Source organism: Toxotes jaculatrix, chromosome 10 (genome assembly GCF_017976425.1).
Source record: "Toxotes jaculatrix isolate fToxJac2 chromosome 10, fToxJac2.pri, whole genome shotgun sequence".
NCBI lineage: Eukaryota > Metazoa > Chordata > Actinopteri > Toxotidae > Toxotes > Toxotes jaculatrix.
Window position 1 is genome coordinate 9,005,304 of NC_054403.1, and position 128,024 is coordinate 9,133,327.

Genomic DNA, 128,024 nt, shown 5'->3' on the forward strand with positions numbered 1-128,024 from the left:
AATTTTTTTGGGCCTCAAAATGTCATAAAAAACGTCATAGTATAGTATGGCGTCAAAATCGGCAAAAAAAAGTCACAATTTTTTGGGCCTCAAAATGTCATAAAAAACGTCATAGTATAGTATGGCGTTTTTTTCGGGCAAAAAAAGTCAAAATTTTTTTGGGCCTCAAAATGTCATAAAAAACATCATAGTATACTATGGCGTTTTTTTCGGGCAAAAAAAGTCAAAATTTTTTTGGGCCTCAAAATGTCATAAAAAACGTCATAGAATAGTATGGCGTTTTTTTCGGCCAAAAAAAGTCACAATTTTTTTTGGCCTCAAAATGTCATAAAAAACGTCATAGTATAGTATGGCGTTTTTTTCAGGCAAAAAAAGTCAAAATTTTTTTGGCCTCAAAATGTCATAAAAAACGTCATAGTATAGTATGGCGTTTTTTTCGGGCAAAAAAAGTCAAAAAATTTTTTGGCCTCAAAATGTCATAAAAAAGGTCATAGTATAGTATGACGTCAAAATATGCCAAAAAATGTCATACTTTAGTAAGGCCTCAAAATGTCATAAAAAACGTCATAGTATAGTATGGCGTTTTTTTCGGCCAAGAAAAGTCAAAATTTTTTTTGGACTCAAAATGTCATAAAAAACGTCATAGTATAGTATGGCGTCAAAATCGGGCAAAAAAAGTCAAAATTTTTTTGGGCCTCAAAATGTCATAAAAAACGTCATAGTATAGTATGGCGTTTTTTTCGGCCAAGAAAAGTCAAACATTTTTTTGGCCTCAAAATGTCATAAAAAACGTCATAGTATAGTATGGCGTCAAAATCGGGGAAAAAAAGTCAAAATTTTTTTGGGCCTCAAAATGTCATAAAAAACATCATAGTATAGTATGGCGTCAAAATCGGGCAAAAAAAGTCAAAATTTTTTTGGGCCTCAAAATGTCATAAAAAACGTCATAGTATAGTATGGCGTCAATATCGGCCAAAAAAAGTCAAAATTTTTTTGGCCTCAAAATGTCATAAAAAACGTCATAGTATAGTATGCCGTTTTTTTTGGCCAAAAAAAGTCAAAAAATTTTTTGGCCTCAAAATGTCTAAAAAAACGTCATAGTATAGTATGGCGTTTTTTTCGGCCAAAAAAAGTCAAAATTTTTTTGGGCCTCAAAATGTCATAAAAAACGTCATAGTATAGTATGGCGTTTTTTTCGGGCAAAAAAAGTCAAAAAATTTTTTGGCCTCAAAATGTCATAATAAACGTCATAGTATAGTATGGCGTTTTTTTCGGCCAAAAAAAGTCAAAATTTTTTTGGGCCTCAAAATGTCATAAAAAACGTCATAGTATAGTATGGCGTCAAAATCGGGCAAAGAAAGTCAAAATTTTTTTTGGCCTCAAAATGTCATAAAAAACGTCATAGTATAGTATGGCGTCAAAATCGGGCAAAAAAAGTCAAAATTTTTTTTGGCCTCAAAATGTCATAAAAAACGTCATAGTATAGTATGGCGTCAAAATCGGGCAAAAAAAGTCAAAAATTTTTTTGGCCTCAAAATGTCATAAAAAACGTCATAGTATAGTATGGCGTTTTTTTTCGGCCAAAAAAAGTCAAAATTTTTTTTGGCCTCAAAATGTCATAAAAAACGTCATAGTATAGTATGGCGTTTTTTTCGGCCAAAAAAAGTCAAAATTTTTTTGGGCCTCAAAATGTCATAAAAAACGTCATAGTATAGTATGGCGTTTTTTTCGGGCAAAAAAAGTCAAAATTTTTTTGGGCCTCAAAATGTCATAAAAAACGTCATAGTATAGTATGGCGTTTTTTTCGGGCAAAAAAAGTCAAAAAATTTTTTTGGCCTCAAAATGTCATAATAAACGTCATAGTATAGTATGGCGTTTTTTTCGGCCAAAAAAAGTCAAAATTTTTTTGGGCCTCAAAATGTCATAAAAAACGTCATAGTATAGTATGGCGTTTTTTTCGGCCAAAAAAAGTCAAAAATTTTTTGGGCCTCAAAATGTCATAAAAAACGTCATAGTATAGTATGGCGTTTTTTTCGGCCAAAAAAAGTCACAATTTTTTTGGGCCTCAAAATGTCATAAAAAACGTCATAGTATAGTATGGCGATTTTTCAGGCAAAAAAAGTCAAAATATTTTTGGCCTCAAAATGTCATAAAAAACGTCATAGTATAGTATGGCGTTTTTTTCGGGCAAAAAAAGTCAAAAAAGTTTTTGGCCTCAAAATGTCATAAAAAACGTCATAGTATAGTATGGCGTGTTTTTCGGGCAAAGAAAGTCAAAATTTTTTTTGGCCTCAAAATGTCATAAAAAACGTCATAGTATAGTATGGCGTTTTTTTCGGCCAAGAAAAGTCAACATTTTTTTTGGCCTCAAAATGTCATAAAAAACGTCATAGTATAGTATGGCGTTTTTTTCGGGCAAAAAAAGTCACAATTTTTTTTGGTCTCAAAATGTCATAAAAAACGTCATAGTATAGTATGGCGTTTTTTTCAGGCAAAAAAAGTCAAAATTTTTTTGGGCCTCAAAATGTCATAAAAAACGTCATAGTATAGTATGGCGTCAAAATCTGCCAAAAAAAGTCAAAATTTTATTTGGGCCTCAAAATGTCATAAAAAACGTCATAGTATAGTATGGCGTCAAAATCGGGCAAAAAAAGTCAAAATTTTTTTGGGCCTCAAAAAAAACGTCATAGTATAGTATGGCGTTTTTTTCGGCCAAAAAAAGTCAAAAATTTTTTTGGCCTCAAAATGTCATAAAAAACTTCATAGTATAGTATGGCGTTTTTTTCGGGCAAAAAAAGTCAAAATTTTTTTGGGCCTCAAAATGTCATAAAAAACGTCATAGTATAGTATGGCGTCAAAATCGGCAAAAAAAAGTCACAATTTTTTTGGGCCTCAAAATGTCATAAAAAACGTCATAGTATAGTATGGCGTTTTTTTCGGGCAAAAAAAGTCAAAATTTTTTTGGGCCTCAAAATGTCATAAAAAACATCATAGTATACTATGGCGTTTTTTTCGGGAAAAAAAAGTCAAAATTTTTTTGGGCCTCAAAATGTCATAAAAAACGTCATAGAATAGTATGGCGTTTTTTTCGGCCAAAAAAAGTCACAATTTTTTTTGGCCTCAAAATGTCATAAAAAACGTCATAGTATAGTATGGCGTTTTTTTCAGGCAAAAAAAGTCAAAATTTTTTTGGCCTCAAAATGTCATAAAAAACGTCATAGTATAGTATGGCGTTTTTTTCGGGCAAAAAAAGTCAAAAAATTTTTTGGCCTCAAAATGTCACAAAAAAGGTCATAGTATAGTATGACGTCAAAATATGCCAAAAAAAGTCATACTTTAGTAAGGCCTCAAAATGTCATAAAAAACGTCATAGTATAGTATGGCGTTTTTTTCGGCCAAGAAAAGTCAAAATTTTTTTTGGCCTCAAAATGTCATAAAAAACGTCATAGTATAGTATGGCGTCAAAATCGGGCAAAAAAAGTCAAAATTTTTTTGGGCCTCAAAATGTCATAAAAAACGTCATAGTATAGTATGGCGTTTTTTTCGGCCAAGAAAAGTCAAAAATTTTTTTGGCCTCAAAATGTCATAAAAAACGTCATAGTATAGTATGGCGTCAAAATCGGGGAAAAAAAGTCAAAATTTTTTTGGGCCTCAAAATGTCATAAAAAACGTCATAGTATAGTATGGCGTCAAAATCGGGCAAAAAAAGTCAAAATTTTTTTGGGGCTCAAAATGTCATAAAAAACGTCATAGTATAGTATGGCGTCAATATCGGCCAAAAAAAGTCAAAATTTTTTTGGCCTCAAAATGTCATAAAAAACGTCATAGTATAGTATGCCGTTTTTTTTGGCCAAAAAAAGTCAAAAATTTTTTTGGCCTCAAAATGTCTAAAAAAACGTCATAGTATAGTATGGCGTTTTTTTCGGGCAAAAAAAGTCAAAATTTTTTTGGGCCTCAAAATGTCATAAAAAACGTCATAGTATAGTATGGCGTCAAAATCGGCAAAAAAAGGTCACAATTTTTTGGGCCTCAAAATGTCATAAAAAACGTCATAGTATAGTATGGCGTTTTTTTCGGGCAAAAAAAGTCAAAATTTTTTTGGGCCTCAAAATGTCATAAAAAACATCATAGTATACTATGGCGTTTTTTTCGGGCAAAAAAAGTCAAAATTTTTTTGGGCCTCAAAATGTCATAAAAAACGTCATAGAATAGTATGGCGTTTTTTTCGGCCAAAAAAAGTCACAATTTTTTTTGGCCTCAAAATGTCATAAAAAACGTCATAGTATAGTATGGCGTTTTTTTCAGGCAAAAAAAGTCAAAATTTTTTTGGCCTCAAAATGTCATAAAAAACGTCATAGTATAGTATGGCGTTTTTTTCGGGCAAAAAAAGTCAAAAAATTTTTTGGCCTCAAAATGTCATAAAAAAGGTCATAGTATAGTATGACGTCAAAATATGCCAAAAAAAGTCATACTTTAGTAAGGCCTCAAAATGTCATAAAAAACGTCATAGTATAGTATGGCGTTTTTTTCGGCCAAGAAAAGTCAAAATTTTTTTTGGACTCAAAATGTCATAAAAAACGTCATAGTATAGTATGGCGTCAAAATCGGGCAAAATAAGTCAAAATTTTTTTGGGCCTCAAAATGTCATAAAAAACGTCATAGTATAGTATGGCGTTTTTTTCGGCCAAGAAAAGTCAAAAATTTTTTTGGCCTCAAAATGTCATAAAAAACGTCATAGTATAGTATGGCGTCAAAATCGGGGAAAAAAAGTCAAAATTTTTTTGGGCCTCAAAATGTCATAAAAAACATCATAGTATAGTATGGCGTCAAAATCGGGCAAAAAAAGTCAAAATTTTTTTGGGCCTCAAAATGTCATAAAAAACGTCATAGTATAGTATGGCGTCAATATCGGCCAAAAAAAGTCAAAATTTTTTTGGCCTCAAAATGTCATAAAAAACGTCATAGTATAGTATGCCGTTTTTTTTTGGCCAAAAAAAGTCAAAAATTTTTTTGGCCTCAAAATGTCTAAAAAAACGTCATAGTATAGTATGGCGTTTTTTTCGGCCAAAAAAAGTCAAAATTTTTTTGGGCCTCAAAATGTCAAAAAAAACGTCATAGTATAGTATGGCGTTTTTTTCGGGCAAAAAAAGTCAAAAAATTTTTTGGCCTCAAAATGTCATAATAAACGTCATAGTATAGTATGGCGTTTTTTTCGGCCAAAAAAAGTCCAAATTTTTTTGGGCCTCAAAATGTCATAAAAAACGTCATAGTATAGTATGGCGTCAAAATCGGGCAAAGAAAGTCAAAATTTTTTTTGGGCCTCAAAATGTCATAAAAAACGTCATAGTATAGTATGGCGTCAAAATCGGGCAAAAAAAGTCAAAAATTTTTTTGGCCTCAAAATGTCATAAAAAACGTCATAGTATAGTATGGCGTTTTTTTCGGCCAAAAAAAGTCAAAATTTTTTTTGGCCTCAAAATGTCATAAAAAACGTCATAGTATAGTATGGCGTTTTTTTCGGCCAAAAAAAGTCAAAAATTTTTTTGGCCTCAAAATGTCATAAAAAACGTCATAGTATAGTATGGCGTTTTTTTTCGGCCAAAAAAAGTCAAAATTTTTTTTGGCCTCAAAATGTCATAAAAAACGTCATAGTATAGTATGGCGTTTTTTTCGGGCAAAAAAAGTCAAAAAAATTTTTGGCCTCAAAATGTCATAAAAAACGTCATAGTATAGTATGGCGTCAAAATCGGGCAAAAAAAGTCAAAAATTTTTTTGGCCTCAAAATGTCATAAAAAACGTCATAGTATAGTATGGCGTTTTTTTCGGCCAAAAAAAGTCACAATTTTTTTTTGCTCAAAATGTCATAAAAAACGTCATAGTATAGTATGGCGTTTTTTTCGGCCAAAAAAAGTCAAAATTTTTTTGGGCCTCAAAATGTCATAAAAAACGTCATAGTATAGTATGGCGTTTTTTTCGTGCAAAAAAAGTCAAAATTTTTTTGGGCCTCAAAATGTCATAAAAAACGTCATAGTATAGTATTGCGTCAAAATCGGGCAAAAAAAGTCAAAAATTTTTTTGACCTCAAAATGTCATAAAAAACGTCATAGTATAGTATGGCGTTTTTTTCGGCCAAAAAAAGTCAAAATTTTTTTGGGCCTCAAAATGTCATAAAAAACGTCATAGTATAGTATGGCGTTTTTTTTGGCCAAAAAAAGTCAAAATTTTTTTGGGCCTCAAAATGTCATAAAAAACGTCATAGTATAGTATGGCGTCAAAATCGGCCAAAAAAAGTCAAAAATTTTTTTGGCCTCAAAATGTCATAAAAAACGTCATAGTATAGTATGGCGTTTTTTTCGGCCAAAAAAAGTCAAAATTTTTTTGGGCCTCAAAATGTCATAAAAAACGTCATAGTATAGTATGGCGTTTTTTTCGGCCAAAAAAAGTCAAAAAATTTTTTGGCCTCAAAATGTCATAATAAACGTCATAGTATAGTATGGCGTTTTTTTCGGGCAAAAAAAGTCAAAATTTTTTTGGGCCTCAAAATGTCATAAAAAACGTCATAGTATAGTATGGCGTCAAAATCGGGCAAAAAAAGTCAAAATTTTTTTTGGCCTCAAAATGTCATAAAAAACGTCATAGTATAGTATGGCGTCAAAATCGGGCAAAAAAAGTCAAAAATTTTTTTGGCCTCAAAATGTCATAAAAAACGTCATAGTATAGTATGGCGTTTTTTTCGGCCAAAAAAAGTCAAAATTTTTTTTGGCCTCAAAATGTCATAAAAAACGTCATAGTATAGTATGGCGTTTTTTTCGGCCAAAAAAAGTCAAAATTTTTTTGGGCCTCAAAATGTCATAAAAAACGTCATAGTATAGTATGGCGTTTTTTTCGGGCAAAAAAAGTCAAAATTTTTTTGGGCCTCAAAATGTCATAAAAAACGTCATAGTATAGTATGGCGTTTTTTTCGGGCAAAAAAAGTCAAAAAATTTTTTTGGCCTCAAAATGTCATAATAAACGTCATAGTATAGTATGGCGTTTTTTTCGGCCAAAAAAAGTCAAAATTTTTTTGGGCCTCAAAATGTCATAAAAAACGTCATAGTATAGTATGGCGTTTTTTTCGGCCAAAAAAAGTCAAAAATTTTTTGGGCCTCAAAATGTCATAAAAAACGTCATAGTATAGTATGGCGTTTTTTTCGGGCAAAAAAAGTCAAAAAATTTTTTTGGCCTCAAAATGTCATAATAAACGTCATAGTATAGTATGGCGTTTTTTTCGGCCAAAAAAAGTCAAAATTTTTTTGGGCCTCAAAATGTCATAAAAAACGTCATAGTATAGTATGGCGTTTTTTTCGGGCAAAAAAAGTCAAAATTTTTTTGGGCCTCAAAATGTCATAAAAAACGTCATAGTATAGTATGGCGTTTTTTTCGGCCAAAAAAAGTCACAATTTTTTTGGGCCTCAAAATGTCATAAAAAACGTCATAGTATAGTATGGCGATTTTTCAGGCAAAAAAAGTCAAAATATTTTTGGCCTCAAAATGTCATAAAAAACGTCATAGTATAGTATGGCGTTTTTTTCGGGCAAAAAAAGTCAAAAAAGTTTTTGGCCTCAAAATGTCATAAAAAACGTCATAGTATAGTATGGCGTGTTTTTCGGGCAAAAAAAGTCAAAATTTTTTTGGGCCTCAAAATGTCATAAAAAACGTCATAGTATAGTATGGCGTCAAAATCTGCCAAAAAAAGTCAAAATTTTATTTGGGCCTCAAAATGTCATAAAAAACGTCATAGTATAGTATGGCGTTTTTTTCAGGCAAAAAAAGTCAAAATTTTTTTGGGCCTCAAAATGTCATAAAAAACGTCATAGTATAGTATGGCGTCAAAATCGGGCAAAAAAAGTCAAAATTTTTTTGGGCCTCAAAATGTCATAAAAAACGTCATAGTATAGTATGGCGTTTTTTTCGGCCAAAAAAAGTCAAAAATTTTTTTGGCCTCAAAATGTCATAAAAAACGTCATAGTATAGTATGGCGTTTTTTTCGGGCAAAAAAAGTCAAAATTTTTTTGGGCCTCAAAATGTCATAAAAAACGTCATAGTATAGTATGGCGTTTTTTTCGGGCAAAAAAAGTCAAAATTTTTTTGGCCTCAAAATGTCATAAAAAACGTCATAGTATAGTATGGCGTTTTTTTCGGCCAAAAAAAGTCAAAAATTTTTTTGGCCTCAAAATGTCATAAAAAACATCATAGTATACTATGGCGTTTTTTTTCGGGCAAAAAAAGTCAAAATTTTTTTGGGCCTCAAAATGTCATAAAAAACGTCATAGAATAGTATGGCGTTTTTTTCGGCCGAAAAAAGTCACAATTTTTTTTGGCCTCAAAATGTCATAAAAAACGTCATAGTATAGTATGGCGTTTTTTTCAGGAAAAAAAAGTCAAAATTTTTTTTGGCCTCAAAATGTCATAAAAAACGTCATAGTATAGTATGGCGTTTTTTTCGGGCAAAAAAAGTCAAAATTTTTTTTGGCCTCAAAATGTCATAAAAAACGTCATAGTATAGTATGGCGTTTTTTTCGGCCAAGAAAAGTCAAAATTTTTTTGGGCCTCAAAATGTCATAAAAAACGTCATAGTATAGTATGGCGTCAAAATCGGCCAAAAAAAGTCAAAATTTTTTTGGGCCTCAAAATGTCATAAAAAACGTTATAGTATAGTATGGCGTTTTTTTCGGGCAAAAAAAGTCAAAATTTTTTTGGGCCTCAAAATGTCATAAAAAACGTCATAGTATAGTATGGCGTTTTTTTTCGGCCAAAAAAAGTCAAAAATTTTTTTGGCCTCAAAATGTCATAAAAAACGTCATAGTATAGTATGGCGTTTTTTTCGGCCAAGAAAAGTCAACATTTTTTTTGGCCTCAAAATGTCATAAAAAACGTCATAGTATAGTATGGCGTTTTTTTCGGGCAAAAAAAGTCACAATTTTTTTTGGTCTCAAAATGTCATAAAAAACGTCATAGTATAGTATGGCGTTTTTTTCGGGCAAAAAAAGTCAAAATTTTTTTGGGCCTCAAAATGTCATAAAAAACGTCATAGTATAGTATGGCGTTTTTTTCGTGCAAAAAAAGTCAAAATTTTTTTGGTCTCAAAATGTCATAAAAAACGTCATAGTATAGTATGGCGTTTTTTTCGGCCAAAAAAAGTCAAAAATTTTTTTGGCCTCAAAATGTCATAAAAAACTTCATAGTATAGTATGGCGTTTTTTTCGGGCAAAAAAAGTCAAAATTTTTTTGGGCCTCAAAATGTCATAAAAAACGTCATAGTATAGTATGGCGTCAAAATCGGCAAAAAAAAGTCACAATTTTTTTGGGCCTCAAAATGTCATAAAAAACGTCATAGTATAGTATGGCGTTTTTTTCGGGCAAAAAAAGTCAAAATTTTTTTGGGCCTCAAAATGTCATAAAAAACATCATAGTATACTATGGCGTTTTTTTCGGGAAAAAAAAGTCAAAATTTTTTTGGGCCTCAAAATGTCATAAAAAACGTCATAGAATAGTATGGCGTTTTTTTTCGGCCAAAAAAAGTCACAATTTTTTTTGGCCTCAAAATGTCATAAAAAACGTCATAGTATAGTATGGCGTTTTTTTCAGGCAAAAAAAGTCAAAATTTTTTTGGCCTCAAAATGTCATAAAAAACGTCATAGTATAGTATGGCGTTTTTTTCGGCCAAAAAAAGTCAAAAAATTTTTTGGCCTCAAAATGTCACAAAAAAGGTCATAGTATAGTATGACGTCAAAATATGCCAAAAAAAGTCATACTTTAGTAAGGCCTCAAAATGTCATAAAAAACGTCATAGTATAGTATGGCGTTTTTTTCGGCCAAGAAAAGTCAAAATTTTTTTGGGCCTCAAAATGTCATAAAAAACGTCATAGTATAGTATGGCGTCAAAATCGGGCAAAAAAAGTCAAAATTTTTTTGGGCCTCAAAATGTCATAAAAAACGTCATAGTATAGTATGGCGTTTTTTTCGGCCAAGAAAAGTCAAAAATTTTTTTGGCCTCAAAATGTCATAAAAAACGTCATAGTATAGTATGGCGTCAAAATCGGGGAAAAAAAGTCAAAATTTTTTTGGGCCTCAAAATGTCATAAACGTCATAGTATAGTATGGCGTCAAAATCGGGCAAAAAAAGTCAAAATTTTTTTGGGGCTCAAAATGTCATAAAAAACGTCATAGTATAGTATGGCGTCAATATCGGCCAAAAAAAGTCAAAATTTTTTTGGCCTCAAAATGTCATAAAAAACGTCATAGTATAGTATGCCGTTTTTTTTGGCCAAAAAAAGTCAAAAATTTTTTTGGCCTCAAAATGTCTAAAAAAACGTCATAGTATAGTATGGCGTTTTTTTCGGGCAAAAAAAGTCAAAATTTTTTTGGGCCTCAAAATGTCATAAAAAACGTCATAGTATAGTATGGCGTCAAAATCGGCAAAAAAAAGTCACAATTTTTTTGGGCCTCAAAATGTCATAAAAAACGTCATAGTATAGTATGGCGTTTTTTTCGGGCAAAAAAAGTCAAAATTTTTTTGGGCCTCAAAATGTCATAAAAAACATCATAGTATACTATGGCGTTTTTTTCGGGCAAAAAAAGTCAAAATTTTTTTGGGCCTCAAAATGTCATAAAAAACGTCATAGAATAGTATGGCGTTTTTTTCGGCCAAAAAAAGTCACAATTTTTTTTGGCCTCAAAATGTCATAAAAAACGTCATAGTATAGTATGGCGTTTTTTTCAGGCAAAAAAAGTCAAAATTTTTTTGGCCTCAAAATGTCATAAAAAACGTCATAGTATAGTATGGCGTTTTTTTCGGCCAAAAAAAGTCAAAAAATTTTTTGGCCTCAAAATGTCATAAAAAAGGTCATAGTATAGTATGACGTCAAAATATGCCAAAAAAAGTCATACTTTAGTAAGGCCTCAAAATGTCATAAAAAATGTCATAGTATAGTATGGCGTTTTTTTCGGCCAAGAAAAGTCAAAATTTTTTTTGGACTCAAAATGTCATAAAAAACGTCATAGTATAGTATGGCGTCAAAATCGGGCAAAAAAAGTCAAAATTTTTTTGGGCCTCAAAATGTCATAAAAAACGTCATAGTATAGTATGGCGTTTTTTTCGGCCAAGAAAAGTCAAAAATTTTTTTGGCCTCAAAATGTCATAAAAAACGTCATAGTATAGTATGGCGTCAAAATCGGGGAAAAAAAGTCAAAATTTTTTTGGGCCTCAAAATGTCATAAAAAACATCATAGTATAGTATGGCGTCAAAATCGGGCAAAGAAAGTCAAAATTTTTTTTGGCCTCAAAATGTCATAAAAAACGTCATAGTATAGTATGGCGTCAAAATCGGGCAAAAAAAGTCAAAAATTTTTTTGGCCTCAAAATGTCATAAAAAACGTCATAGTATAGTATGGCGTCAAAATCGGGCAAAGAAAGTCAAAAATTTTTTTGGCCTCAAAATGTCATAAAAAACGTCATAGTATAGTATGGCGTCAAAATCGGGCAAAAAAAGTCAAAAATTTTTTTGGCCTCAAAATGTCATAAAAAACGTCATAGTATAGTATGGCGTTTTTTTTCGGCCAAAAAAAGTCAAAATTTTTTTTGGCCTCAAAATGTCATAAAAAACGTCATAGTATAGTATGGCGTTTTTTTCGGTCAAAAAAAGTCAAAATTTTTTTTGGCCTCAAAATGTCATAAAAAACGTCATAGTATAGTATGGCGTTTTTTTTCGGCCAAAAAAAGTCAAAATTTTTTTTGGCCTCAAAATGTCATAAAAAACGTCATAGTATAGTATGGCGTTTTTTTCGGGCAAAAAAAGTCAAAAAAATTTTTGGCCTCAAAATGTCATAAAAAACGTCATAGTATAGTATGGCGTCAAAATCGGGCAAAAAAAGTCAAAAATTTTTTTGGCCTCAAAATGTCATAAAAAACGTCATAGTATAGTATGGCGTTTTTTTCGGCCAAAAAAAAGTCACAATTTTTTTTTGCTCAAAATGTCATAAAAAACGTCATAGTATAGTATGGCGTTTTTTTCGGGCAAAAAAAGTCAAAATTTTTTTGGGCCTCAAAATGTCATAAAAAACGTCATAGTATAGTATGGCGTTTTTTTCGTGCAAAAAAAGTCAAAATTTTTTTGGGCCTCAAAATGTCATAAAAAACGTCATAGTATAGTATTGCGTCAAAATCGGGCAAAAAAAGTCAAAATTTTTTTTGACCTCAAAATGTCATAAAAAACGTCATAGTATAGTATGGCGTTTTTTTCGGCCAAAAAAAGTCAAAATTTTTTTGGGCCTCAAAATGTCATAAAAAACGTCATAGTATAGTATGGCGTTTTTTTTGGCCAAAAAAAGTCAAAATTTTTTTGGGCCTCAAAATGTCATAAAAAACGTCATAGTATAGTATGGCGTCAAAATCGGCCAAAAAAAGTCAAAAATTTTTTTGGCCTCAAAATGTCATAAAAAACGTCATAGTATAGTATGGCGTTTTTTTCGGCCAAAAAAAGTCAAAATTTTTTTGGGCCTCAAAATGTCATAAAAAACGTCATAGTATAGTATGACGTTTTTTTCGGCCAAAAAAAGTCAAAAAATTTTTTGGCCTCAAAATGTCATAATAAACGTCATAGTATAGTATGGCGTTTTTTTCGGGCAAAAAAAGTCAAAATTTTTTTGGGCCTCAAAATGTCATAAAAAACGTCATAGTATAGTATGGCGTCAAAATCGGGCAAAAAAAGTCAAAAATTTTATTGACCTCAAAATGTCATAAAAAACGTCATAGTATAGTATGGCGTTTTTTTCGGGCAAAAGAAGTCAAAATTTTTTTTGGCCTCAAAATGTCATAAAAAACGTCATAGTATAGTATGGCGTTTTTTTCGGCCAAAAAAAGTCAAAATTTTTTTTGGCCTCAAAATGTCATAAAAAACGTCATAGTATAGTATGGCGTTTTTTTCGGGCAAAAAAAGTCAAAAAAATTTTTGGCCTCAAAATGTCATAAAAAACGTCATAGTATAGTATGGCGTCAAAATCGGGCAAAAAAAGTCAAAAATTTTTTTGGCCTCAAAATGTCATAAAAAACGTCATAGTATAGTATGGCGTTTTTTTCGGCCAAAAAAAGTCACAATTTTTTTTTGCTCAAAATGTCATAAAAAACGTCATAGTATAGTATGGCGTTTTTTTCGGGCAAAAAAAGTCAAAATTTTTTTGGGCCTCAAAATGTCATAAAAAACGTCATAGTATAGTATGGCGTTTTTTTCGTGCAAAAAAAGTCAAAATTTTTTTGGGCCTCAAAATGTCATAAAAAACGTCATAGTATAGTATTGCGTCAAAATCGGGCAAAAAAAGTCAAAATTTTTTTTGACCTCAAAATGTCATAAAAAACGTCATAGTATAGTATGGCGTTTTTTTCGGCCAAAAAAAGTCAAAATTTTTTTGGGCCTCAAAATGTCATAAAAAACGTCATAGTATAGTATGGCGTTTTTTTTGGCCAAAAAAAGTCAAAATTTTTTTGGGCCTCAAAATGTCATAAAAAACGTCATAGTATAGTATGGCGTCAAAATCGGCCAAAAAAAGTCAAAAATTTTTTTGGCCTCAAAATGTCATAAAAAACGTCATAGTATAGTATGGCGTTTTTTTCGGCCAAAAAAAGTCAAAATTTTTTTGGGCCTCAAAATGTCATAAAAAACGTCATAGTATAGTATGACGTTTTTTTCGGCCAAAAAAAGTCAAAAAATTTTTTGGCCTCAAAATGTCATAATAAACGTCATAGTATAGTATGGCGTTTTTTTCGGGCAAAAAAAGTCAAAATTTTTTTGGGCCTCAAAATGTCATAAAAAACGTCATAGTATAGTATGGCGTCAAAATCGGGCAAAAAAAGTCAAAAATTTTATTGACCTCAAAATGTCATAAAAAACGTCATAGTATAGTATGGCGTTTTTTTTCGGGCAAAAGAAGTCAAAATTTTTTTTGGCCTCAAAATGTCATAAAAAACGTCATAGTATAGTATGGCGTTTTTTTCGGGCAAAAAAAGTCAAAATTTTTTTGGGCCTCAAAATGTCATAAAAAACGTCATAGTATAGTATGGCGTCAAAATCGGGCAAAAAAAGTCAAAATTTTTTTTGGCCTCAAAATGTCATAAAAAACGTCATAGTATAGTATGGCGTCAAAATCGGGCAAAAAAAGTCAAAAATTTTTTTGGCCTCAAAATGTCATAAAAAACGTCATAGTATAGTATGGCGTTTTTTTCGGCCAAAAAAAGTCAAAATTTTTTTTGGCCTCAAAATGTCATAAAAAACGTCATAGTATAGTATGGCGTTTTTTTCGGCCAAAAAAAGTCAAAATTTTTTTTGGCCTCAAAATGTCATAAAAAACGTCATAGTATAGTATGGCGTTTTTTTCGGGCAAAAAAAGTCAAAATTTTTTTGGGCCTCAAAATGTCATAAAAAACGTCATAGTATAGTATGGCGTTTTTTTCGGGCAAAAAAAGTCAAAAAATTTTTTTGGCCTCAAAATGTCATAATAAACGTCATAGTATAGTATGGCGTTTTTTTTCGGCCAAAAAAAGTCAAAATTTTTTTGGGCCTCAAAATGTCATAAAAAACGTCATAGTATAGTATGGCGTCAAAATCGGGCAAAAAAAGTCAAAAATTTTTTGGGCCTCAAAATGTCATAAAAAATGTCATAGTATAGTATGGTGTCAAAATCGGGCAAAAAAAGTCAAAAATTTTTTTGGCCTCAAAATGTCATAAAAAACGTCATAGTATAGTATGGCGTTTTTTTCGGCCAAAAAAAGTCAAAAAATTTTTTGGCCTCAAAATGTCATAAAAAACGTCATAGTATAGTATGGCGTTTTTTTCAGGCAAAAAAAGTCAAAATTTTTTTGGGCCTCAAAATGTCATAAAAAACGTCATAGTATAGTATGGCGTTTTTTTTCGGGCAAAAAAAGTCAAAATTTTTTTTGGCCTCAAAATGTCATAAAAAACGTCATAGTATAGTATGGCGTTTTTTTCGGCCAAAAAAAGTCAAAATTTTTTTGGGCCTCAAAATGTCATAAAAAACGTCATAGTATAGTATGGCGTTTTTTTCGGCCAAAAAAAGTCAAAATTTTTTTGGGCCTCAAAATGTCATAAAAAACGTCATAGTATAGTATGGCGTTTTTTTCGGCCAAAAAAAGTCACAATTTTTTTGGGCCTCAAAATGTCATAAAAAACGTCATAGTATAGTATGGCGATTTTTCAGGCAAAAAAAGTCAAAATATTTTTGGCCTCAAAATGTCATAAAAAACGTCATAGTATAGTATGGCGTTTTTTTCGGGCAAAAAAAGTCAAAAAAGTTTTTGGCCTCAAAATGTCATAAAAAACGTCATAGTATAGTATGGCGTGTTTTTCGGGCAAAGAAAGTCAAAATTTTTTTTGGCCTCAAAATGTCATAAAAAACGTCATAGTATAGTATGGCGTTTTTTTCGGCCAAGAAAAGTCAACATTTTTTTTGGCCTCAAAATGTCATAAAAAACGTCATAGTATAGTATGGCGTTTTTTTCGGGCAAAAAAAGTCACAATTTTTTTTGGTCTCAAAATGTCATAAAAAACGTCATAGTATAGTATGGCGTTTTTTTCAGGCAAAAAAAGTCAAAATTTTTTTGGGCCTCAAAATGTCATAAAAAACGTCATAGTATAGTATGGCGTCAAAATCTGCCAAAAAAAGTCAAAATTTTATTTGGGCCTCAAAATGTCATAAAAAACGTCATAGTATAGTATGGCGTTTTTTTCAGGCAAAAAAAGTCAAAATTTTTTTGGGCCTCAAAATGTCATAAAAAACGTCATAGTATAGTATGGCGTCAAAATCGGGCAAAAAAAGTCAAAATTTTTTTGGGCCTCAAAATGTCATAAAAAACGTCATAGTATAGTATGGCGTTTTTTTCGGCCAAAAAAAGTCAAAAATTTTTTTGGCCTCAAAATGTCATAAAAAACGTCATAGTATAGTATGGCGTTTTTTTCAGGCAAAAAAAGTCAAAATTTTTTTGGGCCTCAAAATGTCATAAAAAACGTCATAGTATAGTATGGCGTCAAAATCGGCAAAAAAAAGTCAAAATTTTTTTGGGCCTCAAAATGTCATAAAAAACGTCATAGTATAGTATGGCGTTTTTTTCGGGCAAAAAAAGTCAAAAATTTTTTGGCCTCAAAATGTCATAAAAAACGTCATAGTATAGTATGGCGTTTTTTTCGGCCAAAAAAAGTCAAAAATTTTTTTGGCCTCAAAATGTCATAAAAAACATCATAGTATACTATGGCGTTTTTTTCGGGCAAAAAAAGTCAAAATTTTTTTGGGCCTCAAAATGTCATAAAAAACGTCATAGAATAGTATGGCGTTTTTTTCGGCCAAAAAAAGTCACAATTTTTTTTGGCCTCAAAATGTCATAAAAAACGTCATAGTATAGTATGGCGTTTTTTTCAGGAAAAAAAAGTCAAAATTTTTTTGGCCTCAAAATGTCATAAAAAACGTCATAGTATAGTATGGCGTTTTTTTCGGGCAAAAAAAGTCAAAATTTTTTTTGGCCTCAAAATGTCATAAAAAACGTCATAGTATAGTATGGCGTTTTTTTTCGGCCAAGAAAAGTCAAAATTTTTTTGGGCCTCAAAATGTCATAAAAAACGTCATAGTATAGTATGGCGTCAAAATCGGCCAAAAAAAGTCAAAATTTTTTTGGGCCTCAAAATGTCATAAAAAACGTTATAGTATAGTATGGCGTTTTTTTCGGGCAAAAAAAGTCAAAATTTTTTTGGGCCTCAAAATGTCATAAAAAACGTCATAGTATAGTATGGCGTTTTTTTCGGCCAAAAAAAGTCAAAAATTTTTTTGGCCTCAAAATGTCATAAAAAACGTCATAGTATAGTATGGCGTTTTTTTCAGGCAAAAAAAGTCAAAATTTTTTTGGGCCTCAAAATGTCATAAAAAACGTCATAGTATAGTATGGCGTCAAAATCGGGCAAAAAAAGTCAAAATTTTTTTGGGCCTCAAAATGTCATAAAAAACGTCATAGTATAGTATGGCGTCAAAATCGGCAAAAAAAAGTCAAAATTTTTTTGGACCTCAAATGTCATAAAAAACGTCATAGTATAGTATTGCATTTTTTTCGGGCAAAAAAAGTCAAAATTTTTTTGGGCCTCAAAATGTCATAAAAAACGTCATAGTATAGTATGGCGTTTTTTTCGGGCAAAAAAAGTCAAAATTTTTTTGGGCCTCAAAATGTCATAAAAAACGTCATAGTATAGTATGGCGTTTTTTTCGGCCAAGAAAAGTCAAAAATTTTTTTGGCCTCAAAATGTCATAAAAAACATCATAGTATAGTATGGCGTTTTTTTCAGGCAAAAAAAGTCAAAATTTTTTTGGGCCTCAAAATGTCATAAAAAACGTCATAGTATAGTATGGCGTCAAAATCGGCCAAAAAAAGTCAAAATTTTTTTGGGCCTCAAAATGTCATAAAAAACGTCATAGTATAGTATGGCGTCAAAATTGGGCAAAAAAAGTCAAAATTTTTTTTGGCCTCAAAATGTCATAAAAAACATCATAGTATAGTATGGCGTCAAAATCGGGCAAAAAAAGTCAAAAATTTTTTTGGCCTCAAAATGTCATAAAAAACGTCATAGTATAGTATGGCGTTTTTTTCGGGCAAAAAAAGTCAAAAATTTTTTTGGCCTCAAAATGTCATAAAAAACGTCATAGTATAGTATGGCGTTTTTTTCGGCCAAAAAAAGTCAAAAATTTTTTTGGCCTCAAAATGTCATAAAAATCGTCATAGTATAGTATGGCGTCTTTTTCGGGCAAAAAAAGTCAAAATTTTTTTTGGCCTCAAAATGTCATAAAAAACGTCATAGTATAGTATGGCGTCAAAATCGGGCAAAAAAAGTCAAAATTTTTTTGGACCTCAAATGTCATAAAAAACGTCATAGTATAGTATGGCATTTTTTTCAGGCAAAAAAAGTCGAAAATTTTTTTGGCCTCAAAATGTCATAAAAAACGTCATAGTATAGTATGGCGTTTTTTTCGGCCAAAAAAAGTCAAAATTTTTTTTGGCCTCAAAATGTCATAAAAAACGTCATAGTATAGTATGGCGTTTTTTTCAGGCAAAAAAAGTCAAAATTTTTTTGGCCTCAAAATGTCATAAAAAACGTCATAGTATAGTATGGCGTTTTTTTCGGCCAAAAAAAGTCAAAAAATTTTTTGGCCTCAAAATGTCATAAAAATCGTCATAGTATAGTATGGCGTTTTTTTCGGGCAAAAAAAGTCAAAAATTTTTTTTGGCCTCAAAATGTCATAAAAAACGTCATAGTATAGTATGGCGTCAAAATCGGCCAAAAAAAGTCAAAATTTTTTTGGACCTCAAATGTCATAAAAAACGTCATAGTATAGTATGGCGTTTTTTTCGGCCAAAAAAAGTCAAAATTTTTTTTGGCCTCAAAATGTCATAAAAAACGTCATACTATAGTATGGCGTTTTTTTCGGGCAAAAAAAGTCAAAATTTTTTTGGCCTCAAAATGTCATAAAAAACGTCATAGTATAGTATGGCGTTTTTTTCGGCCAAAAAAAGTCAAAATTTTTTTGGACCTCAAATGTCATAAAAAACGTCATAGTATAGTATGGCGTTTTTTTCGGCCAAAAAAAGTCAAAATTTTTTTTGGCCTCAAAATGTCATAAAAAACGTCATACTATAGTATGGCGTTTTTTTCGGGCAAAAAAAGTCAAAATTTTTTTGGCCTCAAAATGTCATAAAAAACGTCATAGTATAGTATGGCGTTTTTTTTCGGCCAAAAAAAGTCAAAAAATTTTTTGGCCTCAAAATGTCATAAAAATCGTCATAGTATAGTATGGCGTTTTTTTCGGGCAAAAAAAGTCAAAATTTTTTTTGGCCTCAAAATGTCATAAAAAACGTCATAGTATAGTATGGCGTTTTTTTCGGGCAAAAAAAGTCTAAATTTTTTTGGGCCTCAAAATGTCATAAAAAACGTCATAGTATAGTATGGCGTTTTTTTCGGGCAAAAAAAGTCAAAATTTTTTTGGGCCTCAAAATGTCATAAAAAACGTCATAGTATACTATGGCGTTTTTTTCGGGCAAAAAAAGTCAAAATTTTTTTGGGCCTCAAAATGTCATAAAAAACGTCATAGTATAGTATGGCGTTTTTTCAGGCAAAAAAAGTCAAAATTTTTTTGGCCTCAAAATGTCATAAAAAACGTCATAGTATAGTATGGCGTTTTTTTCGGGCAAAAAAAGTCAAAAAATTTTTTGGCCTCAAAATGTCATAAAAAACGTCATAGTATAGTATGGCGTTTTTTTCGGGCAAAAAAAGTCACAATTTTTTTTGGTCTCAAAATGTCATAAAAAACGTCATAGTATAGTATGGCGTTTTTTTCAGGCAAAAAAAGTCAAAATTTTTTGGGGCCTCAAAATGTCATAAAAAACGTCACAGTATAGTATGGCGTCAAAATCGGCCAAAAAAAGTCAAAATTTTTTTGGGCCTCAAAATGTCATAAAAAACGTCATAGTATAGTATGGCGTTTTTTTCAGGCAAAAAAAGTCAAAATTTTTTTGGGCCTCAAAATGTCATAAAAAACGTCATAGTATAGTATGGCGTCAAAATCGGCCAAAAAAAGTCAAAAATTTTTTTGGCCTCAAAATGTCATAAAAAACGTCATAGTATAGTATGGCGTTTTTTTCGGGCAAAAAAAGTCAAAATTTTTTTGGGCCTCAAAATGTAATAAAAAACGTCATAGTATAGTATGGCGTCAAAATCGGGCAAAAAAAGTCAAAATTTTTTTGGGCCTCAAAATGTCATAAAAAACGTCATAGTATAGTATGGCGTCAAAATCGGCAAAAAAAAGTCAAAATTTTTGACTTTTTTTGCCCGATTTTGACGCCATACTATACTATGACGTTTTTTATGACATTTTGAGGCCCAAAAAAATTTTGACTTTTTTTGGCCGAAAAAAACGCCATACTATACTATGACGTTTATTATGACATTTTGAGGCCAAAAAAATTTTTTGACTTTTTTTGGCCGAAAAAAACGCCATACTATACTATGACGTTTTTTATGACATTTTGAGGCCCAAAAAAATTTTGACTTTTTTTGCCCGAAAAAAACGCCATACTATACTATGACGTTTTTTATGACATTTTGAGGCCAAAAAAAATTTTGACTTTTTTTGGCCGAAAAAAACGCCATACTATACTATGACGTTTTTTATGACATTTTGAGGCCAAAAAAATTTTTGACTTTTTTTGCCCGATTTTGACGCCATACTATACTATGACGTTTTTTATGACATTTTGAGGCCAAAAAAAATTTTGACTTTTTTTGCCCGATTTTGACGCCATACTATACTATGACGTTTTTTATGACATTTTGAGGCCCAAAAAAATTTTGACTTTTTTTGCCCGAAAAAAACGCCATACTATACTATGACGTTTTTTATGACATTTTGAGGCCCAAAAAAATTTGGACTTTTTTTGGCCGAAAAAAACGCCATACTATACTATGACGTTTATTATGACATTTTGAGGCCAAAAAATTTTTTGACTTTTTTTGCCCGATTTTGACGCCATACTATACTATGACGTTTTTTATGACATTTTGAGGCCAAAAAAAATTTTGACTTTTTTTGCCCGAAAAAAACGCCATACTATACTATGACGTTTTTTATGACATTTTGAGGCCCAAAAAAATTTTGACTTTTTTTGGCCGAAAAAAACGCCATACTATACTATGACGTTTATTATGACATTTTGAGGCCAAAAAATTTTTTGACTTTTTTTGGCCGAAAAAAAACGGCATACTATACTATGACGTTTTTTATGACATTTTGAGGCCAAAAAAATTTTTGACTTTTTTTGCCCGATTTTGACACCATACTATACTATGACGTTTTTTATGACATTTTGAGGCCCAAAAAAATTTTGACTTTTTTTGCCCGAAAAAAACGCCATACTATACTATGACGTTTTTTATGACATTTTGAGGCCCAAAAAAATTTTGACTTTTTTTGCCCGAAAAAAAACGCCATACTATACTATGACGTTTATTATGACATTTTGAGGCCAAAAAATTTTTTGACTTTTTTTGCCCGATTTTGACGCCATACTATACTATGACGTTTTTTATGACATTTTGAGGCCAAAAAAAATTTTGACTTTTTTTGCCCGAAAAAAACGCCATACTATACTATGACGTTTTTTATGACATTTTGAGGCCCAAAAAAATTTGGACTTTTTTTGGCCGAAAAAAACGCCATACTATACTATGACGTTTATTATGACATTTTGAGGCCAAAAAATTTTTTGACTTTTTTTGGCCGAAAAAAACGGCATACTATACTATGACGTTTTTTATGACATTTTGAGGCCAAAAAAAATTTTGACTTTTTTTGCCCGATTTTGACACCATACTATACTATGACGTTTTTTATGACATTTTGAGGCCCAAAAAAATTTTGACTTTTTTTGCCCGAAAAAAACGCCATACTATACTATGACGTTTTTTATGACATTTTGAGGCCCAAAAAAATTTTGACTTTTTTTGCCCGAAAAAAACGCCATAATATACTATGACGTTTATTATGACATTTTGAGGCCAAAAAATGTTTTGACTTTTTTTGCCCGAAAAAAACGCCATACTATACTATGACGTTTTTTATGACATTTTGAGCAAAAAAAAAATTTTGACTTTTTTTGGCCGAAAAAAACGCCATACTATACTATGACGTTTTTTATGACATTTTGAGGCCAAAAAAATTTTTGACTTTTTTTGCCCGATTTTGACGCCATACTATACTATGACGTTTTTTATGACATTTTGAGGCCAAAAAAATTTTTGACTTTTTTTGGCCGAAAAATACGCCATACTATACTATGACGTTTTTTATGACATTTTGAGGCCAAAAAAATTTTTGACTTTTTTTGCCCGATTTTGACACCATACTATACTATGACGTTTTTTATGACATTTTGAGGCCCAAAAAAATTTTGACTTTTTTTGCCCGAAAAAAACGCCATACTATACTATGACGTTTTTTATGACATTTTGAGGCCCAAAAAAATTTTGACTTTTTTTGGCCGAAAAAAAACGCCATACTATACTATGACGTTTATTATGACATTTTGAGGCCAAAAAATTTTGACTTTTTTTGCCCGAAAAAAACGCCATACTATACTATGACGTTTTTTATGACATTTTGAGGCCAAAAAAAATTTTGACTTTTTTTGGCCGAAAAAAAAACGCCATACTATACTATGACGTTTTTTATGACATTTTGAGGCCCAAAAAAATTTTGACTTTTTTTGCCCGAAAAAAACGCCATACTATACTATGACGTTTTTTATGACATTTTGAGGCCAAAAAATTTTTTGACTTTTTTTGGCCGATTTTGACGCCATACTATACTATGACGTTTTTTATGACATTTTGAGGCCCAAAAAAATTTTGACTTTTTTTGCCCGATTTTGACGCCATACTATACTATGACGTTTTTTATGACATTTTGAGCAAAAAAAAAATTGTGACTTTTTTTGGCCGAAAAAAACGCCATACTATACTATGACGTTTTTTATGACATTTTGAGGCCAAAAAAATTTTTGACTTTTTTTGCCCGATTTTGACGCCATACTATACTATGACGTTTTTTATGACATTTTGAGGCCAAAAATTTTTTTGACTTTTTTTGCCCGAAAAAAACGCCATACTATACTATGACGTTTTTTATGACATTTTGAGGCCAAAAAAAATTTTGACTTTTTTTGGCCGAAAAAAAACGCCATACTATACTATGACGTTTTTTATGACATTTTGAGGCCAAAAAAATTTTTGACTTTTTTTGCCCGATTTTGACGCCATACTATACTATGACGTTTTTTATGACATTTTGAGGCCAAAAAAAATTTTGACTTTTTTTGCCCGAAAAAGACGCCATACTATACTATGACGATTTTTATGACATTTTGAGGCCAAAAAAAATTGTGACTTTTTTTGCCCGAAAAAAAACGCCATAATATACTATGACGTTTATTATGACATTTTGAGGCCAAAAAATTTTTTGACTTTATTTGCCCGAAAAAAACGCCATACTATACTATGACGTTTTTTATGACATTTTGAGGCCCAAAAAAATTTTGACTTTTTTTGGCCGAAAAAAACGCCATACTATACTATGACGTTTTTTATGACATTTTGAGGCCAAAAAAATTTTTGACTTTTTTTGCCCGATTTTGACGCCATACTATACTATGACGTTTTTTATGACATTTTGAGGCCCAAAAAAATTTTGACTTTTTTTGCCCGAAAAAAACGCCATACTATACTATGACGTTTTTTATGACATTTTGAGGCCCAAAAAAATTTTGACTTTTTTTGGCCAAAAAAAACGCCATACTATACTATGACGTTTTTTATGACATTTTGAGGCCCAAAAAAATTTTGACTTTTTTTGCCCGAAAAAAACGCCATACTATACTATGACGTTTATTATGACATTTTGAGGCCAAAAAATTTTTTGACTTTTTTTGGCCGAAAAAAACGTCATACTATACTATGACGTTTTTTATGACATTTTGAGGCCAAAAAAAATTTTGACTTTTTTTGGCCGATTTTGACGCCATACTATACTATGACGTTTTTTATGACATTTTGAGGCCAAAAAAATTTTTGACTTTTTTTGGCCGATTTTGACGCCATACTATACTATGACGTTTTTTATGACATTTTGAGGCCCAAAAAAATTTTGACTTTTTTTGGCCAAAAAAAACGCCATACTATACTATGACGTTTTTTATGACATTTTGAGGCCCAAAAAAATTTTGACTTTTTTTGGCCGAAAAAAACGCCATACTATACTATGACGTTTTTTATGACATTTTGAGGTCAAAAAAATTTTTCACTTTTTTTGCCCGATTTTGACGCAATACTATACTATGACGTTTTTTATGACATTTTGAGGCCCAAAAAAATTTTGACTTTTTTTGGCCGAAAAAAACGCCATACTATACTATGACGTTTTTTATGACATTTTGAGCAAAAAAAAAATTGTGACTTTTTTTGGCCGAAAAAAAACGCCATATTATACTATGACGTTTTTTATGACATTTTGAGGCCCAAAAAATTTTGACTTTTTTTGCCCGAAAAAAACGCCATACTATACTATGACGTTTATTATGACATTTTGAGGCCAAAAAATTTTTTGACTTTTTTTGGCCGAAAAAAACGTCATACTATACTATGACGTTTTTTATGACATTTTGAGGCCAAAAAAAATTTTGACTTTTTTTGGCCGATTTTGACGCCATACTATACTATGACGTTTTTTATGACATTTTGAGGCCAAAAAAATTTTTGACTTTTTTTGGCCGATTTTGACGCCATACTATACTATGACGTTTTTTATGACATTTTGAGGCCCAAAAAAAATTTGACTTTTTTTGGCAAAAAAAACGCCATACTATACTATGACGTTTTTTATGACATTTTGAGGCCCAAAAAAATTTTGACTTTTTTTGCCCGATTTTGACGCCATACTATACTATGACGTTTTTTATTACATTTTGAGGCCCAAAAAAATTTTGACTTTTTTTGCCCGAAAAAAACGCCATACTATACTATGACGTTTTTTATGACATTTTGAGGCCAAAAAAATTTTTGACTTTTTTTGCCCGATTTTGACGCCATACTATACTATGACGTTTTTTATGACATTTTGAGGCCCAAAAAAATTTTGACTTTTTTTGCCTGAAAAAAACGCCATACTATACTATGACGTTTTTTATGACATTTTGAGGCCCAAAAAAATTTTGACTTTTTTTGGCCGATTTTGACGCCATACTATACTGTGACGTTTTTTATGACATTTTGAGGCCCCAAAAAATTTTGACTTTTTTTGCCTGAAAAAAACGCCATACTATACTATGACGTTTTTTATGACATTTTGAGACCAAAAAAAATTGTGACTTTTTTTGCCCGAAAAAAACGCCATACTATACTATGACGTTTTTTATGACATTTTGAGGCCAAAAAATTTTTTGACTTTTTTTGCCCGAAAAAAACGCCATACTATACTATGACGTTTTTTATGACATTTTGAGGCCAAAAAAATTTTGACTTTTTTTGCCCGAAAAAACGCCATACTATACTATGACGTTTTTTATGACATTTTGAGGCCCAAAAAAATTTTGACTTTTTTTGCCCGAAAAAAACGCCATAGTATACTATGACGTTTTTTATGACATTTTGAGGCCCAAAAAAATTTTGACTTTTTTTGCCCGAAAAAAACGCCATACTATACTATGACGTTTTTTATGACATTTTGAGGCCCAAAAAAATTTAGACTTTTTTTGCCCGAAAAAAACGCCATACTATACTATGACGTTTTTTATGACATTTTGAGGCCAAAAAAATTTTGACTTTTTTTGCCCGAAAAAAACGCCATACTATAGTATGACGTTTTTTATGACATTTTGAGGCCAAAAAAAATTTTGACTTTTTTTGGCCGAAAAAAAACGCCATACTATACTATGACGTTTTTTATGACATTTGAGGTCCAAAAAAATTTTGACTTTTTTTGGCCGATTTTGACGCCATACTATACTATGACGTTTTTTATGACATTTTGAGGCCAAAAAAAATTTTTGACTTTTTTTGCCCGAAAAAAACGCCATACTATACTATGACGATTTTTATGACATTTTGAGGCCAAAAAATTTTTTGACTTTTTTTGGCCGAAAAAAACGCCATACTATACTATGACGTTTTTTATGACATTTTGAGGCCCAAAAAAATTTTGACTTTTTTTGCCCGAAAAAAACGCCATACTATACTATGACGTTTTTTATGACATTTTGAGGCCCAAAAAAATTTAGACTTTTTTTGCCCGAAAAAAACGCCATACTATACTATGACGTTTTTTATGACATTTTGAGGCCAAAAAAATTTTGACTTTTTTTGCCCGAAAAAAACGCCATACTATAGTATGACGTTTTTTATGACATTTTGAGGCCAAAAAAAATTTTGACTTTTTTTGGCCGAAAAAAACGCCATACTATACTATGACGTTTTTTATGACATTTGAGGTCCAAAAAAATTTTGACTTTTTTTGGCCGATTTTGACGCCATACTATACTATGACGTTTTTTATGACATTTTGAGGCCAAAAAAAATTTTTGACTTTTTTTGCCCGAAAAAAACGCCATACTATACTATGACGATTTTTATGACATTTTGAGGCCAAAAAATTTTTTGACTTTTTTTGGCCGAAAAAAACGCCATACTATACTATGACGTTTTTTATGACATTTTGAGGCCAAAAAAATTTTGACTTTTTTTGCCTGAAAAAAACGCCATACTATACTATGACGTTTTTTATGACATTTTGAGGCCCAAAAAAATTTTGACTTTTTTTGGCCGAAAAAAACGCCATACTATACTATGACGTTTTTTATGACATTTTGAGGCCCAAAAAAATTTAGACTTTTTTTGCCCGAAAAAAACGCCATACTATACTATGACGTTTTTTATGACATTTTGAGGCCAAAAAAAATTTTGACTTTTTTTGCCCGAAAAAAACGCCATACTATACTATGACGATTTTTATGACATTTTGAGGCCAAAAAATTTTTTGACTTTTTTTGGCCGAAAAAAACGCCATACTATACTATGACGTTTTTTATGACATTTTGAGGCCAAAAAAATTTTGACTTTTTTTGCCCGAAAAAAACGCCATACTATAGTATGACGTTTTTTATGACATTTTGAGGCCCAAAAAAATTTTGACTTTTTTTGGCCGATTTTGACGCCATACTATACTATGACGTTTTTTATGACATTTTGAGGCCCAAAAAAATTTTGACTTTTCTTGGCCGAAAAAAACGCCATACTATACTATGACGTTTTTTATGACATTTTGAGGCCAAAAAAAATTTTGACTTTTTTTGCCCGAAAAAAACGCCATACTATACTATGACGTTTTTTATGACATTTTGAGGCCAAAAAAATTTTGACTTTTTTTTCCTGAAAAAAACGCCATACTATACTATGACGTTTTTTATGACATTTTGAGGCCAAAAAAAATTGTGACTTTTTTTGGCCGAAAAAAACGCCATACTATTCTATGACGTTTTTTATGACATTTTGAGGCCCAAAAAAATTTTGACTTTTTTTGGCCGATTTTGACGCCATACTATACTGTGACGTTTTTTATGACATTTTGAGGCCCCAAAAAATTTTGACTTTTTTTGCCTGAAAAAAACGCCATACTATACTATGACGTTTTTTATGACATTTTGAGACCAAAAAAAATTGTGACTTTTTTTGCCCGAAAAAAACGCCATACTATACTATGACGTTTTTTATGACATTTTGAGGCCAAAAAATTTTTTGACTTTTTTTGCCCGAAAAAAACGCCATACTATACTATGACGTTTTTTATGACATTTTGAGGCCAAAAAAATTTTGACTTTTTTTGCCCGAAAAAACGCCATACTATACTATGACGTTTTTTATGACATTTTGAGGCCCAAAAAAATTTTGACTTTTTTTGCCCGAAAAAAACGCCATAGTATACTATGACGTTTTTTATGACATTTTGAGGCCCAAAAAAATTTTGACTTTTTTTGCCCGAAAAAAACGCCATACTATACTATGACGTTTTTTATGACATTTTGAGGCCCAAAAAAATTTAGACTTTTTTTGCCCGAAAAAAACGCCATACTATACTATGACGTTTTTTATGACATTTTGAGGCCAAAAAAATTTTGACTTTTTTTGCCCGAAAAAAACGCCATACTATAGTATGACGTTTTTTATGACATTTTGAGGCCAAAAAAAATTTTGACTTTTTTTGGCCGAAAAAAACGCCATAGTATACTATGATGTTTTTTATGACATTTTGAGGCCAAAAAAATTTTTGACTTTTTTTGGCCGAAAAAACGCCATACTATACTATGACGTTTTTTATGACATTTTGAGGCCAAAAAAATTTTGACTTTTTTTGGCCGAAAAAAACGCCATACTATACTATGACGTTTTTTATGACATTTTGAGGCCCAAAAAAATTTTGACTTTTTTTTGCCGATTTTGACGCCATACTATACTATGACGTTTTTTATGACATTTTGAGGCCCAAAAAAATTTTGACTTTTTTTGCCCGAAAAAAACGCCATACTATACTATGACGTTTTTTATGACATTTTGAGGCCAAAAAAATTTTTGACTTTTTTTGGCCGAAAAAAACGCCATACTATACTATGACGTTTTTTATGACATTTTGAGGCCCAAAAAAATTTTGACTTTTTTTGCCCGATTTTGACGCCATACTATACTATGACGTTTTTTATGACATTTTGAGGCCCAAAAAAATTTTGACTTTTTTTGCCTGAAAAAAACGCCATACTATACTATGACGTTTTTTATGACATTTTGAGGCCCAAATAAAATTTTGACTTTTTTTGGCAGATTTTGACACCATACTATACTATGACGTCTTTTATGACATTTTGAGGCCCAAAAAAATTTTGACTTTTTTTGCCTGAAAAAAACGCCATACTATACTATGACGTTTTTTATGACATTTTGAGACCAAAAAAAATTGTGACTTTTTTTGCCCGAAAAAAACGCCATACTATACTATGACGTTTTTTATGACATTTTGAGGCCAAAAAAAATGTTGACTTTTCTTGGCCGAAAAAAACGCCATACTATACTATGATGTTTTTTATGACATTTTGAGGCCAAAAAAAATTTTGACTTTCTTTGCCCGAAAAACACGCCATACTATACTATGACGTTTTTTATGACATTTTGAGGCCAAAAACTTTTTTGACTTTTTTTGCCCGATTTTGACGCCATACTATACTATGATGTTTTTTATGACATTTTGAGGCCAAAAATATTTTGACTTTTTTTGCCTGAAAAATCGCCATACTATACTATGACGTTTTTTATGACATTTTGAGGCCCAAAAAAATTGTGACTTTTTTTGGCCGAAAAAAACGCCATACTATACTATGACGTTTTTTATGACATTTTGAGGCCCAAAAAAATTTTGACTTTTTTTGGCCGAAAAAAACGCCATACTATACTATGACGTTTTTTATGACATTTTGAGGCCCAATAAAATTTTGACTTTTTTTGCCCGAAAAAAACGCCATACTATACTATGACGTTTTTTATGACATTTTGAGGCCAAAAAAAATTTTGACTTTTTTTGCCCGAAAAAAACGCCATACTATACTATGACGTTTTTTATGACATTTTGAGGCCCAAAAAAATTTTGACTTCTTTTGCCCGAAAAAAACGCCATACTATACTATGACGTTTTTTATGACATTTTGAGGTCAATAAAATTTTTGACTTTTTTTGCCCGATTTTGACGCCATACTATACTATGACGTTTTTTATGACATTTTGAGGCCCAAAAAAATTTTGACTTTTTTTGCCCGAAAAAAACGCCATACTATACTATGACGTTTATTATGACATTTTGAGGCCAAAAATTTTTTTGACTTTTTTGGCCGAAAAAAACGTCATACTATACTATGACGTTTTTTATGACATTTTGAGGCCAAAAAAAATTTTGACTTTTTTTGGCCGAAAAAAACGCCATACTATACTATGACGTTTTTTATGACATTTTGAGGCCAAAAAAATTTTTGACTTTTTTTGGCCGATTTTGACGCCATACTATACTATGACGTTTTTTATGACATTTTGAGGCCCAAAAAAATTTTGACTTTTTTTGGCCAAAAAAAACGCCATACTATACTATGACGTTTTTTATGACATTTTGAGGCCCAAAAAAATTTTGACTTTTTTTGGCCGAAAAAAACGCCATACTATACTATGACGTTTTTTATGACATTTTGAGGTCAAAAAAATTTTTGACTTTTTTTGCCCGATTTTGACGCAATACTATACTATGACGTTTTTTATGACATTTTGAGGCCCAAAAAAATTTTGACTTTTTTTGCACGAAAAAAACGCCATACTATACTATGACGTTTTTTATGACATTTTGAGGCCCAAAAAAATTTTGACTTTTTTTGGCCGAAAAAAACGCCATACTATACTATGACGTTTTTTATGACATTTTGAGCAAAAAAAAAATTGTGACTTTTTTTGGCCGAAAAAAACGCCATACTATACTATGACGTTTTTTATGACATTTTGAGGCCAAAAAAATTTTTGACTTTTTTTGCCCGATTTTGACGCCATACTATACTATGACGTTTTTTATGACATTTTGAGGCCAAAAAAAATGTTGACTTTTCTTGGCCGAAAAAAACGCCATACTATACTATGATGTTTTTTATGACATTTTGAGGCCAAAAAAAATTTTGACTTTCTTTGCCCGAAAAACACGCCATACTATACTATGACGTTTTTTATGACATTTTGAGGCCAAAAACTTTTTTGACTTTTTTTGCCCGATTTTGACGCCATACTATACTATGACGTTTTTTATGACATTTTGAGGCCAAAAATATTTTGACTTTTTTTGCCTGAAAAATCGCCATACTATACTATGACGTTTTTTATGACATTTTGAGGCCCAAAAAAATTGTGACTTTTTTTGGCCGAAAAAAACGCCATACTATACTATGACGTTTTTTATGACATTTTGAGGCCCAAAAAAATTTTGACTTTTTTTGGCCGAAAAAAACGCCATACTATACTATGACGTTTTTTATGACATTTTGAGGCCCAATAAAATTTTGACTTTTTTTGCCCGAAAAAAACGCCATACTATACTATGACGTTTTTTATGACATTTTGAGGCCAAAAAAAATTTTGACTTTTTTTGCCCGAAAAAAACGCCATACTATACTATGACGTTTTTTATGACATTTTGAGGCCCAAAAAAATTTTGACTTCTTTTGCCCGAAAAAAACGCCATACTATACTATGACGTTTTTTATGACATTTTGAGGTCAATAAAATTTTTGACTTTTTTTGCCCGATTTTGACGCCATACTATACTATGACGTTTTTTATGACATTTTGAGGCCCAAAAAAATTTTGACTTTTTTTGCCCGAAAAAAACGCCATACTATACTATGACGTTTATTATGACATTTTGAGGCCAAAAAATTTTTTGACTTTTTTGGCCGAAAAAAACGTCATACTATACTATGACGTTTTTTATGACATTTTGAGGCCAAAAAAAATTTTGACTTTTTTTGGCCGAAAAAAACGCCATACTATACTATGACGTTTTTTATGACATTTTGAGGCCAAAAAAATTTTTGACTTTTTTTGGCCGATTTTGACGCCATACTATACTATGACGTTTTTTATGACATTTTGAGGCCCAAAAAAATTTTGACTTTTTTTGGCCAAAAAAAACGCCATACTATACTATGACGTTTTTTATGACATTTTGAGGCCCAAAAAAATTTTGACTTTTTTTGGCCGAAAAAAACGCCATACTATACTATGACGTTTTTTATGACATTTTGAGGTCAAAAAAATTTTTGACTTTTTTTGCCCGATTTTGACGCAATACTATACTATGACGTTTTTTATGACATTTTGAGGCCCAAAAAAATTTTGACTTTTTTTGCACGAAAAAAACGCCATACTATACTATGACGTTTTTTATGACATTTTGAGGCCCAAAAAAATTTTGACTTTTTTTGGCCGAAAAAAACGCCATACTATACTATGACGTTTTTTATGACATTTTGAGCAAAAAAAAAATTGTGACTTTTTTTGGCCGAAAAAAACGCCATACTATACTATGACGTTTTTTATGACATTTTGAGGCCAAAAAAAATTTTTGACTTTTTTTGCCCGATTTTGACGCCATACTATACTATGACGTTTTTTATGACATTTTGAGGACAAAAATTTTTTTGACTTTTTTTGCCCGAAAAAAACGCCATACTATACTATGACGTTTTTTATGACATTTTGAGGCCAAAAAAAATTTTGACTTTTTTTGGCCGAAAAAAACGCCATACTATACTATGACGTTTTTTATGACATTTTGAGGCCAAAAAAAATTTTGACTTTTTTTGGCCGAAAAAAACGCCATACTATACTATGACGTTTTTTATGACATTTTGAGGCCAAAAAAAATTTTGACTTTTTTTGCCCGAAAAAAACGCCATACTATACTATGACGTTTTTTATGACATTTTGAGGCCAAAAAAATTTTTGACTTTTTTTGCCCGATTTTGACGCCATACTATACTATGACGTTTTTTATGACATTTTGAGGCCAAAAAAAATTTTGACTTTCTTTGCCCGATTTTGACGCCATACTATACTATGACGTTTTTTATGACATTTTGAGGCCCAAAAAAATTTTGACTTTTTTTGCCCGAAAAAAACGCCATACTATACTATGACGTTTTTTATGACATTTTGAGGCCCAAAAAAATTTGGACTTTTTTTGGCCGAAAAAAACGCCATACTATACTATGACGTTTTTTATGACATTTTGAGGCCCAAAAAAATTGTGACTTTTTTTTGCCGATTTTGACGCCATACTATACTATGACGTTTTTTATGACATTTTGAGGCCCAAAAAAATTTTGACTTTTTTTGCCCGAAAAAAACGCCATACTATACTATGACGTTTTTTTAGACATTTTGAGGCCAAAAAAATTTTTGACTTTTTTTGGCCGAAAAAAACGGCATACTATACTATGACGTTTTTTATGACATTTTGAGGCCAAAAAAATTTTGACTTTTTTTGGCCGATATTGACGCCATACTATACTATGACGTTTTTTATGACATTTTGAGCCCCAAAAAAATTTTGACTTTCTTTGCCCGAAAAAAACGCCATACTATACTATGACGTTTTTTATGACATTTTGAGGCCAAAAAAATTTTTGACTTTTTTTGCCCGAAAAAAACGCCATACTATACTATGACGTTTTTTATGACATTTTGAGGCCAAAAAAATTTTGACTTTTTTTGCCTGAAAAAAACGCCATACTATACTATGACGTTTTTTATGACATTTTGAGGCCAAAAAAAATTGTGACTTTTTTTGGCCGAAAAAAACGCCATACTATACTATGACGTTTTTTATGACATTTTGAGGCCCAAAAAAATTTTGACTTTTTTTGCCCGAAAAAAACGCCATACTATACTATGACGTTTTTTATGACATTTTGAGGCCAAAAAAATTTTTGACTTTTCTTGGCCGAAAAAAACGCCATACTATACTATGACGTTTTTTATGACATTTTGAGGCCCAAAAAAATTTTGACTTTTTTTGCCCGAAAAAAACGCCATACTATACTATGACGTTTTTTATGACATTTTGAGGCCCAAAAAAATTTTGACTTTTTTTGCCCGAAAAAAATGCAATACTATACTATGACGTTTTTTATGACATTTGAGGTCCAAAAAAATTTTGACTTTTTTTTGCCGATTTTGACGCCATACTATACTATGACGTTTTTTATGACATTTTGAGGCCCAAAAAAATTTTGACTTTTTTTGCCCGATTTTGACGCCATACTATACTATGACGTTTTTTATGACATTTTGAGGCCCAAAAAAATTTTGACTTTTTTTGCCTGAAAAAAACGCCATACTATACTATGACGTTTTTTATGAAATTTTGAGGCCAAAAAAATTTTTGACTTTTTTTGGCCGAAAAAAACGCCATACTATACTACGACGTTTTTTATGACATTTTGAGGCCCAAAAAAATTTTGACTTTTTTTGCCCGAAAAAAACGCCATACTATACTATAACGTTTTTTATGACATTTTGAGGCCCAAAAAAATTTTGACTTTTTTTGGCCGATTTTGACGCCATACTATACTATGACGTTTTTTATGACATTTTGAGGCCCAAAAAAATTTTGACTTTTCTTGGCCGAAAAAAACGCCATACTATACTATGACGTTTTTTATGACATTTTGAGGCCAAAAAAAATTTTGACTTTTTTTGCCTGAAAAAAACGCCATACTATACTATGACGTTTTTTATGACATTTTGAGGCCAAAAAAAATTTTGATTTTTTTTCCTGAAAAAAACGCCATACTATACTATGACGTTTTTTATGACATTTTGAGGCCAAAAAAAATTGTGACTTTTTTTGGCCGAAAAAAACGCCATACTATTCTATGACGTTTTTTATGACATTTTGAGGCCCAAAAAAATTTTGACTTTTTTTGCCCGAAAAAAACGCCATAGTATACTATGATGTTTTTTATGACATTTTGAGGCCAAAAAAATTTTTGACTTTTTTTGGCCGAAAAAAACGCCATACTATACTATGACGTTTTTTATGACATTTTGAGGCCAAAAAAATTTTGACTTTTTTTGCCCGAAAAAAACGCCATACTATACTATGACGTTTTTTATGACATTTTGAGGCCCAAAAAAATTTTGACTTTTTTTTGCCGATTTTGACGCCATACTATACTATGACGTTTTTTATGACATTTTGAGGCCCAAAAAAATTTTGACTTTTTTTGCCCGAAAAAAACGCCATACTATACTATGACGTTTTTTATGACATTTTGAGGCCAAAAAAATTTTTGACTTTTTTTGGCCGAAAAAAACGCCATACTATACTATGACGTTTTTTATGACATTTTGAGGTCAAAAAAATTTTTGACTTTTTTTGCCCGATTTTGACGCAATACTATACTATGACGTTTTTTATGACATTTTGAGGCCCAAAAAAATTTTGACTTTTTTTGCACGAAAAAAACGCCATACTATACTATGACGTTTTTTATGACATTTTGAGGCCCAAAAAAATTTTGACTTTTTTTGGCCGAAAAAAACGCCATACTATACTATGACGTTTTTTATGACATTTTGAGCAAAAAAAAAATTGTGACTTTTTTTGGCCGAAAAAAACGCCATACTATACTATGACGTTTTTTATGACATTTTGAGGCCAAAAAAATTTTTGACTTTTTTTGCCCGATTTTGACGCCATACTATACTATGACGTTTTTTATGACATTTTGAGGACAAAAATTTTTTTGACTTTTTTTGCCCGAAAAAAACGCCATACTATACTATGACGTTTTTTATGACATTTTGAGGCCAAAAAAAATTTTGACTTTTTTTGGCCGAAAAAAACGCCATACTATACTATGACGTTTTTTATGACATTTTGAGGCCAAAAAAAATTTTGACTTTTTTTGGCCGAAAAAAACGCCATACTATACTATGACGTTTTTTATGACATTTTGAGGCCAAAAAAAATTTTGACTTTTTTTGGCCGAAAAAAACGCCATACTATACTATGACGTTTTTTATGACATTTTGAGGCCAAAAAAATTTTTGACTTTTTTTGCCCGATTTTGACGCCATACTATACTATGACGTTTTTTATGACATTTTGAGGCCAAAAAAAATTTTGACTTTCTTTGCCCGATTTTGACGCCATACTATACTATGACGTTTTTTATGACATTTTGAGGCCCAAAAAAATTTTGACTTTTTTTGCCCGAAAAAAACGCCATACTATACTATGACGTTTTTTATGACATTTTGAGGCCCAAAAAAATTTGGACTTTTTTTGGCCGAAAAAAACGCCATACTATACTATGACGTTTTTTATGACATTTTGAGGCCCAAAAAAATTGTGACTTTTTTTTGCCGATTTTGACGCCATACTATACTATGACGTTTTTTATGACATTTTGAGGCCCAAAAAAATTTTGACTTTTTTTGCCCGAAAAAAACGCCATACTATACTATGACGTTTTTTTAGACATTTTGAGGCCAAAAAAATTTTTGACTTTTTTTGGCCAAAAAAAACGGCATACTATACTATGACGTTTTTTATGACATTTTGAGGCCAAAAAAATTTTGACTTTTTTTGGCCGATATTGACGCCATACTATACTATGACGTTTTTTATGACATTTTGAGCCCCAAAAAAATTTTGACTTTCTTTGCCCGAAAAAAACGCCATACTATACTATGACGTTTTTTATGACATTTTGAGGCCAAAAAAATTTTTGACTTTTTTTGCCCGAAAAAAACGCCATACTATACTATGACGTTTTTTATGACATTTTGAGGCCAAAAAAATTTTGACTTTTTTTGCCTGAAAAAAACGCCATACTATACTATGACGTTTTTTATGACATTTTGAGGCCAAAAAAAATTGTGACTTTTTTTGGCCGAAAAAAACGCCATACTATACTATGACGTTTTTTATGACATTTTGAGGCCCAAAAAAATTTTGACTTTTTTTGCCTGAAAAAAACGCCATACTATACTATGACGTTTTTTATGACATTTTGAGGCCAAAAAAATTTTTGACTTTTCTTGGCCGAAAAAAACGCCATACTATACTATGACGTTTTTTATGACATTTTGAGGCCCAAAAAAATTTTGACTTTTTTTGCCCGAAAAAAACGCCATACTATACTATGACGTTTTTTATGACATTTTGAGGCCCAAAAAAATTTTGACTTTTTTTGCCCGAAAAAAATGCAATACTATACTATGACGTTTTTTATGACATTTGAGGTCCAAAAAAATTTTGACTTTTTTTTGCCGATTTTGACGCCATACTATACTATGACGTTTTTTATGACATTTTGAGGCCCAAAAAAATTTTGACTTTTTTTGCCCGATTTTGACGCCATACTATACTATGACGTTTTTTATGACATTTTGAGGCCCAAAAAAATTTTGACTTTTTTTGCCTGAAAAAAACGCCATACTATACTATGACGTTTTTTATGAAATTTTGAGGCCAAAAAAATTTTTGACTTTTTTTGGCCGAAAAAAACGCCATACTATACTACGACGTTTTTTATGACATTTTGAGGCCCAAAAAAATTTTGACTTTTTTTGCCCGAAAAAAACGCCATACTATACTATAACGTTTTTTATGACATTTTGAGGCCCAAAAAAATTTTGACTTTTTTTGGCCGATTTTGACGCCATACTATACTATGACGTTTTTTATGACATTTTGAGGCCCAAAAAAATTTTGACTTTTCTTGGCCGAAAAAAACGCCATACTATACTATGACGTTTTTTATGACATTTTGAGGCCAAAAAAAATTTTGACTTTTTTTGCCCGAAAAAAACGCCATACTATACTATGACGTTTTTTATGACATTTTGAGGCCAAAAAAAATTTTGACTTTTTTTTCCTGAAAAAAACGCCATACTATACTATGACGTTTTTTATGACATTTTGAGGCCCAAAAAAATTTTGACTTTTTTTGGCCGATTTTGACGCCATACTATACTATGACGTTTTTTATGACATTTTGAGGCCCAAAAAAATTTTGACTTTTTTTGCCTGAAAAAAACGCCATACTATACTATGACGTTTTTTATGACATTTTGAGACCAAAAAAAATTGTGACTTTTTTTGCCCGAAAAAAACGCCATACTATACTATGACGTTTTTTATGACATTTTGAGGCCAAAAAAAATTTTGACTTTCTTTGCCCGAAAAAAACGCCATACTATACTATGACGTTTCTTATGACATTTTGAGGCCAAAAAAATTTTTGACTTTTTTTGCCCGAAAAAAACGCCATACTATACTATGACGTTTTTTATGACATTTTGAGGCCAAAAAAATTTTGACTTTTTTTGCCTGAAAAAAACGCCATACTATACTATGACGTTTTTTATGACATTTTGAGGCCAAAAAAAATTGTGACTTTTTTTGGCCGAAAAAAACGCCATACTATACTATGAGGTTTTTTATGACATTTTGAGGCCCAAATAAAATTTTGACTTTTTTTGGCAGATTTTGACGCCATACTATACTATGACGTTTTTTATGACATTTTGAGGCCCAAAAAAATTTTGACTTTTTTTGCCTGAAAAAAACGCCATACTATACTATGACGTTTTTTATGACATTTTGAGACCAAAAAAAATTGTGACTTTTTTTGCCCGAAAAAAAACGCCATACTATACTATGACGTTTTTTATGACATTTTGAGGCCAAAAAAAATGTTGACTTTTCTTGGCCGAAAAAAACGCCATACTATACTATGACGTTTTTTATGACATTTTGAGGCCAAAAAAAATTTTGACTTTCTTTGCCCGAAAAACACGCCATACTATACTATGACGTTTTTTATGACATTTTGAGGCCCAAAAAAATTTTGACTTTTTTTGCCTGAAAAAAACGCCATACTATACTATGACGTTTTTTATGACATTTTGAGACCAAAAAAAATTGTGACTTTTTTTGCCCGAAAAAAACGCCATACTATACTATGACGTTTTTTATGACATTTTGAGGCCAAAAAAAATGTTGACTTTTCTTGGCCGAAAAAAACGCCATACTATACTATGACGTTTTTTATGACATTTTGAGGCCAAAAAAAATTTTGACTTTCTTTGCCCGAAAAACACGCCATACTATACTATGACGTTTTTTATGACATTTTGAGGCCAAAAACTTTTTTGACTTTTTTTGCCCGAAAAAAACGCCATACTATACTATGACGTTTTTTATGACATTTTGAGGCCAAAAAAATTTTGACTTTTTTTGCCTGAAAAATCGCCATACTATACTATGACGTTTTTTATGACATTTTGAGGCCCAAAAAAATTGTGACTTTTTTTGGCCGAAAAAAACGCCATACTATACTATGACGTTTTTTATGACATTTTGAGGCCCAAAAAAATTTGGACTTTTTTTGGCCGAAAAAAACGCCATACTATACTATGAGGTTTTTTATGACATTTTGAGGTCAAAAAAATTTTTGACTTTTTTTGCCCGATTTTGACGCAATACTATACTATGACGTTTTTTATGACATTTTGAGGCCCAAAAAAATTTTGACTTTTTTTGGCCGAAAAAAACGCCATACTATACTATGACGTTTTTTATGACATTTTGAGCAAAAAAAAAATTGTGACTTTTTTTGGCCGAAAAAAACGCCATATTATACTATGACGTTTTTTATGACATTTTGAGGCCCAAAAAATTTTGACTTTTTTTGCCCGAAAAAAACGCCATACTATACTATGACGTTTTTTATGACATTTTGAGGCCAAAAAAAATTTTGACTTTTTTTGGCCGATTTTGACGCCATACTATACTATGACGTTTTTTATGACATTTTGAGGCCAAAAAAATTTTTGACTTTTTTTGGCCGATTTTGACGCAATACTATACTATGACGTTTTTTATGACATTTTGAGGCCCAAAAAAATTTTGACTTTTTTTGGCCAAAAAAAACGCCATACTATACTATGACGTTTTTTATGACATTTTGAGGCCCAAAAAAATTTTGACTTTTTTTGGCCGAAAAAAACGCCATACTATACTATGACGTTTTTTATGACATTTTGAGGCCAAAAAAATTTTTGACTTTTTTTGCCCGATTTTGACGCCATACTATACTATGACGTTTTTTATGACATTTTGAGGCCAAAAAATTTTTTGACTTTTTTTGCCCGAAAAAAACGCCATACTATACTATGACGTTTTTTATGACATTTTGAGCAAAAAAAAAATTTTGACTTTTTTTGCCCGAAAAAAACGCCATACTATACTATGACGTTTTTTATGACATTTTGAGGCCAAAAAAAATTTTGACTTTTTTTGCCCGAAAAAAACGCCATACTATACTATGACGTTTTTTATGACATTTTGAGGCCCAAAAAAATTTTGACTTTTTTTGGCCGAAAAAAACGCCATACTATACTATGACGTTTATTATGACATTTTGAGGCCAAAAAATTTTTTGACTTTTTTTGGTCGAAAAAAAACGGCATACTATACTATGACGTTTTTTATGACATTTTGAGGCCAAAAAAAATTTTGACTTTTTTTGCCCGATTTTGACACCATACTATACTATGACGTTTTTTATGACATTTTGAGGCCCAAAAAAATTTTGACTTTTTTTGCCCGAAAAAAACGCCATACTATACTATGACGTTTTTTATGACATTTTGAGGCCCAAAAAAATTTTGACTTTTTTTGCCCGAAAAAAACGCCATAATATACTATGACGTTTATTATGACATTTTGAGGCCAAAAAATTTTTTGACTTTTTTTGCCCGAAAAAAACGCCATACTATACTATGACGTTTTTTATGACATTTTGAGCAAAAAAAAAATTTTGACTTTTTTTGGCCGAAAAAAACGCCATACTATACTATGACGTTTTTTATGACATTTTGAGGCCAAAAAAATTTTTGACTTTTTTTGCCCGATTTTGACGCCATACTATACTATGACGTTTTTTATGACATTTTGAGGCCAAAAAAATTTTTGACTTTTTTTGGCCGAAAAATACGCCATACTATACTATGACGTTTTTTATGACATTTTGAGGCCAAAAAATTTTTTGACTTTTTTTGCCCGATTTTGACACCATACTATACTATGACGTTTTTTATGACATTTTGAGGCCCAAAAAAATTTTGACTTTTTTTGCCCGAAAAAAACGCCATACTATACTATGACGTTTTTTATGACATTTTGAGGCCCAAAAAAATTTTGACTTTTTTTGGCCGAAAAAAAAACGCCATACTATACTATGACGTTTATTATGACATTTTGAGGCCAAAAAATTTTTTTGACTTTTTTTGCCCGAAAAAAACGCCATACTATACTATGACGTTTTTTATGACATTTTGAGGCCCAAAAAAATTTTGACTTTTTTTGCCCGAAAAAAACGCCATACTATACTATGACGTTTTTTATGACATTTTGAGGCCAAAAAAATTTTTGACTTTTTTTGGCCGATTTTGACGCCATACTATACTATGACGTTTTTTATGACATTTTGAGGCCCAAAAAAATTTTGACTTTTTTTGCCCGATTTTGACGCCATACTATACTATGACGTTTTTTATGACATTTTAAGCAAAAAAAAAATTGTGACTTTTTTTGGCCGAAAAAAACGCCATACTATACTATGACGTTTTTTATGACATTTTGAGGCCAAAAAAATTTTTGACTTTTTTTGCCCGATTTTGACGCCATACTATACTATGACGTTTTTTATGACATTTTGAGGCCAAAAATTTTTTTGACTTTTTTTGCCCGATTTTGACGCCATACTATACTATGACGTTTTTTATGACATTTTGAGGCCAAAAAAAATTTTGACTTTTTTTGCCCGAAAAAGACGCCATACTATACTATGACGATTTTTATGACATTTTGAGGCCAAAAAAATTTTTGACTTTTTTTGCCCGATTTTGACGCCATACTATACTATGACGTTTTTTATGACATTTTGAGGCCAAAAAAAATTTTGACTTTTTTTGCCCGATTTTGACGCCATACTATACTATGACGTTTTTTATGACATTTTGAGGCCCAAAAAAATTTTGACTTTTTTTGCCCGATTTTGACGCCATACTATACTATGACGTTTTTTATGACATTTTGAGGCCCAAAAAAATTTTGACTTTTTTTGCCCGAAAAAAACGCCATACTATACTATGACGTTTATTATGACATTTTGAGGCCAAAAAATTTTTTGACTTTTTTTGGCCGAAAAAAACGTCATACTATACTATGACGTTTTTTATGACATTTTGAGGCCAAAAAAAATTTTGACTTTTTTTGGCCGATTTTGACGCCATACTATACTATGACGTTTTTTATGACATTTTGAGGCCAAAAAAATTTTTGACTTTTTTTGGCCGATTTTGACGCAATACTATACTATGACGTTTTTTATGACATTTTGAGGCCCAAAAAAATTTTGACTTTTTTTGGCCAAAAAAAACGCCATACTATACTATGACGTTTTTTATGACATTTTGAGGCCCAAAAAAATGTTGACTTTTTTTGGCCGAAAAAAACGCCATACTATACTATGACGTTTTTTATGACATTTTGAGGTCAAAAAAATTTTTCACTTTTTTTGCCCGATTTTGACGCAATACTATACTATGACGTTTTTTATGACATTTTGAGGCCCAAAAAAATTTTGACTTTTTTTGGCCGAAAAAAACGCCATACTATACTATGACGTTTTTTATGACATTTTGAGGCCAAAAAAATTTTTGACTTTTTTTGGCCGATTTTGACGCCATACTATGACGTTTTTTATGACATTTTGAGGCCCAAAAAAATTTTGACTTTTTTTGGCCGAAAAAAAACGCCATACTATACTATGACGTTTTTTATGACATTTTGAGGCCCAAAAAAATTTTGACTTTTTTTGGCCAAAAAAAACGCCATACTATACTATGACGTTTTTTATGACATTTTGAGGCCCAAAAAAATTTTGACTTTTTTTGCCCGAAAAAAACGCCATACTATACTATGACGTTTATTATGACATTTTGAGGCCAAAAAATTTTTTGACTTTTTTTGGCCGAAAAAAACGTCATACTATACTATGACGTTTTTTATGACATTTTGAGGCCAAAAAAAATTTTGACTTTTTTTGCCCGATTTTGACGCCATACTATACTATGACGTTTTTTATGACATTTTGAGGCCAAAAAAATTTTTGACTTTTTTTGGCCGATTTTGACGCAATACTATACTATGACGTTTTTTATGACATTTTGAGGCCCAAAAAAATTTTGACTTTTTTTGGCCAAAAAAAACGCCATACTATACTATGACGTTTTTTATGACATTTTGAGGCCCAAAAAAATTTTGACTTTTTTTGGCCGAAAAAAACGCCATACTATACTATGACGTTTTTTATGACATTTTGAGGTCAAAAAAATTTTTCACTTTTTTTGCCCGATTTTGACGCAATACTATACTATGACGTTTTTTATGACATTTTGAGGCCCAAAAAAATTTTGACTTTTTTTGGCCGAAAAAAACGCCATACTATACTATGACGTTTTTTATGACATTTTGAGCAAAAAAAAAATTGTGACTTTTTTTGGCCGAAAAAAACGCCATATTATACTATGACGTTTTTTATGACATTTTGAGGCCCAAAAAATTTTGACTTTTTTTGCCCGAAAAAAACGCCATACTATACTATGACGTTTATTATGACATTTTGAGGCCAAAAAATTTTTTGACTTTTTTTGGCCGAAAAAAACGTCATACTATACTATGACGTTTTTTATGACATTTTGAGGCCAAAAAAAATTTTGACTTTTTTTGGCCGATTTTGACGCCATACTATACTATGACGTTTTTTATGACATTTTGAGGCCCAAAAAAAATTTGACTTTTTTTGGCAAAAAAAAAACGCCATACTATACTATGACGTTTTTTATGACATTTTGAGGCCCAAAAAATTTTTTGACTTTTTTTGGCCGATTTTGACGCCATACTATACTATGACGTTTTTTATGACATTTTGAGGCCCAAAAAAAATTTGACTTTTTTTGGCAAAAAAAACGCCATACTATACTATGACGTTTTTTATGACATTTTGAGGCCCAAAAAATTTTTGACTTTTTTTGCCCGATTTTGACGCCATACTATACTATGACGTTTTTTATTACATTTTGAGGCCAAAAAAAATTTTGACTTTTTTTGCCCGAAAAAAACGCCATACTATACTATGACGTTTTTTATGACATTTTGAGGCCAAAAAAATTTTTGACTTTTTTTGCCCGATTTTGACGCCATACTATACTATGACGTTTTTTATGACATTTTGAGGCCCAAAAAAATTTTGACTTTTTTTGCCTGAAAAAAACGCCATACTATACTATGACGTTTTTTATGACATTTTGAGGCCCAAAAAAATTTTGACTTTTTTTGGCCGATTTTGACGCCATACTATACTGTGACGTTTTTTATGACATTTTGAGGCCCCAAAAAATTTTGACTTTTTTTGCCTGAAAAAAACGCCATACTATACTATGACGTTTTTTATGACATTTTGAGACCAAAAAAAATTGTGACTTTTTTTGCCCGAAAAAAACGCCATACTATACTATGACGTTTTTTATGACATTTTGAGGCCAAAAAATTTTTTGACTTTTTTTGCCCGAAAAAAACGCCATACTATACTATGACGTTTTTTATGACATTTTGAGGCCAAAAAAATTTTGACTTTTTTTGCCCGAAAAAACGCCATACTATACTATGACGTCTTTTATGACATTTTGAGGCCCAAAAAAATTTTGACTTTTTTTGCCCGAAAAAAACGCCATAGTATACTATGACGTTTTTTATGACATTTTGAGGCCCAAAAAAATTTTGACTTTTTTTGCCCGAAAAAAACGCCATACTATACTATGACGTTTTTTATGACATTTTGAGGCCCAAAAAAATTTAGACTTTTTTTGCCCGAAAAAAACGCCATACTATACTATGACGTTTTTTATGACATTTTGAGGCCAAAAAAAATTTTGACTTTTTTTGCCCGAAAAAAACGCCATACTATACTATGACGATTTTTATGACATTTTGAGGCCAAAAAATTTTTTGACTTTTTTTGGCCGAAAAAAACGCCATACTATACTATGACGTTTTTTATGACATTTTGAGGCCAAAAAAATTTTGACTTTTTTTGCCCGAAAAAAACGCCATACTATAGTATGACGTTTTTTATGACATTTTGAGCAAAAAAAAAATTGTGACTTTTTTTGGCCGAAAAAAAACGCCATATTATACTATGACGTTTTTTATGACATTTTGAGGCCCAAAAAATTTTGACTTTTTTTGCCTGAAAAAAACGCCATACTATACTATGACGTTTTTTATGACATTTTGAGACCAAAAAAAATTGTGACTTTTTTTGCCCGAAAAAAACGCCATACTATACTATGACGTTTTTTATGACATTTTGAGGCCAAAAAATTTTTTGACTTTTTTTGCCCGAAAAAAACGCCATACTATACTATGACGTTTTTTATGACATTTTGAGGCCAGAAAAATTTTGACTTTTTTTGCCCGAAAAAACGCCATACTATACTATGACGTCTTTTATGACATTTTGAGGCCCAAAAAAATTTTGACTTTTTTTGCCCGAAAAAAACGCCATAGTATACTATGACGTTTTTTATGACATTTTGAGGCCCAAAAAAATTTTGACTTTTTTTGCCCGAAAAAAACGCCATACTATACTATGACGTTTTTTATGACATTTTGAGGCCCAAAAAAATTTAGACTTTTTTTGCCCGAAAAAAACGCCATACTATACTATGACGTTTTTTATGACATTTTGAGGCCAAAAAAAATTTTGACTTTTTTTGCCCGAAAAAAACGCCATACTATACTATGACGATTTTTATGACATTTTGAGGCCAAAAAATTTTTTGACTTTTTTTGGCCGAAAAAAACGCCATACTATACTATGACGTTTTTTATGACATTTTGAGGCCAAAAAAATTTTGACTTTTTTTGCCCGAAAAAAACGCCATACTATAGTATGACGTTTTTTATGACATTTTGAGGCCAAAAAAAATTTTGACTTTTTTTGGCCGAAAAAAAACGCCATACTATACTATGACGTTTTTTATGACATTTGAGGTCCAAAAAAATTTTGACTTTTTTTGGCCGATTTTGACGGCATACTATACTATGACGTTTTTTATGACATTTTGAGGCCAAAAAAAATTTTTGACTTTTTTTGCCCGAAAAAAACGCCATACTATACTATGACGATTTTTATGACATTTTGAGGCCAAAAAATTTTTTGACTTTTTTTGGCCGAAAAAAACGCCATACTATACTATGACGTTTTTTATGACATTTTGAGGCCAAAAAAATTTTGACTTTTTTTGCCTGAAAAAAACGCCATACTATACTATGACGTTTTTTATGACATTTTGAGGCCAAAAAAAATTTTGACTTTTTTTGGCCGAAAAAAACGCCATACTATACTATGACGTTTTTTATGACATTTTGAGGCCAAAAAAATTTTCGACTTTTTTTGCCTGAAAAAAATGCCATACTATACTATGACGTTTTTTATGACATTTGAGGTCCAAAAAAATTTTGACTTTTTTTGCCCGATTTTGACGCCATACTATACTATGACGTTTTTTATGACATTTTGAGGTCAAAAAAAATTTTGACTTTTTTTGCCCGAAAAAGACGCCATACTATACTATGACGATTTTTATGACATTTTGAGGCCAAAAAAATTTTTGACTTTTTTTGGCCGAAAAAAAACGCCATACTATACTATGACGTTTTTTATGACATTTTGAGGCCCAAAAAATTTGTGACTTTTTTTGCCCGAAAAAAACGCCATACTATACTATGACGTTTTTTATGACATTTTGAGGCCAAAAAAATTTTTGACTTTTTTTGCCCGATTTTGACGCCATACTATACTATGATGTTTTTTATGACATTTTGAGGCCAAAAAAAATTTTGACTTTTTTTGCCCAATTTTGACGCCATACTATACTATGACGTTTTTTATGACATTTTGAGGCCCAAAAAAATTTTGACTTTTTTTGGCCGATTTTGACGCCATACTATACTATGACGTTTTTTATGACATTTTGAGGCCCAAAAAAATTTTGACTTTTTTTGCCTGAAAAAAACGCCATACTATACTATGACGTTTTTTATGACATTTTGAGACCAAAAAAAATTGTGACTTTTTTTGCCCGAAAAAAACGCCATACTATACTATGACGTTTTTTATGACATTTTGAGGCCAAAAAAAATTTTGACTTTCTTTGCCCGAAAAAAACGCCATACTATACTATGACGTTTCTTATGACATTTTGAGGCCAAAAAAATTTTGACTTTTTTTGCCCGAAAAAAACGCCATACTATACTATGACGTTTTTTATGACATTTTGAGGCCCAAAAAAATTTAGACTTTTTTTGCCCGAAAAAAACGCCATACTATACTATGACGTTTTTTATGACATTTTGAGGCCAAAAAAAATTTTGACTTTTTTTGCCCGAAAAAAACGCCATACTATACTATGACGATTTTTATGACATTTTGAGGCCAAAAAATTTTTTGACTTTTTTTGGCCGAAAAAAACGCCATACTATACTATGACGTTTTTTATGACATTTTGAGGCCAAAAAAATTTTGACTTTTTTTGCCCGAAAAAAACGCCATACTATAGTATGACGTTTTTTATGACATTTTGAGGCCAAAAAAAATTTTGACTTTTTTTGGCCGAAAAAAACGCCATACTATACTATGACGTTTTTTATGACATTTGAGGTCCAAAAAAATTTTGACTTTTTTTGGCCGATTTTGACGGCATACTATACTATGACGTTTTTTATGACATTTTGAGGCCAAAAAAAATTTTTGACTTTTTTTGCCCGAAAAAAACGCCATACTATACTATGACGATTTTTATGACATTTTGAGGCCAAAAAATTTTTTGACTTTTTTTGGCCGAAAAAAAACGCCATACTATACTATGACGTTTTTTATGACATTTTGAGGCCAAAAAAATTTTGACTTTTTTTGCCTGAAAAAAACGCCATACTATACTATGACGTTTTTTATGACATTTTGAGGCCAAAAAAATTTTGACTTTTTTTGGCCGAAAAAAACGCCATACTATACTATGACGTTTTTTATGACATTTTGAGGCCAAAAAAATTTTGACTTTTTTTGCCTGAAAAAAACGCCATACTATACTATGACGTTTTTTATGACATTTTGAGGTCAAAAAAATTTTTCACTTTTTTTGCCCGATTTTGACGCAATACTATACTATGACGTTTTTTATGACATTTTGAGGCCCAAAAAAATTTTGACTTTTTTTGGCCGAAAAAAACGCCATACTATACTATGACGTTTTTTATGACATTTTGAGCAAAAAAAAAATTGTGACTTTTTTTGGCCGAAAAAAACGCCATATTATACTATGACGTTTTTTATGACATTTTGAGGCCCAAAAAATTTTGACTTTTTTTGCCTGAAAAAAACGCCATACTATACTATGACGTTTTTTATGACATTTTGAGACCAAAAAAAATTGTGACTTTTTTTGCCCGAAAAAAACGCCATACTATACTATGACGTTTTTTATGACATTTTGAGGCCAAAAAATTTTTTGACTTTTTTTGCCCGAAAAAAACGCCATACTATACTATGACGTTTTTTATGACATTTTGAGGCCAAAAAAATTTTGACTTTTTTTGCCCGAAAAAACGCCATACTATACTATGACGTCTTTTATGACATTTTGAGGCCCAAAAAAATTTTGACTTTTTTTGCCCGAAAAAAACGCCATAGTATACTATGACGTTTTTTATGACATTTTGAGGCCCAAAAAAATTTTGACTTTTTTTGCCCGAAAAAAAACGCCATACTATACTATGACGTTTTTTATGACATTTTGAGGCCCAAAAAAATTTAGACTTTTTTTGCCCGAAAAAAACGCCATACTATACTATGACGTTTTTTATGACATTTTGAGGCCAAAAAAAATTTTGACTTTTTTTGCCCGAAAAAAACGCCATACTATACTATGACGATTTTTATGACATTTTGAGGCCAAAAAATTTTTTGACTTTTTTTGGCCGAAAAAAAACGCCATACTATACTATGACGTTTTTTATGACATTTTGAGGCCAAAAAAATTTTGACTTTTTTTGCCCGAAAAAAACGCCATACTATAGTATGACGTTTTTTATGACATTTTGAGGCCAAAAAAAATTTTGACTTTTTTTGGCCGAAAAAAAACGCCATACTATACTATGACGTTTTTTATGACATTTGAGGTCCAAAAAAATTTTGACTTTTTTTGGCCGATTTTGACGGCATACTATACTATGACGTTTTTTATGACATTTTGAGGCCAAAAAAAATTTTTGACTTTTTTTGCCCGAAAAAAACGCCATACTATACTATGACGATTTTTATGACATTTTGAGGCCAAAAAATTTTTTGACTTTTTTTGGCCGAAAAAAACGCCATACTATACTATGACGTTTTTTATGACATTTTGAGGCCAAAAAAATTTTGACTTTTTTTGCCTGAAAAAAACGCCATACTATACTATGACGTTTTTTATGACATTTTGAGGCCAAAAAAAATTTTGACTTTTTTTGGCCGAAAAAAAACGCCATACTATACTATGACGTTTTTTATGACATTTTGAGGCCAAAAAAATTTTCGACTTTTTTTGCCTGAAAAAAATGCCATACTATACTATGACGTTTTTTATGACATTTGAGGTCCAAAAAAATTTTGACTTTTTTTGCCCGATTTTGACGCCATACTATACTATGACGTTTTTTATGACATTTTGAGGTCAAAAAAAATTTTGACTTTTTTTGCCCGAAAAAGACGCCATACTATACTATGACGATTTTTATGACATTTTGAGGCCAAAAAAATTTTTGACTTTTTTTGGCCGAAAAAAAACGCCATACTATACTATGACGTTTTTTATGACATTTTGAGGCCCAAAAAATTTGTGACTTTTTTGCCCGAAAAAAAACGCCATACTATACTATGACGTTTTTTATGACATTTTGAGGCCAAAAAAAATTTTTGACTTTTTTTGCCCGATTTTGACGCCATACTATACTATGATGTTTTTTATGACATTTTGAGGCCAAAAAAAATTTTGACTTTTTTTGCCCAATTTTGACGCCATACCTATACTATGACGTTTTTTATGACATTTTGAGGCCCAAAAAAATTTTGACTTTTTTTGGCCGATTTTGACGCCATGACTATACTATGACGTTTTTTTATGACATTTTGAGGCCCAAAAAAATTTTGACTTTTTTTGCCTGAAAAAAACGCCATACTATACTATGACGTTTTTTATGACATTTTGAGACCAAAAAAAATTGTGACTTTTTTTGCCCGAAAAAAACGCCATACTATACTATGACGTTTTTTATGACATTTTGAGGCCAAAAAAAATTTTGACTTTCTTTGCCCGAAAAAAACGCCATACTATACTATGACGTTTCTTATGACATTTTGAGGCCAAAAAAATTTTGACTTTTTTTGCCCGAAAAAAACGCCATACTATACTATGACGTTTTTTTATGACATTTTGAGGCCCAAAAAAATTTAGACTTTTTTTGCCCGAAAAAAAACGCCATACTATACTATGACGTTTTTTATGACATTTTGAGGCCAAAAAAAATTTTGACTTTTTTTGCCCGAAAAAAACGCCATACTATACTATGACGATTTTTATGACCATTTTGAGGCCAAAAAATTTTTTGACTTTTTTTGGCCGAAAAAAAACGCCATACTATACTATGACGTTTTTTATGACATTTTGAGGCCAAAAAAATTTTGACTTTTTTTGCCCGAAAAAAACGCCATACTATAGTATGACGTTTTTTATGACATTTTGAGGCCAAAAAAAATTTTGACTTTTTTTGGCCGAAAAAAACGCCATACTATACTATGACGTTTTTTATGACATTTGAGGTCCAAAAAAAATTTTGACTTTTTTTGGCCGATTTTGACGGCATACTATACTATGACGTTTTTTATGACATTTTGAGGCCAAAAAAATTTTTTGACTTTTTTTGCCCGAAAAAAAAACGCCATACTATACTATGACGATTTTTTATGACATTTTGAGGCCAAAAAATTTTTTGACTTTTTTTGGCCGAAAAAAACGCCATACTATACTATGACGTTTTTTATGACATTTTGAGGCCAAAAAAATTTTGACTTTTTTTGCCTGAAAAAAACGCCATACTATACTATGAACGTTTTTTATGACATTTTGAGGCCAAAAAAAAATTTTGACTTTTTTTGGCCGAAAAAAAACGCCATACTATACTATGACGTTTTTTATGACATTTGAGGCCAAAAAAATTTTCGACTTTTTTTGCCTGAAAAAAATGCCATACTATACTATGACGTTTTTTATGACATTTGAGGTCCAAAAAAATTTTGACTTTTTTTGCCCGATTTTGACGCCATACTATACTATGACGTTTTTTATGACATTTTGAGGCCAAAAAAAATTTTGACTTTTTTTGCCCGAAAAAGACGCCATACTATACTATGACGATTTTTATGACATTTTGAGGCCAAAAAAATTTTTGACTTTTTTTGGCCGAAAAAACGCCATACTATACTATGACGTTTTTTATGACATTTTGAGGCCAAAAAAATTTGTGACTTTTTTTTGCCCGAAAAAAACGCCATACTATACTATGACGTTTTTTATGACATTTTGAGGCCAAAAAAATTTTTGACTTTTTTTGCCCGATTTTGACGCCATACTATACTATGATGTTTTTTATGACATTTGAGGCCAAAAAAAATTTGACTTTTTTTGCCCAATTTTGACGCCATACTATACTATGACGTTTTTTATGACATTTTGAGGCCCAAAAAAATTTTGACTTTTTTTGGCCGATTTTGACGCCATACTATACTATGACGTTTTTTATGACATTTTGAGGCCCAAAAAAATTTTGACTTTTTTTGCCTGAAAAAAACGCCATACTATACTATGACGTTTTTTATGACATTTTGAGACCAAAAAAAATTGTGACTTTTTTTGCCCGAAAAAAAACGCCATACTATACTATGACCGTTTTTTATGACATTTTGAGGCCAAAAAAAATTTTGACTTTCTTTGCCCGAAAAAAACGCCATACTATACTATGACGTTTCTTATGACATTTTGAGGCCAAAAAAATTTTTGACTTTTTTTGCCCGAAAAAAACGCCATACTATACTATGACGTTTTTTATGACATTTTGAGGCCAAAAAAATTTTTGACTTTTTTTGCCTGAAAAAAACGCCATACTATACTATGACGTTTTTATGACATTTTGAGGCCAAAAAAAATTGTGACTTTTTTTGGCCGAAAAAAAACGCCATACTATACTATGACGTTTTTTATGACATTTTGAGGCCCAAAAAAATTTTGACTTTTTTTGCCTGAAAAAAACGCCATACTATACTATGATGTTTTTTATGACATTTTGAGGCCAAAAAAATTTTTGACTTTTCTTGGCCGAAAAAAAACGCCATACTATACTATGACGTTTTTTATGACATTTTGAGGCCCAAAAAAATTTTGACTTTTTTTGCCCGAAAAAAACGCCATACTATACTATGACGTTTTTATGACATTTTGAGGCCCAAAAAAATTTTGACTTTTTTTGCCCGAAAAAAAATGCAATACTATACTATGACGTTTTTTATGACATTTGAGGTCCAAAAAAATTGTGACTTTTTTTTGCCGATTTTGACGCCATACTATACTATGACGTTTTTTATGACATTTTGAGGCCCAAAAAAATTTTGACTTTTTTTGCCCGATTTTGAACGCCATACTATACTATGACGTTTTTTATGACATTTTGAGGCCCAAAAAAAATTTTGACTTTTTTTGCCTGAAAAAAACGCCATACTATACTATGACGTTTTTTATGACATTTTGAGGCCAAAAAAATTTTTGACTTTTTTTGGCCGAAAAAAACGCCATACTATACTATGACGTTTTTTATGACATTTTGAGGCCCAAAAAAATTTTGACTTTTTTTGCCCGAAAAAAACGCCATACTATACTATAACGTTTTTTATGACATTTTGAGGCCCAAAAAAATTTTGACTTTTTTTGGCCGATTTTGACGCCATACTATACTATGACGTTTTTTATGACATTTTGAGGCCCAAAAAAATTTTGACTTTTCTTGGCCGAAAAAAACGCCATACTATACTATGACGTTTTTTATGACATTTTGAGGCCAAAAAAAATTTTGACTTTTTTTGCCCGAAAAAAACGCCATACTATACTATGACGTTTTTTATGACATTTTGAGGCCAAAAAAATTTTGACTTTTTTTTCCTGAAAAAAACGCCATACTATACTATGACGTTTTTTATGACATTTTGAGGCCAAAAAAAATTGTGACTTTTTTTGGCCGAAAAAAACGCCATACTATTCTATGACGTTTTTTATGACATTTTGAGGCCCAAAAAAATTTTGACTTTTTTTGCCCGAAAAAAACGCCATAGTATACTATGATGTTTTTTATGACATTTTGAGGCCAAAAAAATTTTTGACTTTTTTTGGCCGAAAAAACGCCATACTATACTATGACGTTTTTTATGACATTTTGAGGCCAAAAAAATTTTGACTTTTTTTGGCCGAAAAAAACGCCATACTATACTATGACGTTTTTTATGACATTTTGAGGCCCAAAAAAATTTTGACTTTTTTTTGCCGATTTTGACGCCATACTATACTATGACGTTTTTTATGACATTTTGAGGCCCAAAAAAATTTTGACTTTTTTTGCCCGAAAAAAACGCCATACTATACTATGACGTTTTTTATGACATTTTGAGGCCAAAAAAATTTTTGACTTTTTTTGGCCGAAAAAAACGCCATACTATACTATGACGTTTTTTATGACATTTTGAGGCCCAAAAAAATTTTGACTTTTTTTGCCCGATTTTGACGCCATACTATACTATGACGTTTTTTATGACATTTTGAGGCCCAAAAAAATTTTGACTTTTTTTGCCTGAAAAAAACGCCATACTATACTATGACGTTTTTTATGACATTTTGAGGCCCAAATAAAATTTTGACTTTTTTTGGCAGATTTTGACACCATACTATACTATGACGTTTTTTATGACATTTTGAGGCCCAAAAAAATTTTGACTTTTTTTGCCTGAAAAAAACGCCATACTATACTATGACGTTTTTTATGACATTTTGAGGCCAAAAAAAATTTTGACTTTCTTTGCCCGAAAAACACGCCATACTATACTATGACGTTTTTTATGACATTTTGAGGCCAAAAACTTTTTTGACTTTTTTTGCCCGATTTTGACGCCATACTATACTATGACGTTTTTTATGACATTTTGAGGCCAAAAATATTTTGACTTTTTTTGCCTGAAAAATCGCCATACTATACTATGACGTTTTTTATGACATTTTGAGGCCCAAAAAAATTGTGACTTTTTTTGGCCGAAAAAAACGCCATACTATACTATGACGTTTTTTATGACATTTTGAGGCCCAAAAAAATTTTGACTTTTTTTGGCCGAAAAAAACGCCATACTATACTATGACGTTTTTTATGACATTTTGAGGCCCAATAAAATTTTGACTTTTTTTGCCCGAAAAAAACGCCATACTATACTATGACGTTTTTTATGACATTTTGAGGCCAAAAAAATTTTTGACTTTTTTTGCCCGAAAAAAACGCCATACTATACTATGACGTTTTTTATGACATTTTGAGGCCCAAAAAAATTTTGACTTCTTTTGCCCGAAAAAAACGCCATACTATACTATGACGTTTTTTATGACATTTTGAGGTCAATAAAATTTTTGACTTTTTTTGCCCGATTTTGACGCCATACTATACTATGACGTTTTTTATGACATTTTGAGGCCCAAAAAAATTTTGACTTTTTTTGCCCGATTTTGACGCCATACTATACTATGACGTTTTTTATGACATTTTGAGGCCCAAAAAAATTTTGACTTTTTTTCCCCGATTTTGACGCCATACTATACTATGACGTTTTTTATGACATTTTGAGGCCAAAAAAATTTTTGACTTTTCTTGGCCGAAAAAAACGCCATACTATACTATGACGTTTTTTATGACATTTTGAGGCCCAAAAAAATTTTGACTTTTTTTGCCCGATTTTGACGCCATACTATACTATGACGTTTTTTATGACATTTTGAGCAAAAAAAAAATTGTGACTTTTTTTGGCCGAAAAAAACGCCATACTATACTATGACGTTTTTTATGACATTTTGAGGCCAAAAAAATTTTTGACTTTTTTTGCCCGATTTTGACGCCATACTATACTATGACGTTTTTTATGACATTTTGAGGCCAAAAATTTTTTTGACTTTTTTTGCCCGAAAAAAACGCCATACTATACTATGACGTTTTTTATGACATTTTGAGGCCAAAAAAAATTTTGACTTTTTTTGGCCGAAAAAAACGCCATACTATACTATGACGTTTTTTATGACATTTTGAGGCCAAAAAAATTTTTGACTTTTTTTGCCCGATTTTGACGCCATACTATACTATGACGTTTTTTATGACATTTTGAGGCCAAAAAAAATTTTGACTTTTTTTGCCCGATTTTGACGCCATACTATACTATGACGTTTTTTATGACATTTTGAGGCCCAAAAAAATTTTGACTTTTTTTGCCCGATTTTGACGCCATACTATACTATGACGTTTTTTATGACATTTTGAGGCCCAAAAAAATTTTGACTTTTTTTGCCCGATTTTGACGCCATACTATACTATGACGTTTTTTATGACATTTTGAGGCCAAAAAAAATTTTGACTTTTTTTGCCCGAAAAAAACGCCATACTATACTATGACGTTTTTTATGACATTTTGAGGTCAATAAAATTTTTGACTTTTTTTGCCCGATTTTGACGCCATACTATACTATGACGTTTTTTATGACATTTTGAGGCCCAAAAAAATTTTGACTTTTTTTGGCCGAAAAAAACGCCATACTATACTATGACGTTTATTATGACATTTTGAGGCCAAAAAATTTTTTGACTTTTTTTGGCCGAAAAAAAGTCATACTATACTATGACGTTTTTTATGACATTTTGAGGCCAAAAAAAATTTTGACTTTTTTTGGCCGAAAAAAACGCCATACTATACTATGACGTTTTTTATGACATTTTGAGGCCAAAAAAATTTTTGACTTTTTTTGGCCGATTTTGACGCCATACTATACTATGACGTTTTTTATGACATTTTGAGGCCCAAAAAAATTTTGACTTTTTTTGGCCGAAAAAAACGCCATACTATACTATGACGTTTTTTATGACATTTTGAGGCCCAAAAAAATTTTGACTTTTTTTGGCCAAAAAAAACGCCATACTATACTATGACGTTTTTTATGACATTTTGAGGCCCAAAAAAATTTTGACTTTTTTTGCCCGAAAAAAACGCCATACTATACTATGACGTTTATTATGACATTTTGAGGCCAAAAAATTTTTTGACTTTTTTTGGCCGAAAAAAACGTCATACTATACTATGACGTTTTTTATGACATTTTGAGGCCAAAAAAAATTTTGACTTTTTTTGGCCGATTTTGACGCCATACTATACTATGACGTTTTTTATGACATTTTGAGGCCAAAAAAATTTTTGACTTTTTTTGGCCGATTTTGACGCCATACTATACTATGACGTTTTTTATGACATTTTGAGGCCCAAAAAAATTTTGACTTTTTTTGGCCAAAAAAAACGCCATACTATACTATGACGTTTTTTATGACATTTTGAGGCCCAAAAAAATTTTGACTTTTTTTGGCCGAAAAAAACGCCATACTATACTATGACGTTTTTTATGACATTTTGAGGTCAAAAAAATTTTTGACTTTTTTTTCCCGATTTTGACGCAATACTATACTATGACGTTTTTTATGACATTTTGAGGCCCAAAAAAATTTTGACTTTTTTTGGCCGATTTTGACGCCATACTATACTATGACGTTTTTTATGACATTTTGAGGCCCAAAAAAATTTTGACTTTTTTTGGCCAAAAAAAACGCCATACTATACTATGACGTTTTTTATGACATTTTGAGGCCCAAAAAAATTTTGACTTTTTTTGGCCGAAAAAAACGCCATACTATACTATGACGTTTTTTATGACATTTTGAGGTCAAAAAAATTTTTGACTTTTTTTGCCCGATTTTGACGCTATACTATACTATGACGTTTTTTATGACATTTTGAGGCCCAAAAAAATTTTGACTTTTTTTGCCCGAAAAAAACGCCATACTATACTATGACGTTTTTTATGACATTTTGAGGCCCAAAAAAATTTTGACTTTTTTTGGCCGAAAAAAACGCCATACTATACTATGACGTTTTTTATGACATTTTGAGGCCAAAAAAATTTTTGACTTTTTTTGCCCGATTTTGACGCCATACTATACTATGACGTTTTTTATGACATTTTGAGGCCAAAAATTTTTTTGACTTTTTTTGCCCGAAAAAAACGCCATACTATACTATGACGTTTTTTATGACATTTTGAGGCCAAAAAAAATTTTGACTTTTTTTGCCCGAAAAAAACGCCATATTATACTATGACGTTTTTTATGACATTTTGAGGCCCAAAAAAATTTTGACTTTTTTTGCCCGAAAAAAACGCCATACTATACTATGACGTTTTTTATGACATTTTGAGGCCAAAAAAAATTTTGACTTTTTTTGGCCAATTGTGACGCCATACTATACTATGACGTTTTTTATGACATTTTGAGGCCAAAAAAATTTTTGACTTTTTTTGGCCGATTTTGACGCCATACTATACTATGACGTTTTTTATGACATTTTGAGGCCAAAAAAAATTTTTGACTTTTTTTGCTCGATTTTGACGGCATACTATACTATGACATTTTTTATGACATTTTGAGGCCCAAAAAAATTTTGACTTTTTTTGGCCGAAAAAAACGGCATACTATACTATGACGTTTTTTATGACATTTTGAGGCCAAAAATTTTTTTGACTTTTTTTGGCCGAAAAAAACGCCATACTATACTATGACGTTTTTTATGACATTTTGAGGCCAAAAAAAATTTTGACTTTTTTTGGCCAATTTTGACGCCATACTATACTATGACGTTTTTTATGACATTTTGAGGCCCAAAAAATTTTTGACTTTTTTTGCCCGAAAAAAACGCCATACTATACTATGACGTTTATTATGACATTTTGAGGCCAAAAATTTTTTTGACTTTTTTTGGCCGAAAAAAACGCCATACTATACTATGACGTTTTTTATGACATTTTGAGGCCCAAAAAAATTTTGACTTTTTTTGCCCGAAAAAAACGCCATACTATACTATGACGTTTTTTATGACATTTTGAGGCCCAAAAATTTTTTGACTTTTTTTGCCCGAAAAAACGCCATACTATACTATGACGTTTTTTATGACATTTTGAGGCCAAAAAAAATTTTGACTTTTTTTGGCCGAAAAAAACGCCATACTATACTATGACGTTTTTTATGACATTTTGAGGCCCAAAAATTTTTTGACTTTTTTTGCCCGAAAAAACGCCATACTATACTATGACGTTTTTTATGACATTTTGAGGCCAAAAAAAATTTTGACTTTTTTTGGCCGAAAAAAACGCCATACTATACTATGACGTTTTTTATGACATTTTGAGGCCCAAAAAAATTTTGACTTTTTTTGCCCGAAAAAAACGCCATACTATACTATGACGTTTATTATGACATTTTGAGGCCAAAAAATTTTTTGACTTTTTTTGCCCGATTTTGACGCCATACTATACTATGACGTTTTTTATGACATTTTGAGGCCCAAAAAAATTTTGACTTTTTTTGGCCGAAAAAAACGCCATACTATACTATGACGTTTTTTATGACATTTTGAGGCCAAAAAAATTTTGACTTTTTTTGGCCGAAAAAAACGCCATACTATACTATGACGTTTTTTATGACATTTTGAGGCCAAAAAATTTTTTGACTTTTTTTGGCCGATTTTGACGCCATACTATACTATGACGTTTTTTATGACATTTTGAGGCCAAAAAAATTTTTGACTTTTTTTGCCCGATTTTGACGCCATACTATACTATGACGTTTTTTATGACATTTTGAGGCCAAAAAAATTTTTGACTTTTTTTTCCCGAAAAAAACGCCATACTATACTATGACGTTTTTTATGACATTTTGAGGCCCAAAAAAATTTTGACTTTTTTTGGCCGAAAAAAACGCCATACTATACTATGACGTTTTTTATGACATTTTGAGGCCAAAAAAATTTTTGACTTTTTTTGGCCGATTTTGACGCCATACTATACTATGACATTTTTTATAACATTTTGAGGCCCAAAAAAATTTTGACTTTTTTTGGCCGATTTTGACGCCATACTATACTATGACGTTTTTTATGCCAAAAAAAGTCATACTTTAGTAAGGTCTCAAAATGTCATAAAAAACGTCACAGTATAGTATGACGTCAAAATATGCCAAAAAAAGTCATACTTTAGTAAGGCCTCAAAATGTCATAAAAAACATCATAGTTTACTATGACGTCAAAATATGCCCAAAAAAAGTCATACTTTAGTAAGTTCTCAAAATGTCATAAAAAATGTCATAGTATAGTATGACATCAAAAAATGCCAAAAAAAAGTAATTCTTTAGTAAATCCTCAAAATGTCATAAAAAAACGTAATTGTACATTAAGGCTTCAAAATCAGCCAAAAAAAGTCATAATTTAGAACGGCCTCAAAACATGCCACAAAATGTCATAGTATATTAAGGCTTCAAAATCAACCTAAAAAAGTCATACTTTAGTATGGCCTCAAAATTTCATAAAAAACATCATAGTATAGTAAGGCTTCAAAATCGGCCAAATAAAGTCATACTTTAGTATGGCCTCAAAATGTCATAAAAAACGTCATATTACAGTAAGGTGCCAAAATCGGCCAAAAAAAGTTATACTTTAGAATGGCCTCAAAATTACAATAAAATTAATTAAAATAATTAAAATAAATAGATTCAGTATGTGGGAGAAACACCTGCTATTACATCCACTCCCTGTGTTTTTGCAAAGGGTCAACTTCGTGGTGCCGCCCCGCCCACACTGTGTAATTTTGATGAAAGCTTTTTAAAGCTTTTACTCGTCATTGTTTTCTGAACCATGACAAAACATTTCAAATGTATCAGATTATGTCCTCCCTCCTGCTCTTCCCCCCAGAGAAGCACAGCAGTATACAGCAACAGAAAAGACATGGGCCCCTCTCAGCAGGGGGCGTTATGAGTGTATCATCAAATGAGTATATAAATCAGTTGAGAGTTTGAAGGTCATCCTGACTGTAAAGTTTGTTCAACATTGGATGAAGTATGTGGGAGATACAGGCACAAATACATCCATTTCCTGTGTGTTGGGGAAGGGTCAGTTTCGTGGCAGCATCACAGTACCGTGTAACCGTGTAACACCGTGTAACTTTGATGAAAGCTTTTGATAAGTTTTACTCATCAGTGTCTTCTGAACCATGAGACAACATTTCAAATGTATCAGATTATGTCCCTAAGAGGACTTCATTAAATACAATTTGTGGAATGTGGAAAATAGGGCTAAAAATAATGCATACAGCCAGTAGGTGGCGCTATGACTGTATCATCATATTAGCATATCAGCGTATCATATCTGTTCAGTATCATGCCTGATTTTTTTCATCCACATTGGATGAAGTATGTGGGAGATACATTCATGGCAGCGCCACGGGTAGACAGTGTAACCCACACCAAAACTTTTGATAATATTTTGTCCTTAATGCCTTAAGGAAGACAAAATTTCAGCCTGATCGGACCAATCCCCTAGGACAAGTTCGTTAAATTACAGCCAGTCGGAAACGCCAAATGGCGGCATTTTTACAAAATGGCAGACTTCCTGTGAATCGTAGAATTTTCCTCCAAGAGACTTTTTTTCACGTATTGAAGAGATCTATCTGTGCACCAAATTTCATGTTTGTAGGCCTTACAGGGGCTGAGTTCACATTCCAGGGGGCGCTGCAGAGCTGAGTGACCATGCCCAATTGGGCTAAAACGTTGCCCTGTGGCAAGACTTGTAGGGGATTATAGGTTTCAAGTATAGCCTTTATATATAGTATACTGGGTGTAGGCGAAGGGTCATTTTCGTGGCGGGGCCACGAGCAGACCACGTAACCCACATCAAAACATTTGATAACGTTTTGTCGCTAATGCCTTCTGAGCAATCTGACCAAAATTCTGCACAATCGGACAATTCCCCTAGGAGGAGGAGTTCGTCAAAATATGGCAAGTGCGAGTCACCAGTTGGTGATCATCAGAGGCAAACAACTACCAGTGCAATCTAAAATGAATTACTCAGCTAAAAAAAGCAATAATCTTATCCTTTGTACCTTAAAATATCCTGCACTTACTTAGTTTACATCAGTTTGATATGGTGGCCACACGCTATGAATTTATATCATTCAGTCTTTTCCAGCTTAAGGAGAAAGTTCAACATCATTTCACATTCAAATAAAAAAGCACATTTGCTTTACTTGTAGGTCTCAGTGTCTCAAAAGTGACCCTTTGATAATCTCTACTGATTTAGTTCTTTTCCGCATTTCATACTGAACCACAGGAAAAAAAACCTTCCTTGGAATTTCTTTTTCCTAATTAGTATTCATGATCATGGATGAAAATGAGTGTAAGTTAAATTGTTTCCAAGCCACTTCAAACTGCTGGCAGCTGTTGCTTTCCCAGGTGACTTGTTTCATCTATAAAGACATGTGAGCCACCATGTTATACAAAGAAAAAAACACAATGTGGGCAATTACACATGCTCACATCAAGTGAAAACTCATGAGGGTGTTTTTTCGCCACAGTTTAAAAATGTACAGGAGACTAAATGTTCAAGTGGAAAAAAAACTGACATGTAAATGGACAAAAATGAATTCAATGAAAACAGACAACCCTTGATAATCATTCAAGATTCTTGTAATGATTCAGTAATATATATATATGTGTGTATGTGTATAGATAATGTGTATATATATAAAATATGTCTAGTATTAGAAGTTAACCTCTTAAACTGCTGCATAAACCGAACGATTGAATATTAAGCTAATATTTAATTTAATAAGGATGCAGATGTAGCATTTTCAAAACTTAAGGGTTTTAATGCTGCAGTAGATGCAACAACAGTACTATTTTCTTATTTTTGTGATGATGACTCTGTTGAAGAACAACAGAAGAACCCTGTGGCAAATGCACTCACACACAAATAAACATATACACACGCAAAGACAGAGACATGCACAGAAATACATGCAGTCACACACAGTATCTCAGTGGGGGGAAGGTTTTAATAAACCCACAGTAACGTGGATCTATGGGGGCGTCTCGGGACCGGGCCAGGAAACCAGATGAACGTACCTGCCCTGGGGCACAGAGAGACAGCAATGGGGGGTGGGGCGGGGGGGGGCAGTCAGTGAAGCCACAGGCACATTATGCCTCTCATTGCCCTGACTTCTTCTCTCTCCTGCCATCAGTCTCTTCACTCGCCCACTCTGTCTCTGCTCACATCGTCAGCCACACGAAAGCCATGCTCACAAACACTGATGTGTTTGTCAGAGAAAATGCCCAATCACTTTAATAACATTTCATGCCATCTCTGCTTTCACCAAGGACTCAGAGTTTGCTCCTCAGTCAGATAAACGTAGACTGTAATTTCAGACAAACGCAATGGAAATGCCGAGTGCAGCCAATCAGATTTAATCATGTATGAAGAAATGTAATTTTGGAGGACACCAGGGCAGAGCGGGTTGATACGGGTATTAGTTACTATGCAAAAAGGCGTGTCCATACTCCCCGAATATGAATTTATGAAGCCTGCTTGTGATTTCAATCTGACTAATGTATCAGAACAAACCCATCTGTGCAGCACTGACCCCTGAGGTGAGGGTTTGGGGGGGGGGCTGAGAGGGAAGTGCTGTGAGTGTGGGCGGCTGGTTTATGCTCCCACCATGAACCAAGGTGGTCAGTGAGATGGGAAATGAAATCTTTTACCCACATTTGTAAGGCTTAAAGTAAAAACACCGAAAAGGAAGGAAGAAAGAAAGAAAGAAAGAAAGAAAGAAAGAAAGAAAGAAAGAAAGAAAGAAAGAACATCACTCCAGCACGAGTTCCATGGGAAAAATTTTATTTATCAATATGCGGTTGTTTCCAAACTGGTGGAACATTATTTCCATTGTAGCTGGTGCCAGTAGGTTACGCTGAGAAGCGGCGAAAATGTGAATGGCAAAAAAAAGAAAACAAAAAAAAATAAAACTTGACAGTTATGATTCAAACAAAGGGAAACAAATTCAACAGGTTTTGCTTACACATGCACATTGAAAAATAATACTGTGGCTTTGAACAATAGCAGAAATCAACCTACAGTGAGACTCAAACCATGAGCGACCAACATCCTTGTGCTAAATTAGGAAAAGAGGGATGACAAAGGAGAAGGGCAGAGGGAGAGAAAGAGAAGGAGAGGGAGAGAAACTTTAAAACAAAGGACCGCCTGGGAGATAATGAGTGGTGTAAACCGGATGATTTATTGGCCAGCGCAGTACGGTCACACACTCATACGTGCCCCCCCACGTCTCTCTTTCTCTCTCCGTCTGGCTCGACAGATTTAGTAAAACTGAGAAAAGATTAATCTTTGTGGACCAAAATGTTTTTGTTACATCTTATAATGGAGTGGAAGGTGTAGGTAACTCAAAGGCAGTGTAATAACACAGTCTTCATACGCAGAGTTAAGTGCTGTCTCCAACAGGAAAGGGGCCTTATCACTCATAGTTTCATGACCATTTCAAAGCCGCTTGGTGACAAAGCTTCAGTCCTGAACAGTTTCTGAGCAACTAGAATCCTGTTGAATGACGATGTAAAAACTCTGAACCCCAGTTTTTTTTTTTTTTTTAAACACGTGTGGTAACAAAGTCTTTTTTTGACAATACTGGACACTGCAAAAAAAAAAAAAAAAAAAAAAGACAGCTCATGTGTCCGTTTGCAATATTCAGTTTAACTCTAAAAGAAAATAAAAACATATTTCAAACAGAGACAAAAAAATGCAAGGATTCATACAAAACACACTTTAAAAAGACAGCTATTTACAAACATCCTCCATTACAAAAATCTAATCTTAAACTTTTATTATGAGCAGTGTTCAGGTGAAATTACATCTTAAATTGGGCTCTATCCATATATTTACATTTCTCTGTTATCTCCTTTAATTTTTTCTTTTTTCCCCCCAAAATTTGAATAACATTAAGTGGTCACAAGAATGAATGAAAATGAGATATGGTTTGTGGTAATTTGGTAATGACTCCCTTGGCTGGCGTAGGTGAATGGATGCGCATCGATCCGAAACAAAAATATTTGATCTAGATGTGTTTCACAGAGGGCCACTGAGGGCTGCATGCTGAGTTAAAACACAGGACCACAAAAGTACGAGCAGCTGTTTAGGTTGTTAACTCTAAGGTTAACGACACGCAAAAGCCATTGGAGTCTTCTCCGAGTCTTCAAGCTGGGCTGCCTTTTATCTCAGCAGTGTATATCCGTGGATGGCAACAGTTTGTGGCAGCGGATGATAGGTGCCTCTGCTAGTGAATAAACATTCACTGGCAGTCTGACCGTTTGACCGGACATAAACCTGGACCCGTCAGTCTCGGTGTATCTGTGCGTGTGTGTGCACACGTGCACCAAACGTCAGCTCGTGTCGGGGAGTAGCTGTTCTTATCTTCTCTCCTCTCACACATCATTAACTGGGGGACTGTGGCGCTCCGTACTTTGGCAGCCACGCCGTTTGGAGCACCTTGCTCCAGTCCCAAAACAAGTCTGTTTAGCTGCGAGACCACAGAGGCATTCACACACACACACACAGAGGGAAAAAAACTGCAAGTATAAGCACAAATAAGCACACATGGAAGCACCTACATGTGCACGCAGACAGATTCAAACACCCCCCGACCCCTCCCTCTCCCCCCACCCCCACCCCACCTAAAGGCGAGCTTCGGTGTGCTCACATCCAGCTGCAGTGAATCCTGTCTCGGTGCCGCTGCCCTGGGCTGTGTGATAGCTGAGCTGCAGTGTCCTCGCTGGCTGAACACCTTGACTGTGGAATATTCTGCACAGCATTTTTTATTCACAGCACAACTAGTGAGAGGATGGAAAAATGAATGCTAAACTACCCCCCCCCCCCCACCATCCCCACCTCACCCCACCTCACCCATCAACCCCCTCACACACCCCAACAACCCCCTTCCACCCCCCATCCCCCACCCTCACCGCCATCTTCGCCAGGTTAAAGCCAAGTCACAGGAACATTTTCTCCTTTATCCGCCGCTCTCTCTCTCTCTCTCTCTCTCTCTCTCTCTCTCTCTCCTCCCTGGCTGGTGAGTGTGGGCATGGAGATGGCACATAGATTAGTCACACGCTGGCGACGACACTGACTGCGCACTCCACTGACTCATCTACAGATGGCAGCCAATTGGCAGTTGACAATACTGTATCCCAATGTTCAGCCGTAGCTCGCCATCCAACTTATATATAGGGCATCCTACCTATGTAGGCCAGCCAATCAGTGTCGACCGTCAAACCTACGCCCATCTCGCCCAGGCAGCAGGCACCAAACTGACTGTTTGATGCTTACACTGTAGCACCAGAGGCTAGAACAAACAAATATCAACCTGCCTGCTGTCTTAAAAACCATCTCCCTGAAAGCTCATCAGACACAATAAAGCCTTCAATTGATGCCAGCTGGAGCACTAGAAGGGTTTTGTAAGATCTCGGGCATTTCTGTCTGTCGGCGCCTTCAGTCTGTCTGTCTTGTTTTTGCAGCTTATGCTACAGTAACTTGCTGTTCTACCCCTAAGCCAATAAGTCTGCCCAGATATAAGACTGGTCTGGACATGCCCAAACACACACACACACGCACACGCACACGCACACACACACACACACACACACACACACACACACACACACACACACACACCACACACAGAGGACACACCTTCAGATACACAGAAGTAGGTCATAAATACCAGAGTAATGGTAACACTCACATCAGACCAGTGGAGAAGGTCACACACACACTCACATACACACCTCGACATCAAAAGTCCAGGTCAAGGGACTGACTTGGGAACAAAAAATCAAGAGTGTGATGGATGACATGGGCGGTGAGAAGATGGAGTAATAATGATGATCTATTCAATTCTATACATTGTGCACTTGTAGGAAAAGTCTAACAAAATACAACTGCTTTGTGAACTGACTCAGGGTTCGAGGAAATCCTCCATCAAAAATAGTAAGTAAGGCAAACATCAGAGGTGCGAAGGGAGAGGAACACATTATTTCACACACTGTGTCTGATACCTGAGCTATCTGGAGAGTTTCCTGGCCCAGTACGGAGCCCTGGCTAACACACACACACACACACACACGCACGCAGACACACACACACATTTTATGCTTGCACACAGACTGCAGGCTGAGTGGCATTCAGGGCCTGTGTCTGCCTGTTCCTGGCTAGTGTGCTAGGATGGTGTGTTTAATTGGGTGTAGCACAGACTGTACTTCGGGGAACTGAGATAAGTTATATCCTGCCCATTAAAGGGGACAGCAAATCAGGAAGCTAGAGTTCCATCTGTTGGTTCGCTCCAGCCCCGCCCCCGTGTCGGAGCACAGCAGGGAGACGTAGAAGGTGGGGAGGTGAGGGGAGGGGGAGGAAAAGGAGGGGTGGGGATTGTCAGACAACCCAAACAAACAGAATAAACCTCTCATCAGTCAGCTCACAATCCCGCTGGTTACTGGTCAGTGCGTGTCTCTCCAGATTTGTGCAGCAGGTGGTAGAAATAACAGGGGCTTGAAGGAGCATCAAGTCCCCAGAATGCAAAGGAAGGTGTTCTTCCAAAGATTATAAATCAAGCGCTCCTCTCTTTCTCTCTCTCCTGGCTGTGTCGCTGGCTGTGCGGAGCGTGTCAGACTTTGTAGTAGATGTTGGCAGGGCTCTGCGGTGGCATCTCCTGGACAATGTAGACGGGGTGGCCATAATCGCCGCTCACCTTCTCATAGTGAGGGCAGTAGTTGTTCTCTGTCCGCAGCGGAATGATGATGTCACTGGGCTCCGTGCCAGCCGTGCCCCCGGGCATCTTGGGATTGGACAGCGTGCTGAGAGACAGTGCTGAGGGGCGGGGCTGCGAGTGGGCGTTTTTCCTGGCGCGCTTGCGCATCTTGATAAGCAGGATGACGAGGAGGAGGATGAGCAGGAGGAAGATGATGCAGCCGGCCCCGATGGCGGAGAACACGGCCACTCTGGATCCAAGGATGCCGTCCGAGTTCGCTGAGGAACCCTGGTCCTGATTCATGTGGTCTAGAGAGGGAAATAAAAAGAGTGAGGGGTTAGGCACTGCACAAAAGTTAATGTGGGGGGAGGGAGGGTCAGAGAAGGAGCAGGGAATTGTGAATTTATTTTTGCTGAAGGGAGGGCAGTCCAACTTCTTCAGAGAACAAGGCAAAGGTCTTTTTTTTCCTCCCATATTTTTATTTTATATTTATAGATTTATGATATGAAAAAAGCTCAGATAGGTAAATCAAAAAGATGGTTTTCATGTGCACCACAGAGTTTTATTTTGCCATATGAAGACAATATGGGTCAGGGTGCAAAAGCCCTTCAGCACAGGCACCTGGTTTTGTTTCACGCATGTGGGTACTGTTAAAACACCAACTATTTAGCAGCTCTAAATCCACATAAAAGAAAATGGCTGTATTCACACCATTTGTTTGAATACATGTATTATTTTGAAATATCGTGGAAAAAGAAAAAATTCATAACCCCGGGATGTCCTTTCCGTTTGCATAAAATATTTTATTAAATATAAAATATTTAAGATTTATAGGCACCCCTCCCTGCTGAAATAATTTTGCACACAGGTCCTTAGAGACTGCTAAACAAACAGAGGGGTAATAACATTTACTGTAAGCCAGTCCTGTCATATGCAGATCTAACTGTCCTGGTACTAAATCAACTATAATCACAGCCCTGTTTGCTGTTTGCTGAACATGACTAACAGCTCCATTGATGTAATCTAATTGAATTAGCTCATTCAAAATAGCCTCCTTATGAAATCTGTAGTCATCACTCAACATGACAAAGATTTCTGCTCTGATAAGATTGAACCCGGGCAAGTTGTACGACATGTCAAGGCCACATTTGTACGGCAAAGGCCAAGTGAGATATGAAAAAAATGGGGGGGGGGGGGCATATCTGAACATCTGACTTTATTTATCCTTTTGTCTAAAGGGTTCAGGATGGTGGGGGGGAGGAGAGGGATGGGTGGGAGTTGTTACTGGATGGGAGAGAGAGAATGACTGGCTCCTCCAGTGACTGAAATCTGAGAGGAACCAAATCTGTTTTCCATGTATGCATGCAGCTGCTGCCAAAGAGCAGGACTCACCCACCTCCCACCAGCACCACCTCTTTACTGTCCATAACCGCCCCCCCCCGCCCAAACCCCACCCCATCCCGACTGACACACAGGCACACAAAAGACTCATACCTCCAGAGACTGCCATCCCCACTTAATGACTGTCTCTCCGCACTGGGCTGACCACTCTGCACTTAACTGTTTATTGAGACGGGGATAACTACGCCTTACGCCTTATCACGACTAAACGACATCACTGAAAGCTACCGATTCCTGACGTATCGGTGAAATCAGAGGCACCAGGAATTTTGTAATTTCTGGGCACTGGAGAGAGCTGGAGAGAGGCTGTCAGAAATTTCATTCCTGAAATATCAGGCCCTCAAACTGCAGTGACACGTCCTTCATTCCACCCTTCACTTCTTCACTTGACATAATCACTGATCTAACAATGGTAGACAGGTAAAAGCCCGGGAATAGGGAAAAGTGACATTAGGAAATCTTTTTATAGAGCAACTAATGTCAAATAAGCAATTATTAAATGAGGACGGCTTATCACATTGGGACAGGCAGAACAGCCTGTACTCGGAGGAAGTTTGTGGCAGAGTTGTGGAGTAAGTCAAAAAGTTAGTCTAGGGATAGATCTGAAAAAAAAAAGAAAGAAAGAAAGAAGCGGCCCCTCCTGTGGGAAGCAGCTATGTGAAAACAGGAAGTAAGGAGGGCCCAGAGCATCCAAGAAGGCTCAAGTGACTTCTTCAATTATCTCTGCTTTTAATCTTCATTGATCTGCAATTCTAATGAGATTTAAAAAGATATATAATAAAGAAGTATGTCTTTGAGTCTCCTTGGGTGAAGCACACCCTTTGTGCACAGTGTGAGTAAGTGAAGTGACTCAGGGTGAGCTGTATTTGTTCTGGGTGGGGTTCCTTATTGTTTAATTGTTTAAAGCTGCATTTTGGTGAGTATTATACAACATTGGTTTTACACCTATTTTAGTGTGCTGACCCCACAGCAATCAAAGGAACGCCTGGGGCATGAAAGAGCCATCTGAGAGAGAACATACTTTGGGAAAGTCAACTATGATTTTTATTTTCTCTTTTCAGGCTAAATGTGATTAATTATTAGCAGAACCCTTAAGGCTGTGAATATTCTTTTTTTTTCCATTTCAAAAACCTTTATCTAACTAAAATATTTGCACTCTAGAAACGAGAAATCATTCTGAAAAGAGTCTCAAAAAGCAGTTTATGGTTGTACTGTTGCTCTGTCAATCTGCTCACCAGAGTTTCCTGGCATCTCGGGTCCAATCCGACCCTGGTCAGGCGGACTGGAACTGGACTCCGGTATGGTGTTGTCTTCTGGAGCCTCCGGCGCCACAGGGTTCGCTGCGTTTGGAACTGTGGGAAACAAAAAACACACAGAAACTCAGCCTTGGCAAGCTGCATGCGCTGAATTACAATGACTCGATCCTCTGTATCGGCAAGGATTATTTTTTATTATCTTTTGATATATCTTTTATGCGCAGAGAAGGTTATCTTTGGTGAAATCAACCCAGAAGTGAACATGAAAGCACAAAAATAGGAAGGACAAGTGAGCAAATGTGTGTGGAACACGCCAGTATCCCTGTCCTGTGGTAAAAAAACAAGCTCACATCTACATCAGCAGCTCCTTCAGCACACACTCAGACAGGCATTTCCAACACCGACGCTTTCATGAGAGCATAGGACTCTCCCTCACACACACAGACACACGTGCACACATATATGCACACACCTAGAATATACTTACAATACACTTAGGCATGGCAGAATGAGGCTAAAGTAGTTATATATTAACTTTTTATTGTTTTACATTATTCATCACGTTAAAAGGCCATAATATGCCTTATTTATTGCTCTGGCTTTAACTCTGCCTGAACGAGGCACACTTCTGACGAGGAGAGAATAGGAGGACAGGAAGAGAGAGAGTGGGGGGGGGCGGCGGGGCAAGGAGGAGAGGAGAAGAAGAGAGGAGGGGGTTGCATAAGCTCTGAGGAGAACGCAAAGGAAACAGACAGTTTATCTGTCTGTCTGTTGTGATTTCAGCACACACACTTTGAAGTCTTTGTGCGGTAAATACTGGTGGGTCCGCTGCGTGGCTTTTACGAGGGCAGGGCCGGCAGACAGAGGACTGTTAAAAACTATTATCGAAGCCGGTCAGATGGATGCTATCAGATGCCTCTGCTCTATCAGGCCTTATCTGACTCGGCCCAAAGGCCTGCTCAAGGCGTGTGTGTGTGTGACACAGAGAGAGGAGCGCGTGTGGGGAGGCAATTTACATTGGAGTCCCTCGTGGCAAGTTTGTGTGGATGTGCAGATGTGTGTGTGTGTGAGTGAGTGAGCGAAAAGCTATTTCCAACCCTGTTTGGCCGAGACTCGTGGAGGGAAATGATTCGGGTGTGGGATGTCTGGCAGATTGAACGACATAAAAAAAAGAGGAAAAAAACGAGAAAAGGGAAAAGACAAAGATGGAAAGGAACAAATTCATGGCAGTGTCCCCTTCTCTTTATTTGATTTTTTTTTTTTTTTTTTTTTTTTGGCTTTTGGTGAACGTAACCACACTATTAAAAAACTGATCTGCTCTCTTCCTCTATCTTCTCCATGTCCAGACAACCGCATTGCTCCAAACTGATTGCAGCGGTGGTGAACCTAGCTGTGAGCTGTTGTGTGCCGTCAATAATTGATGAAAAAAGACAGGAGTGAGAAGTGGGAACATTCACGCATGGCCGAGGATATGAGAGGACACAGTGATCTGATTCACTCCATGCATATAACCCCAACACTCTGTGTCAACCACTGAGCATGTGCGGGGAGCGCAGTAATGTTCTGACCCATTTTTCTGTGTGTACTGCTGACATTTCCCTTAGCTATGCAGACAGCAACTACCTCAGAACTGCCAACCCGCCAGAAGGAGGGAGAAGGCGGAGGGAAGAGGAGGAGTGAGAGTGAGGGAGACAATGATCGAGCGACACGAGAGAGAGACAGATATGTTGGGAGAGGTAGAGGGAGAGAAAATGAAGAGAGGGGGGTAGAGATGCGTGCGAGGCGGTGAGTCAACATATTTCTAATGAGCACAGTGACATGATGTGGTGGAGGAGAAACAGAGCGATGTATAAAATATGGGTTCCAGGTATTTCCCGCTCATTCAATTTCTTTTCCTTTTTACTTCACATTTTGTATAAACACAAAAGACGGAACACGAGGCATTTAAAGAGCAATTAGACGGCAACGTGTCAGGGCACATAACTTCCCGCAAATGGATGATTCAATGTGACTATACCTGGGAGTGTCTTCACAATAAAATGCAAATGTAGCATTAAAAGAATGTGCACATATTGCACATTGGGATGAGTCACCAAAATGTAATCCATAGTGCAAAGTGCAAAGGAGTAAGAGTGGACATATGGGAAGATCTCAGGGACTTGGCTAGAGAAAGTGTTGGCATTCAGATGCGGAGACGGCAGAGCAAATGTGGCTTAAACACAATAGCATATTGGGTCAGAGCCAAGCAGAGCACAGGGTTTCTTTTTTTTTTGTGTTTGTTGAAACAACATCTAGTGTGTCTGCAGAAGGTAGAGTCTAATGCTACAAATAGAGACTGTTTTCCCTCACTGATCAGTTGTTTGAGTTTTTTCAATAAATTGATAAGAAAACAGTGAACCCATCACAGTCCACAAAGCAAATATATAACATTTGTAATTAAGAAAAACAGGGAAAAGCAGCAAATTTTCATTTTTCACAAGCTAAAACCAGCGAATGCTTGCAGTTTTTTTTTTTTGCTTGATAAATGACTCTGCTGTATAAATGACAATGCAATGAATTTTCTGTCCACTCTTTAGCCAATTAATCAGCAAATCCTCTCAGTTCTACTGGAATCAATTAAAAATATCGCTCTGAATATCTTTGGGTTTTGGACTTGGCATGAAACTGTGGAGAAAGTATTCAGATGCTGCAGATGAGCAAAAGTAGCAACACCACAGACTACTCAGACAAAAGTACAGCACTGAAAATGTTACGCAATTAAAAGTATAAGCAGGATTTTTTTTTTGAGCCATTGTAGTTCATCAAGGTGGAAATATTTTAACGTTTTTATATATAGTATAATTTATATGACAAGCAAAATATTATTTTCTTAAAGTCCCTAGTCACTATAGATGTCTAATAAATCTGTATAGAAATGCTCAAGCAATTTAAATCTGTCATCTTGAGCTCTGAGAATGAACATTATTCATTCTGTATTTTCTTACATGTTAATTGAAATAATTAGCAGGTAAATCAATAAGGAAACCGGTCGTTAGTTGCAGCCCTAATTCTACCTTCTTTATGTTTTCAAGAAAAACAATCACCTAGAAATGATCCACACATTTCAAATCAAAATCTCTGTCAATGCTCTAATTTCTCACGGCCCTTCTTCAAATAGTTACTGGGTTGGACGGGCACATTGTGCATCAAAAATTCCACCCACAGAAATAGATTTAAAAGCAGTAGCAGCTGGGCCAGCAGCATCTTTTCTAACAGGGTTTTTAGGGCACATTGATTGTGAGTGACAGCTCTCGTCAGGCCATACTGGGAAACGAGTGCACGGCTCTGGCGATGTTGAGGAACAGCCGGCAGCCACAGAAACAGACACAAGCTGAGAGGAACTTTCCTAGAACTTTCCTGGAATAAGACATTTCCTTTCAAATTTCATTAACGTGTTCAGGGAGTTGTTTTTCTTCTCCCAGATAATAGTTTAGAGTAAAAACCTGTGTTGCCTGCGCTCATGCAGCCGTTTTGTCATTTGGCAATGGTGTTGCAATCCCCGGCTGTCGGATGCTCAAATTGACCTACATGGAAAGATAATGCAATGCCTGCCTGTGTCTGAGATGGTGGTGGGTATTTTTCACTGCATCTGCTGAATTTGTTCCGACTCAGACCTTGCTAGCATCAGCAGCTTGTTAGCTTATATTCTCCCACCGACTGCCAGGAGACACTGCTGTCATCTCACTAGCCAACATTCAAATATCTGCTCACAAATTTGCAGACATCCATCCACACACACACACACACACACACTCTGCAGATTTCTCAGCAAGCCTCAGTTTATTTTTGACATGTTGAGATCCAGCTTTTAAGCTGGAATCAGATGATCGTGGTGGGCAGATGTTCCACTCAGATGGAGGTTAGTGTCTGTTTCGGTCAAAACAACCACACTAAGGAAGGGGGGAATGTTTACAGAGCAACACATCTGTGTACTGTACCCTGTCAAAATCAGGATATGGACGTCCACGTATTGAGTAAAACTGCGTCGAAAAGTGAAATGTATGATGCAAACCAAATGTTGTGTCCAAGGATATCTAAACAAAGCTCTTTTGTTTACTTCCAGCATTTTTAGATGACTTACCCCGACCATCCACTTACATTCCAATTTCAAACACATTTTCATTCTGTGATTACTGTATAAGAAACAGGTTGAGAAACAGCTGATGAACATCAGAAGATGAAGTGGAATCATTCTTCAAAGTCATTTTTTATTTGGTTATTTCTTAGTGATCCCATTCTCTACACTATTTTTGCACAAACTTTGCATGTGAAAAGATTTATTCTAAAATATGGCTAATAGAGGCAGGCGATACGGTAACACTCTTTTATCATTATATATGCAATTTTACAGCATTATATCGAAATATGTCATGATTTAACTGAGAAACTACACAGATGGGAATGTCCTTTCGTGGCAAACTTATATCTAAATAAATACCAAACAAATCAGTGTACTTCATCACACTGAGGCAAAAATCCTATAAATCCATTAGTGCAGTCTATAAAGGAGCGCTGCTTATTGATCTGCAACATGGCCTGACAGGACTAAATAGAACTACAGATATTAAAGGGACAGTCACTGCAGAGTCAACAGTACGGAAAGACAAATGTCTGTCACAGTATCACCCAACTTTAAAGACTAACTGAACACTTGTTGATTTGAAAGTGAAATTTAAAACTAATTATAATTTCTTTTAGTACCTATTTTGAACATTTGAATATATATATATATATATATATATATATATATATATATATATATTCTATGTACTGCAATGTTCTGAGAACATAACAAGGAACTTTTTAACTATAATTCATAAACAGTCACTATAACTAACTAGTGAATAAACAGCTAATAAAAACATTTAAGTATTATGTAATTACATAAAATGTGCCCTTTCATTTTATATGAATATGGAATAAGATATATTTCTTTATTTTACATATATATTCATTTTATTTATCAAGTTATAATACTATTTATTGTATTTATTTATTCAGAGAAACTTCTCCTCCATTAACCATATCAGCTGAGCAAACTGTTTTCTCCTCGGTCAGACTGAGGTTAAGAATGAACTGTTGAACTCAACAGAAACTTCTTTGTAATTTTGGAAAACATTTATAAAAAGTTTTAAACCCACCAGTGAACAATTTGTACATGAGTATAAACAGTTCATAAAAGTTTTATTACACAGTGGAATTATTTGGTCATGTGTAGTTATAACCAGTTATGGACGCTTCATGAGAGAAGTTTTTTTTTTTTTTTCCAAATAAAGTACCACTTTAGGAACTCAGATTTGGAAATACATGGTTTTGAATGCCTCTTCATGTTAGGACTATCTATACAGTGATGTCTGCTGTAGTTTACAGTTTCAATTTCACATACAGTATGTCAGATGGAAATACATGCAAAAGATTTTACATTTTGCTTGGCTTTGTTAAATCTGATGACAGTATTTTGTAAAATAATTATAAAAAAGTACTTTAATTTTAAATTAATTAAATAAATTAAAATGAATAAATTTAATTTAAAAATGTATTACATTTTGAATAACATATATGTTGTGACACCACTGAAAGTCGGTATATTGGTAGTAGTGGTATAGTGGTATATTGATGCTCTAGGTAATACCACTAAAGAAGTCATACAGGAACGTTTTTGAAAAGCATCAGCGCTGGTGAGCGATTCATTTCATTTCAAAACACAACTTTGCAGTTGTTCTGGTCCTGTCAGGGGCCGGTGGCAGACAAAGTCACGCTAAGCACACATGGCGATAAATGAAAATGTCACACCAAAGTGAAACATGGCTTTGAGGCAGCAGCGCTGTATTGTGTTCTACATGTGAGGTGAGCGCACATTTACCTTGTCCGACTTTCATGATGACTTTCATGGCTCGGCTCTTGCACACGCCTCCCTCCCGGTTCTCCAGGCCCTCGACTGTACCGTTGGAGGTTGCTGGAAGAGGGGAAGAGGGAGACACAAAAGAGAAAGAGGAGAGGGTGAAGGACAAGAAGTGATGGAGGGTAAGGAGAGGAGAAGCAGGAGAGGAGGAGAAAGGAGGAGAGAAGATGACACACTGGTTAATGAGCACGTCCATAACGCACAGAACTAATCAATATTTACGACAAGCACTGATTAGCTGTTCCAGTGATTAGCCGTTCTCACCCTCAATCAACCGCCAGCTCCTCTCAACGGTATCTCTCATTAACACAATAAAGTGAAGTCAAATGAATGGAACAACATTAGAGCTTACTGAGGGAGGGTGGGCGTTGAGGTGGAGAAGTGGAACATGGTCAGACCTGTGTGTGTGTGTGAGAGAGTGTGTGTTTTCGGCCTGTGCATAGTTTAGTAGTGAGACATGCCAGCGAGAGTTCCAGCTGCTTGCCAAGTCCTCGAGCAGCTTACTCCCTCTGAGCCACATGTGTCATTACTTGCTGGTAGTGCTGAGAGCTAAATGCCTCCCTTAATGTTCGTGCGTGTATGTGTGTGTCCATTTATACATTAGAGCACGCAAGTGTGTGTGTGTGTGTGTCAGCTTCCCTGCGTTTGTTTTAAAGTGTGCGTTCTGCTCTGCTCTGAGTGAGGAGCTCGTGGTCGAGGGTTGTTTATTCAATGTCACATTCACTTCAGACACTGTGACACAATTGGCTGTCTATTTTAGGGTCCATGATAATGACCTAGGGAGACAGAGTGTGACTCTGACCTTTACACTGAGCGGCTAAGCACAAGGCAGTTGTGCAGTTGTGTGTGTGTGGGTGTGCGCCTGTGCGGGCGCATGCGATGGCAGCTCTAATTTTGGAATTCCCCAAATGCTCTCCATCTCCGCTTAGTCTGCTGTTTTAACTTACTCCCTTCCTCAGAAATGCTTTTGTTTCTCTTCCTCACATTATCCGTCTTGGTCTCTCTCTCTCTCTCTCTCTGTTCTTTCGCTCACTTCTTTTAGGTTTTTATCTGCGCTATCTGGCTCTGCCCCTCCCCTTCCCTCCCTCTTAACTCAATGACCATCTCCCTGGGTGATTGCTTCAGATGGCACCCTCATTATGATGAGATAGTCTTGAAGAGGGTGCTTATCTAACGATGACACAATGAGAGGCACAGATGGGGGGAAGGGGGGTGGTGGTGGGGGGTTTGGGTGGGTCCAAATAATGCACGGCAAACACTTAAATGCTTACCTCGCTGGTATGATGTATCAGTGTTTATACATGCATTTCCCTGCTATAAACTGAGACCGTGTCAAGCAGTGCTGAAATCTGGCTCTGCAGCTATGGAAAAGCTCATCTAGTTGATTCATGCCTTGTCATTCCTTAGTATTATTAATGCTGACATTTTGTTGCCCCGTGGGATTTCAGCTTTGTACTCAGGCGAAATTGAAGAAAACTAAATAATGAATTGCACTAATATTATGTTACATTATCAGATCATACTCGGGCTCTAAATTACGTAGAGAACCACAACATTTTGTTAGTGTGGCCGGAGTACGTGATAATTTGTGAGAATGATTGTGATAACATCGTGTCAGGAGCTCTTTGGCAAATCCCGCACCCCCACCCCCCCACCCTCCGGCTGCAGACTCAACATGACTCAGTGAACCGGACGCTGAAATATACACGAGGGGCCGGCGGGGGCCGAGTGCCGTACAGGAACAAAAAGATTTAAAATTTACGTGGGACATTAATGTGAATGAACACTCAAGGCTAAGTGAGTCTTATGATTTATGTAAAGTCTATGCAGGGAGCATGTCTGTGCTTAAGGGAACATTCAAAGACAGTGAGGTGACCAGGCCTGTTTCCAGTCTTAAAGACGCACCGACTCTCAGCCTGTCGATGGCCCAGACGTGGCCACAAGCGCTAACCTCATCCTGCCATTTTCCACCCAATTTCTTCTCTTCTTTCAATTTTTAAATTTCCAGGGCAAGGTTATACAAAAATGAGCTCTTTGAAGATCAAGCTCAAAGGCGCTGGAATAATCTGACTAAGAGTGAGCGTCATGCTATGAATTTTATATCCACTCAGGGAGAGCAAATCTTCTCAGCGTTAACTTACTTCTGTCATCTAAATTAACTATTCCTTCAGGCTGGCTGAACAGGCTCCTACATTACTGATGTGGCATGATGATAAGTTGGCCCTTGGAGGCATCTGTTTAGGCTAACAACTGAAAGAGAGCTGGATTTATAAAGAGATGATCACTTTATAAGTGTTTGTGTTCAGGCCATTTAAAACGTCAAATCATTCAAGGCCTTTACTGTACCGCTGGAAATTCATAATCCGATTAACCGTGTCCAATTTTAACCACATTTCCTTATGTGAATCCATCTTTTAAGTACTATTCAACATGGAAATCAACTACAGAAACAACTGTTGAGTGCATTATAAAATGTCTCTAAAAAAAAAGAAAAAAAAAGCTTCCATCCCTGTTTTTGTCATTTTAACCCCCGTCTGATATGAGTGTATTTACATCCATCGTGTCAGAGTTCACTCAAAAAACGATGAGTGCCAGCCACGTTTCTCACACTCCCTAACCCTACTCCACAACAAGGACACACTGCCAGCTTTTTTTTTTTTTTTTAATCTGAAAGCCTCTCACTCTCTCTATCGCCTCTTTCTCTCACTCAATTTTTTTTTCTCCCTCTCTAACCCTCTCTCTCTCTCTCTGGTTTCATCCCAGCATACTGACGTTAATCCAAATCTGGATTTCCAGATATTAAAAGGCCGACGGTCATGTCGTGTTTTGGAAAGAGGCAAGTGGGGAATTGGGTCTTCCTGTGTGTCTCAGCGGAGATAAAAACACAAGGGGATAAAGCAACGACAGGACGAAGAACAAAGAAACTCCCCGTCTGCTGCTAATGATTTAGTGGAGCAAACCGGTTCAGCGTTAGCGGTCCAGAATACCGAAAGAACTGGTCATTGCATGAAGGAATGTTGCTTTTTTTAATAAAGTGGTCGGCTCCAAAGAGGGTTTTTTGTATGATTTAAGGCCCTCTTTGTGGGTGTGGATCATTGGCCGCAGAGTGACTAGTGGGAGAACAAAAGATCTACAGCTGCTGAAGTCATAAGAGAAACCAGGTGCCAAATGTTGATGTTGGGAAATATCTACAGTACAAACGTATCAGCCAAGAGGCCGCCATACAAGGGAAAGAGCTGGCCCGCAACAAAAGCTCCTGTTCCAATACTACACCCGTACCACTACTGCTAACACATTAACGTGCATATATGAATGCACACACACGCACATATGCACACAAGATTTCACAAGGACATTCGGGGTAGAGTGGAAGGACTGCTCCCTGAGGTGCTCCGAGGAGAAGGAGTGGGAGATGTGTGAGAGATGCAGTGCTGACTGGCCCGAGACGACACAAGCTAAGGCTAGAGTGCGATGCGGTGGTCTATATTTATTCTCAGGTCTGCTAAATGAGGTCACTCAGGTGGTCCTGCTGAATACATTCCCCATCTCCATCATGAATCATCTGCTGCTTATTATTCCTGTCCAGCCCAGGGGGGCTTGCTTTCATACGGAGCAATGGGCATGTGTGTACGTGTGTGTACATGCGCTCCAGTGTCTGTGCGTGCGCGTGCGCGCTGGCGTGCGCAACATCTGCCCGAAGCACCGAACGAGGGGATGGATACAGCCCATGTGACAGACAGAGAGCAGGTTGTTTAATGAGAAAGTGGATGAGAGGTGACATTCATTGGCTACCTTTCACACACCGCCCCCCCATTCTCCACAGCAGCATTCAGACTTCCACTTAGACGAGCCAAGCAGGCACCGGGTAGTCACAGTAACCACCAGTAATAATGTCTACATTTTCCAAAAAAAAAAAGAAAAAACTAAATGCATAAACAGGCGCAACCACGATCTGATCACTCACACTTAGCATCAAGGAAAAACACCAGCACACAGAGCTGTTTCATCCATCTGAGGCAAAGCAGGGAGCTAAACACAGCCTGTCAGGTATGTGTGTCTGTATCAAACAGAGCGTCACAACAGAAATGGCTATTTCTCATACCTGCCATATTCCTATCTCGGTTTTTGTTTACATTAGCGAACCAGAGTCGAAGTGGGGAGAAGGAAAAGAGAGCCTATTTGCACAAAATATTTCACTCCTGAATGAGCACAGAGAGGGTTAGATTAGGTTTATGGGCCTGATTCCAGAGATAACCCTCCCCAGCAGATCTGGCATGCATACAAGCATGCATGTGCACACACACACACATACACACACATGCAAACATATACAGAGTGAGGTTGGCAGACTGGAATAATACTCAGGGATCTAGATGTTTGCACTTTGAACCTTTTCTAATCCTGAGTATTAGGGCATGGCTAAAGCCTGATTATGGCAGAATGAAATGGATCTAAATAGATGTCCCAGCCCATCAGCCCTCCATTTCTTTGTCCTAGAAATAGAAATGGAAATCAGTAATCAACCTCCAACCTCTCGCCCGCCGTCTCTCCCACGTAGCCTCCTCCGCAGGTTTCGGCATCGGCAAAGAAAATTCATTCAGACTTTTCATATCATCTCAGATAAATTGGGCACACTCGGTCCGGCCAATGTTTTCCTCTCATGTTTCTTTTCGATAATAAAACTTGGCAGACAATATAAAATAGTCATATCTTTGACACTGGTGCCGCACATTTTTCATGCTATTTTGAAAATGCAATATTGAATTTAGGCTAGCATAAATGTGGTTTTGAGTAATGTGCTTGGACACGGATGATTTTCTAATCTTCATGTTCAATAATGGTGCTTTTTTTCCCCCCATTTTGTTTTTTGCAAAGTATCACCATGTAGCACCTCTAACATCACTGCGTGCTGCCTGTTCCCAGGAGCTGCTTTACTGCACGAACGCTAAGAAGGTGGCAGCATTAGTGTCAAGGTTTAAGGTGGTTAGAGGCCCAGTGCACACAACTGTTGCTCAGCTCACTGCTTCAGTACACAGCCCTAGGGGGAGCTCCTCTCCTGTGTGTCCTGATTAGACTGCTCTTGCGCACACATACACACACAAACACACAAAAAAAGCAAGAGTATGCACGGCTGCACACACACAAATACAACCACACTTGAAATGGTTGCGGAAAAAAAAATACAGACATGTAAGCATTTGGACCCAGAGAAGCGAACACACACTAACATGTGCACGCACACACGCACACACACACACACACACAAATACATATTCACACATACACAAACACACACTCACATTGGCTGCCTGTGTAGCCAGAAGATCAGGCAGGACTTAAGAGCTCCTCCGGCACCAAAATTACAGGGTACCGCTAAATCCTCCCGGCAGAGAGCACTATGGGATAGCGAGGGCTGGGGTGAGGAGGGGTGGGTGGTGCTGCAGGAGGGGGTGAGGGAGGGAGGCTGAAGTGGCGAGGTGTGTGTGTTGGGGGGGAGTGGGGGTGAGGTGTTTAGAAAGTGGATGGAAAGGGGAGTGCGGGTTGAGGAGGGGCAGGAGAGGAAGTGGGAGATTCCTTTTTTTTGAAGCCGAGAGAGTGCGCAAGCCGGGGAGGAGTGAGACTTGATCTGTCTGAAGTGTGCTTGCATGCAAGTGTGTGTGAGTGTGTGTTCGTAGGACAGTGGATGGGGCTGTCTGTGCATGCATGAATATGTCAGCGAGGGAATATGGAAGGAGGTGATGAAGTGAGGAGTTGAGAGGAGGAGGAGGAGGAGGAGGAGGAGGAGAGCTCAGTTTGGAAAAAAGAAGTGGGAGGTGATCTCTCTCTGTGAAGCAGAGGAAGCATATGTGTGTGTGTTGGATTGTGATGCATGTGTGTGAGAGTGTGTGTGTCTGCCAGCTTGCTTCCCTCTCACTCGCACCCACCATTTCAGTGACACTGTCCCCTGAGTCTTTCACGTGTGTTTCGGCCTCACTGCAACTCTGTGCATCTGAGCATTTCTTTGTCGATATGTGTGCATTTGCGTGTATATTTATGTGTATTTGAGTGTGTGTACATGCTTGGACAGACATGTTCATGAGTGGGAATTTGTATGTCTGCATGTGTACAAATGTTTGGGAAAATGTGAATGTTCCTTGGTGATTTGTTTTATTGTATGTGTGGGTGTCTTTGTGTGTGTGTGTGGTCCCTGCACATCAGAAAAGACAGTCCCAGATTACCGAGCCAAAGGTTGGGCATTATGGACTTTCATGGCCAGCACCACTGGGCTAGTGCTTCAAGACTGCTTATGACAGCTTTTAACCTCTGCAGAGGACCTGTCAGCAGCTCCCAAAGTGTCTCTGTGTGTATCTGCGAGTGTGTATGTGTGTGTAAAACACTCACAGCCTGCAGACACCGAGAGCTTCTGCATCATTTAGCTGCGGGTGTCTGTGTGTCACCTCTCTGGTGAATCCAGCGGGGCAGAGCTTTTACACTGCTGTGCATTTCCCAACTCAGTACGCTGCAAAACCCCGCGCTCCTGTACGAGGCACTAAAACTTCCCCCTGTGGCTCCGCACACACATACACATGCAAAAATCAGAGGACGACATTGTCCTGTATGCATGAAGCACATGAGGAAACACAGAAGACAGGACGCGCTCATGGGGAATGTTCCACATATACACACACACCCACGCCTAGACACAAAACAAAAGTACACACACACGGTGCAGGCCGTCTGTTGGATCAGTAGGAGATAAAGGATGCAGAATAACAGGAGGACCTTGGGGAGCAGAGCAAGTCATCTGTCTCAAACATGAACAGACTGAGCGCACTCCAACATGACAGATGTAGACAGACTCATCTTAGAGCACATCACATCCTGAACCTTTCTGCTGCACTCATGGCCCGCCCTACCCTCCACACAGACACACACAGACGCACACAGACACACACAGACACAAACAGACACACAAACACTCACAAAATGAAGGAGGCCTGTTCAAAATGTGCATACAAAGCTTCTAAGCCAGAACCCACATAAAATGACAGGTGTGTACCGGGGGAGAACAGATTATAGAAATCTGAAAGCGGTCGATTGGCGCAATAAAACAGAGTAACCAGAGGGAGGGGTGGGGTGGAGGTGGGGGGTTTATAGTTTATAATACTATAAGCTGTTGCATATAGTATTAAAGTTATGAGGAGCAACAACAGCAGCCAAAGCATCCAATATTAATTTCATTACCATATGGACTGCAGAATACAAGCGTACCACGACACTGCTGTTCTCAATATGGAACATTTTTAGATATGAGCTTTTTCAACTTTACCAGCTATTTCAGCTATAATGTATTCTGTTGTGTGGACAAGTTGCCAGTAGCCCACACAACCCTCCCTAATGACAGAGTAGCTAATTGGCTGTAATGGCTCTTTTCACCGATATCATTGAGCTGCAGCCGCAGAAAACCTCAGCAATTTTACACAAATCATGTTCCGGGGAAAAACAGCCTGAAGAAGTGGTCTGCACAGTCACTCTTTCAGTGTGAGCTGACCGGCGGGAGTGTAAATCTAAACGCAAAAGGCCACTATTATGAAAGGAAAAAGGCATTTTCAGACGGTGGTGACTGACTCTTCTTCTTTTGTTTGCTGTAAATGTAGGTCCACATCAATTAGATGCTTATTTAAAAAAAAAAAAAACTGACACAACCCTAGAGGGCATACACACATTAACACCCTTGAATACACAAAACTAACAGGTGAACAAACATGCCCTGAGAGTTACACACACACACACACACACACATATACAAACACCCAGCACACACACACACACACACAGAAATACACACACACTTCTCTGAACTGCCGTCTCAGACAGTGCATCATTTGACTAATAGCAGCTGAAATGTTGCGTGTTCAGAGAAATAAGCAGAGGGGAAAATGGGTCAGAGAGAAAAAACTGGCATTTCATCTTCCTATTGGTCAGAGCTAAAGGTTAGAAGAGATGCAACACATGCTGAAGCGCACACACTGAAGCGCACACACAAGCTGAAAAGCTAAAGGTTAATATTGTACATGTGGGAGTTGCTGAGTTACTGTTTATCTCGCTCTCAACCAGTGTGTGTGTGCACAGGGCTCGTTTGTGAGATTATGTATATAGTGAACAATGAGTACACAGAGTTTCATCCCTGTTAAAGACAGAGGGGAGTTACACATTAGCGTTTCATTAATCCCATTACTGGCTCAGTGTTTCCCTTAGCACAGAAAATAGTGGGCGAGATGCCCGAGCTCATCGACCAACTGCCCATTAATCCACATCAACAATCAGTCAACATGACTTCTATGCCTGTATTCCCTCACAAATTTCCAATCTACCTTCATTTCTTATGAGAAGCTTTTGTTAAACTGACTGATCGCTTTCTGCTGCTCCTTCAAATTAAAGCCATACACCTAAGACATATCCTTTGGCCATGCCCAGAGTTGAGATAATTCCGGGAAGTTCTACACAAAGAAATGGAGCATATTATTCCACTTTCATTCTCTATTAACCATCACTTTATATTGGGGAGAGTTGGGGAGAATGCCAAGAGAAATGGACAAAAGAGATGAGAACATGAAGAGTAACAGCCCTGAATTTACTGCGAGGAAATGAGTGCAAAAAATGTGTCCATAAATTTCAAAATAGGGATAAATAATTCATTGTATCAGATGGATAACATAAAATAAGGAGGAATTATTTACTACTAAATTGAAAAATGGGAGCTTTAGTGATCCCTTAAACTGAAGCTTAGTCTGTGAGCTCTCACCACAAATTAAAAGCGTTTTTTTTTGTCTCAGATTTGTGTGTGTATTTTGTTGAAAAGGCTTGAAGAGGTACCCATTATTCATAAGAGATTAAAAGTTAAAAAAATATATATTTACATAATTTTTGTGTAACAAAAATATGTCTTTTCTTTCTCATCCCTGTAATTATTTTGTGACCCCCTTTTTTTTGGCTTTTTGTGTTGAAAACTATTTTGCCCCCAAAGCAAATGCATTCAAAATGCTCTCACTAACACTCAATAAATAAACTTTTAATGAAAAACAAACTCCAGTCTTCTGAGCTCCTTCTCATTGTAATAAAACTTGCAAAATTACAGGTTGTCAAGAGAGAAAACAGAGAGTAGAGCTCTGATTATCCCATTGTTGTGTCCATAAAAATGCCTTTGTATTAAGCTTAGTCCATTCTAAATCTTAGTAGTTTTTTCTTCAAAAACATCCAGTAACATCCACATCAGTGGGTGGTATTAGTATTGTCAGGTCATACATGTGTAATCAGCTGAAGGATGCCTACAGAAGGTCTCTTAGTGAGCTTGTTCCTCAGCAGGAGGCTCACTGAAGTTTCCGTCTTGCTTCATTTGCACTGATAATCACATGAGGTGAACCATGGTTCACTCGCTAAATCCCAGCAGATGATAAAACTGATCCCCTCCGTCTTTCCTCTGGCCTTTGTGGTCATCTACAAAGGTGGTATGGGACTCTGGACTCCAGCAAGGAGTCACCCAGCTCAATCTAAATGTCCATGAGCCACAAATCAGCCCTGCGTTGTCTTGATAAAAGAAGCGCTGGGATGGATCGGAATGCGGTGGGAGATAGTAGTGGCATGTCAAAGGCCATGAGGCTCCAAAAATCTAGACTGACTAAAGAGCTAATCTGTGAGCAAACTCCCCCCTGAGGGAAACCAGAGCCGAGGCCCTGGAACAAGTTAACGAACGTGAACAGCGGAGGCCGAAATATCCTCACAGAAACTCGCTGCTCATGCTGGTGCACGTAAAAAATGTGCTTGCAGGGACCATGTGTGTGTGTGTGTTCCTGTGTGCATTTATGCAAATGTGTTTAGATCTCTAAGCGTGTGTGCATGTGTGCAACGCTCGCCTGTGTCTGTGTGGAACTCTTACACTGCATCCATTCATCCTCTGTGGAGAGAAGAGCTTCATTTTCACTGACCTTTTCAATCTGGCCTCCAGAAGAGAGTTATGACAACTGAGCCAGCCCCGTGTTCCTCATGCACAACAACAAACATCAAAGATGGGAAACAAACAAACAAACAAACAATAACTCTTACTGCGGGCTCAGCGCTTCCCATCTCAAATGCGAAACAAACCCAATGAAGTGCTCTAAGTCAGAGGGAACGGTAAAGTGTTGCGACAAGCGAGGAGGGACAAGGCAGGCGTTGAGGCTCAGGTGAGAAAACTGCCCTCGGGCTAATGCTAACGCCTGCATGATGATCGGGTCAGAGCAAAACAAAAAGGGAAAGATTCAGGGCTAAGGCTAACCATTTTTGACGTGTAGATTATTTTTTTGGATTAACTTGTTCAGTGTTTAGTCTATAAAATGCCAGAAAATAATGAAAAACAGCTTTCACGATCTCCCAGAACACAAATGTCAAATCACTGGTCCAAAACCCAGATACATTCAATTTACAGTCATTTAGCAGCAGCAAATCTTCATGTTTTGGAGCCTTTGGGGAACGTTTAGGATTTTTTTTTTTCTCGCTAAATGCCTCGAGAAAATAGTTGATAGTTGACGAAATGTTTCAGCACTAGTGAGATAAAAGCGAAGACAGGCAGTAAAGACAGAGAGGTGGACGGATGGAGAGAGAGAGATGTCAGAGACAGACAGAGACTGTACTTGTTATAGAAGGGAGGGTTGATTTCATCCCATCTGTTGTCCGCAAAAACAAAATCTGCAAGAGACAGTACAAAGGCAGAGACACAGAGGAAGAGAGAGAGGACAGTGCGCAGGTGTGGGGCTGTACACGTGTCCCGGTGACAGTGCATGTGTGTGTGTGTGTGTGTGTCTGTGTCTGTGTGATACTGTATGTGTGAGCCTATGTGCCTAAACCCTGGGGGAATCCCCTGTACCTGCTAACATAGAGGCGAATGAACAAAGCTGACTGCAGCCACGATGGGACCCAAGTCAGTGCAGCTCTAATGCACACAGACACACAGACACACACACACACACACACACACACACAGACTCTGAGAGACACATGGTGACACAGAGACAGACAGATATATAATAGATAGAGAGTCTGATGTAGCTGATGTGTAAAGTGCCAGGGCTCCGAGCAGGGCTCCAAACCACAGCGGAGGCTTCTCCAGCTCTGAGGCCGAGCTGCAACACAAGAAGCAGGAAAAGAAACACGCTTTTCCTCCCTTCCCCTGTTATTCGCCAAAACCCCAATCAGAGAGCACAGCAGACCACAGAGAAAATGCTGCTGATTACATCCTAATACACACAAAGCCAGCAGCTGACGCACATATACAAACATGCACACACACACACACACTGATTACATCCTCTCTGGTGCTCCTCCATCCTCATCCCTGGTATCGGTTACACGGTAAAGCCAAGCTGATCGAGGATCAGTGTTTTTTGGCGCAGGGCGGTGAAAGAGTTCGCGAGCTTAACCCCTAGTCCAAGAGCGGAGAGAGACTGAGGCTCTGGACCCCTGTGCCCCCAGAACAAATAAACAGCTACAACACAAAAATGTCTGGCAGACTCGAAACAATTTCCTGAAGGATCTGTCACTGTGCAGGAGGGAGGAGGCAGAGGAGGGTAACATCTAAGGAAGAGAGAAAATAGGTGGAATAGGAAGGCGGAGAGAGAGAGAAAGATTAAGTTGCAGAAGGAAAAAAAAAGGGGGGAGAGAGGAGGAACAGAAAGAGAGAAAGAAATTGGACCTGTGGGTTTTGGAACGGGAGGTAAAATTGTTCCGTCGCCATCTACGAAATCATCAGCTCGCTGTGAGAGGCAGCACAGCCTGAACTCAAACACAACACCTATTTATTTGAAGACATGGAGCTTTCTTTTCAGCATCCACCTATCCATCCATCACGGTACGCGTGCACAAACTCTGACAGCACACATGTTCTCATACCCATGGGACTGCTGACTGAAAGTACCTTGTGCTCAGCTAAGCTGCGGTTCTCTCGAATGAGTGCTAATAAATGAACAATGCATAGAGCAGCTTCTATTACACAAGCAAATCTGTGCAGGGGGAAGGAGGATGGACGTGTGCGAACGCATTATTGTGTCTTTTTGTGAGCCTCTATTTGCATGCTGGTGTGAGCTTATGAGTATATATAAATATATATATTTGAATTTGCTTATGTGGCTTTGTGCTTATTTATGCCTGTGTGTTTGTGCGCACACACGCCTCTTGTGTGTTTGTCTGCTCCTGTTACTGTGTTTGTGTGCCTGCGGTCGTGCTGGAATGGAACATGGACATTTTGCCACTGAGCTGAATTCACAGAAACGGGCTTGGTCCTGGCCTGCAGAGCAGTATTTAGACTCTGTATTTATGCATTGGACAACCACAGCAATCTCTATCACCGCCTTGTGATTCATGTTTGTTTGCTTTGCTCGGCGCTGATTTGATTCCATCAAGAAGCTTCTTTTTCTCTCTTGCTCCCCCAAAACGCTTCCCGCAGAAATGTTCACGCCATCCCCGGTCAGGGTTTCATCAGCCACCCCTCATCGTAGCTGACCAAGCATGCAGTGGTTTCCATAGCAAGGATGCGACATTAAAACTAACAACCTCTATAATTATACATCCATATTTCTCCGATGAGTTTGTGTAAACAAGCCCAGGCTCCAGCTCGGGGAGGCGGACTTCTTGGCAGGCCCAGGCTGAGGGTGCCACTGAATGGCTGTCGGAAAACAAAGCCATTTCAGAGTGTGCCTTGGAAAAGAGAAACCACTGTTCTAAGGATGGTAGAGAGGGAGAGTGAGCTCCGTCTGACAGACAGAGAGCTGTGATTTGAGCTTAGCTATTGGCCAGAGAAGAAAGACGCTGAGAATATGTGTTGTTGGCAAAGCAGAGGGCAAACAACCTCAGACATCTCAGATGGAAAGGAATATATGCATTCCCAGAGTGTTTTAGATTATGGGCTGTCATTGTTTTATGCTTTGCTTTTTTATACACCATTGTCCAATACAATTTGCCTCACGGACAATGATGCTCATCTTCTCGTGTCCTACATTTACTTTTCCTAATCACTATGAACTCTACTCCAAACAAGCATCTTCCCAGCAATCTTAAGATGTCTCCTCTCCTTTTGCCTGAAGCTATTTTGGGGTTGCAAAACCACAGAGACAGTTTCTGCATAGCAAATGGAATTAAAGACAACCAGGAAGCTACTTTCAACAACTGAAAATCGCTCATAGAGAAAAGAGTCATTCAGCAAATGAGTTTGTGTTAGTGGAGAGGGGGGGAAGAAAAAAAAACGAAAACAAAAATCAACAGTGTTGTTGTTTCGCAGAGTTAGCTCTGTGGTCTCTCGTGGTCTGTGTGTTGAGAGGAGATCTAAGCTATCAGTTAACAGAAATGACTTGAACACAGACTTCCCACAGTACCTACACACACACACACACACACACACATAAACAACTTCCAAATGTGAGAGGAGAATAATGGAGGGAGAAAAGGATGTTTGGAGGAGTGGGAGAGAGGGATGACATAGAAGAAGAAAGAGAGAGAGAGAGAGAGAGGGCGGCCTTGCACGCAGGATAAAATATTCTAATAAGATAAGCATGGAGCACAGCCGAGGAGGGATGAGTGTCTGCGTTTGGAGATGCACGGGGCGGACTAATTGAGATGAATAAATGAATATATCAGCTTCATCTAGCAGCGACGGGTTCAGCCGTAACCAATGGTTACCATTCACTTGTACAGACACGTGAACAGCCCTCCCCTCTCAAAGAAAATCCTCATGTTGCCCCAACCCACCGTCCACCTCCCCCACCTCCCAACCCCTCCCTACGTGCCCAAACCCCCCCACCCCACCCCGAACTCTAAACAAACTCCTCTGTAATAAACGAAAGGCAATAACCAGCGACAATAACGCTGTGCCTGCTAACCCTCTCTGAATGAAATATCCAAAGGAGAAGTAGCAGAGGCAGCCTGGATAGATTTGCAAAGCAAGCAGAAAGTCATATATTACACTGGCACTCTAATAAACAGTGGGCTATATGCACTCACAAGGTGGGGGGGGGGGGTAAATCTCCTTATCCCAGGCCATGCTGCTTCACCGGTGCTAACGCGACCTGTTAGCAGGGTTTACTTTGAAAATGAAATCCGTTAAGGCTTCCTGATTAGCTGCTTAAAACTCTAAAAGGTAACATCAGTGACTGTTACTGCGAGTCAGTCCACAACTGAAGTCCTACGTGAGTCTGATTCTTTAAGAGTTCACGATATGAAAAACACAGCACTGGCAAACTGACTGGATGATATGGCTCATTTTTATACAACAGTATCCTCTGCAGTCATGGGATATCAAATTACAGCTGATTCTCTTTCAACCATTTTTTGAGCTTGTATGTTTTCTTAAAGCATAACATACCATTTAATACAGAACAGACAGAAATGTTTGCCAACAATACTAATCATTATTTCAGGTCCTGTAAGTGATTTTTAGTGCAATAAAACAACGTGTCCTTTGTTCTTTACCGATGACAAGTACGTGGGAGAGTCCATAATTGATGCAAAGGGAAAATCCACAGTGTCTCTTGCTTGTAATTAAAATATTTCCGTGTGGTTTTACAGAGGGAGGTTACCAGATATGAACATTTAATGTTTCTCAACAAAAAAAAAAAAATCATTTAATTGCGAGTTAGAAATGTGTGAGTTACTTATCTCCATAATCTGACAATCGAAGTACTTTTGTCTTTTTCAAACGCGCTGCTGATGAATGCAACTGCCTTTTATTCTAAGTGGCTTGCGATACGATTATGGTAATTTTATGTAAACTCTAAAACATGACATTTAACATATTTTTTTCTAATCAGATTACTGTTATTGACACTTGAATCGAGCTATGAGCCTGTCAGCGCTTAAATTTATTTGACTGTGTAAAAGCGTCCACTTGCACGAGTGTTTGTGTGTTCATGTTCTTGAGCTCACTTGCATTATTACCGTGAGTACCTGCGTGGGAGCGCGCATGTGCACATATGTTAGAGTGTTTACATCCTCACAAATGTAGGGCAGGGGAGGATCTTGTGATCTGCTGCAGCCGGGCCAGGGATTTTCAAACTTGACCTTCAAACCTCCCAAGGGCAAATAAGAGGAGAAGAAGCTGAGTTGGAGAGCAGAAGCAGATAGTATCGGATGTATATTGCCAAACGAAGCAACGACTCCTTGGGGAGGATGTTTGGATGGAGGTGTGCATAATGTGTAGGATGTTAGAGCAAAAAATAACAGCGATACAAAAGAAGAGCCCACGCTAAAGAGCATGAATGTTAGTGATATGCAACATACCTCCTAACCTTAATCCTGTCAGGTGTGAGCACCACAGAAAGATCATCCCACAGTGTCGAATGCAGTTTGCCAGATATATTCCTATTTTTCTTATATTGTTTTCCAAGGACTGGGTTATCACCCGTGGTGTTTAAACAAGTCAGGAAATAAATACAGCTTTTCCATTAATAATTTATCCTTGAATATTAAAGTGCTTATCAGTCTGTGTTTCCAGAATACAAAAAAAAAAAGTTGAGGAAGTTCGACTGGAATTACCTGAAAAGTCAAACAACAAGAAGCAGCGAGAATGAGAACAACAAGTTTGCTGCGAGCAGGCGTTATGTATTTCACTAAGGCTCTTCTGGAGGTGAGACAGCGCGCGCTCCTCTGCAGCAGTATTCTGGTGGGGAAGTCGGTGTGTGTCAGAGCCCACGATGGTATACTGAGATGGAGAGTGACAGCTGTCAGGAAGGATCAGGCTTACCCTGCCCGCTACACAAGAAATCAAGGGAGGAGAGGAGTGGATGACGACAGGCTGCCTCTGTTTACTGCCTCATGGCCTTACCCTTATATAGAACAGAGACTCACCGGCCCAGCTAACCACCGAAAACATATCACCAAGCAGTCATGGTACATTATTTCAATGAGGGGCGAATGGGAGAGAAAATCGAGGGGACTTTTTTTTGGCTCCACTAGGGACGTATAAAGACTGTCTGTATATATATATATGTGTGTGTGTGTGTGTGTGTGTGTGTGTGTGTGTGTGTGTGTATGCTTGTCCCTTCTCTCTCTTTCCCGCTCTGTTGCTCATTTTCTCCATTATATTTCCTTTGCCTTAAAAGCCTCCTGTCTAAAATCACTTCTCTCCTGACTGTAACCCCTAAACACAGCGCAGCCATTTTCCTCACAAACAGCTCATTCCATATCCTGTGTTTAGACAACGCAATGATATACAACCAGTTTGTTCACATATATGTGTGTGTGTAAATGGGGGCTGGGGGTGCTGATGGACAGCACAACCTGGTGCTGGGTCTGGGGTTTAGATCAGTGCAGGGTTATCATTACTGACCCCCTGCTGTGTTTCCGTGACCCCCTGCCCACGAGTTTTGACCTTTAACCCCCCTCCCTCCATGACTCCTGTCAGAGTCAGGCTGGGATGGACGGGACCGAGTGGACGGGATCCCCTGCAGTGACACCAAGGCATGGGACACACACATAAACAAATACACACACACACCATTTGTTGCTTACTTTACCCCACACCTTTTGTTGCTTATTCTACCCCGTGGAAGGAGCAGAAGTAGGCTTGGGGGTGGGGTGGGGATGAAAGACAAACGGAGCCGCTGAGTCAAGAGTGGAGACCGGGTGCGGACAAGAAAAACGCCTGCTGGAAGATTCAGTGGAATGTCCACTCCCTGTGCATCTTCTTCTCGTCTCAAACAGCATCTGACACGTTTGACCGTTAATCAGGTCAGATAAGCCGGGTCTTTATAGGCCAAGGAGATTTACGCCGCTCTGCTGGCCGGCTGGACCGCATCCCCGGCAGAGACGGTAGGATAACACACTCACATCTTCTAGGCGGGGATAAGCTGGTCTAAAGGGGCCTCAACACACACACACTAACACACATAAACACACACACTGTGGACTCTACCGAACAGGAAAAGCAGGAAAAGTGTGTTTAGTGTAGGTGCTCGCTGTCTCTCTCCTTCTCTCGCAAGAAAACACAAACATATTACACACATCCAGCAATCACGCATGGCCATTATCTAAATGATAGATGAAGTGTGTTATGCACAGGCTGCAGTGGGATAAATAAAGCAAGCTCTTCCTGTTGCAAAGGACAACAACATTAACATAATAGCCTACCAAGACAAATACTACATCCGATTACTGCTGACGCGAGAACGTTACAGTATATGAGCCTAATAATGATCCACCATCAGGCTGGATCCTGCACGACCAGCTTCCCTTGTGAAGGATTTACAACTGGCTCTGGTTATGAGTTCACAGTCTGAAACACTATGTAGTGAGTGTTAAGTATTCTTAACACTTGCATAATACACACAGATCAGCAAGGATGCTGTTATACAGCAGAAGTGCAGGAGAGTGCTGTAGAAAAGAAAATTCAACCTAAAGTAAAGTTGGTGATTTTCTGCTTTGATGTTGGATGGCGCTGTAGAAAAAGATGCGTGCCCACGCACATGTCACTGATAGAGTTAGTTAAAATATTTATGATGTAATCAGGAGACAATATGTGGAGCAGCACCGCTAACAGCCGGCAAGGAAAAGTTTCAGCAGATGCCAAAAATGCCCAAGGTGTTTTCTAAAGACATGTGGGTGTAATAAAGCTCAAAGAAATATTTCTTAAAGTCCACATGATATGCTGCCACGGCAGCGGCCCCCCAAAAAAATTGTCGCTTGATAACATCACAAGCTTCATGCTTCCCCACATTCTGGCTTTGAGGGAGAGTTCACAAATATCGATTGAACTGCCGCAGATCAAAAGAAAAACATATGTGTTATTTAATTTAGTGTGGACTTTTCCCTCACAGGGAGATGATATAAAGAAGCTATTTTGTGAGAGCAAAACATACCGGAGCTTGTTTTTATTTTACGACAGGAGAAATTTAACTTTATATCTTCTTACGCATTTCAGAAAGATATGAAGTTAAATCATCCAAGGAAGTATTATTATTTGCGGAAAAAATGAGATTAAAAAAGTCGAAAGGTTATTTAAACATACTGAAAGGTTCATTATGTCACAGTAGATGTAACAGTATTATATATTATGCTTCTTAAGAGTATATTGGTGGTGGATCGATGTTTTTCTACTGGCCTTGCAGAGCCTGTACTAATTTCTCACAATGCCAGCAGCTCTTAAGGAAAAGCTTATTGCATGATTGTTTCAACATTACATCTCTAATGTCAGGATCATCTCTGATCATTTCATCGATTCAGAGAGGAATCAATTACAGATGCGGCAGAGCCCCCAGCTGACTGTATCCTCAGACCGGATCAACCACAACACATGTTATAATTTTAGAAAACTGTTTATGGCATTCCAGGAAATGACTAACTGAAGAAAAAAAATGACATGAGGCCTAAGTAACGTCTAGAATAACACTGTCTTTTGCATTACTAACGTGAGCCACAGAGTGTGAGCTTCTGCAGCTACCGAGCTAACAAGACGGATAAACGGCATTAACAAATCCAATTAAAAGACCAAAAACAACAACACACCAGTCTGTGTTGAAATACCTTCTGAATTCCCCACCCTGTCTGAGACAGCCCCCTAAGCCTCTCTGTCCCTTCTGAGGCTCTAAATCTTTCAAATCAGGTTACAAATATATAGCTTTGTTTTTAGAGATACATTTTTAAAGAAGAATGATTTTCTAAAACAGCCAGGCACCGCTGGTTTTAGCGTTACTCAAACTATTTTCAGATTTATACACATTCGGTGCCTTCGGCTTGTATTTATGGTGTCAGCACATTGTATGTGGGATTCACTCAAAATAAACTACAGTGTTAAGTACATTTTGCAGAAGGTACATGTCACCCAGTGCAGCACTGAGGCTCACTGATGTATTTTTAATAGGTTTTGGACAGCTATAGAGGTCTATCGCAAAGATAATAATAGTAATTTGTGTTTGTGAGATAATCATTGTTGGTTTTGGTGTTTTCGTTGACAGTTATAAAAATATAGACCATCATCAGCCTTATTCTTTACAGCAAAGCACAGCAATGGATTTTGCTGCGTAACAAAATGTTGCTATGTAATGATCAGCCGGGTTGTGATGACCAAATTGTTTCATATATTGTGTATGCATGATTTCACAGTGGTGTTGTAAGGCTGGTTTGACGCTTTACTGAATGACAGGATATTTGATTAAAGCGTTTCCTTGGTGACCTTCTGGAATGTGTGACATGAGTTCTGTTCTAGAATGTTCAGTCTGTGACTCAACACTCTGAACTCTTCTTCAGACCTCTCTCACTCTTCACCTTGAACTCAGTGTGTTCAGCTGTGCAGGGAGAACTACCCGTGTGTCAGCACGCTCAGGTCTGTCGTCGAACTCACGCTTGTGAACTTTTGGTTGTCGCTTTGACAGTTTGGTTTGTGCTGTATCGTGATTTACACTAACTAAATATCGATGGAGTTTCTTGAAGGCAGCAAAGGAATCTACAGACCCATCAGGGTATGTCAGAGAGTTTTTTGATTTTACTGGAGTTAGACTTGAAACATTTTCAGTTAAAGCTAAAACTAAAGTAAAACTTTAGTAACACCACAAAGAAAAATCAATTACAAACAAAGATGCTACTTTCAAAATTTCACTCAAGTAAAGGAACAGCAAAATGTACAAATAGTATCATAAGTAAAAGTAATTATTATGAAGAATAAGCTCTTTCTACATTTTTCAGGAGTTTTCCTGGAAATAAAAATATAATTTGGTGCTAATTACAGGGAAAATGGAAAGCTACATGTAAATCCAAATATATATTCGTTCATTATTCATGTGCCACTGGAAACTTGTTCCCTCCTCTGTGGAAAATTTTACATTATTGTATATCTATCTGACCTGCTGTGCACTGACTAAAAGACTCTCCAGGTTACACATGCAATTAATTGAAAGCAATTGAAAAAAAATCAGTTTTTATTCTAAAATTTGATATAATTTGATGCTAAAGCATCAAATGGATATACTAAAGTGCAAACATCAAAATAATACGTAAATACAAAACGCAAATAAATGTAGTATGACCACTGAAGATTTTTTTTACCCCAAACACGGGCTTCAAAATGAAAGAAAGAAAACATTGCACATGCAGTTTGGGTTATTAGTTTGAGTCCTGCACTAACAGGGAAAACGTCCACACCGAAAACACACAATACCACCTCGCCATAAGCAAGGCACGTCATGTCACAAGCCACTGGTTGCTACAGAGCTGCTGCGGCGGCCATTAAAATACAGTTTTTACTAGGAAACTCCCAGGTGTGACTGTGTGTAAGTGGGTGTGAAGCAGATTATTATTCAGATTGTTCAGTCGGGCTTCTCTGGTTAAATGAAGGTTAAAAAGCTAAATATGAATAATAAATCATCTTTTACGATAAACTTACAGGTGATGTAGTAGTTGACGTTCCTCTTGAACTCCAGGCCCATGTAGTTGGGGCTGAACTCCTGGAATTTGATGGTGAACTTGATGTCCTTCTCGGGCTTGTTACAGTTGACCAGGACATTAGGATCAAGGACTGTACTGCAGCTCTCCGCCTGCTCCTTCTTCACCAGGTACAGCTTGTAGTACTCATACTCTCTGCCTTGGTCCGCTTTGGGACAGATGATGTCCAGCTTGTCCCCGATGTCTGGGTAGATCACCAGGCCTTTTCCAGCCAGAAACCTGTGGGGTGAGAAAAAAAAGACAAACTGTTACTAACATATAATAGAGGAAGTCTGGAAAAGCAGCCACATAATTCAATGATAGTTTATACAGTCTTAATACTTTGAGCTACGGGAGTTATGGGTTTAGATTTGTCTGGCATGTGCTTTTAGGCAGAGTGTAGTTAATTTGGCCACACAAAAACACTACATGTAGCAGCTTGACATTGCTCAGTGTTAGTCGACAGAGCATTTCACACAAATCCCCTAAAGTTCCTTTTCATACTTGGATCCGATTCAAAGCATACCAAAAGTTTGCAAGGAAGGCAACAAGATGGCCAAACACAAAATGGCTGCCACAGAAATGGCTACGGATAGGATTACATCCAAAGAATGCCACGGATTCTTTTTTCATATATTTGGAGTTCCACATAAAACCTGTGCTTCAACATAATATCTACACTGCCTCTACTTCAGAGGTCAGAGTTTCTAGAGGGAAAACAATGCACAGGGGTCAGCTGGGAGGTTAAGGCTTCCTGGTTCATCTTCGCTCTGCCATGATCATCCACTGGAGGATTAAGATAATCCATCTGGCCTTACTGTACCTCTCCACCTCGCTCTCTGCTGCCAACTCAATCAGATCAGCTCTTGTTCTCTTTTATTCACTAAAGGTGGGGAACAGGAGGAGACCCAGTGTGCGTGTGTAAGTGTGTGTGTGAAGACAGGAGGGCGGGGGGGGGTACACTGAGTGCTTGCAGTGTGTTTGGTCAGTGGTGTGTATGTTTATGCAGGTCTGCATGTGTGTGTATGTGTGCTAGTCGGTCAGCAAAATGGGCTGAGGTTGCGGACTGATGGAGGGGGGCAGGCGGGCTGAATCATTGTTCTGGACTTGTTTGAGGCTTAAAATGTCAACATGGTTCAGCTCTGCTGTCCCAGTTAGCCAAGCATTAACCCAGACAGCCGGACTGACCACGGGTGTGTTTATGTACGTGTGTGTGTGTGTGTGTGTGAGTGTGTGTTGTGGTCGCAGACAGTGAGCACAGCAGCGGGGCTATCTGCTAGATCTGCCCATGCCAGCGGATTTAAGCAGGATTTAGCAGCGCGCAATGCATTTGTTGTTCTTTCTGATCCCTCACGTTTTAACAAGACATCAGGGGCCGGGCCCCTCTCTGTCTCTCTCCGTCTCTCCCTTCTTTTTCTCTCAGAGTGTAATCTCACCTTATCTACAGCCCCTCATTTCATCATCACACACATCATTTCACCACTAAATAACTGACTCTTCAGACTGGCCCGGGGAAGGGAGGACTGTGATGCCTCCTGAAAGAGACTGATAGAGGAGTGTGTGAGTGTGTGTGTGTGTGTGGGGGGGGGGGGCGCTTATGATCACCATCCCTCCTCCTCTGATGTTAAACACTGGCAAACGGCCAGCCATTGTAAGAAACGATCATTTAAAAAGTCCCATTTTCTGAAGAAATACCCCCCATGAAAATGAACATGATTGGATTAAGGCCTTTTCAACATTCATGGGCATTCTTCTTGGACAGGGGCATTACCAAATAAATGACTTCATTCACTAAAGAGATAAATGTAAAATGAAATTTGCAAAATGGTCAAAATCCTGTCTGTCAACCCCCACTTCTTCTTTTTTTTTTTTTTTTTGCTGAATATGATGTCATGAAAGCATGGGCGGATAGAGGCTCTCGCACAATGCTTGGAAGCGGGTGAGACGTTATTTCCCCACTATTGTCTGATGCTCACGGGGGTGAGGCGAGGGCTGGGGGGTGAGGCGAGGGCTGGGGGGTGAGGGGAGGGGTATGCGGTAATTTGAGGGCCGATAAGGGAGAGAATGTGGGGTATCCTTTGTCCTACCTCTCCCAACAATTTGCTGGTTTTCAGGGGAAACACTCTGCATGTGCTCATATGTGTGCGTATATTTGTGTGTGTGCATGTTTGTACATAAGCCTACATATGTTTTCATGCGTGTGCGTGTGTGTGCACGCGCGCGCGTGTTCACCATGCCCGAGTACACGCACGTGTCTATGAAGTCATGGACACAATCAGTCTCTAATTGGATCTACAAGATGCATCAGTGAGGCATAAACAAGTTTCCATGGCAACGTTAGGCTTTGTTGCTGACCACCCCTTCTCCCCCCCACCTTCTCTCTATTCCTCCCTCTGCCCCCCCCAATCTCAGCCCCCTCTATTTCTGCTCCCCAATCTCATTCCCTCTGGCTTTATCCTTCCCTCTCATTCACCTCTTCAACATTTCCCTCATTCTGTTTTCTCTCATCCCCCCTTCTCCATCCTCCCCATCACCATCACCACCCCCACACCCCTCCCCTTTCTACACACACAAAAAAAACACCTACAGAAAAACAAGCGTGAAACCAGAGGGGTAAAAAAGAAAGATCAGGCAAACATCAAAATTAAATCTTGATTTGATTCACTCAACAAGTAGGTGTTTTCTATTTTCTAGTTTCTTTGTAGGAAAATTGTTGGCAACTTTTTTGTTCATAATGTTCTGTTTCAAAAGTGTTAAAAGAAAAAAAAAACTTAAAAGCCCTACCTCACAAATAAAACAATGAGCCTCACACCGCACTTTCCAGTTTTACAGCCCATTTATTTGATTATCAAAGCGAGCTGCAACAATTTAGATGAATAATTAAGATTTCCAAAATCTTAATATCTTAATATCCCTAAAGGATTTAATCACAAGCCGGCCCCTGTCATTGATTCAATTTTCCGAGCAGGCCTCCTATTTGGCGGTTAGATAGCTATCCTAAGTGAATTCTCCGCTTCTGTTTCCCAGCCTTTGTTAACTGTCTGCTATAATGAGGCTCTGGCTGCTGTGGAGGTCTGGAAGCGCCATCGCAGATGGGAAAGAAGCAACATAAAAGAAATAGGGCAGCAATTAGTGTTTAGCCCAGTTTAAAAGCCCTCCACTTGGCAAGCTGCGGCCCAGCTCCAGTCCAGGATGTGAAACTAAACTGGTGGGCTGGGACTTTGTCTCCCGTTTGTCTCTCTGTTGGCTTAATCAGCGCCACTCCGGTGCTACACACAGCCACGCAATGGAGAGGAGGAGACGAGTGACTGAAGATTATTGTACTTTTGAGGGGGTCGAAAAGGGAAAAAAGGGGGGAAAAGGGAGGTTGAATTGCATCTTTCATTCATGTTGTCTGGAGACTTTATAAGACCTGTTGATGAAAGAAGTTTGAGTGCACAGAGGAAGAGCCGTGCAGATACAAACGATGTTTCTGGGAAATCACCCTGAACGTGAGAGAGCCTTTATTCCCCTCATGTCAAACGAGGTGGATCCGACTGAACTAAACAAATAAAGAGAATCATTTTCAAAACAACCAAATGAGGTTGGTTTTGTTTCATCTGGATGGCTCCACAGCGTGCTCAATCCTGTAAAGAGCTTATACAAACAGACCTACGCTGCAGCACAGCGGAGAGAGAACAGAAAACAACGAAGCAGAGGAAAAGAGAGGCGAGAGGAGAGCCCCCTCCTCTTTCTTTTTACATTCCACTGGTGAATATGAGCACATGATCTCACATATGCTACACCCCCCAACCACCACCACCTCCTCCTTCTCACAGACACACACACACACACACACACACACACACACACACACACACACATACACACACACACACACGGATGTGAGCCCGCACAAAAGCACTGTGGGGTGCATTCTGGACCTTCCCAGCCCAACTTCCCAGCCATCCCTATTCAAGCCTTGCCCTCACCGACTTTCATATAAAACGCCGCCTACACCAAGGCCCACTCAAAGCCCCTTACAGAGCCTCAAACCAGCCCTTCCCCCCTGTGTTCTCCACCCCCGTCCAGTCAACTCAGGCCTCTGCCCCAAGCATTGCACTGGCAGGCAGCCTCGATCGCCGAATGAATGGACCCGAGACACAGGAACTGTGAGAGAAAGAGGCAGAGACGACTCATATCAACAGCATGGTGTCAAATTGATTTGTTCCTCCTGAGCAGCAGCATGAACATGCCATACATATCAATTAAAATCAATTATCCTCAACTACATATACAGGGCAATCCATCTCTACCAGGGGAACATGCCAACGGCCCGGATGCAGGTACTACTACTTCTTCCTGTCTCGTTTCTGCAGCCGCACAGTTGATCACTCTCTCTCTCTGCCCTTTAAAAGCGTACGAGCGCACCATGTAAAAACAAACACACATGCACACACACACCCCACGCACAATCACCACCACAACAGGTACTCTATTCCCCTCGCTATCAGCGTGGTAATTATCACGCCAGGAAAAGTGTTCCCTCACCAATTATCATTTCTCTCTTACATTATCCACCAAATCAGTGTGGCTGCTTCCCTCCTGTTATTACAGATGCCACTTTCCACACCGCACCCATATTTACAGCCGTTTCAATCAATACTCCATAGGCTTACAGATCGGACAGATTTTATGGCTCCTCGTGAAACACTACAGTAATTCACCCACACGACAGGGTTACACTTAAGTCTGTAAAGAACACAAAGCTGCGTTATGCAAAGAGTATTGTAGCTGAGCTCTTGTGTAATATAGCAGTGGGGATTTAAAGCTTCACTCGCCTGAGGCAGTCTATGTTTTGTGTAATCACAGGCTACAAACACATCCTGGTCTCCTTCAAGTCAATCAATATTAAATAATTGTCTGCTAGCAGGGACTGTTTCAGCCTTAAACTGCTCTCAGATCCATCAAGATAGAGCCACATGCTCGCTCAGGCTCACAATGGAAACATTCAAATAGCAGCTTCTGAAATGGCTTCGCTCTTGATATGTGGTTAAGTTCCACTGAGCGCTGTTGACACAGTGTGATCATTTCATATTTGGGAGAAAGGCACGAATCCTCAAACTGTCAGTGTGTTTGTAAGGCTCCCGGGAAATTTGCCACATCTATAATGCTGTCAGGCCATCTGAACTGTCAGCTATATGACGAACAGATCTGAGACCAGTCCGAACCGTATCCCTCTAGCATTGGAAGCAGGGCCGTGGGAAGGTGAACTGGTCACAGGTCCGCGCTTGTGGCCAGCAGCTGAACCCCGATTGCTTGTATATGTAGCTGGCTTCTGTCAGGCTGTCGCAGGGGCAGATGTTCTTAGGAAGGCCTGACGATAAACACACATACATAAACACACGCCCCGAAGTGTACACACGCCGATTTCCTCACATGTCAAACACAGTAAACAAGTCGCCTCAGAGCTAGTGCGGGCCACACACACACACACACATAGAGGGACACACGAACAAACACAAGGATCCTGAAATTAAGCAAAACAAGGCCCATCTGGCTCCAGAACTGTTTAGCAAAGCAGGAAGGATTTGACCCTTATTATAGAAAAGCAGGACAAACTCGCCAACGGGTAGTGGTATTGGATAAACTATAAACCTAATCCAAGTTTCATTTAAACTCCAGTAGGCCAGACTTGGCAACAGTGACTTGCTGAAAAGCAGAAAGCGCTGTATTTTCCCTCCGGGCTGTCCTCATTAGAGGGACATAAATGAAGATGTCAGAGGCAAAAAAGACAGACAGAATATCCTGAATTCCACCCCACAGAGAACGGCTTTTGTACGTGTGAACACAGACACCCTCTCTCTCTCACAGACACAGACAAACACACACTAGCTTCAGTTAGCTCAGTCAACAGCCTGGCATGCACAGCAAATCAGATTCAGCGTGACTCATAACAGTTGCACACAGGCGAGTTACAACACACACACACGCACACACACACGCACACACACACACACACACACAAGCACACAGCTGACACACACCTCTCGTGTTCACCAAACAAGCTCAGTATGCTTGCCCTCGATCACTGTCACATGAGGGGTTAGCATCGCACCGTTGGCGGCCATAATGAGCTAACAAGATGACACCCAGATGGCCTTGCCACAAGGAGGACAGAAGTGGACGAACAGGCTGAAGAGGACTGTTGAGCGAGAGGAGTGTCAGAAGTCATTAGGGAGGAGAAAGAGCATAATCTGTTTCTTCTTATGGCCTCTGTGGCTTCCATCAATGCCGAGCCCATCCCTCTCTAAGAGCAGGGGAGTTAAGCGAGTATGGGTGTATGCGGTTGTGATTGAACGTCATCCACGGTATCACTGACAGCAAGAGAAGGCCCAGACTGTTGCTCTCTGCGTCTCCACTTATTCATCCTGGAGCCCAGGGACTGAGCTCTTCCAGCTGGAGGGCTAGGAGGAGAGAAGAGAAGAGGAGAGGAGGAAGATTTGGCTTGGCTAGACGAGAGAGCTTGGGTCAGTTTCAGCTTGAGTTTAGCCCTCATTCTGGGGTTGCTCTGTGACCCAAACACACACAAGCCTCTTTCCTCCTCCCCTAGTTTCTTCCCTGGCCCCGGCACAACACACACACACACACACACATACACACACACAAACACATGCACACACAGCCAGCTGCCTCCCATCACTGAGGAGCAGCCACAGATGGGCTCTGCATGCTCCGTAAAGATCTCTCCACAGGCCCAGTCTACAGTCGCTGCCAAACCCGCCTGGCCCGGGCCCACTGTATGTGTGAGCGTGTTTGTGTGACTGCGTGTGCAGATATACGTGCGTCCATACATGCCTGAGTGGGTGTGTGTCCATGTGTGTTAGTGTGCCAGACACCCTGAACGTGCCAGAGTTGGTGCGTGTGTGTGTGTGTGGTGAGTGTGTGGTGGTCGGGAAGCTGGACAGTCCTAGAGCGAGGAATCCCCCAGGACGAAGAGCTGCAGAGCAGAGAGTCAAGAGCTGGACCAGGATGCAAGGTTGTAATCAGTGCCGAGCAGAGCAGGAGCGGAGAGAAAGCAGGAGAACCTCCCAGACGAACAATAGCATCTCTCACACTCACCCGATTGTGTTTCACTCCCACTTGGGGGAAACGAAGAAGAAACTAGAGGAAAAAAAAACGAATCATAACCATTATCAAACCCACGCAGCCTGCCCGGGTTGTTAACCAGCAGCCATTTTCTGCTCTGTATCTCCAACCTTGTTGATAAACACTCAGAAAACATTTCTCAGGAAAAAAAAAACAAAAACAAAGCAGCCCTTTAATGCTGCTACTCAATCAGCACATCACATGTACAAATAAACACACACGAGCACGCACGCCGACACCCCACACTCACACGGTTCCATGTTATACACTCGTCATTTAAATTCTGTTTGGCTTAGATAGAGCCAGTCATGGTTAAATTCAATTTTTAACAATTGCCCTCCTATCTCAGCATGGCTAAAAATTAGTCGAGGGATCACAGTTTTAGACTGAATAATGAAGCAAAGTGAAAAGCTCATTGAGGATGAGAGACAGGCTACGGTTTGTAGCTACAGTCAGCTAATTTTTCTAACTCGTGCTCGGAATGAGTCGGCTTCTCCGAGGGGTGTGGTGGTGGAAGGGAGGGGGGTTTCTTGAGTATTTTGGCACTGACGCATCTGGGAATCAAATCAACGAAGACATTTCCAAAACAAACCTGACACCCATTACTAATGAGGCTTTTCTTGAAGGGAATATTTGACGTTGTGGGAAATATGTATATTTGCTTTCTTCACAAGAGTGGGAAAATTGATATCACTCTCATATCTGCGCAGCACAAAAGGAGCTGGAGCTAGCAGCCAGTTAGCTTAGCATAAAGACTGGAAACAGGGGTAAAACAGCTATAGGCTGGCTCCACCGGCAGGTAACAGAAACCGCCTACGAGCACCTGTAACACCACAACGTGTCATTTTTTACACTTTGGTTTTTGCACAGATTGAGCAAATGAGATATAACATGTTAATTAGTAGATTTAGAGGTGCTGGTAGGTAGGATTTTTTCACCCTCTGACAGAGCCAAGCTATCCGTTTTACCTGTTTCCAGGCTTTAAGCTCAGTTAAGCTAGGCTAAGCTAACTGTGGCTTTAGCGTACAAACAGAAGAATTACCTCAATCTTCTCATCTAACTCGTATAACTCTTGGCAAGAAAGATAATATGCATATTTCCTTGAAAGGATATTTATTTTTGCGTGCCCCCACCCTTCCAGAGAGCAGGCTGTGCTACAGAGAGAACTGGGTTCATCTCTTGGAGAATATAGAAATGAAGTGCTTCCAGTCTGAGTTTTATAACAACACTTTACGATCAAAGGGGAGCTGAATCGATATTTTATGAGTCTGTGTGTTGTTAACAGGTGTTAATGTGACACAGCTACAGAAAGTCTGGAATACTGGAGAGAAACCAAAGCCTTCCTGGAAGAACAAAGGGAAGACATGGTGCACAGAAAGCAAATCAATCAATCTCTGCCAGAACACGTCTGGCTTTGACAGCAGGGTTCTGAACTCAGAAGTAAAAGATAGCACGCAGCAAAGTTCAAAATACTTTCATTGTTCATCTGTCAGTGTGAAAGACAATTGCAAGGGGGAGGGAGGGAAAATACTAACACAATATTTATCTTGCATCCCCTTCCCTCCTGACTCGCTCTTTTTTTAATGTATTCCTGTTATTGTGAGGAGCACTAGGAGATGGATGGGTAGAAGAGTCCGGTAGGTGATATGTGTCTGCTACAAGCACAGTGCAGTCACTCACACATTTCCCCTGTCTCCAGTCTCAAGCAACGGCAATAATTCAGTCACCAACAAACAGCGCAGGGTTTTTTTTTTTTGTGGCATTTCAATTGTCGGTGGTTGGTGGTTTTTCTTCTGCATTGTTCTTGAAACTGCTTCCCTGGGAAACTGGGAAAGTCAAACAGCTGATGAGATGTCACCTCATGAACTCTCTCCTCAGTTTCACACACTCACAAACAGCCACGTCGGCGATCTGACACACACTCTCCCTCTCAACCATTCTCTTTTTTCCCCCCTTACACACACACACACACACACAAAAGTCTAAGGATCTCTCATCAACTGCTCGTCAAGCTCAACAGCACACAGCGCTGTCCAAACAGGCTGCGAGCTGCAGCTTCAGCCTCACATGCACTGACTGCTGCCTTTCAAGACTGGTGACTCTTGATCATATCACGTCTGACATGTGAGTCTTATGATGGCTGCTGGCCTCCTCTTCGTTCACAAGTTAGAGTAAAAGCTCGCAGTAAATCTCAGGGATTTCCGTAGAGTGCGAACACATTCCTCTTCGCTCGGTTTTTCATTTAGCCTACAGCAGCAAGTGCTCGAGAGGAACTGTGTGTGGTGCAATAAAACTTAGCTTTAACAGTCATTTCCCTGTAGCGATACCTGTTCGCTGTGCATGCCTGTACCTGGGCCTCACACATGCCTGTTGTGACTGGTCATGCGGTGCTATATGGGGAGCATGTATGACCTGAGGAATTATCCTGTGTTCGAACAGGGACATATGCATGCATGCACACACACACACACACACACACACACACACACACATTCTTGCATATGCATGTACATTACACACACACACACACACACACACACACACACACACATACATTCTTTAAAAGCCAACAGTAGCGAAACAAGAGAAGATAGGCCTCTCTGTGTGTAACTGACAGAATGAATTACACGGTGAGCTAAAACACTAGCTCCCTGTCTCACACAACAGCACTGGATGGCTTTCAGATGGATTTCGCTGAATCTTGTACAAACAGCGAGTCAATATCAGGGTAATGGCCAATCGTTGAGGAAGAACAATTCAAGTGACTTGTGGAGAAAATGTGTGTTTGGAGCACTTTGCACCACAGTCTGTCACCCAGCCATAACAAGGGCACGCTGCCAATAGGTTCCATTTGCAGGGATAGACAACAGAACTGCATGTGGATGTCTGAATAGTCCCGAGCCCCTAAATATGTGCAGTGACTCGATATTCCTCATCAGAAACAGGCCTCGGAGAAAAAAAAAAAAAAAAGTAATTCCGCAGATGAAAAGCTGATAATTCTGTCTCTACCGATTCAGGAAGCCATGAAATCAATGACAAATTTGTGTTATGAGCAAACGTACAAGACATTTTAATCCTTCAGCACTTTGCGTCTGATATTTATGTCTGTCGCCAGCACTTTCATTATCATAAAGCGTGTTTAATATTTCTCAGCTGTGTGAGAGAAGCGCCACACTACAGATGATTGAGTGCACTAGATTTAGTGGCTCTTTCTGTCTCTCCTTCTCTTTCTCCAGCTGTGTCCACGTACTTCAAGACCTATACACACGACAGTCGACCGAGAGAGGGGGCAACAGAGAGAAGGAGAGAGGGAGGGAGGGAGGGGGGAGAGCACTGCACAAGCATTGAGGACATGGTGCCAACCAGAGAGGCCCACCGTGCCTCAGTCCCATCTCTCCAGCTGAGGGCTTTGATTCGCCTGATTGTCTCCAATATTGAGACACACAATAAACACAACACTTGGCGTCCATTTGCAATTCTAATCAGTCCCTCTCAACTGGCCTGGACAACCCAGCTACAGCCCTCTGGGATATCACTCATCTGACTGCAAAATAATGACACAATCATCGCCATGGCTACGCTCCTGCTGCAGCCCATGAGCGGCAGCGCAGAGAGGATATTAATACACAGGAGTGCTCGGAGGACTAAATGAATTAGCCAGGAGATTAGCTAGATACCAGGTTAATGAATGTGCCATGCAGGCAACTTCTCCCGTCTAGCTTTTGGGAAACGTTCACACCCTCCCTTCCCCCCACCCAGAAATCACTAGTGACAAATGGGCGGGCAGGCAGGTCCACACCTGCTTCTGCAGGGCATGTTGCAACAGGATTTCAATAAACCATCTTCTTTTAACGTGAAATCGGACTATGTAAACTCAGACTGTTGATAGTCTTGGTGAGGAAGCAAGTTGCAAACTTCAGCAATATCTGATTTTGACATGCTGTAAAGTGCCGATAAACCAGCATGCAGGCTGTGATATGATCATTATCCACCATAAAAGTCAGTGTTTATGTTAAACTATGCGAAATAGTTTTTTTCTGGATGTTAAGAATTATAAAGCAATGCAATTTAAGAACTTTAAGATAAGCAAAAAGATTAGAGAGGTTTTATCTTTAACAAACTGTCCCAAAATCATACATCTGTGAATTATAAAAAGGCCCATCTGTTGGCTTTTCCGGTGCTGTTTTCATTGACTTGACAACATGATGGTAATAGATGCTTGCAGATAAATGAGAGCAAAATGACATGCAATCATCCACGTTTTAGTAGCCTTGATGTATTTGCTTTAACAGTCACCCGGAAGATGAGAAACTCAAATTTATTTCAGAAAATAACAAGCACATCTTATGAAACTGGCTATTTGACTTGCAAATCATTCAGATGATTCATAACGGCGACCGTGCTTGTCTGCCCTCCTTTTTCAAGCGAGCACGAGAGCGTGCCTGCACGCATACGTTCAAGTGTGTGTATCGACACTTGCACGTGCACGTGAATGACAGCCTGTCAGTGAAAGAAATGTCATTATCTGGCTTGATGTCTGTGTGAGCTGTGACCAGGGGAGGGGAGCGGGGAGTGTGTGGGGGGGGTGGGTCACATCACTAGTGGGGAGCTGACACTGCGGACAGGAAACATTACTTTCTGATTTCCCTCTGGAGGGGAAACACTCTTGTCACAATCTGCAGTGCTACTGTTCGACCTCATTTAGAGGTTATTTCAATATGTGCAACAGGAAAGTGTGTGTGTGCAGGACACTCATGACAATAACACAAGAGATACTTATCTCCATACTTTATTTTTTTACAGGAACTATTTCTTTAAAATAACAAAGAGGATGGGGATTTTTTTTTTTTTTTGTTCATAAGGCCTTGAAGAGATGAGTTCTGGTAAACCTCTCCCCTCCCTGTCCTTAGCCTTTGACTTTTTCTGTGTAACAACAATACAAGGGTTTTAGTTCAGTGTCCTGCAGTCGATCTGTTAGGGCACTGATAAGAGAAGCTGATGGATAGGTTTAATCAGCCAAGCCCAGGGATCAAGACCACGGGACAGATCAATCAAACGCTCTGTGGTTTATAAAAGAAACAGCATTTCAGTGTCACAGGGGTCTCTCCCGGCTCTTTTTTCACAGAGGAAAGAAACCAATATTAGCACAGTGAGCTAAATATAAAAAAAGAAATAAACAGAGAAAGTATCTTACGTAACTGTGTTTAAAACTGCACAAAGTAATGTGGCTAAAAATAATAAGACAAATACAGTGAAACAAATCTCAGCAGAAATGAAAAAGGTACATCTGTAATCAGTATACGGGGAGTATTAAACTCTTATGGCAACTCTCTGACAAAGCATAAAGCTGAATGTCAGTGGTCTCGAACATACTAAATACCCCCTGACATAAACTGAAATAAAACTCCAGCTAAACCCTCTCTGAAACATAAATACTTCACTGAAACAAAGCCGGCACTGAAATCAAAAAAGGAGAACAACAGAAAGACCAAAAGGAAAAAAAAAAAACGAGCTGAGAAGTATCTACGCCAAGCAAACAATAGATCTCCATGTAAGAGAGCACCAGGCGCTGTTATAACTAGGACACGGCGTTTTTAATACACAGCTGTCTTCTGTGTCTTAAAAGCAGCTTCTTATCAGAGAATTTGAGTGACAAATCTATTCTCTGCTTACAATCTGAGCTCATGATTGTAAAAGACAGCTACACATGTCCCATCCAATCCAAGACAAATTACTTGCTCTTTCTTTCCTCCCTTGGATGGGAGATCTTATCCAGGCGGACATGCTTAAGTTGTCAGTGGGTTTCTAAAACCCATATTGAACAGCATATTGACTGATGCAATCGCGGAGACACACATCATTAGGCTCATTAACAGTGAATGTAAAAGGGGAGGACGGCCTAACTGGTGTAGCGGGAGTCTGTGTCTCCTCTGATAACACTCGCCTTTAACAAGCAGAGCGCAGGCAAGATGCAGGCTGTCGGTATTAAAATGAAATGTGTGTGTGTGTGTGTGTGATGCGTGTGCTAATAAATAGCTTGTTTGACATGATGCTATTCTCATTCACACAGTTTGCTCTGTGATAACCGGCCGGATTGTGGCCTCGTAAAGACGCTCCATGTGTTGTTTTAGGAAGCCATTACAAACTGGGCCGTCTCCATTACAAGGGCTATCTGATCATTATTACCGCCATCTGTAAGACACACTCAAACCTTAATCTGTGCAAGCCAACCACAGCTGACTCCCTGAGCAAGTGAGCACACACACATCCGCACTACCTTGCGCTGTGATATATGCATGTGTGTGTGTATATATGCAAACGTGACACAGCAGCTGTTCCCTCGTCACATTGCGGCTTTCGGGTCAACACGTTTTAGTCCGGCCCACTTAAGCACCGCTGAGTGGAGCGCCACAATCCTACCGACTCGCAAATCTCTGTGCAAGGCTGAACCCCAACACCCGTGCAATGCAATCGCAATCTCCCAGCCAGAGCTGCCCGCACCCTTCAAAGGCTCATCACAGGACGCACATCTAATGCAGAGAGAAGGCCGGTTAAAGCCTCAGCCAGGCACACTGCTTTGAGGGGACTTCTCCAGACCCGCCAATGGGAGCCAAATCATTTCCCCTGCCTCTACCATTCCATTGTGTGAGAGGTGCACCAAGCGGCTCTATTTGGTGGCCACATGTGGGGCGCCTTCAAGGATCACGCCACTCCATTCCAGAGCAGGGCCACCACAGGAAATGAGACTCTCCCGGATGCACGGCGGCTTCTCGACAATAAATATATTCATGCATTCATGTATATTTCAAATACGAATTTGACTCAGTCCGCATAATGCACATGCGAGGTTCCAACTTTGAGATTCTCGACATGCGCGAGGTGCTACAATCAGAAGTGTATAAATAAATCAGAAAATGCAGCAAACAGAGCTACTAAAAGCAGCAACACAGGGCCTGGGCCCGGCGCGCAGAAAGGACTCACAGAGGTTTGTCTGCAAAGAAGAGCTTTCATCTCAGAGACAGGAGAGGAGAAGAGAGGAGTGATGTGGTGGAGGTTCGGGCTGTCATGTTTCACAGTGGGAGACTTGGGAGACAGATGAGGAGAATAGCTAAAAGTAGTCAAAGTTTTCAGCTAGGGGGAAAATGGAAGATGAGACAGCAGAGCAGAGAACAGCGCAATGAGACAGCAGAGCACAGAACAGCGCGGCACATTAAGATTAGCGAGTTAAAATCACAGTGTGAAGTACAACATTACAGAGCTTTTAGAGGAAAAACTACCACGGTTACTCATTAAATCCAGTCAACGCAATGCCTTCGGCCTTATTCTCCGCATAGTTCATAAAGAGAGCGGAGAGGTTTAGGATATTGTGTTTGCTTAAGCAGACCTTCACTTCTATTTCCAATATCGGAGAGAGATGAGAGGCTTCCACGGCCAAGCACATCATGGGGGAGAATAAACACACATCTAATGGGAAACATGTGTGTGGGAGATGAAACGACCTCCCTCATATGAATAGGATGAAATATAGACCTGCGTCCTGCCGTGCTCCAATCACGGCCGTAAGAACTCGGCGTGGAGGGGAAACGGCAGACCCCCCGACAGGCTCTCTCACTCAACACACACAAGCTGCCAATATGGCCATTCTGGAGCGGATTCATGTGGAGGCCAGAGTCTGACAGTGACATCTCCATTCACTCCTGAATTCTTTTTCTCTTTCCAACATGCATGGACACACACACACACACTCACAGAGAGCCAGAGGCCATGGGAGGAGGAGCAGAGCTGGGGCATAAAAAAGCCTTTCTCCCTGCCGTGGGTCTCTGTGGGGTTTAGCATGGCATTATGGGAAGATTAGACTTTAGAGTGCTCTACTATCTGATGTCATTGTTGGTTTTACATTGTCTGGATGGCCTGTGGAACTCGGACCTGATGGCAGGCACATTTCTCTCCCAACAAAATGCTCAGGGTTGCAGTTGTGATTGATTGCAGGTTTCTATTGTATCTGTCTGGTATGGCTCTATTGGAAGAAGAATTAGTCAGACAAAAACTCATGGAAAACGCACCACATCTGACTCCATCAATCAAGTCAGCAATCAAAATAATTCAATTAAGAGACTTAAATCCCGCTGGCTTACGAGTCCCTGCTCTGATAGCCCAGAGACAAACTCAATTTACTGACAATCCATACATGACAGAATTAACTCCACTTTAAGGCTCAAATCTTTTTCCATTACTTACATTTTCTAAATATCAAGGGAAATGCAAAGGAAATAGCTGAGTTATAGTATTTACTTAGTGAGAGGACAACTCAGAACAAAAATTAAATAAACAAGAGCAACTTCAAATACATAATGAAATTGCAGACAGGCTGTCCAGACAGCTAAACTAATTTGCAATTTGTTTAGAAGCAGAGTTATTTGCAAAACACAAGAAACTTTAGAAATGTTTTTTATAGATCTAGTAAATGGCCGCACATCAGAGATGCAGGATTGTGGAGAGACTGGGAGAGGGAGGTTGCTGAATATGTGTGTAATTGTCTTTTTCCCCCCGTTTCCGAGGTGTGAAAGGGAATGCAGGGTTGCACTGGGGTGTCCCAGGGAGAGGCGATTGAAGCGTCAGTCACAGCTGCCACACAGAGCCCCGGCGCGCAGCAAATCCCAGGCCCGGCCCTCGCAGGCAGAGGGGCCGGGGCCGGGCCTGGGAGCAGCAGGAGTCCCACAGGCCTTTTCTTCCAACTCCTCTCACCAGCACAAGGGGGACCGGGATCACGCTGGGAGTTTGCTTAGAAAAGGCTGAGCCAAGACTTGGCAGAATGGGTTAACGGAGGCATGCATACACACTCACACACACACAAACTCGAATGCTTTTTGGGCTGTCTGTCTTGCCTGTGGGCATGGTGGGAAAAAAAAAGTCTGAAGCCAGGGTTTAAAAAAAAAAAAAAAAAAAAATCAAAGATAAATCAAACCTCCAGTTAGCATCTGAAAATTTGGGACACACATCTACAGAGAAACACACCGAGAACGAGCAAGAAGGGGACCGCTCAAGCTAGATTACCGGAGAAATTAGTGGTTTTTTGCTCGATGCCTGGGGGAGCCTAATAGTGGTAAAGTCCTGAGGATTATACACTGTGCCATTTCCATGCTCCCCCTAATAGTCTCCATGTCCTGCCTCTGTATGCCATAGATGGATTATGATGCTTTATAATTAACATGGGGGGGGGGGGGGGGGGTTGTTACAGACCGCCCATCTGCCACGCTGACACACTTACGGGGGGTATCCCTTGGGAACTAAGGACCGCTACGACACTATTCCATTACTTTATCATTCTATCATTCTATTATCCTACCACTCCATTCAATTACTCTGTCACTCCATTAGTGTACTCATAAGAGAGAACAAAGAGCTCTATGATGATCATTAATGATATGTTCAGGGCTGGTTGGGTATGGCCATGCTTCATCCAGTCTCTACTTGTAAAATATTACCAGTTTCAAAAGTAAAGCTCACTTTGGTTCCACTTAAAGAGCCACAAGGTAAGTGGAGAAGTTCAACTGTTCCCACAAGAAATGTATATAATATAATATAATATAATATATTATATTATATTATATTATATTATATTATATTATATTATATTATATTGAGTGTTAAAATGTGGAACAGACTAATATTTTTAGAACATAAAAGTCCTTTCCTGATCTCCTGAGTTTGACAAAAGTTTCACAATAATAGTATCTTCACTGAAGGTCAACTTACTGGCTTTTCTTTTAGAGCATTTGTCATGGACTTCCTCTGCAGATGGACTATGCTTCATGAGAAGACAAAAAAGGCTAGAATTACTGGTACAGTTAGAAAGTAAATCTTGAGATTCTTTTTTGTCTACTTATGCTGTTTGTTGTTTTGTAGATGTGACTGACTTCGAGAAAATAATTGCTAAAATTGTAATTGCTTGCAAGTGGACGTTGAGTCAACTTCTTGTCTATTATTTTTTTTTCTCAATTTTGTAGATGCATTTAAAAGCTCCAGAAAAAATGTATAAAATAACTCATGTAGCTAGAACATTGTCCTTGAGTTTTTTTTTTTTTTATTATACTTTTAAATTTGTTGATGTGGTTGAAAGATTCCGGAAAGTTTGTAAAAATACTACAAGTTAGTAGGTAGACCTTGTCGATACTTTTTTTGTTTAACATTTTCTCGTAATTTTGTAAATACAGTTGAAAGTTCTGGAAAAAGTTCTGAAAATTGCTAGTAAAAGTTAGTAAGTGGAGCTGAAGAAAGGTTTTTTTTTTGTTTAATATATCTTTTGTAATTTTTTTCAGATGCTGCTGAAAGCTCCTGAAAAAGCTAGTGAATGTACTTATAAAACTAGTATGTGGATTTTGAGTTAAAATTCTTTCTTTATTTCTCAGGACAAAAAAGAAAGAAAGAAAACTTGTGTACACTTGCATCGTAATTTAACAACCTCAGTTTCTCAGCAAAACCACAATAGGACTCTGAGTCCTGTCCTATAGGGTTTTTTTTTTGTCATTATTTGTTGGGATTCGTCATCCCCCTTCCATAGACTCCTGGCACACTAAATTCAAACTTTCCCACAAAAGTCTTTGTAGCGCCACAAACTGGGGGAAAACAGATCCCTCGCTGCCTGTATGCCAGTGACAAGTCATGACGTCTTAAAGAACTTGTAGTGCAGCTGACTGTTAAGGTTGCCTGCCCGCTGTTTGGGCCTGGCGACTGATGAGGTCTGCCTCCACAGCACAGAGGGGTTCTCTGAGAAAGAGTTAAGTCTATGAGGTCAGTCCGGAGGAGGAGGTTACGAGTTCCCGAGTCGGAGCCGCAGGGGTAATGGTTTTAGAGATGGCTGTCACACAGATCCGTTCCACTGTCCAACACCGCCGCTGATCTCCACCAATCCAAGTCTACTTGCTTTTCAATCGCTCAACTTCTCTCTCCCTGTCCCCCTTTCTTCTTTTCTCCCTCTCTTTCCCCCTCGCACTGACACATGGAAGTAATCTGGGAGCTCTATGCTGGACTGAAAGGATGTGCGGTTGAGCCCAGGGCTGCGTTTCAACGCTCTACATTAGCTTCCTTTCCTCTCCTGTTTAATCCCCTTATTTTCAACTGCTCTTATGTGAAAGAACTAAGATGGCAAACAAAAGGCAGACTTTGCCCATTCAACTTTTTTCCCCACTTCCTGTAACTCTGCATTCCTACATTTTTCTCTTGATTCAGCTAAAGCGCAGTCGAGGTGGCGTGTAGAAATCTTAAGGGACGCTTTCCAGCACCAGCGCCTGTGCCTCTGCTTGGCAGAGCTGGAGCTGATGGGAACTTCCTGGTTGCTGCCAGCCAGGCCTCTGTCTAATGAAGCCTGGTCGCTAACCGCCTGTAAGGCAGCCACTGTTCAGCCACTCCACACTCGTCCACCGCTCGGCCCTCAACACTTTCACAGGGGCACACTGGCACGCTCCTAACACTTCCTTAATGCTCCACTGTGGCTGGACAAAGAACAATAGCACACACCGACATGCACTCTGAAGCACTCATTCACTACCATAAGCCTATACTTGTCCCTTTCATATGAGCTTTAGTGTCCTTTAATTGCAGTATGAACACAGAAACTGAGCAAAAAGAAACAATGCTCACATTGATTTGCAATTTATTTTACAAAATAATTGGACTTGCAATTACTGGACCAAACAAAGACTGAATATCTAACACGTTGTGTTTGTTTTGCTCCACTTAGGTCGTAAATGAATGTGGTTTCTATTAAAAAAAAAAAATGTTGAGTAATACAAAGTTTCAACAATTTTGTCATAGCTTTTTAATGACTCACCACAGACAACCTAAGCCATGTCTGTCACGCCTATGTGAGTTTCTAGCAATAGTCCTGACGACCACAGTATCCAAACTCTGGTTGTCAAGATTAAGATACATGTTAGTTCTCTAGTCTAGGGCTCTTAACTTTATTTTATATTTATTATTTTCATAATCAATTTATTTGTCTCTTTTTTTTTTTTTGGCTGACTGATTAATTATTTAATCTGTAAAATCGTGGAAAATCCCCATGACTTGGAGTTTCTTGAAGCTAAAGACCTTGAAATTGCTGGTTTGGTCCAACAAACAAAAACACAAAGATCTGAATTTCAAATGACAGAAAAATGGGAAAGCAGGAAATTCACAGAAGAATGTGAGAAGATGCTGGAAACACAGACTTTTGATAAAAAGTCTTTGATCAATTACAAGCATTTAATCAATGTCAGCAATATGATAAAAGATATAAAGACATATACCATGAGACAATATAAATTTGTCATCCATCAGAAATAGTTCTTTTCTTTATATTGGTTTCTGTCTTTTTCATATCCCTTGTTATATAACATGGTTGCATCTTGATGTGTCACATTTTAAATCCCTGAAACTCAGACATCTGTCTGGTTAGTTTAACTATAAACAGGTTTTCAGGTTTGAAGTGCTGTACATGACAATAGATACTGATACTGTGACTGTGTGATACAGTGACCAGGTCAAATCTACCAAAACAGAAGATTTTAAAGTTGTTTTTTGTTTTCTTTTTAAGTTGCTGTGTTTTTGGCCAACTACCTGGTTAATAAACCAATCTTTTCAAAACTCTGTTCTTCCAAGTGATCAATTGCATTCAGCTGTTGCCCCAGTTGTGAATCAGTCCCCTGTAATATGCCTTAAAAGAGAACCAACTGTAACTCTGGGTCATGAGGGCCAGTTTGGAAGTCACGCAGTACCCCATGCACAGAGGAAAAAAAAAAAGCCAAAAATTAGTTGCAAGCCGGGGAATGAAGCTCAGTTTCGTGTGCACCACTGCTTGAATATAAAGAAATGAACGCATCAATAACACACAAAAAGCACAATGATCAGTTTTCAGTGATGTGGCAGCCAAACCACCAGCGGATAAAGTGAGTCCATCTGGAGCGAAACCATGATGGAAAAACTGCATTTTTTCCCCTGAAATATCCTAAAGCACTGCAGCCCCTTTCTGAGCCCAGGTGCCTCACGGAGATAACCAAATGAAGAATCTGTCGTTACACACCGCTGAAACAACACTCGTGTCCACACAGAAGTGCACACACATAAAAGCAAACGCAGCTGTCCTTATACTGAGACACAGGGTGCCTTTACAGCACCATGGGCCAGTTGCTTTCCAGAAGTATTTCTTATTGGTTGGGACCTCTCTCTCTTTCTCTCTCTGAGTGGGGCTCAGGCTCTAAGTCCTCTCTGTGTGTAATGAGATCTGTATCAGAGGGAAACATGATCAGAGTCTAAAGGGGGGGAAGAGAGGGGGGACTCAGGGGGGCAAGGAGAGAGAGAAGGTGTATATCGGAAAGGGGTAAAGGGGGCAAGCAGCAGGGCGCGAGGCAGGCAAGAAACAAAAACAGGCCTCTGACCCTCTCAGCAGTGACCCACACTGCAGCGGGCAGCAGAGGGGAGCGCTCAGTGGACTTTCTTTGCAAAGAACCAAATCCTGTTTCTGGTCTAGTCCTGAAGTTTCATCCGGCTCTTGTTGAACAGGCTGCGGCAGTTTCAAGTTTTGCAATTGCAGTTTGTTTTTTTAACCTCCTCCTACAATGCTGGTTGTATTTAAATGTCAGCGTCGTGGAGCTTTTGTGAACGTCACTTTGCAGGAGTCAAAGGTTTCCCGGTGCTCGAGAATAAACCTTTAAAACGTTTGCTTTTATAACAGCAGCTTCTAAAAGCAAAGGAAAAACAGAAGTTTTTTTTTTCTCTCCCCTAATTACCTTTTTTCCCCCTCCAATTATCTAACCAGAAAAAGCTAATCATGAAAACAAAACTTGAACCTTAATTAGGCCTTCTGTGCACCCCTTCTCCTAACAGCAGACAAATAAAATTATGTTGTTTTCAAAAGGTATTTAACAACAAACTTGCCATCTCAGCATCTGAAAGTACACGTTTTCTTTGTTTGTTTTTTTTTCTTATAAAAAATATAACACAAAATTGTTTTTCTGTTTTGGAAAAAATAAACATGCTTGCTAAATATCACAGTGGTAATCAAACGCAATGTAATCATCAAAGTCACTGAACCTTTAAACCGTGCAAGCACGTTATAAACCAAATCAGTCGACTGTTAAGCTGTTTGCCAGGCAGCTGAAGTCAAAGGACAGCAAAATAAAATGAGTAAGTAAAGACCCACAGCAACAGAGGCTTTAGCTGACTTTTATCAACACAAACGCCTCTCTTCGTCAGGCTAGTTTGTGTTCTTCTGTGGGCTTCAAGACCGTTAGAGGCCAAGAAATGTCTGCAAACTGTTTCCAAGCCCTCACCAAAATGTGAGGAGTTCAATATCAGAGCAGCAGACTCCTGGCCAGCCTGTGGCTGTTTCCTCGCTCTGCGTTTTCAGAGGTGCCAGTGTGTTTTCCAACTCTCTCTCCCATCATCTTGTTTGTCTCCCGAGCTGCTGCAAACAGGCTGTGATAGCTACAGGTCATGAGGTAAATATTAGCTAAGAAGGGTTGGAGGACGTGCAGGAACCACTCATAGCAACCTTGTCAGATTATCACGAAACTGGCATCACTGCAGAATTCCTAAGCACGCGGCGAGAGTGCCCGTGTGAGCGTATGTATGTAGCATGCCTGTACATTAAGATGCTAGCTTCAGCCGAACCGATGGGACGTGATCAGTCATAACAAAGTGACATTTTCTGCCGTAATCCCACTCAGGTAAATGAGAACTAATCCGATTTGCTCCGATCAAATGTTAGACGGCTCTTTACCGGCTGGGTACGTTGACACATCCTCAGCCTTCTCCTTCTGCGGGGCTGCTCCTCCACCCAGACTCTACCCCCACCACCTCAGCATTTCACTCATCCAGCCTCAAATTAAATATCAAAAAGGTCTGATACATCCTGCAGCAAAGCTAAAAAACTTAGGGGATGTTTCTCCTTCTTCTTTCCAGATGGCATTACAGTGATGATGTATGTTGCCTGCTCAAGCATGCTGGGAGGAAATCAATTAAGCAAACCCCAGTTATTGATAATGCAGAAGCGGGAGTGATAGCATTCTCACATGGAAATCCATAACAGAGGGAACGCTTAAAGGAACCCGCACATAAGCCTGCACACACATAAAGGAAAAAACAACACACACACGCCATAGTGGCCCAAACCTGCTGGTTTCCTATACTTTGTCTCATAACTCATGGCCTGCAGGGAGGCACTGGTATTGTTATATTTTGTGTGTATGTGGTACAGTGTGTAAGCAGAGGGCCAGATTAATTTATTAGCTGAGGCAGCAGTGCTCCCTAAAGTGGGAACAGGAAGTAAGACATCGTAAATCTAGATAAGTCACCGGATAGTGTACTGTACATTTCTATAGGCCTCTCTCTCTCTCTGTTATCACTATGGAGCAATATAGGCAGAGACAGAGATGGAGTTTATAACAACAAACAGAGAAGACAGATGTTGATTGTCGTACAGATATTCTTTTTTTTTTTATTGCCTATCAGAAACCAAAAAACAGGTTTGTCTTTTGTTATTGCAAAGCCTGCACACAGCAAGATAATTGTCTGTTGTTTTCTGAGAGCGGAGCAGCAGGATAATTAGGTTGAGAGAACACTTTGCAGAGTGCATTATTGTTCCACTGTGAACTTTATGAAATATTCGGCCGGCGTGGGGATTTTTACAAGGAGCAGAGCGGAGGAACAGATGGAGAAATGATCTTCCAATCCCTAAAACCAGCGTGGTAACCTTCTAAGACATTCCCTCCAGGTGACATCATCAATCAATAAATGTCTCCCCCTCTTTTTTTTCTTTTTTTTTTTTTCATTTGTCTACCCATGGCTGACACAAGGTGTGGGTTTTCGTGCAGGGGCAATATGTGTGTGTATATCTCTGTCTGATGACGCTCATTGTTCCACTACCTCTGCAGCCATTGTCAAATAAAAGCTGATGGGCCGTAGTCTTACCATTAGGACCGGGCCACACACACACACACACACGCACACACACGCATCTACCCCACACTCCAATGAGCATGGCAGCAATATTCATACTCACTGACTGCACAACGAGCTCCTATGACATCTGACATTTGGGGGATAAATCATGGATTCACTTGAATGAGTAAGTTCTAGTTATAAGCTGGTCGAGCTACTCTCCATTTCCCCTCGGTGCTGTGTGCTCAAATGAAGGTCAGCTCCTCAGCTCCAACCACACAGAAATACAGGAGATGGCTTTTCTTTTCTTTTTTTTTCCTCTCTCTTTTAGTTTATTTTCCCCTTATGTATGCTTTCCAACATCATGCAAATGTGGGAGTCAAGTCTAAGTGGGTGATAATTGTTACCAGAGCGTATTTTATTATCAGCAGTCTGGGCTCACTCTGCTTGTTTTGATGGGAATAATATAAATTGTCAGAAAAATGCCTTGCTTCAGCTGCTTGCCTTTTGAGAAACCCGATTTGATGTTGAGAAATTACACTGGATCCACACCAGGGCGATTAAGAAAAATTAAATTCATTTCAAGCATTTTGCAGCTCTGAAATCTGAAAACATCTTATCACACATTTTTGTGGGGGGAGCCGAATTCAGACTTGGAGAGCTGGGACGCCGTGTGGCCTGGCCCCTCGAGAGGCCAGAAAGAGAGCCCCATGTTCAGGGCTCCTGAGACGGCCTGAGAGGAGAAATATCCTGGGCTACAGGATAGACTCACTTTATGGCTGTACATTGACACGCCTGGCATTCTTTACTTAACTTTTGTCTTTCAGTCTTTACTCAACAAATGACACCAGCAACAAGGAAACTGGACAAACTCTCACAGCTCTCAGGTTGTCCTGATTGAAGTATCCAAGCAGACCTTCAATCTGGTAATAATAATATACAAGTGAATGTAAATAAGACATAAATTGCTATAATTACCCATCCATTATTGTGATATGAGTGAGGCCTACTGTATATTGTATAAGCCTGTACCTGCTGTGTTTCTTTGGTGTTGGGAAATTCCCCACTGGGAAATAAATCTGCACAGAACTCTGTGGCGCAGGAATGACAATTAAAACTAAATAAATTATGTTCTTTTTGAGATAATTGCTACATTTAACAGAACATTTAACCCAGCTTGCACACAATGGCAACTTTTCCAGTAATGTTAGTCCTCCATTACGCACACACCCATGCGAGTTTGGCATGCTTGTACAAATGAAATACGAGACTTACTTGGGATTCTGCGAGCTCCAAATTATAGTCTCCAGCGATTTTGCTGTAGGTAACGCCGACCTGCACATTAAAATAAAGATCCAGAGGTAATACTTCCAACAACCGAGTCCCGCCATTCTGATAAATGTACAGACAGTGAGCCGATAACTCAGAGCGTCGGACAGTGCGCCTGGCAGCCTTTATCTGTGGTTCGCCCGGTGGAAAGGTGAGCTACGATCAGTCGGGAGCATGTGAGGTCGATATCAGATACATGTCCCTCTGTCCGACTTCTTAAAAAAATGCTCCAGACCCCCGTGTCCTTGACTGAACTGTCCGCAGGAGACGTGCAGAAGAAGGAGCCCCCGGTTCTTGATTGGATCTGGAAGGGAAAAGCAGCCCCCGAATGTCCTGGTTGACCTGTGGCTGAGACAAAAACTGCCCTTCACGACCTTTTTTTTTTCTTTTTTCCTTTCTTTTTGCTCTAAAGAGACAACCCGACAGTACGATCTGATGTGTGGTGAAACCGATCTAACCAGTCGCACAGTTTCTGGAGACACACACACAATCTGGCGATGCGGCTGCCGATGAAGCGCTGCGCCGTGTCTTTGTCAAAGCTCCCCTGATGGTGTCTGTACCTGTCGCTGTATATAACCTACAGATGACCACATTCATCCATCAGTCACAACTCCGCAGCACGCTGGGAATCCCGAGGTCCACTTCATTCCAGTGTTATCTTTCACTCCTCCGCTCCCCCCTCGTGTGCTATTCTTCTTCGCAAAGGAATTGAGTTTCTATTGTAAATATTCCTCCCGGCTCTCAGCGGTGTTCCGCGTGCGTGTTGCGCTCCAGCAGGGTAGCCTCTAGTCCAACTCGGGCATGCTGCGTGGCCGGTGCGTAAATACAGCTCCCGTGTTTGTCGCTGCACGGACACACACACAAAGGAAGGGGGGGGGGGTGCCGAGGGAAGGTTAGACCCGCTCACCAGGCCGCTCGGTGGTTCTAAATCCGCTCGCCAACGTTTCCATGCCGGTGTATGTGTTTTTTAACGTCTGGAGAACTCTCCGCGATCCGGTGTGTGCGGCAGCTCAAGCTCAACTGTAACCCGAGCAGAGCGGAGCTCAGGGGGGAACAGCCCACAGTGCGAGCCGCGGCCAATCACAGCGCTCTGTCCGAACTTGGAAGCAGGAAGCGAAGGCATTTATGGGGACGTGGAGGGGTGGATGGTTGGATTCAGGGAGGCGGAGGGGAGGGGGGCTGTTATTGGGTTGACCCCACATCTCCACCCCCACCACCACGGCCCGAGCCATCGACCCAAATTGAAATGGACTTTGGAGTTATTCGTCATACTGAAAGCTTTGGTGAGGAAAGGGAGCGTGATAGGCTGCTGGAGCGTGCATAAAAGTGCTTACAGGAGCAAAAACTTTGGCCCTTTTAAGTCCAGAACCCAAACGTCCCTGTGGATCCCGGACTAAACATTTATGCCATAACATTTCTATAATCTAACCCTATCAAAATCTCCCTGCAGGGAATTATAATCACCTCTGTGGTAGATGGGTTAAGTGAATTTGTAATATTTTCTCCTAACAACTCGGCTACAATAACATCATGAACCTTTCTAAATTTACATGCTTTCGTTCTTTAAAAATCTTCTATTCTTAACCGTATAGGATTACAGTATGTTATTCTGGTCCTTTCTTTTTTCCTCTTTGAAGGGAATGATGATTAATGGTCTCTTTGGATCTCTTCCTAGTTGTCCCTTTCTGGGATAATGAACTGCATGAGAACTTAGTCTCCAGTGTCAATAGACAATAGACGGTCGGTAGCCTATAGTCATTTGGCCATTCATTCTTTGAGGAAGAAACGCTTGACACATAATTGATCATGTCCATGTCTGTGCCCCCTTTGTGTGTGTCTATGTGTGTGTGTGTGTGTGTGTGTGTGTATGTGTGTGAGGGAGAGAGAGAGGCTCAGATTTTCACTTAATTTTCTTACATTTATTCAATCAATGCCGCCCCCTAATGGTTGTGATGAAACCGATTCTCAGAGCACAGGAGGGGAATTCACTGTAATTGGAAAGGAAAGATAACAGACATTTAAAGACATGTCCTCTGGTTCCTGAAATTATTTTTATTACTATCCTGTTGTGGGTTGACAGCCCATAAATCTTAGTGAAACAATAAGCTCAACATAAGCTTCACACCCAAATGCTCATACGCTCTAATTATCCAAATGTATTTAGATAATTAGAGTGTTGCTTTCATATGGGTGTGTGTGTGTGTGTGTGTGTGTGTGATAACAGGGGCCCACAGAAGTTGGAGAGCCATAGCTGCCTCCTCATGAGCCTGGTTACAGACCATCAGAGTGTTGTCATAGGAACAGCAAACACAGGCCAGTTGCCACAGAGCTGGCATGTCCCGTCTGATGGCCAGGACGTATGGGACACCTGATACATTAACAGCCAATCAAATGGTCACAGAAAGATACCTGATCCGCTGTGAGCCAATGAGACGCCTCCTGTGTACAACTTTGACGGCTGCCACAGCTGCGGCCAAGGCTTGACTGACCAATGGCTGCAGGACAATCATGGCGGACATACCATGCTGTTGTTGTAAGAGTGTGATCAAACCACAGTCTGGGATCAGCAGAATCACTTCATCAGAAAAACACCTTATTAGCCAAGTACAACACAATACAGAGATTACGGCCTTGGGAAGCAATCAAAACTAATCTTTTACGACAATACATACCAGCACACGTGGCACACGCACAAAACATTATTATATACAGTACGAGAGGATTACTGAGGATATGTAGCAGATAATGGACTGTCCACATCCTTTTACATAAACATAAAACTCTATGCATTGTGGCCCACTGCAGTACATGTAAGGAGTGTACTGAGAATACCATTCATGTTCAGTCACACACTTTTTCCCCCCCCTCAGACACCCACCCATGAAATAGTGGCATTTTCAAGGAATGAGGTCATCGTGTTAATCTGTATAGGTGGCTGATTAGTGCTTCTATAAATAGCCTGAATGTACTTTGATACCACAGAAGCTCACGCACAGACGCTCTTCATATGCTTCAGAAAGGAACAGGGCCGCAACCAAAGATTATTTTCATTACTGATAATTGTCTCGATCAATTAAAATATGGCCGAAACTGCACCACGTCGCAGAACCCAAGGTGACATCTTCAAGCTGCTCGTCTACAGCCGTGCCAGGGGCTCTGTGGGGTTGTGCATACTGGAGGAACAGCCGTGCTTTGAGCTAAATGCTAATGTCAGCTTGCTAATATGTTCACAATGACAACGATGACATGCGGCTGCTAAGCTGGTTTAATATTTACCATGTGCAAAACCTTAGTAGCTTGTTAGCATGTTAATGTTTGCTAATTAGTCCTAAACACAAAGCACAGCTGAGGCTCACTGAAATGGAATTATACTTTAGCAAGTATTACAAACTGAAAATTTAACCTGATGAAGGCACTAGAGGAAAAGTCAAGGGATCACCAAAGGTATAGAGCAGGTTGATCGTTATAGTCATCAGGGTCAGATTAGACCCGTTCACAACTAGTTCATTCAATGTAATGTAATATTATTTAAATATGGGGATAATAGCACACATTTTCAGACAGTGAAAGGCCTTAATGGTGTTGTACATTAAAAGTGACAGAAACAGTTGTGTCACGAACGAAGTGAGAGCGAGAGAGAGAAGGTCAGACCCAGCTTACTCTCTCACCTCTGCACATCTGACCAATCACAGCCTGAACAGGGTGTGAATGTCAGATTGTCGCTTTGGGACATTTACAGAAATGGTCGGACACAGTCTCCTCTAATCTGCTGTCAGAAAAGTGTGAAGAGAGGGTGTTTTTAAGTTTATTCAACCATCCGACAAGCAGTTCTGAAGTAGCATGTTGGCTGTTTAAGAATTCATCCTCTGCGAACCGTGAATGTCTGGACAAAATTTCATAGTAATTCATCCAGTAGTTTGAGATATTTCTGTCTGGACCAAAGTGGCAGATCAACAGTCCAACATGTCACTAACACAGCTAAAAATATTTAGTTTATAATGAGAAGCAGGAAATGAAGGGGGTGAAACCAGAGAATATTTTGCCTTTTCGCTTGATAAATGACTGAAATGATTAAACAATTATCAAAATTGACGCCGATTATTATTCTTTTCATCGCCTGATCCTTTGTTTGAGCTCGAAAATGGAGGATAGCCAGTCATTCACTGCGGCTTTTGTTTTCTGCTCTCTGAAACTCCAAGATGAACCATGGTGCCGAGGACACAGCTCCTTCCCAATCTGATATTTACACTTAGCAAACACTGAAACCATGACATCATCATTCCAGGATGAAGCCGCTGTGGGCTTGTAGTCGGTCCAGTAACCTCACAGTGAAAATAAATCACGGTTGAAGTGGCCTCTTCTTGCTTTTAATCTGCCCTTAATGAAGCCTGGCACACTTCCCTCTACTGTGGCTCCATGACACGGCCGTGATCTACGGGCCGGGCTGGAGACCAGAGGGCCGCGGCCTCAGTAGAACTGTGGGAGATGTGGCTTCAGCCAGGGGGCCAACGGATCCAGGTATGAGCGGAGCCCCTTTGGCATGGACAGGGTCAAGTGGTTAACCCTCGTTATCTGGAGAGGACGAGGAACATGTGACTCAGACGTTCCAGCTGTAATCAATATCGAACAGCCATTAACCACTGAGACAACACATCCTCACAAACACAGACACAAGGACACACAAGCACTTAGCAGCACATGTTTCCCGTCCGTCTCACGCACTGTAAAGTGTTCACTAAAGGAAACACAAGGGCATAAACGCAAACAACATGGATTCACTCCAAACACTGAGCCATTTGAAACAGTGGGAAAACTCTGCTAATGTAAACCGACTATTTTCGGAGGCAGACACTTGAAAAGTTGTTGTTTGAGCTATTCACGCTGCTTTGATTTAACTGTACCAGCAGCAAGGCCAAACACAACAGCTGGGGCATCCGCAGACTTACATTTCCTGTTTGTGGATGATTGCTGTCCAGACGTCTTCCTCCTCTCTCGTCTTGTTCTGCTGCTTCTCTCTGCCTCCTCAGCTTTACTCATCTCAGCCATCGCGACTGACAGGAAAGCACTGATTACAGACAAATAACAATCTGCGCAAACCATGTCCTCAATTTAACATCCCAGCAGGAGATGTAAGCAAAATCTCCTTTCCTCGTCTCTTCTCCTCTCCACTTCTCTCATATCAGTAATTAGGTCTGATAACAAGCCGAGACAATGGATGTTTCGTGTAACCATCTTTGTCTACATATAAACATTGTGGAATCTTGATAACAATCCTGATTAGTAGCTGGTTGCGATCCTCCCATCTTCGCTCACCACTGTTCCCTGCATTATACCATTTTTAGCCCCTCAGATGAGATTAGAATTTGAAAAGAGAAATCGTTCTTTGATGCTTGATATCAAAGAACTCGACGCTCAACAGTTCCCGATGAAAAAAAATGGGCAGAAAGTTAGGACATGCGTGCACACAGACACACGCGTGTTATTAACTCACTGTGATTATTTGTTAGCGTAAACTGCATTTTGTAGGCCCGTGGCCCGGAGGGTTTAGAGAGGAGCTAAATTGATGGAGAGAATATGCCAAATGCTGGCCTGGGGGGTGAGGGGGGGGGGGGGGTGGTCTGTCCATTCTAATAGAATTACAAGCCTCTGATAGATGAGTCCTTTCTCCAAGGCTACTTGTCTGTCAAACATTAGGTCACACTCAGCTTCCACACTCGGGCGGGGTGGGGGATAGAAGGGGGCTCAAGGCATAGAGAAGAAAACGTCTGGAGAGGTGCCTCGCTCCCTGCCAAGAAAAGGAGGGCAACAAAAGTGAAAAAGGGGTTAGGGGAGAGAGGGAGGAATGGGTGAAAAAGAGAGGGTGGGAGCTGGTGAAAGAGAGTGAAATGAGTGAGGGTGGGGGTCAAAGAAAGAGGAGAGAGTGAGAAGGGTACAAAGGGGTGCATTCGAATCCACTCTAATCAAGGCCTGTGTGATGGACAGGACCTGCGGACGTGCCTTCTTTTCAATTTGAGTGTGTGTGCGCGCGTGAGCGTGTATGTGTGCGAGTGTTTGTGTGGACGGTGTGACGATGGGAGGGGCCATGCCTCTAGTAGAGATGTCTACTGCCAGCAGCCTGAATGGGACAAAGATCTGAATAGAAACTTCAAAGCGACCTCTGTGAGCTCACCCACCACCCCCCTCCACTCTTCTTCACAGTCCCTTGGCTGTGTGATGGTCAACAAGCTTGTACTCAAGTGGTGTGTGTGTGTGTGTGTACGCACGCCATGTGTGATTCTGTTTTCCAGTCTGTTATTTTCTGACTGCTACATGCATTTTTTGGCAGCTGTGCACGCAGCGTGGATTTCAAAGTGTGTCTGTCTGCCTGTGTGTGTTTTTTTTCTTGTGTGTGTGTGTGTGTGTGTTTGCTTGCTTTAAAGAGCAGACTGCAGGATGCAGATATAATTGGAGCAGAGATCTGACTCATTGCTCTCCCCCTCTGAACCGACGCTGGCTTTCTTTGGCGGGATTGGAATTGAAACAAGTAGCCCACAGAGCTGACGTGTTGAAGAAATTATTGTTTCTAAATGATACAGAGGGATTTAGCGTCTAATTTGATCCCGGTGTCCTTACTGATTTTGGCCTGCGTTATGATCTTGTGTGTCATCTCATTCTATTTGGCAGTGGCTCAGGGCTTCTAATGATCTTCCACTTATCACCCCTCTCCCTCTCTCCCACTCCTCAGAGTGTCTCTCCCATCAGACTCACACAACTCTAATGACTGCTGCAGAGAATCTTTCTGGGCCCCTAGGAAAAACAGGAAGACCTGGGGTGATGGCCAGGGCAGGCAAAAAGATAAGATTTGTGTGTGTGTTGTGGGCTTTTGTATTTGTGTGATCGTGTGTGTGTGTTTGCATGCCTCACAAAGGTATCTGTCCTGTCTCAACCCACTTACACCAGTCAAGAGTCAGGTCAGGCTCCAAAGCCCTTGGGATCAACATGTCATTGTTGCTGCTTGGTGTCTCTGACATGTCCTCAGTGACATCATCACCCGGGGACACTGACCGGACGATTCATCTATCTTTGGCGCTCAGCTGAAGAGCCATCAGAATCCAACTCTAATCAGCGTACAGAATGGAGTAGCCCCTAAAAACCTCATCAGCTTTGCCTTTTTTTTTCCCCTGGCAGGTGCAGTGTGATGGCGTAGGCTGCCGCAGCTTTGATCATATATTTATATTTTAAGAGGAGGTACAGTGGCCCTGCATGCAGGCAAAGTCACCACGTCGAGAAACATTCTCTGAATGTGCCTTTTATTTCAAACCTAACGGTTGCCGTCATATGTTTCTGGGAAAATACGCTTATATCTGAGCCAGAGAAAATCACATTGAGATAACCTTATCTGGAGATAGAACGTTATCTGTCATCCTGATTATGTCATATGTTTTCAGCTGAGCATGATTCGGCGCAGCTATAAATAAAGGGGCCGTAAAAATCCTGGAGGAGGTCTGTACTGTGTAATGCCCACACAAACACACACACAAACACACACACACAACGCGGTAATTGTGACACCCTTTTCAAACAAAGACGCAAGAATAATCACAGTTAGTGTACACACTGCTAATGTACACTTGCCTGCATACACACTGTGAACGAAAAGGAAGGGATTGCACCCCAGCATGCACTGTTGCGCAAACACACCTTTGGCTACCAGAGATATATACACCAAAAAAAAAAAAAAAAAACACACTTTGAGCCCAGGGAGACAAACTCCTAAATCTGAGGGTGTCCTTGTTAGTAAGCAGCCGAGGGTACACGAGTGCTCTCAGCCGCATCATCAAAGCCTCAGCAATTACTCCCATGCTCCCTCACTCTGGCATAAATCTGCTCTTATCTCAGCTCGCTGCAGGATCAGGGAATATCAGCTCCAGCATCTGCTCCATCTACAAACCCAGCCACTAAAAGCACAACAAAGTGGCTCTGCAGGCATAAATAAAGGAAGGAGGGGTACCGGAAGAAGGAAGGGGTGGGGTGGTGGTGGGATACAGAGAGAAACAGAATGATAGACAGAAGGGAGGTACAGGAGTGTGTGTTCCTGCTTGTCTAGTTTTCCTTGAGCATTTGGACTCATTCACACTGCAATCTGTCAATCAGCCAGTCCCAAAAAAAAAAAGAAAGAAAGAAAAAAACTTTAGTCCGTCTGATTTC

General features: G+C 38.0%; 1 protein-coding gene across 1 annotated transcript; it reads right to left on the reverse strand.

Moving 5' to 3' along the window:
- Window positions 1-64,673: 64,673 nt before the first annotated feature.
- On the reverse strand, window positions 64,674-120,841 carry efnb1 (ephrin-B1). Its single transcript, XM_041048400.1, has 5 exons — window positions 119,784-120,841; window positions 95,425-95,702; window positions 75,009-75,101; window positions 69,086-69,202; window positions 64,674-66,757 (listed from the first exon to the last, which is right to left on the reverse strand). Exons 1-5 carry the CDS (start codon window positions 119,897-119,899, stop codon window positions 66,366-66,368), a joined length of 996 nt encoding a protein of 331 aa, XP_040904334.1. The 5' UTR covers window positions 119,900-120,841; the 3' UTR covers window positions 64,674-66,365.
- Between the last annotated feature and the right edge of the window lie 7,183 nt (window positions 120,842-128,024).

Bases quoted from the DNA above. Each gene is read 5' to 3' on its own strand.
- efnb1 (XM_041048400.1), bottom strand. From the start codon at position 119,899: ATGGCGGGACTCGGTTGTTGGAAGTATTACCTCTGGATCTTTATTTTA. The intron at 95,703-119,783 runs GTAAGTCTCGTA...CTCACCCCACAG, and splicing joins TGGAGCTCGCAGAATCCCAA to GTTTCTGGCTGGAAAAGGCC. The intron at 75,102-95,424 runs GTAAGTTTATCG...CCCCTCTTCCAG, and splicing joins CGTCAACTACTACATCACCT to CAACCTCCAACGGTACAGTC.